Source organism: Coffea arabica, chromosome 5c, assembly GCF_036785885.1.
Source record: "Coffea arabica cultivar ET-39 chromosome 5c, Coffea Arabica ET-39 HiFi, whole genome shotgun sequence".
Classification (NCBI taxonomy): Eukaryota; Viridiplantae; Streptophyta; class Magnoliopsida; order Gentianales; family Rubiaceae; genus Coffea; species Coffea arabica.
Genome location: NC_092319.1, coordinates 35,988,273 through 36,101,905, shown reverse-complemented (window position 1 = coordinate 36,101,905; position 113,633 = coordinate 35,988,273). Strand labels below are relative to the sequence as shown.

The following is a 113,633-nucleotide window of genomic DNA, read 5'->3' as shown; positions in this document are numbered from 1 at the left end:
ATATGAATTATTCAATTAATAAAAGGAGGCTAAAAGTATAAGGAATATAAATCAATCTATATCTACTTGATTATCTACCTGATTTGCAAGTATAATTTAATTCTGTGAATGTCTTCAAGTTTATAAGCAATTGTTACTAACATCACTGAAAATCCTGTTAATGACGAAGTTGTTAAGGATGATACACTAGGTCTGGAGCCTATTAGGTGAAAGTAGAGGTGGCAAGATGGGTGATTTGGGCGGGTTTGAGTTGGGTAAAATGGGTAATGGGTATAAGTGAGTCAACCCATTTATATCCATTTAATTAGATGGATATAAATGGGTAAGTCAAAAAATGAGTTGGGTAACCCAATTATCCATTTATAACCCATTTATTCTAAATTTTTACAAGCTCATATAAATTCATTTTGTAAACTAAATTATCAATTTATACCATTTTACACCCATCATTAATTTTAAATATTTACTTATTATGCCAAATAAGTCTAATTATCAATTTTTTTCCCATCCGCATGCCATGTCACAAAATTACATATTATTTAATAATTGAACAATGAGAATCTAAAAATTTGGACTAAATAATATGAAAGTTAACAAAAAAATTTAATCCAAAACTTTGAACCCCTAGTATTTTTTCGTTTATAAATTTAAAATTTCATTTGAAAAGGTAAGAAAGGAAGCTAAAATTTGTCATAAATTAATGATGCTAAAAAATGATCAAATTAATAAATTACAAGGAAATAAAGTGATAAGATAAAACCAACAAATAAATATAATAAATAAAACAAAAATATTTAACATAAAAAATAGTTTGGGAAATACAAAAAGTTAGCCATTATCAAATATTTCAAAACTTGCACCATTTTATAGAAAGTAAATCGCGTAAATAATTGCTAAATTTTTTATAATTTCTTGTTATAGTCAATAAACTTTTTCTTAAGCAAATTGGCCACTCAACTAATCAAAATTAAAAAATGTGCCGCATTAGTCGAGTGACTATTTTAACTAAATAAAAAATTTATTGACCAAAACAGCGTATTTTAAATAATTTGGTTACAATTTATGCCATTTTGTACTTATATTAACCATTTTTTATATTGAATCTTTTTATTATTGCTTTAAATAATAATCTTCTTCTTATTATTCCCAGTTTCAAAATTTCCCTTTTCACTTCTTCACTCCCAGCGAACGCCCAGACTCACCGTGCACACACAATAATTCAAATCCTTCCGGCCGCCGCCCCCGAAGCCACCACCACCGCCGGCTCCATTTCTTCCTAATTACCTATAATCTCGCCCAATCTTTAGTTTCTCGTGGGACAATGAGTAAAGGGTTCCTCAGAAATGCTATATCCATTCCAGTTCTCTGCTCATCCTCTAGAGACCCTCTCTTTTTCTCCCTGAAATTCTTCACCAGACCCATCACTACTCAAGAAAATAATTGGGATACTTTTACAGATGTAGATTGCAATTTTCAAGAATTTGAGTCTTTTCCACCTGAAAAAACTCCAGCCAGCTCTTTTTCATCCCGGGAAATACAAAAGGTTTGGGAATATAAGTTAAATGGGTTAAATGGGTTAGATGGGTTACCCAATTATACCCATTTAAATGGGTATAATTGGGTAACCCATTTATAAATGAGATATAATTGGGTAATCCATTTATATCCATATATAAAAATTTAATGTACCCATATTCAATTATTAATAGGCGAAAATGGATAAAATTAGTTAAATGATTTTATTTGACACCTCTAGGTGAAAGAAACACTCAAAGCATCAATAACTCTTCATAATTTTTTCATATTGCAATATGAGAATTCAAGTCCAAAACTTTTAGATGCAATAAGAAAAATTAGGGATGACATTCAAGTAGATTTAAATTAAAAAATAATAATAGACTCATACTTTAGAAAAATATGATATGTAATCTTATTGCATTTCTTAATTTAACTTGTTAGTCCAAGTTTGAACCAGGAAAAATTATTACTTAATAGAGATTATTAATTCATAGATACTGTATAACTATATATATATACACACACACACACACACATAATGTAGTAATCAGAATTAGCTTTAAATGAGTTGAGCTTTGTGCGATCCAAGCCCAGGTCATATTTTATGAGGCTTAGCCCAATATACAATACGGGCCTAGTTAACTAAATTCAAGCTATCTCAGGACAGACATAGCTTTTTACTTGAGTGGTCGGCTGGAAAGAAAAAAGGAAAATTTTTAAAAAAAAAAAAAATTTTTTTTTGATATTGAAATCTATTTTGAATATTTTTATCAAACACTCATGTATTTTGATGAAACCCATTCTTATTAACCAACTCATCACAACCACAGTAACTAGTGAGAAAAACACACTCTATGTTTGTGCAAATCTAAAAGAACAAATTTTGGAGAAAAAAGTTATTAAATTTTTTATAGTTTTTGGAGGCTTTTTTTTAAATACGAATGAAAGAATTAGAATTATATGTTTTTCCTTCTTGCCTTCCTTTTTTTTAGATAGGAAATTGTTGACAACTATTAAGCTAGAAAAATGAGGATGCGTGTTTATTTTAGGGAGAAGATGGTATCATCTTGCCCTTTAGTTGGAGTGTAAAATAGAAATTATAAAAAGTGACACAAATAGTTTATACAATCCCTCCTCTTTCTCTTTATATATAGTACAGATATCCCTTCTCACTTCCTTTATATATAGGCTTTGTTCTCAGTTGTTTTAGATTTTACAAAATCTGATTATAGAAATTGGTTATAGAAAATAATCAAAATACACAAAAGTTACCTTTTGGGTGATTATAGATTTTAACTTTTTTTGTCATTAAAAAATCTATAATTAGAATACAAAACCAATTGAGAATAGTACAAAAATTGATTTTCCAAAATCAGAATTTAAAATCAGTTAAAATAATCAACCGAAGACAATCCCATAGCATAGACAGTGATTATGGAAATTAAATGAAACGGGTCCTAAAGTGTGCAAAGTAGGAACATTTCATAAGCTCGAGGGGCCAAAATGCAATTACTCCTGTTTCTAAGCATGTCAACTTAAATGGTAAGAAAAAGGCAAAGTTTGTCCACCAGTTTCATGAGAAGGTGCGAGCTAATATCGAGAAGTGGACAATGCAATATGCTACACAGGTGAACAAGGGGGCGCAAGTGCGTAGTGTTCGAACTAGGAGACTAGATTTGGCTTCACCTCAGAAAGGAATGTTTCCCGATCTAGCGTCAAAGCAAGCTACTACCACGTAGAGATGGACCACTCCAAGTATTCGAACGCGTCAACGATAATGCCTACAAACTCGAGTTACTAGGCGAGTACAAAGTTAGTGCCACATTCATTGTATCTGACTTAACTCTGTTTCTTGTAGGCGATGTGGTCGATTTGAGGGCAAATCCTTTTCAAGAGGAGAGGACTGATGGAGTTATTCAAGCTGCTCAAGTTGATCCCGTGGTGGTGCCAGTGGAACCAATGACGCGAGTTCGAGCCAAGAGATTTAACGGGTCTTTACAAGCCATGGTTCAAGTCGTTCAAGATTCGATTGGATCGCCAAATATGGATAAAGCTGAACCTTGCAGTGTAGTTACCTTGCTCCAAGTCCAGGATGAAGAAAAGGAGTGAAGGCCGAATGTCTCTAGCCCATGTTCTCGTTACTTATGACATTAGATAGTCTTTAGTTTAGTTGTTTTGAATTCGGTTTAGTGGCTAATTAAACGGATCAACTCTTAAAGCTTGGATCTGTCCCTTTAGTTAGGGTTATGGGCCGGGTTACAAGGTTCAATTAGTTGTGTTTTTGTTTGGCCTAGTTTGTTAGGAGTTTGTGTCGAGAAACATAAAGGCATCATTTTTCTCTTTCAATAATACATATGACAGATTTCAGAAATTATTCTTGAGAGATTGCTCTCTTGGCTCTACGAGTTTTTCTTGAACATTTAAAATTGTTTTTGTATTCGTTTGGCTTATCAATTAAGTTCATTATCTTTGATTGTGGCGCCTACTATCAATTCCTAGAGTTTGCTAGTTAGTTTGATCGTGGTTCAAGAAGGTTTATAATCACGAGGATTACAGAAGTCCAAATAGGATTTTCCACCATTCAAACTTGTGTCAATCACCATCGATCTGGGCTTTGGTTGTTCACGAATTTCGTCATCAACTGGGTTCATATAGCTGGTAGCTTATCAATCAAGTTCACCATCCCTTGATTGTAGCACCTACTATCAATTCCTAAGGTTTGCCAGTTCATTTGATTATGGGTCAAGAAGGTTCGTAATCACGGGGATAAGAGGGTTTCAAATAGGATTTTCCGTCATTCAAACTTGTGTCAATCACCATCAATCCAAAGTTTGGTTGTTTGTGAATTTCCTCATCAACAGAGTTCACATCAGTTGGTTTCAACGACATTTTTTTTCCCAAACTTGTACTTGATGACATATGGAAGGAACGCTTCCCATTTGCAATTACTCCTGTGTTTACTTTTACATTTAATTTAATCTCTCTCTGTTTTTTCCTTTTCGGCCAGATCCTACCTTTACTTGGTTCGATGGTTTACTAGTAGTTCAAATTTTGGGTAAATCCGATTTTCAAAAATTCAATAAACCCCACGGCACACACAGAGACTTTTGCTTTATATTCTGTACGCGGCTAAGATGTTTCTCCAACCTTGCAAGAAATATTACATAATCTCGTAAACTTTACCGCCCCATTTGTTGACCCTTTATTCAAATCCCCCTCAATCCCTATTTATATGCACTCAAGGAAACCCAATCCCTCAACCTTTCCCAACAAGCCACGGCTCTTTTCCTTTCCTTTTCTTCTCTCTGATCAGGCCATGGAACCCCACCAAAACCATCCTTCAGCAGATAACCCTGAATCCCACAACCAAGAAGATGAAGCAAAAAACAAAACCCTACAAGAAGAAGAAGAGTTGATGATGGATGAGTCTTCACAAGAAGAAATTGAGGAGATAATAGGCTACAAATTCCATGACCCAAGTTTATTACAACAAGCCTTCACCGACTCATCCTTTAAAGAAAACTGTTTATCCTATGAAAGACTTGAATATATTGGTGATTCAGTACTGAATTTGCTGATGGCAAAGGAACATTATTTTCTGTATCCTGAACTTTTACCAGGAAATCTCACTAAGCTTCGTGCGGCCAATGTTAATACTGAGAAACTTGCACGTGTGGCTGTGAAGTGCAATTTGCATAAGTTTTTACGTCATAAGAAGCCTCTTCTTAGTCGACAGGTATAAGAAAGACAAGGTTTCTTGTTTTGTTTTGTTTTTTGTTACAATTTTCATGTACCCTCTAATTAGGTTCTTGTTTTTTTTTTTCTTCTTTTTGGAGGGTTGGGAGGATGGGGCTTTGGATTGCGTCTAGTAGTTATCATGATCAAGTCAAATGTCGATCTGCACTATGTGGAAAAAATATATTTAAAGTTACGTGAAAATATCTTCTCCTCTTTGACTAGATTTTTGGTTCATTATAAGTTAATTGAGTTAGTAAATGGAATAAGAGTTTTGCAAACGTTTGGTTTTCTGATTTTGGGTTAAAAATTTTTCTACATAACAGTTTGGTGATATTCAAATAGAATGTTATTTAAATCAATGGACATGTTAGAATATGCCGGTTTTGCCACTACCCTACTCGTATCTTTGGTTTGCTTTTTAATCCATTCTGCCAGAAAAAAGAACATCTTACTGAATTACTAATGAACTTATTTGTTTTTGGCTGATAGATTCAAGAATTTTCAGAGGCAATTTCAGCCTACCCTTTGCACTCCACAGGGTTAGTTGCTGCTCCGAAAGTGCTTGCAGACATTGTTGAGTCCTTAATTGGTGCCATATTTCTTGACAGCAACTCTTCATTGGACACAACATGGCAGGTAATTAAATTAATCTTTCTCTACAGACATTCCTCTATGATTAGATCAGTTGATCCAAATGCCATAAACGAAAAGCATTTTGGGCACATTAATTATAAAGAGCTGCTAAGAACAAAGTAAGCGCAAAAACAAAGAACACAAATGGGTAGCTTTCTTGGTCCTTCAATCTTGATGCAATAGTTGAGTATCGATTTAGTACTTAATCCTTTTCTTGGATGCATACAGATTATCTAAGATTTGGGTAGACAAATTGTGTAGTCAAGTTAAATTGTGGTAGACTGATGGCTGCTGCAGTATTTTCCGTGTCCAAGAATAATTCCTTTCTCTTACGTCCAAGTTCACTGAGCAAACTGCAACTTGCAAGTTGCAACTGAAGAAGATGCATTACTTCGCTATATAAAAATACCAACTTGGTTAAAACATATTTAGTCAATAGAACTAGTATTGACTTTGAAATTGTTTTTGAAATAGACTTTTTTGGTAGAATTGAACTTAAACCATAAAACAAAAAATTGATGGTTGTCCAATAAGCATCGATTTTTTTTAAAATTTTGTTTAACCTATAAGTTGTTGATTAGGTGCAGTGTTTGTTGAGATATTACTTGTCTGTATTGATCCCACCATTACTTGTCTACATAAGGCAGCCAAAGTATTCTAAAGAAAAAACAACACTTCTGTTTCACCACAAAAGAGAACAAAATATTTATGTGACATGTTTGTTTCCAAGGGTTTGACAGATATTATTGATCATGTTTTTGGTAGCACAAAGCATTAGCACCTCATAGGATTTTGTTTTTGGTGGTTTGACAGGTAGTGAAGAACTTGTTGCAACCGATGATCACTCTCACAACTATTAAAACGCATCCGGTAACAAAACTTCATGAAATATGCCAGAAGAATGGACTAAAAGTTGAATTCGTTGACATGTGGAAAGAAACAGGAGAGATTGAAGTTTATGTCGGCCATGAATATGCTGGAACAGGAAAATATTGTTCCAAGAGGTTGATTGCACTGAATAGGGCAGCAGCTAATGCCTATAACCACATTCTGAAGAAGTTGAGCACTGATGGTTTGATCTAATTGTAACAAGCAATTATGCAATTGTAATAAATTATAAGGATTGATGTTTCATGCACTGTCAATGTATATATGATAGATTTAGATGCATGTCACATTGTTTCAATTTGAATTTGAACACCAAATCTTATATATGTGACATACATCTAGAATCGCTAGTATATATATTGTCAGTACATAAAAAATTTACCTGAATTATAAATGTGTATGTATCTACCCATAATTCTCATGTGACCCGAACCAAATTGCACAAGATCCTAGTAGCTACATTCATCATGTAATACCCTTTTGGTTTTAGTTTCGGGGGTTCGTGAAAATTTGTGCACAAATAATGGATCATTAGTTGGGATTGTTAAGGGGGAATTGCTCAGTATGGTTGTCCTGAAAAGCTTTGGATTGCATTTTCCGTCATTTTTCATGAAAAAATTACTGTAGCGATTTGATATATGTGAGAGAAAAAGGTGATAGAGAAATGTGATCATGGAAAACGACAATATTTTCCGACGGAAACAAGCAATCCAAGCAAGGCCCAATCCAGCCTTATTTCTTCTTTTCGGTCGGCCCTTTGCACCTCTAAAAAGAATATCCCATACTAAACAGCAAAGGGTCTCTCGAGGAGAGACTCAAACGCTTGTCTTCCTTGGCGCCCCATAAAGAGAGAGCCAAAAGAAGACAAAAAAGCAGCGAAAATTTGTCTCGAAGATTTCAGTCTTCGTCCCTTTAACAATCCTTGTTTTCCCCGGTATGGCGTCGCTTCTTCACCCCTGATGCCTGCTTCCTTGCATTCTTTAATTGCAGAATCTGCAACTAACCTGACAAGGGGAGACTACCCTCAGAGTCTTATATATGGTTATCTTTGTTGCCATGAGTAACCGTTGAAGTGCACATTGTAACACAGCTTTAGCTCCCCGTCTCCAGTTTCCTCTTTTCAATTTTTGATGTTACACTCACATTACATCGTCTTTAGGATGACAGTTGTCCAAATGAATGACCAAATATGATATTGGTTTTTAAGTGTTTTGTTTGGTCTAATGAGTGCAAAATTGGTTTGTTAAGCTTTCTATATGTAACATCACTATGCTTTTTTTGAGTAGGATTATTGGGAATTACCATTTGGATAAATTAGAGGTGTGCAGTTTTGATTGAACATGAATTAGCATTTAATGTTCGCATAGGAATATGAGCTACCAAAATTAGTTAAAAGAAAATCTTTGAATGAGTCCAATGCTCAGCCAAACTGGTCTACTACATTGGATGGAAGTATCATAAACATTTGGGAGGCACTAATTCCATGCCCTTACATCCTAAATCTACACCCCAAATACCAATATGGCATTAAAGCTTTTGACATTAGTGTGTTTCCTTCTAACTTTTCTTCATTCCAAATTTATGCTCTCACACAATAGAAATAATTTGCTTTGTAGTATTTTTTTTTAACTATTTATTCTAATAGTTTATCTTTCAAATTTTATGCTCTCTAAATTTATAAAAGCTTTTTAATGATGGTAAACTTCATGGAAAAGTTTCATGTGTTTAGAGATTTATTTTGAGCCTATCTAATGTGTGGTATATGAGATTTTAACTTTCCATTATGTAATAATCAGCATTTTTTTTTTACAAACTAAGAATATTTCTTCGAAAAGTCTAATGTTTTGATATCTGTGTAAAATCCTACTCAAGTCTTGATTATTGTATGATCATCTGATGTAGTAGTGCTACTTTTATGATTTGCTGGATGATAATTTTTGAGATTTTTGTAGTTAATTCATGTGAAAAAGTTGTTTCATACTATGATCATCTTGTAGAAGATGCTCTATATGGCACAAGTGTTAGGAAAAACATGAAATTTATTTTAGAGATGAAAAAAAGTAGGATATAATTAAAAGAATAGTCATATAAAGGCAATTATTGCTATTGTGTGAAAGGATAACTTCAAAATACACTAATTGACTAAAAGTTACGAATTGACTTAGTGATATTAGGGACTTAGTGTCTCATTGGTGCTTAGGGTGCGAATTTAGTATGAGAGGGTGTGGATTTAGCTCGTTCCTAAACATTTTTTACAATTATTGGACAATTTAGTTAGGACACATAATTACTATCAAAATATTTTATGTTGACAATCTTCTTGTGTTGACAATACCAGTAATTCAATATTAATAAGACTAAAATTGGCAAGCTTCATGTCAAATTCCAACCACTTCAAAACTAGTAATTCAATATTAGTAAGACTAAAGCTCTGTTTGATAACCCAGTTCAACACTTAAATTTAATGGATTCAGATCTTAATATGCTCAGAGGCGTTTGATAGCCAAAAATAAAACATCTTAATTAATTAACTAGCACTGAATTTTCTAAACAAAACTTGCTTCAGAAAATAAGTAATAAATTATTCACTTATCTCTTATTGTAATATACATTGAACAGTATCGGATTGTTATATTTAACAATTCAATAATTTAATAGTATTCAGATTTCAGATTTAAAATTATCAAACGCAAGTTAAAATTAGTAAGTTTCATGCCAAATTCCCACTACTTCAAAGTTGTCTACTCAAAATTAGCAAGTTTCATGCCAAATTCCCACTACTTCAAAGTTGATTTTCTACCGTGCACGCACACACGCACACATGTCCCTTGGATTTGATTTAATTACTTCCCACTCAGCAGTCAACTTTCACTAATGTTTTTGGACAGGATATGCAAAAGCAAAAGTACCCCATTATCATTTATCACTTGCTGTTGCAGAAAAGGGAAGGGAAACACCAATTCATGTTCAACTATATATATGCAAACAAATCTTGCAAACAAAGTTTCCTTCCAAAATTTAAAAAAAAAAAATTTTCTTGCAGACAAAGAAACAAATTGCGGCCTGGCTGATTTATGGTGCTTTTCCCATTTGTAAGACCCAACGCAAAAGAGCCACCATCCCACGTGTTTAACAAACTCAAATAAGAAGAATCGACTAAGGAGAGGAAAAGTCAGCGTTCTCATGTCTACCCACAGGCATGAAAAATCCGTGGAAACTTCTTAATTGATAGCTGACTAGAAATACAGCTTGGAAATATTCCAACGTTAAATACTTATCATTTGTTTCAGTCATAATTCACTTTTGTTGACCTTTAATTTGTCGAACATGTTTACTTATTCAACATTAACCGTAAGGTTTTCCTTTTCTTGACATTAAGAAAATAAGAGAAATGCGGGTTTTAATCTTCATAATGAAGATTTTACATACTGAAAATAAAATGTTTTACTTCAATAGGGTTTACTCAGTGCGCACTCTCGAGTAGCGGTTGCGGGTTCTCTTGTCAACAAAAAATAAATTGGAGCCAAAGCCATCCTAGTGAAAAATTAGACCAAGAAAGAAAAAAAGAGTAGTAGTGATATCAAGGAAGAGTCAATTTTTTGATGCACAGGACATTTCAAGAACATACGAATCCAAGTGGAATGCAGTTTCACTGAATATTCAAGAGCATCTATTTCTCTTTTTCTAAAAATAAGCACTAACTGTTATTGAAATGAAAACTGGTTTCTTGGCATATAAAATTGAAGGTTAATCAGTTAAACCAATTTTTTTTGTTTTTTTTTTTTTTTATTATGAGACAGCAAACCCTTGAGATGGTATGTGAAAAAAAAAAAAAAAATTTCCAGTCAAAGCACTTAATATGTAATGCTGACCATACCATTATGTAAAAGTCTTTCATTAAGAGGTTTCGGTCGTCCAAATCTACCTATATTAATTCTTGAATTATGCCATTAGCCAAGTAACGAGAATTCTATAATATACAGTGCGCAATAAAATAAGAAAGTGACGTATTAGAAGCAGTAAATTACAGCATGAATCTGCCCTGGAATCTCTTTTTCTTTGACTTGAAGAATTAGCAACGGCATTGGGACTGGTTTTCTTTTGGAAGGTACGGAAGATTTCAGAGAATTCATCCAGCAAAGCACAACATGACTTTTGTGTACTTTGGACCTGCCCAAGACCAATAGGTCCCACCAATGGTAAAATAAAATTCTCAGCTACCGTTGATGTACTTGACAAACTTGCCCACCAAGAATCAAATCTCGGGGCATTTCCGTTCTTCTCTGTGGGCTAGTTTATTAACTTTTTATTTTCTTCCAAATTCTGTTTGGATTCATTAGTTTTTCAAAAATTAATTTTTTAAATACTATTAAAATTTTTAAAAAATATTCTAAAGGTACTCTAAAAAGTAATCTAATTTTTTTTTAAATTTAAAAAATATCTCAAAATATATTCTAAAAACTCTTCTACTCTCAAATATCCCAAAATATTCTCTAAAAATATACTATAAAAACTCTATTACAGTAAAATTTTTCAAAAACATCCCAAAATAGAGCTAATCCAAACGCACATAAGCTCAAAAAAGAAAAACTTCAAGCCGGTTTGAATTGCTATTTTCAGGAGTTTTTATTGAAAAATATACTATAATGATTTTAATGTATGTAAGGTAAAATAGTGATTAAGAAATATGTTTATAAAAAATGTAAAAATTTTTCTGTAGAAAGCAGCGATCCTATCAAGGTCTATTTTCTTGTTGGAATTTTCACATTTCCATGACAAGACACGAGTAGCTGAAGACAACTAGTGAACTGAAATTTGGACTGGATATGCCAGTTCAACTAGCGAACCGAAAGCAAAGAGATTATTTGATCCCAGTTAATAGAAATCTAGGGAGTTATCGACCCAATCAAATTTGGTGAAAAATCACGTTTGAAAAAAAATTTGTAATTTTTTTGCGTACTTTTTTTTTTTTTTGGATTATTTTATGTTATTTTATTATTTTAAACTTTATGTTCTTATGAAATTATCCAGTTAGCGGTCAAACCACCCTTAAATTGGTCAAGTCGTTGTGTTTAAAATATTAATTCTAGTCACTTTTTTTATCTTCAAAACCCGATCACTTATACTGAGCTGTAAATATGGAACCTGAATTAATGCTTCATGTTTTGGCTGACCCTTGGCAAATCTTTCATTACTCTGTTGGATTGTATAAACCACTTATTTGCCTTTCTGAAAGAACAAAGGATGACTTAGTCGGGGATGATTGAATTGGACAATAAAATGGAGGGACTTAATCAAAGCCTAATGAAAAGAGACTGTGTTACGTCAGTGTTTGGATTGAGATGATTTGAAATTAAATAATTTGCTTCACAAATTTCAATCACCTTTTTTGTCTCACGTACATCACACCACAAAAAGTGTTATAGTAATTATCTCAAATAAACTCCTATCCAAACAAATAGATTCAATTAAGTCGTACGTGTTAGCCAATCAAGCTAACAACTAGATATCCGAAATCAAGGAATAACTATCATGAACCATTTATGAATGTGAATATTGTGTTATTGGCTATGTACTTGAATTGTTTTGATGACCACACTTTTATTAAATCATATACATGCATCAATGAATAATGTTTGAAATATATTATGTGCGCTATCATGCTCAACCCAATCAAGAAGTACACGTGCTACTTATTGGATATGAGTGACTCGCATTTCACTATTCTTATTGTCCAGTTGATGATAGATTCATTAAGAAAGACTTTGATAGCTTGCAAGGGTGTTAGGTAGAGATGGAGACAATCTTTTGATTAGTGAATAACTTAATAAATATTTTAGTATAATACACTCTGTTATAAGACTTGAATATTGTAGCGTATTTGAATATGGTAATGAACGTTTGATGGCTGCTATCGAATTTCGTTGCCTTGTGCCTTTGGTTTTATCTAGAGCATGACAGTGCTACGTTTCTGACACAGGGTGTGACATTAATTTATATTCCATCCTTTCTAATCTGAAGTCGGATGTTGGTAAGTTCTACGTTTGCAAGGCTCTTCGTTTACCAAGTCAGTTTAGTTATATAAAAACACATACATAAAGTCACATCAAAACCAAAGGCATCTTTACCAAAACAAGTATGAAAGACAGTCACCTGTCACCCCTAACTCTGCAGCTACATAAATTCTGATGTTGATTACTACAACCGAGTCCTACCATGGAAATGGGGTAGGTACGGTCATCAGACTTGGTATAGTAGTGGAGGAGTATGGGACAAAAAATAAATCCACTTGGTTTTAGACTTGGTACAACCCAAGGTCATCATTCTCTTTGGTTTGCACAACCAAAAAATTATTCTGAGGCTCTACAAGAAGATCAAAAAATAAGAAATTGTATTAAAAATTATGTTCAAAAGAATACGAAAATATCCTCTGGAGTAGAAGGAATTGCACGTATGGAGATTCAAAAAAGAATCGATTTGATCCAAGTAATAATTTTTATGGGATTCCCAAAACCATTACTAGAAAATCAACCACGAGGAATCGAGGAATTACAGACGAATCTACAAAAAAAAATGGAATTCTGTGAACAGAAAACTTAACATTGCTATCACAAAAATTGCAAAACCTTATGGAAACCCTAATATCCTTGCAGAATGACCGTCCCTGAGCAGTTAACGGCCAAAATTTGGCAAAAAAAATTTGTACAGTCCAAATTTCATCTTGTATCTGGATTTTAATAACATGTGTGGGATCCATAAAATTTTATTTTAAAGTTACACGTTATTTAAAGTAAATTACACCATGTGCAAGCAAAGCTACGCGTTGTGCAAAATGCACATATCTGCCAGGAGCGGGGTGCAGCCGTTCTTGCCCGTGGTCCGTCCTACCATTCATAATTCTCAATCAACTTCCCCATGCATAGCTGTTCGGCCATCAAACAATCTAGCAAAGGAAAAATTTTGGTTGCAACAATTAATATGGAGATAACTTTGGATTAATCTTTCCTACACCGACAGTGTATACACTGTCAGCATTGGATGAATGACAACTATGCAAAATTTGAATTTGAAATTCAACTTTTACACACATATCATGAATCCAATGATAATAGTGTATACACTGTCAGTGTATATAAAATTTACTCGATAACTTTTAGTACAAACTGACTAAAAGGAGAATGAGAAGTTTTACAACCAGATTTTGTGAGCATCTACCTAGCTGCTACCACCCCTGTTAATCCCTTTTGTGCCGAAGATGATTGAGAAGTTTTTATGCACAGATTTTTTGAGAATCTACCTACCTGCTACACCGTGTTAATATCTTCTACCCTCAAGATTCTAAGGACCTCATTATATGCAGCATTTGCTGCTCTGTTCAATGCAATTTCCTTCTTTGCATGGCAATGACCTCTTCCTCTGAGATGGTTGTTAACAAAAACCTCAAAGGCTCCTTCTTTAGACCAAAGATCCACAAGTCGAACAGTAAGTTTATACTTCTGGCACAGCTCATACAGTTTCTTCACAGGGTTAATCTGGAGCATCTCTGGTGTGATTATTGGGTCCAGTAAAATGCTGGTTACCTGAACGAAAGAATCAGAAGCAACGGATAAAACATGCAAGAAACAGCCCAAATGTAGAATTTCAAGTGTGTGCTGCAGTTGTAGAAATGCTAAAATCTAATTATTTATTTAGAGTTTGATCCATTTTTCATGCATGATGAGAATGTAATGAATGAAACTGCATAAGATTATGTTTACACAAAGCATTACACAGAAGTTATGCAGAAACTAAGTAATTTTAGATCCAAGAGGTTGCAAAGGATAGAGACATTGTACATCGTATTCTTGTGCTCATGGCTAGATGTGAGTGTGCAAATTCTTTGTTTATGCGTATTTGTTTTTCTATTTTTCAAATAGTTGATAAACAACTAAAGCAGGCAATTAATTTTTTGGAAGCCTTCCACACAATCAATGAAAAGTAGGGGATGGAAACTACAAAACCTGGACTATCCATTCTATCACCATGACTAATTTCTTAATATGACAGATTAGATGTACAGAAAACTAATTTAAAAAATTGTCAATCATTTATGCAAATAAGAAGCATTAGTGCTATATTTAGCTAAACAAGAAAAATAGTCCCCTTACACTGAGGCGTAAAACTTCTTCTTCTTGAACTTTAATTCTCTCAGCAATTTCCTCTCTCATCCTCTCTTTCTTTCAGTCAATTGAGAGTATAGCAGCCACCACTATATATGGTTAATGAACTATGCCAATTTTATCAACATAAAAGTTGAAAACAAATAGGAATCAGATTTAAAATGACAAAAAAAAATCCCCATGGGAGTCTATATACATCAGAAGCATTTGTCAAGTTTATGTACACACTTAGAGCAAGTATGAGAGACAGCAAATTTGATACTGGTAATTTGATTAAAATTAGATGCCAACAGTCCTCATACAACAAGTTACAAATTTGAGTGATAAAGTGGATGTGCAAACCTCCCATGTAGTGTCTATACAAGTATTGCTGTCAATGAACACAGCTCCTATTGTCGATTCAACAACATCAGCTAGCACTTTTGGAGCATCAATCAACCCATGGGAATGCAAAGGATATTTCGGAAGCACCTCCATAAATCTTTGAATCTGTCAACCCAATTCAATTACTTAGCCAAGAAGGAAAAAGGAAAAGACAAAACAAAAACAGCTAGCTCCATTAACATGGACCTAAAAATTGGTTCCATATGCTCTGATGGAATGACAACGCTCACTCAGCTGTTGTTTTAATGCTCACTCAGCTGTGACCAATACAAGACAACCATTTGATGGTTGGGTGAGATTTGAAGAGTTTTTTCTGTAAGCAGTAGATAGCCACATGAAAATTCTTCTTGACACAATGTCACATAATGATCTCAGTTCAAAAATGACACCTACATTAAACCAATCAAAATAGGGACAACAAAATGCTTACTAGCCTCTTCCACTTAAATGCTTGTGTCTGACCACTTCAATACAACAGCAATAAGCACTGTTTTAGTGTCTAAATTGTATGCATATATAAGCAAGTTTGTCTGTGTGATACCAAATTTACTTTTTCTCCAAGTTATATCTCCAATCTCCACTATTTTAAACACATCCTCAGATTTTATCTATATTTTGTTTATGAAAGTTCCTCCATTAACTCTAACCACGAGAACAAGAGATCTGACATGAATAGAATTTCATGCACCAACCACAGTTCTTGGAGAATCCAACTTTCATTAGTTAGCAGCCTAAACCAACTTCTCTACCCTAACAGTGGCAAAAGTCCAACATCCTTCCAATTTGTTTCGGCCACAAGAAACAATCTATTTTACTCTAAATCAACATCAAAAACTACACTACTCAAAGTAAATAGTAATCTTATTTAAAAACAAGTACAAAAGCTATCTCGAACAGAGAAATTACGGGAAACCTGAAGACTCATCAATCTCTATGTTGTCAATAATTGCTAGAAGAAGTACAGCAGAATTAGAGTAACTGCGAAAACTAGGATATTCAACCATCACTTACTCGTCTCTCAAGAGCCGGCTTCCCATGACGTAAATATTTATGTAAATTATGCTTGACAGCCACACGTGCAAGCTTCTCTGTGTCAACATTTGCAGCACGAAGTGGGGTCAAACATCCAGGTGGAAGATCAGGATAAAGAGAAAATTGCTGTTTTGCTATTAATAGATTAAGCACTGAATCACCCACGTACTCAAGCCGCTCATACGATGCACAACCCTTGTTATATGATGGATGTGTAAAGGCCTGATTAAGTAAGGTCTTATTGATAAATTTGTATCCTATGATCTTCTCAACATCATCAAGATCTGTCAAACACTTCATTCTTACTCCATCTTCATTCGCTTGAAATGAGTCTTTGACTGACTTCTGGCCAGTTTTAGCTCCTGTCAGGAAATCACTTAAGGCAAACCCTGGCGGAAAGGACAGATAAGTGCATAAGAAAGTTAGTGGCAAAGACAGTGAATGTAAAAAAAATCAATGACTTCAGATTGACTGGGATAAAGTACATTGAAAAGTCTGGAGCTTTAAAACTTCAGGAAAAAAAAGAATCGCACATTCTACACTGAGTGAACATTATTTGCAGGTTGCTAAATGCTAATTCCAATTGCAACAGTAGCCATGAAATTTATGTCTTGATATTTCTTCTCCTTTTTGAGGACTAACTTTGAACCTTTTATTGATAATAGAATGAAGTACAGACTAGAATGGAGAAGTATCATATTGAAAAGAATAACTAGAAAACACCACAAGCCTGTTATGCAAGCAAAGAATAGGCACCAAAACAAATATACATATTCTCCAACAATGAAATACTTAACGATTTCTTCAGAAAAGTCCACTCATAAAGCAGTTGTATTGAGTTTTTAGGATTATTTTACACATTGAAACTACAGGTGTGCCATTCTTGATCATTCTGGATAAGACCAAACTCCATCGGATTAATGACTGAGTCAAAGTCCATCACTTTTGAGGTAACGTGATATCATTAAAGACAACACTCCTACAGCAATTTTATTGAGTTTTCAGGATATTTCCCCACCACTGATACTACAGGTTTGACATTATCAATCATTCTGGATAAGACCAAACCCTGTCAGATTCATGACAGAGTTAAACTCCATCTCTCTTGGGGATAACAAAATACCAGCAAAGGTGACAGCAAAGGATAGTTACCTTATCAAACCCACAAAATCCTTCCTTTCATCAGGCATGAAAACATGTCCAATAGATTTTGCAGAGATAAAAAGGAGGTATATCCAATTCAAGGTTACCTATATCGCATTTCCTTCCTGGACTCAGAACAAGATGGGAAATGTAGAATGCTACCTAACAAGAAACATTGATGTTCAGGGGTAGTCTTCATATGATCATCTAGAAGAAATAGAAGATCACCCAGAAGGCAGCACAATTTGTCACAAAAGAGAGTTCTTTAAACCAAAACGCAGAGATACTCTTCAAATTATGAGGAGCAAATAGACAGAGCTTTCTCAGAACAACAGTCCATGTGCAACCTTTCACTTGAACTGTAAAAGAAGAAAATGATTTTTAGATACACAAATTAGTTTAAGCATGGAACACCAACACTGGTGTTCCACATTTCAGTTAGTGCAACAATTCTGGTAGCATAGGTCCAAATGATAGGTGAACATGATGATGACCGTAGAAGTCAATCTAATGGCAAATTTTCTGGGGACAACTGATACATCTTACCAATTAACCTTCCTAAATTTTCTCTAAAAATGCCTTTCACACATGATTAAAATTTATCGCGGACAAACATCTTGGATGAAGTCCAGTAAAAGAATTCCTGAGTGAACAATGCCAAGTACATAAATAAAACTAATTTCACAATAAAAACTCCAACTCCACAACCAATTACGAAAAAATAAAAGCAAATAAAACAAAGAAACAGAAAATGCGCAGAAAAAAAAATCTGCAATCTTGATTGCTGCAAAAGTTTTATACATGGTTCCTTTTAGATAAACTAATATACAGGCTAAATGTGACTACAAAGATAACCTTTCGTTTCATTAACAACTATTAAAACATTAAAAAGAACAGAAATAAATCAATATTCCAAAAGAAATATCTTTTGCAATTAACAAGCCACTACAAGAAACAGATGAATACAGATCAATTTTACAAAAAGTTCCAATTTTTCTGCGTTGCTTTCAGATTAATTTTCCAGAAACACAAAATCAGATTTAAAAGAAGTAGACCCACGATTTCCCATCTATAGTTCAACCAGAATCATCATCTAACTCATGAGCATAAGCAAAATCATAACAGATGAATATATATATATATATATATATATATATATATATATAAGAACTAGCACAAAATAGAAGAGAAAAGAGAGATGGCAAAAAGGGCTAACCATATTTTCGAAGGCGTTGAGAGGAAAATAAGAGCTTGGATTGAGACAACAGTGACTGTAACCATGAGGATGCTGCCACCATTTGGATTTGGGCTTGCAGGAAACAGTTCAAAAAACCACGATTTCATTTGTTCATCTATGGACTGTTACTCTAGTGACTGGCCTGATGAGGCAGCAATTTTTGTTGTTTAACCTATTTTATTTGCAACTGAACCCCTACGTGTCCCTTCAATCTTTTTTTTTCTGACACATTTTCTTAATCTTTCTCGCAACATAATATAACTTTGGCATTTACTTGTTATAAGGCCCGTGTAATAATCCAATTCAGTATTTAAATTTAATGGATTAGATCTTAATGTATTCAGAAATATTTAATAATAAAAAATTGAACATCTGAATTAATTAAGTAGCATTGAATTTTTTAGACAAAACTTGCTTTTAAAAATAAATTAATAGTTATTCAATAACTGAATAATACGAATATAAAAATTTGAATTAAGTACTATAAAAATTAATATAAAAACTTAATCCAAAAATTTTGAACCCCTAACATTTTTTTCATATATAAATTTAAAATTTCATTTTATAAAGATAAGAAAATAGGCTAAAATTTATCATAAATTGGTAATGCTAAAAAATGAGCAAGTTAACAAACTAAGAATAAATAAAATAATAAGATAAAACCAACAAATAATAATAATAATAATAATAATAATATTAACATCATGACAAAATGAAAAATTTGAAAAAAAAAAGGTAGGGGAAAAGAAGAGACTTGGGGGGAAGAGAATTTTAAATGGGTTAATTGGGTTTGATGGGTTACCCAATAATACCCATTTATTAAATGGGTATTATTGGGTAACCCATTTATACCCATATACAAAAATTTAAGATACCCATACCCATCTATTCATGGGCGGGTATGGGTAAATCTAGTTAAATGGGTTGATTTGCCACCTCTATTAAATACTAACCCACTCCATTGAATACATTGAATTTTTCCAATGCACTCCTCGTGATTAGCATAAGGGTATTTTAGGAAATTATTAATCTAAATTTATGTTTCCAACCAAATTAATTACACTTTCTTAATCTGTGTGAAAAAAAAACCAAGACTAACAAAACGGGACGGAGGGAGTACTACTTTTACTTTACATATAAACCCTCTATGTTTGCGAGATCAATAATAAAGGCCAGTTAATGACCAAATTAGCTCAAAATTGACTTGGTTCCATCTAAACCATTGATTTTAAATCCAACTATATACTTTGCTGAAAAATAAGTTTGAACAGTCCAAATTGGGTCACATTAACTGTGACTCAATTCAGGCCACTAATTAGCCTCAATTTACCATGACTCAATTTAGGCCATTGATTGGCATCAATTTTAATAGCCTCATGTCTTTCCTATCCCAGTATTGTTCAATTACAATTCAACCAATTTTCAAAGACCATATCCAATTAGTATAGTATATTAGTAATACCCCACATAATTCAAAACTAGGAAATTCCCAAGGACTAGCATATTCATATGCAAACTACAACTCTCAATGACAAACTTGTACAATTAAGCAATTAAACGACTATCCTGAATTTCCATAGATAGTGAACATTTTGGTGCAATTTCCTTTCCAATTACGTATAGCCATTAAACCTGGTCCAGAGAGGAACCTCTGTGAAGGAGGTGGGTTAATAGGCTACCGGTTCAACCAATAGATGAATGATTGAACCGACGGGTTATTAAATATATTTAAATATTATATCGCATAATTTTTAATATAGGGTATATAGTATAGAAATTAATTAAATATCCCATAGCAAATGCTCATTTAATTTAACCAGTTATAAAATAAATAATTTTTACTAGAATTAGCAATGCCTAAATTTAATTAGTAATCTACCAACCTTCAAGTTCAAAATTTTATCTATTTTTGGTGTAATTACCTAACTTATTTACGAATTTTAAGTGCAAAAGATTATTAGGAACAATATTTGTCTTTAAAATGAATTCTGTAATATGTCATTTTTTAAATCCATTTCATAATTTATAGAGTTTGGGAGTAATAAGTTTTATTTAAAGATTCCAAGAAAATTTGTTTTAGAGAAATTTTTTAAAAAAAAAAAAGCAAAGAATTGATTGAAAAAGTTCATATGATATACAAAGGCATTTTGTCCAATGTGTGAGCTAGGCTTAGAGGCAAATGCTCTTTATTGACATGCACAACGTCCTTAGTTCGAACCACTGCAACACCTCACAAAAATAATAGTTTGATGACAACCATATTATTAGTTTGCCTATTTATTTTTACTTAAACTTAGCCCTTGTTTATAATTGAATCGAAGAGAATAAAGATTTTAGATATCCGATCTATATAAAATCAGATGGGTTTTTGGTTTAAACTAGTTGAACCTGTTTTCCACAAAAACAATAGCTTGGTGACAAGTCAACAATCCATATTGTAGTTTGCCTATTTATTTATTTATTTATACTTAAATGTAACCCCTCTTTATAATTGAATCGAAGAGAATAAAAGGTTTAGGTACCCGAGCTATATAAAATCGGATGGGTTTTCGGTTTAATCTAGTTGAACCTATCATACCCTAAATCCACCCCTCTCTCAAGGTTCCATTGGCGGTGGACTACTTAACTCTTGCAGAACTCACTCAATCAATAATTTAAAAATTAGTATAACTTTCAATGATTGAAGAGGCATTTTTACAATTCATAATCTATGCCTTGAAGGCATTACACCATTGTGCAGCAAAAATTAAGTTCTACTCAAATTCACTAGATTTTGTATATTTTCAATATGCACAAGTACCATTGCTGAGTTGGGACAATCTCTTGTTGTGTCTACCTTAAACTTCACCTTGGAAAAAAGGTTCATATTTTGGTGTGAGCTGATAGCGCCCTTCGTTTGAATCACCCAACATCTTACAAAAATGTTTTCTACAAAAATAATAGTTTGTTGACAAGTCAACAGTCCATATTATAGTTTTTCTATTTATTTATTTATTTATTTTTACTTAAACTTAACCCTTCCTTATAATTGAATCGAAGAGAATAAAAGTTTTAGATACTCAATCTATATAAAATCGGATGGGTTATTGGTTTAATCTGGTTGAACTTGTCATACCCTAACTCCACCCCTTCCCTCAAAGTTCAATTGGCAGTGGATTGCTTAGCTCTTGCAGAACTCACTTAATTACTAATTTAAAAATTAGTATAACTTTCATTAATTGAAGAAGCATTTTTACAATTCATAATCTATGCCTTCAAGGCATTACATCATTGTGCTGCGGAAATTAAGCTCTACTCAAATTCACTAGATTTTGTATATTTTCTATATGCACAAGTCCATTGCTAAGTTGGGACAATCTCTTGTTCTGTCTATCTTGAACTTCGCTCTTGGAAAAAATGTTCATATTTGGTGTGAGCTCAACAGCCCAGTGAGATCCAACTGTGCAAGTGTGGTTAAGTTTTCGAGAATATATACTCAAGCATATAGGAAACACATAAAACAGATAAATTATAACACAATGGAAGGAAACAGCATTGAATGTCCATGACGACCCGATTCCACCTTATATCACCATCACGAGTTGAGCCTCCCACTTCAACAATTAAACACCTTTCACTCTTAATTCATCTATTAATTCATAATGGACTGTTTGGATTGGCCCACTATTTAAGCTCAAGTTAAATGGGTTTTTTGAGTGACAAGTTACCCAAAATGCAGGAAGGTTTTGAGGATTTTCTTGAAGATTTAATCTACATATTTTAGCTATAAATAGAGGTCTTCCCTCAAGGTAAAAAGACAAAAAAAAATTCCTAACTTCTGGAGAAACTCTGTCAAATTCTCTCGAGAGTTTTCTTCCTTAAATCCAAATCCAAATCAAGTCAAACAAATCCTCTTACCATTGGCGTTGAAGACTTAAAGTTTCAAGTGTTTAACGCCATCATCAAATCATTCGTTTTTTGCGCCAAAATCATAGGAAACAATCTTTTGATCGGAGAACAAGCGTTTTCGACCCTTCGGTTAAAATTGTTTGAAGAGAAGAATCAGGAGATTAATTTCTTTGGTTCAAGAATTTTCAGAGATTGTAACCCACTTATTATTTGGTTTAATAAATTTGATATTTGTGCAAGTTTTCTTGTCTTTTATTTTAGACGATGAAATTTGTGTTTACATAGTTTGCCTATCTATTTATTTTTACTTAAACCTAACCCCTTTTTTTATAATCTAATTGAAGAGAATAAAAAGTTTCAGATTCCCAATCTTTACAAAATCAGTTGGATTTTCGATTTTATCTGGTTGAACCACCAGTCCATTGACAAGTTAACGAGTCTTGTGCTTATTCAATCAAATTAAAGACCCAATTCGACTAAGTGGCCCCGCGAAAAAGAAGATAAACGACACAAAATTATGACAAATTAAGTAACCATAAAAATAGAAATAAAATATTAGAGTTTACCCATTTACTTTTTTAATTATACTTAATCCCTCTTTATATTCAAATCAAAGAGAGTAAAAGTTTTGATCTGTGAAATCTCTCGATTCAAATTGAATGTTGATACTACATAACAATTGAAAAAGCTTAGGTAAAAAAAATTGTGATATCCATAAAAGTAGGAGAGGCTTCTAGCATAATTAATACCAAATGAAACTGATAAAGTTGTACCTCCGAACTTGTATCACTTTGTACCCTAAATTTTAAGGATTAATTTTTTCTACACTGACAGTGTATATGCTGTTAGCATTGGATGAATGATAACTATACAAAATTTAAATTTAAAATTCAATTTTTGCACACATGTCATGAATCAAACGGTGATAGTATATACACTGTCAGTGTATATAAGATTTACTCAAATTTTAATAGGGTGTGAAGTATTCAAAATTAAGAGTTTAGAGTGTAAATTATTTAAAAGGGATAATTTCATAAACCTCCCTTGAGGTTTCTGACAGTCTCAATCACCTTCCCTGAACTTCCAAAATTCTCATCTACCTCCCCTAAAACTAAGTAAATGGTATCAAATTCAACCCATTTGAGATGGACAATGAATATAAAATATGTATCAGGAGAGAGAAAATAAAGAAATTCCACCTCTACCCTCAATATTGTCATTAGTGAGGATGTTTATGTTGAATACTACAAAGGCTTCTAACAAGAATGAAATTTCAGGGAGTGTATGGGAAACTGATGGAAAAAGGCAAGGATGACTAGAAGAAATTGTCTTCTGCTTCATGCCAACGGCTCTTTGTCCAGTTGTTTGTAACGGTAAAAAGAAACAATAATCTTGCTTTGGAGCTCTATATAATTGCAAACTGGAGTTGCAACAGATAATAATGCATGTTGTTGGGTTGTGGCTGAGGTAAAACAAAAGTAAACAAAGAAGTATAAGCTGAACTAGCTACAAACAGCTGCACATGGCTTCTTCAAGCCCTGTAGATTCATCATGGAATTCTCCAACTTCATTTTCAATAACAAACAGATATTGCCATTGTCATCGGAAAGCAGCCATTAAAACTTCTGAGAGCCAGAGGAATCCAAACAAGCTTTATTTCTACTGCTCAAATTGCAACTTCTTTCAGTGGTTCGAAGGGCCTAAGATGGTGAAGTGAGCAGCCAAAGAGCAGAAAGACATTCAAGCATGCAAAGGGAGGATCAAGTGCAGATTGGCAAAGTAGACCAGTCGAACTCTATAGTCAAATGGCTACTTATAATGAACCTTGTATTCATAGCTATTTATGTTCTTAAGTTGATATTCTTTCAGTGGTTCGAAGGGTCTGAAGATGGTAAAGTAAGCAGCCAAAGAGTAGAAAGAGATTCAAAAATGCAAAGAGAAGATCAAGTGCATATTGGCAACATAGACCAGTCGAACTCCATAGTCAAATGGCTGCTTATAATGAACCTTGTATTTTTAGCTATTTATGTCTTTATGTTGATTGTAAAAGAGATTAAATGAGAACTGATTTATAATAGTAAAGAACCATATTCTCTACACAAGCTTCCAGGTTAGTATTGAATACCACAAGCATTGATTAAACAAAAACACAGTCTAGAAGTAATACTGCAAATTAAACTTCAGTTTCTGTTCAACAACCATTTGATACTACTTAGTTACAGAATTACAAAAGTTTTGAGTGGACTGAAATTTATATCTACAACAGCCAAATGGCACCACTTAGGCATCCAGGTTGATACAAAAAGATACATTTCTCCAAAAGATCAGATATTAAAAGTTCAAATACCCAAATCAGATCACCAAAAGATCAAATATCACATTTCTCCAATGTTAATACCTCATGATTAGATATTATGTATCTGTGTTATCCAAATAACAAAAGACTCTTAATTAGAGACTACTAAAATGTGAAGCTGCTACTGACATTGTGAGAGTCATGAGTAGCTGAATCATTGATGTTGACAACTGTTTGTACTTGGGCACTTCCACTGGGATGTAGTGTAGCAATAGGCTGAATTGCAATTGGTTGAAGTGCGGCTTTTGAAGTTTTCTTATTGGAGTTATGTGCAGTAGATGGTGCAGATTTGTTTGAAGGCCGTTCTCTCTGAAATTTTGGTCGAAGCATATATTAATATACAGGCATGTATATTAGCCAAATTAGTGGAGATATAATGTAAAAGGGATTAAGGAGCAAATACCTTTCTCTTAGTAGCATTGGTTGTTGTTTGCAAATTTAACTCAGCATTGATTGCAGTAGATTGACTTGATGGACTTGGGTTGCTGCCTTGACTAGAAACCACAATAGGCACATTGCCATCAACATGATCCTGCAGTAATAACCCATGCACTAGTACCAATGTGCCCTGTCATCATCACATCATATGCTATGTGAGAATAAATAATTGTAACCCATAGAACAAATCCTTCAAGCCATGTATTTGCAATTCCCCTTCCTGGCTTTGCTCTGTTTTGAGTAACCTGACATGAAAATTGATAACAAATTACAAGCTAGCTTAGCAAAACCATTGTTGTCAATTAAATCACTAGACTGAACCTTTTAGTGCCACTACTACTTGTACTCTTTTGTCTCACAGGTGCTCTTTGGCATGTTCTGGTATTATGGCCAAAAGCTTTGCAGTTTCCAAATCTCATAGTGCTTGACCTTTTTGCTTGAGATTGACCTGGTTTATCAGGCCCTCTTCTTCTATTAACTCTTGGACGACCTCGTCTCAATGGTGGTGGAAGGACAGTTTTTGGTGTGACATCAAGTAATGGAGATCATCTCTTCTCGTAAGGAATTGGATGGACCATGCCACTGTATGTCTTGAGATACATTTCTGTTGAGAAGCAAGGATCACAGTATGTCTCCAATTTCTGTCTTCTGTATATAATTCCAAGTGCAGCATGCTTGCAAGGGAGTCCTAACAATTGGAAAGCTCCACAGTCACATGTCTTCTGGTTCAAACTCACTATAAATGCTCTGTCACCATCACTAACTTCAAACAAATCCTCACTTGCCATCTGCAATGAACATCTCCTAGAAGTCTGAGCAATTTCCTTTAGCTTTGAGATAATGATTTTTGGGATAGCAGACGTCCATGTGCAAGTCTTTTGGTACCTTTTGTGCAAATTTTTCATAAATTTTTTCCTCAAACCTTCAGCAAGGGTTAGTATTGGTTGGCCCCTTAAGTCTCCAATCCATGCATTGAAGGATTCTATGAAGTTGTTTGTGACATGGTCACATTTCATCTCTGTTGAGAATGCATGCCTAGCCCAAGCAGAGACTAGAATCTTGGATAAGTACCTCCATGCTTCTATATTCATGTCCTTGATACTTTGCATTGCTTCATTAAATCCAATTGCATCATAACTCTTAGCAGCCTGCCAAAAGAAGCTGGTCAGTAACATTCCAGGAAATTGAGCCTTGAAGTTACTGCAAATATGTCTATAACAGTATCTTCCAGTCACAGATGGCAGTAGCTGTTCATATGCAAGGTTCAGCCCCTACATGAAAAGCAAAACCAGTCAGTGGAGGCTACCATTTCTACACAGCAAGTTGTACAAATTTTAACTGATAAAGTGTTTAATAATACCTTTTGTCTATCACTCATGAAAGTTAAGGAAATATTGTTATGGAATGGTCCAAAGAATTCTTCAAAGAAATGAAAGAACCAACTCCAAGTCTCTTTGTTTTCGACCTTAGCAATAGCAAATGCAATGGGAAATATGCTGTTATTAGCATCCAATGCAACAGCAGTCAACAATACTCGACCAAAACTACCTTTTAAATGACATCCATCAAATCCAACAAAGGCTCTACAACCAACTAAAAAGCCATCTTTCTGTCCTTTAAAGCTAATAAAAAGTCTCAGGAATTTTGGTTCAACTAGTAGATTTGGTCTATCATAATGAATCTTACATATGCTACCAGGATTATGTTGCCTTAGAAGCACAACATACTTTGGCAGCTTACTATATGATTCAACATATGTGTCTTCAATCTCTTCTCTGGCTTTTTGTCTGGCTCTATACACTTGCTGTTTGTTAGAATGAACACCATATTTTAGCATCTCAGCTTCAATGCCTTTTCTTGACAAGTGAGGATGGGTTCTCATCACAATAAGAAGTTTCTTGGCCATCCAATAAGAGGTGGCCTCACGATTTTTGTTATCCATCACACATGTGTGTTCAAGTTGTATGATTTAATCATAAATGTTACTGAATCAGCTACAGGGGACGCATGAATCCTCCAACTACATCCATCAACATCATAGATGGCAGTACACCTAGTTTTCTTGTTCTTTAGCCTTTTGATGTTGATGGGAAACCCTTTTTGGATCACATAATCCTTCAATGCTGCTCTAAAGGCACCAACATTAATGAATAGCTGTCCCTTCTTAAAATCTATATCCTCTCTTGGATTGTAAGTTCACATCTTTGATCTTAACACATCTCTTAAAAGGGTTAATTTCTTGCTCAGATTCAGAATCTGGTACAATTTCACCAGTTTCATTATCATCAAACTCAAGAAATCTTCATCACTACTATCACAATCGGACAGTGCCATATGCTCGCCATCTATATCTTCTTCATTGTTATCATCAAAATCCTTGCTTTCATGATTCATCAGAGTTAGATTCACAAACATACCCCTCATCCTGACTGTCAATAACATGAACATTATGCTCCTGGATTTCTAAATTCTCATGGTCACCACCAATCTTTCTGTTCAACAACATGTCATCCTGTTCAGCAGGGATAATGTCCATGTTGAATATTTCCATGTTTATGACTAGTTGACCTTCATACAACTTGAACATTTCATGGACAGCTTCATCATCATTCACATCAATGTAACCTTCTGTTCCAGGTATTGCACATCTCATATGTAGAAGAAAATTAACATTTGCAGGCATTTCATGTAATGCCTTCTCGGCAACATCATTCGGCAGATTAATGAACAAATAATTTTGAGAATTTATATTAGGAATTCGTACTTTTGTCCTCTCACAATGGAGTACAATGTCATGAATATCACCAGTCACCATCCTACAATGTCAGATCACCATTTATGAACTTCAACGTACAAAACATATAATACTAGCTCACACTAACTCCTCCGACCTCATGTAAACCACTTTCTATGAGTCATATAAACAGCACCATCATATATGCATGAATACACATTCTAGTTTATAACTATTATAACCAGAAATTATGAAAACATTGTATAAAATCAACTTTAACACGCCACATCACACAGAGCAAATGCCCAAAAATAAGAAGACATGATCAATGACACACAGCTTAACATCTTCAGCAGTCAGTACGTAGTTTTTATACAATTTACAGTATCTAACCTTGCTTTGCTTCAGATGCTCTCATAACTGTAGTACTTCACCTTTTCCAGCAAAACTTCACCTCAATTTCTTCAATTGTCCCACTTCACCTTTCCTACTTCAAATGCTCTGCCTTTTCTCAATATGACTGATGAAGCTCTATTACTCACCAAAATAAACGATCAGTCAGCTCTCATTGTCACATCAACAAGCAAATGGGCGCCCATTTTTGGCTCCTTTTCTCTAAACCGAAATTAGGAATTCATTTTGCATCCAAATTCTAGTTAATTTAGTTAATCCTATGTATTACTCTTTTCACTAATTATTTCATCCCATTATCAGAATATATTATAATAACAGCAGGGATATTTCTATCAATTCATCATCCATGATGTCATATTTGAGTCCCAATAATCTGACAGGGGAGGTAGATGAGAATTTCAGAAATTCAGGGAAGGTGATTGAGACTGTTAGAAACCTTAGGGGAAGTTTCTAAAATTATTCCTATTTAAAATTGAAATCACACATACACACACACACACACACACACATATATATATATATATATATAATAAAGTCGCATTTTCATCCTTATCGTTTTAGTTTATCTCTTTCCTACGTGGCTTATCAACGTAGTAAGTAGATATAACGCGCTTTATGAGTCAATCCCCTAATAACTACGCTATTCTATCCCTCTTTTTTCTCTTGACTTTACAATTCTAGATAATCCTTCCATAATCATCTCTTCCATTCTCTCACCTTTTTTTTTCCTTAACCCTAATCGTCAAGCCTAAATTTCCAAGGGATTAGTATAAATAATTTTGAATTATGTTTTTAACTCTCTCTCATCTTCAATTCAAAAGTTTGAAATATCAATTCCAATATTAGATTATCTTTATCAGATTATCGCTATCGAAGATGCTCTACATTTTTACTCATTTATATATAGTTATCGATCTATTACTCATCACTTTATCAAGCAGTGCAGATGTTTACACTTTTCCACAATGTTTTTGGAAAGTTTTTTTTTTAACTTCAATGCAAGGACCGGATTTGGAACTTCGTTTTTATTCCCTTCAATGCAAGGACCGCATTTGGACTTTATTTATACTTACTGTATATGGTCTGTAATTTCCTACACCTTCTTCATAGTTAGGTCATTGAATTTGAATTTTCTAAGTTTTCAAAAGTTACAGTTTGGTTTTTATTTCTGGCAAGGTTTTTGTAATTAATTTGTTATTTTAATTTATGAATTCACTCTTCAATTCAAGTAGAACACATATTGCTTTTTTGGTTAGCGATTTAAAAGTGGTCTTTTAAACTATGTGTTTTCACACAAATTTTTAATTGCCTTTGACAATTTATTAATTGTCTTCAATAACGTATTAATTTTTTTTATTTTCTAGGTTTCTGGGGTTAAAAAAATTTTGTGCAGTTTTCAATGTTTTTTTTGTAGACTTTGGTAGAAAGCTTCTAAAGAACAAAAAGGTGTCACTGATTACATAAATGGCAAGGCATCAAGTTCATTGTCATACAGCAGTTCACGTCATGCAATATACATTAGACTATTTAAATTTTTTATATTTTTGACTTAATAGCAAAATACATCTTATGTTTTCGTTTTGGTTTCTATTAGCCATGAACAGATTTAGAATGTTGCTGTGTTCCTATAACTTGATTGATTTTGAATTCTTATTTTTTATTAATATTACATTCGACTTCTTTTCTTTTCACATTAACCTTTAAATCATTTATATTAAGTATCAAAATTAATGTTTTGGTAACGGGTTGGCCATTCTTTTGTTTACAGAAGATCAGCCAAGATTTCATCTTCCCTATTTTCAAGTTTTTGAATATCATCATATTGTTTTTTTTTTTTGGCATTTTTGAATTCTTAATCACTGAATTAGGTGTTAAATTTACATTATAAGATTATTTTTGAATAACAATGTATTTAAGAAAGGTTATAATAGGTTATACAATAAGTTTGTATTTTATGCAAATATTTTTATGAACTACACTAAATAAATTATTATTTTTAGACAATTCCCATTCAATGAATGGGTACAAAACTAATTTATAATGTAAAGTGAAAAAATGATACTCCCTCCGTTCCACTTTGATAGTTCTGATTTCTTTTTCACATGGATTAAGAAAAAGTGATTAATTTTGTTGAAACAATCAATTTAGGTAGCTATTTTTCTAAAATACCCTTACATTAATTAGAGTACAACTTTATGGGAACTTGAATTGATGGTAAAAAAGAATCAACTCTCATTAAATGGGATAGGTTTATAATAACAATAATTTACATTAAATAATGATATTTTAGGAAAATTAAAATGCAACTACATTCTTCAATTGGAAGGTGGAGTACAATTTGGGACAGACGAAAAATGAAAACATGACTATCAAAGTGGGACGGAAGGAGTACAAGTTTGGGATGCAAACTGAAATTAACCCAAGTGAAACATTAAATAAGTACTTGTAAGGAAATAATAAGGAAAAAAAAAAGCTGAGAAAGACAACCATCAAAGTCACCACTACTTTACTAAGCTCTCAGAGCCTCATCCCCAACTTCCCCATGGAAAACAACTCCCAGCAAGCCCAAGCGGCTGCGGCCGCGGCGGCGGCAGCGCAGACCTCGGCTGCTGCATACCCAGGTCAGCCGCCGTACCACCACCTTCTCCAACAACAGCAGCAACAGCTTCAAATGTTCTGGAACTACCAGAGACAAGAGATCGAGCAAGTGAACGACTTTAAGAATCACCAGCTGCCATTAGCCCGGATCAAGAAAATCATGAAGGCCGACGAAGACGTCCGGATGATCTCCGCTGAGGCCCCCATTCTCTTCGCCAAAGCCTGCGAGCTCTTCATCTTGGAGCTGACCATCCGCTCCTGGCTCCACGCCGAGGAGAACAAGAGGAGGACCCTCCAGAAGAACGATATTGCGGCGGCCATTACTAGGACTGACATTTTCGACTTTTTGGTCGACATTGTGCCAAGGGATGAGATCAAGGATGAGGCCGCCGGACTGGGAGTCGGCGTCGGAGTTGGGATGGCACCGGGAGGAATTCCTGTGGGGTCCGCTGCTAGTGGGGTGCCTTACTATTACCCCCCCTTGGGCCAGCCTGCTCCTCCTGGAGTGATGATCGGCAGGCCTGCTGTTGATCCGAGTGTTTATGTGCAGCCGCCGCCTCCGCCGTCGCAGGCCTGGCAGTCGGTTTGGCAGACGAGTGCGGCGGATGATGGGTCCTATGCTACTGGAGGTGGAGCCAATGGTGGCAGCCAGGGCAATCTTGACGGCCAAGGGTAATGACATTTGAAATTGCTTAATTTTTCTTTATCTTGATTGTTTTTGCGTTGATAAGAGTTTGTCTTAGTCTGTTTAGAAATGGTTGACTGCAAAATTTCGGTTGTTTTTTTTTCTTTTTTTGGCTGCAGATCTGTTCTTGTGAATGCTAATTTAATTTGTGATTTGGGACCCTATATTTGGGGCCTTTTTTGTTTCTCTATGATATGGAACTGTTTGTCTTTGAAAAATGCATTCTTTCTCCCTGATTTTGGGAGAATAGCTGGAAAAATGAGAAATTGAAATCTAACATTAAGTGCCAGATGATACTTCACATGATGGTAAATGTGGACTGAAATGCTTGAGAAGGTAATTTGGAATGTTATACGCTCTTTCCTTTTGCTATATGTCTCAAAGATTGAATATTGATTGGGTGGTTTCAATTCTTAGTTAGTGATGGCATGAAAAGTGTCTTAAGATGAAAGGTCAGGGTGTGGTGGTATGAAAAGTGTCTTAAGATGAAAGGTCAGGGTGTATTGGTTTCGATTTTCTTTGATGAAGGATAGATACTATCTCGATCGTTGCAATTGACTTTTGGCTATTCCTACAGGTAGTCAGTGTCTGATAGATAATGCTGGTGATTGGTGCATGATAGTTGTCAGTAGCTAAATTGGGATACGAATAGTGTCTGATCGATACTGTCTAGTGTGCTGCTGATTGGTGCATGATAGTGGTCAGTAGCTAAATTGGGATACATGTTAGTTGTTGGTGATTTAAGAATGTTGGATCTACTTCAAACCTTTCAAACTTCTCTCTGCCATTCTTGCATTTTTACTGTCTAAAATTCTTTTTGCCTGACTTGCTGTATCACCCAAAAACTCGAACAACTCCTATGTTGTACATACTTTTCATCTTATGATGTGTAAAGGTTTGATGAAGGAAGCTCCTGGAGTTAAAGAATATACCGACTCTATTATCTTCTTAAAGTTGTCGTTTCATATTTCTTGTGAAGAAGCGACAGGTTGGGCAGCTTTAATTCAGAATTTGGTTTTTTATTCGGTTTTTAATTGTGCCAGGTTTCAGGTTAGTCTAGCTTTTCTTCGTTGTTTCATGAAAGTTAGTGGACCAACGCAATCTACTTTTTGATTAATGTGTGTAAGTGGTGCGAGATTTTTGTTGGTGGCTAAAACGTGTCAGTGGTTAGAAGAGATAAGGATGTCCACCTACTCGAGACCTTTCCACGTGTCTCCGTTCTTTCTTTGTTACTATCCAAGATGAAATTGCTGCTTTTATTAATTATGATTGAAAAATTAAGCAACGAATCCTTTATGTGCTTAAGCAGCTCATATGGAGCACATTCTTCCTATATAACAGATGTCTAAAGGCCTGCTAAAGGAAGATCTCTGTTATGGACGTAATTGCAGATGATAATTTAGTATAATACTTGAAAGAGAAAGGATTGGAAGGAAAATAATGATGGTGGTGATGATGATGATGATAATAATATGAAAAAAGCTGTTTAGATTTAAGATAAAGTTATTATTTATTTATTTTCTAAGTGCTGTTTTGCATTTATATCTTTCTTTGGATTTCTTTTGCTGTGAGTTTAAATCACATTTAGTAAATGTTTCAGTTAAACATATTATACTGTAATGTGTATCTGTGCTGTGCTATATTTAATTATGTGAAATATGTATACATGTTCAATGACCTAAAGTACATGATGAAAGTGCACGTACATATTCCTTGCCTCTGAATAAGACACTCTTGCTTCTAGGAAAAGAAATGTAGCCAAATAAATACACAAAATCAGGCCATTGAAAGGAATTGAAGAAGACTTCCTTGAACTGAAACTTGGTTTGCTTGCATGGTTCAGCCAAGTGTCAAGATGTCTTAGAGAAGTGTGCTTAAAAGAGAATTAAGTGGTACTTCCCTTGTATGCTAATCTCCCCCCCCACCTAAACTAAATATCTCCATCTCAAACCTTTCCCCACCCCTTTTTTTTTTTTTCTAAATCTCTGCCTTTGAAACATGGTGAGTAGAGAAACCACCAAGGGAGAGTGAAAATGAGAAACTGCCAAAACTATGATCCTTCCACTTTTTTTTTCTTTTTTTTTCTTTTTTTTTTTTCAATATCTAATTTGGAAAAATTAAGTGTGAAAACATTTGTGTGCAACTAATTTTTATGGAGTTCCTCTTAGTATTTATGTGTATACAGATCTCTTCATATACAATAAAACATATATGCCAGTGGTTATTAAAATTTGTTGTATTTCTGTTTATTCATGCCATGGTCTGTGTTTCAGATTAAGCTGAAAATTTGAATATTTAGCTTGAACTGGTTTCAAAAGTCAACCTCATGAATGAGTTCTGTTAACCCCAGGAATTATTGGTGTAAATAGCTTGAAGGGGTTCATTAAGTTCTGTATCTGAAGCTCTAAAGTTCAGACCACAAATTAAGTTGTCACCAATCTAATACTAAAATGTCCCTGCAATCTAAAAAAAGGAAAGCTGACATCCATTTACTGCATTGGTAAAGGAGGGAGTAAGACTGAAATCTATCCTTAAAAAATTTAAAATAAGGTAAGGAAAGAAGTCTATAATCCCTTAGCTGGCTTTTCTATTTTGAGAGAATAATTAGAACTCCATTGGGTCTGATTCATAGTTGAATGTGATTGACAACATAATCCATGGGATCAGTACCTTCCAGAACCTCTCAGCTGCCACTTTTTATTGTTTCTCCCAACCAAAGAATCTGCAGCCGCCTCAGTTCTATTTGCCGAGTGGAGATTGCTTGTCCTTCCAGATATTAGTCTCTAATTCAATCCCACTTACTGACCTGAAGCTGGAAAAAGTGTCACTAAGCCTATTCATAGGCAGAGGCTCCTTGAGTTCTTAATTCTTGCCCTCTGACGTTGGGCTTCCATTAGAAAACTTGAAATCTTTTTATTGGGTTGATGAAATGTTTTGGTTGCTTTGACTTGGTCATAATTATATTGGGAAGCTTATTGACTGGTTGCTTAGCAACTGGTTCACAATTATATCGGGAAAAGCTTTCCTTGTGCTAACTGAGATTCAAGTGCATTATCAAATAATGTTTGTCAAATCTAGTGAAATTTTTTTATTAGGTTTTTATCTTGTAGAATGCTATGGTCAGGTTAAGTCACAAAGGTTGCAGGTGAAGTCCTTGAGAAAGTTGAATTTGTCACCACTCGATGCATCCCAGCCATTATCTTTCCATTGATTATAACCTGTGTGATTCACAAAAGCCAAAAATTCTGTGTTTCCTTCTTGAATTATTGAGCCTGTCTAAATAGTTTGAAGTGGTTTCAACAGTCAACCCCAAGAATTGGTTCTGTTATTCCAGGGAGCACTTCGATCGCTAACTATTTTGCCAGTCTTGATTTTGAGATGTTGCTTTCTCCATAGCTTGGATTTTCCATATATGTTGTGTATTGTCAAATGCACAAATAATTAAGTCATGGGGTGGCATGAACTCTGGATTTGTGATTCAAGTCTCTTGCTTTCATTGATTATTAATTTCTTCTGAGACCTTATACTAACATATAGCTTCAGTCTCTTTACCCTCAGTTTACCGTAATTACAGGAACATTTTTTTAATACTATTATAGCCTGGTGTTAAGTAAATTAATTTGGGATATTTGTGACAGTATAGCTCGACTGTTGGACTAATTCATCTCTTGGAAAAATGTTTATTTGAAACTTCTTTCCTAGAAACTACTTTCCTGAAATTCCGTGTACACACAAAGATTGTTGAGCTCAAGCTAACACTGTTTCATATGACGCTTCAGGTGAACAAGAGCAGCTGGAAGCTGAAGGTTGCTTGTCCAGACTCGAGAAGGAATTCTTTGAGTTCATTTCAAGAAATTGTATAATTATTGCTGTCTAATTTGATGTAAACTCCTTGTAGGTCTCTTGTCATATCTAGGACTTACAATGTTTCCAGACTGAAACTGTATTATTTGATCTAATACCTCCTTGATGGATAATTCCTTCTTAATGTAGTTGGAGGATTCATTCTGTAGATCTTATCTTGTTAGTTTAAACTGTGAATCCGTGAGTTTGAGAGGAAATAAGCCGAATGCCTAGCTTGACCAAAAGAAGATGCAAAAGAGAAATTCCAAAATAGATCTCCTAAAAAAATTTAAAAAAAAAGAAAAATGTGTTTTTGTTGAAGCACGGCTTTGGGGGTACGTTTACTTTTTTAATTTAACAAAGAAAATTTCTACTCCATTCAACTAGTTCCGGGTTCGAATCCCGAGCAACCTATTGTCATATTAAATTATATGTATAGAAATCCTTATTTGATTTTTGTAATCCAACATTATTTTATTTATTTCATTTTTTTTTACAAAAAATTAGAATAGATCGATATTGTTTGACACGTGTATATAAGGCGTGTTATATTGTTGAATAACAAGCCTTCCACTTTCTATTTATAGAGAATTTGTGTGTTGAATAACAAGCCTTCCACTTTCTATTTATAGAGAATTTGTGTGCTTGGAAGTCCTTGATAATTAAATAATTAAATAAACCAAAATTTTACCATGACTGCAATTTTAGAGAGACGCGAAAACGAAAACCTATGGGGTCGTTTCTGTAATTGGATAACCGGCACTGAAAACCGTCTTTACATTGGATGGTTTGGTATTTTGATGATCCCTATCTTATTGACTTCAACTTTCGTATTTATTATCGCCTTAAGTATGTACAGATAAGTGACTTAAACAGCTTAATGAAGCAAGCATGATTGCATAATCTCTGCACTATCTTTTCCACATTAGGTGAATCAATTCCTTGGTTACCATAGAAAGATGTGAGACATCCCTCAGTCCTGTATGGAGCAAGAAAGTGTCATTTTACACAACAATGGATCTCATGCTCAGCTGTAGTTGAGGGTTTTTTTTTTTGGACAGAAATAAGAGAATATCAATGATTACACAAACAGGTTAATAAGGTATTTTTCAGTTATTGATGAAGCCTTGGTTTAGTGGTTAAAATTGAAATATCAGAACTTAAGATTTTGGAGAAATGGTTCATAAGGCTGGAAAAATCAATGATTTCAGCAATTAAGAGAAAATAAATGATCTCATAGTGGTTTTGGATGAAACAAATATTGTGTGGAGATATCTCTTTATCACTTTTGATTTTAAATGTATTTATTGGGAAATGAATGGTTACTTTTGCTAGAAAACAACAGAACTCTGCAACCTGTAAAAGGCAACAATGGTCAAAAGCAAATAGAACTTTTAAATAGAATGTAACATGTGATCTATCATAAATGAAGCCTACATTGTGGCCAACTGCGTGAGCAAATTATTCCTATTTTTTCGAAGGGAAAATGGCAGTTTTGGACAAACAGTGTGTGGCCATGGACTAATTTGGCCATTTATGCTTGAAAACAAAAATTGATTGAGCAAGTTTCCCTTATATGATAGCAATTAGACATTTCAAGTTAGAGGAAGAGTTGACTCAAAATATAAGTTCACTTTTTTGTTTAACCAAGGAAAAAATGTACCTCCATAATGTTATTATTGCTAATGCAAATTCCCTTTTCTGCCCGTACTTGAGTTAATAAATTAAAACAAATCCTATGTTAAGCAACATACAATTTAAGCCACAAATTAAACTAACGGATAATCCATCGCCTTGATTTTAGAGATTTTCAAGTTTGTATCTATCACTTGGTAATGTTGTACTTAGATTTACAGTCGCTTATTATAAATGAACATTAAATTAAATTTACCCTAAAAAATGTTAAAAGATTAAAGGCAAATTCGAAATTAAAAAAAAAAAAATAATGTAGTTCAAAATCAGCATTTATTTCCCAAGCAATTCAAAGTCAACAAAATGTAAAGATTGAGCAAAATGAATGGAAAAACGATCTGACTTACAATTTAGCAAATCATACTACATGTCAATACAAGATCAGATGGTCATTCTCTTCCGCTATCTTCTTGAGTTGCTGCCTCTTTCACATCAATGATAAAACTATATTCCTGGTCACATCCCAAATAGGAGTCACTCATGAAATATAGCATGTAATTCCTTCTTCCAGCTTCAGCAGGAGCATCAAAATCGAGTCTGACTGTGGACTTCCTCTGAAAGGTAACCGTCTTAATGGCAAGCAATTGGTCAGTTTTAGGGTCACCAACCACAAGCCACCATCCTTCTTCCTTAACTTGGGGATATCTAGGAGCATCAACAGGTCCAATTTCTGATCTCCCCTCAAGATCTCTTTCCAGAGTTACATGCACCTTAATGTTTTCTCCAGCCCTCACATTATCCCTGTCAGGAACATCATATGCTAAATCAATGTTAGGGAAACGGTTACAGAATCGTGCAATATCCAACAACTGCGACTCGGACATTTGCAAAAGCTCGCGCCTTTCATCGTCCTCCATCTCCACCAAATCAAAAACTGTCTCTATACTCTTTCCAGGGTTCTCTTGGCACTTTTGTGCCAATTCCTTAGTAAAATGTGGGAGTTGCAGGAGCACGGAATCGCGCTCCCACATGCCCTGAGTTACCATCTGACTCACTTCCATCGCGAGAAGGGCAAGAGTAAGCCAACCATTGCTGGAAATAACATCAACCATGGCTTGGAGCAACCTTGGAGCAAATATAAGCACCTCTTGCTGGTCAGATGCCAAATTTCCACCTAAAAGTTGCCGAGAGAAGTGAGCTTGCAGCAAAGCATCAGCTTTGACCTGAGGATCAGTACATTCTGAGTTATCAAATGAGAAACGTTGGTGATTAATCAACCTCCTAATCAGCTCTTCTTCACCTGGTCTAACTGGAAGTTGTTCATACTCTGAAGCTGAAGCCAAGATATCCAGTAAACCCTTCAATTTGGTTTTGGAGTTCAAAGAAGAACTAAAACGTTCAATTGTGCTGTAACTCACATAGTAGTACGATGCTATCCTGCCAAGATTTAAAGGTGAAAGTAAGAAATCATCTTCAACAAGAACACATTTACTTGCTTCAAGATCACTTATTGTGTTTTCAACAAGCTCTGACAGGTGATCAGATAAATGTCTGTGATTAACACCCTGCAAATTATAGTAGTTTGGATTCTGGGTGAGCCTCCTATACATGAATGTCCATGTTAGATAATCCACAGCGTCCTGCTTGTTTTGTATGGCCTTGACAACCACCTCAGCATTCAAATTGTCATGCAGATAATGATGCAAATGGCTTTCAACTGGGAATGCTTCGTATAAGAACTTCTTGTAGTACTCCTTACGTGGCGCATGACAGAAGATTACACATTTCCCCAAGTTATCAACAAGAGGTCGGTTGGCATGACCCATCATCTGCAGCAAATCAGTAACAGGGTAGTCTCTATGAGCATTTTCTCTGCCATCATAATGTCGAGTGCCCATAATCACCACTAGATGTGCAGACAAGGCCACTCCCCAAGACATTGAACTACTCATAACACACACTTGAATCCCTCCAGTTTCAAACAGAGTCTTGACTATATCTTGATCAGTACCAGTTAAGCCCTCCTGCAAATAACCCACACCATACCGAAGCGTCTCTTTCAATGTAGGTTCTTTAATTCTATCAATGAAAGGTTCCAAATCTCCTGCAGACTGTAAAAGGAACATTATTTTGTCGGGGTCCACACTTGCATAAGTCATCAGATCCACAGCAGTCAAGCGGGCATGCTTCCTGGCAGGAACAAACACAATTGCAGGTTTCCCTTTCTTGGCGTGTTTGACAATAGCAGTATAAGTGAGTTTTGTCATGGCCTGCATCCTGGCTTCAAAATTAGCAGCATCAATGCCCTGAACATGTATGTCCAAGGGTACAGGTCGCACACCGGGAGGAAAGTTGAAAAGACCATGAGAGTTCGCTCCAATCCATTCTCCCAAATCTTTGGCATTAGCAAGAGAAGTTGATAAAGCTACAATCCTGATCTTGTTCTCAAGCTGACTTGCAATATATCTCATTCTAGAAACTATAACCTCCAAAATAGGCCCACCCCGGCCCCCAATCAGATGGAGTTCATCAACAATGAAAAGACTAACTTGCTGAACATGCTTCCTCTGTTTCCAACGGCGAGATACAGCATCCCATTTCTCTGGAGTGCTAATAATTATATGACCTCTTTCAAGCAGTTTGATATCTGTCGCTATCTCACCAGTTAATTCAACCACTTTCATCCCTAGCCCATCTCCAAACTTCCTTTTCCAGTCATTATACCGCTCCTTAGCAAGAGCCTCAATAGGAGCAATGTACACAGCACGCAGGATACTTTCAGAACCTTTTTGGTGATTTCTCAATATGGCAAATTCTGCACATATTGTCTTTCCACTACCAGTGGGTGCAGCTACTAAGACATTGTCATCCGAGTGGTACAGGATAGTGAAAACCTGAGTTTGGACAGGATTAAAGTGCTCAAACTCTTGATATAGAGCTTCATAAGATGGATTTCTTAGAGCTCTCACAGGCAAGGGTTGCAAGTCTAATAACTCTGTGGGAGGAGGATATTTATCTGGCAGAATCAGGTGCCGGAAAGAAACAGGTAAGACAGTCTGTGACCCAAGCCATCGATCTGACACAACGCGAATGAAGTACTGGGGAGGCAGTGGTTCATGCGTTGAGACTGTGAAATCCAAAGTATGATCCTCATCGATATGTTGTTTCTTTAGCAAGAAATATTCATGATGGAGAATATTTTCCCCGTCATTATCCTCCACAATTACCCAAAATGGTTCCACAAATCCATGTACTTTGTCGTCCCATTGGAAATCAGGTGTAATGGTGAGCTCAACCTTCAAAACTGAGTGAGTGATTGGTTGGACATGAGCCGCCAAGTTAAGCTTTGGGAATTGATGAATCAACTTGTGGAGAGTTCTCCCCATCTTAGGAAAACGGATGAGTTCTCCTATCTCCTGTGAGGAGAGGTCGTAGTATCTTTCCCAAGCCAGATCTTTCTTCTCCAACTTCATCAAAATTTCATTTGGAATCCCATGAAATTGACGGAGTGGTGTCTGGACACTCCACATTCTCTTGTCAATCATTTTGCACCACTTCAATGCCTTCTCTGTTAATTTGGCCCATCCTCTCTTTAGAACAATCTCAAACAATGCTCTCATAAGACGCCCAGCACTCTGGGTAATAAACACCATTTCAGATGCCAAAGAGAGACCTTCAAGCTTCAGTTGCGAAATGTATGCCTGAAGAAGAACATTAATCTTGGCACTAGGCTCCTCAATACTCTCTTTGATAGGAATAGGGACACGGTCCAGAAGCTTTCCCAATTCAACCTTCTCATCTTGTCTCACTGTCACATACCTAAATTCTTCACTAAGGCCAAACAGACGACAAAGCTCAATGTCCCCCATAGTTGGCTTCAAGTGCTCATTGTATGTAGAAATTGTTCCATGAGTTATGTAGTAATTGCTGGCAATGCGTCCCAAGTCAGTGACCTGGAAATATCCACTTTTCCTGTCATATTTCACTAGGTTATTCTTGTGCAATAGTGTTGCGGCTGAATGTACCAGATCAGCTCTCCTTTCTTCCAACATATTATCAACAGCAAGGGCATCATCAGCAGCTAAACCATAAAGGCTAGGATTCCGAAGCATGCGAAGATTAAGATAAGTATAAGCGAGCCAAGTGCAAGCTTCTTTAGCATTCTGAACGCTTCCAAGGACAATTTCTGCATTCAACTGATCAGCTAACTTCGACAGAAACTGGCTTTCAATGGGAAGCTGCTGATTCATCAAAGACAGATAATACTGTAGCTCGCTATGTCGGGTTATAATAATTCCTTCCCCAAAAGTGTCAAATTGAGGCCTTCCGGCACGGCCAAGCATCTGCATAACATCAAGGGGGCTTAGTTCAGTCCACGCTCCCTTTTCAGGATTGTATATCTCGGTACCTTTGATAATCACAGTATGAGCTGGTAAATTGACACCCCACGCTAGAGTAGCCGTGGAAACCAACACTTGTGCATGCCCACCAGAAAAAAGATCCTCGACAATTTGACGATCAGCTCTGACCATACCAGCATGATGAATTGCAAAACCATAAGGTAGTAAGTCCTTGAGATCATTGCTCTTGACAAGCTCCGTGTGACTCTGAAGAATTTCACGGCTTGCACTGTCCTCTTTTAAGAATTTAGCAAGAGTATCATTAGCAAGTGCAGCATCACGTATTGCACGAGCTGTCCTGGCAGTGTCTTTCCTGGAGTGCACGAAAATAAGCACCTGATGCTTTCCTGCAACATTGATTACTTTCTCATAGCACACATCATTCATCAACTGAAATCTCTGCAGCGGCTTCTTTACGGAGATTCCTACATACTCTTGCGCAAGAGAAACGGGTCTATAGCTATTGTCAAAGTGAAAGAGACCTTTCTTAGCATCAACGCGCAAGAACAAAGCTATATCTTCATAGTTTGGAAGTGTTGCTGACAAGCCCACCAACCTTATGTGCTCTTTGGTGGTCTCAATCTGTCTAACACTTCTTGCAACAATACTCTCCAGTACAGGACCTCGGTTATCATGCAACAGATGTATCTCATCAATGATTAGCAGTTTCACAAGCTGGGTGTAGGTGCGGTCACCTGATTTCCTGGTTATTATATCCCACTTCTCGGGTGTTGTAACAATGATCTGAGTCTCTTCAATCTGTTGACGCGTCAGTGTCTGGTCTCCGCTCAGCTCTTTCACCTTGACATCATAATCCTGGAGACGATTGGAGAGGTTACCGACCACTTCAGCAACTAATGCCTTCATTGGAGCAACATAGACAATTTTGTAATTGCTGTGGTTAAAAGAACCATCTTGATTTCTATTCAAAGCAATCTGCTGAAGGATGGTGAGCATAGCAACATTGGTCTTCCCTGCACCAGTGGGAGCACATAAAAGAATATTATCTGCACTAAAAAGGGCAGTTTCATAAACTTTACTTTGAACCCTGTTTAACTGCGCCATTCCTTTGAAAGCCGGCTGCGCCCAGGCAGGCATGGAAGAGATCTTTATTAGTTCTTCACCAGGTGCTAATGGCTTCGGCTTCAAGGCTGGTACATGAATTTCTTCATATCCCTTCTTTTGATTCCTGAAAGAACCTCCTGGAAGCTCACACCTCTTATTTGCCATAAAAAGACCTCCCTGGTGGAAAGCAAGGCTGTCAAGATCAATTAACTGACGTTCCCCTGACAGCCAACCACCATCAGCTTCTCTATCGGCTAACACCATTCTTTCACGTTGCCCATCTCCTCGTCCTTTCTTATCCTTCAATCGGAGTGCTTCATCTCTAATGCTCTTCTTCAGGTTCTTCTGCCTCTCTTTTGCAGTAGCCCTGGACCGGATGCTGTGCAACTGTTCCAGAATTGCAGCATGATCTGGCCCCTGCGCTACCATCTCCACCTCAATTTTCTTCCTATCCTCTTTGCCTTCAGCCCTTGCCAAACGAGTGCACCAAACTATCTTCAGCCGGTTCTGCAACATAAACTTGACGAGACTGAACTTATCAAACTGCATATGCAACAAAAGTTTAAGTTCAACATCACAGTCATTACCTTCAGTAAGAATCTCGAGGATCTCCTCAGCAAGCTTCTGGCTCTGCTGGGCATCAATCTGGTCCCCATAAGCCTCTGAAATCTTCCTCTGAAGCCAATAGGCATCAATGTCCCTAACATTCAAGGCCATCTCCTCATCCCTAGCATCCTGCATCTCGTCATCATCATCATCAATCCCACGACCCATCCACATTGCACCAGCACCATTGGTGCAATTATTCACGTAGACTCCATCATCTTCCTCCTCTTCATCCTCCTGCACCAAATCATACACACATCCATTATCCACTTCTTCATTCTCCTCAAATTCAACCGCAACTCCAACATCATCATCATCAAGACCATCATCCCCTCCCGCAGCAGCATCTCGGTAATCAGTAATGAGCCGCCCGATAGACACGACATGATCAAACACTTGGTTGGGGATAGGATTACTCAAGAACTTCTCCATCTCCTTCTTCTTATCATGGTTCTTGAGATTATCATTCTTAAGAACAGCTAAAATCTCATCTGCAGCGCCCCTAACAACATTAACAGGCTGCCCACCTAACTGTTGCTGAATAAAACTGAGCATGGCCTCATAGGCCGCCCTGGTTTCTCTACTTTTAGGTTGATAAACACCCTCGTCAATCAAAGTAAAAACACTTTCCTCGTGAACAATCCTCCTCTTCTTACTCTCCCTCCCGGAATTCGCTTCAGAAGCTAGCGATTCTCGCTCCTTCTTCTTCGACTCTTCATCCCGGAAGACACGATCACCAAAGGTTCTGGGATCTATTTTGCCTCGAAGGGACTCGGGCTCGCCGGAGGGCTCCTGGGCGTCACGAGGGTGGCGAGACTCGGAAGTGAGGATAAGACTGGAGTTGGCTCCATACTCATACTGTTTGGAACGGGCGCGAGCCTCCGCTCCACCACCGGAATCTGACATAGCTAGAAGCTACGGCGGCGTGACGGCTTCTCCTCTTTGCTTGGCGACGGTTATTAATCTTTGTTCGGAATTTACTAAAGTAATTATTGCAAGTATAACTGTAGGCGGATTTAAGGCTATGGATATATATATATATATAGAGCCGAATTGACCGCCTCAAAAGATTTTGTTTAGTTATAACCGAATCCTATGTATAGTATTATCTATTATGGATTTAACGGCACATGTTTTTTTCTTTTTTCTTTCCTTAATAGCACATTTGAGTGTCAACCAAGAAACCTTTCTATCTCCAAGGAAAGGCTAAAGATTAAGGCAAGGTACTCTGAATTAGGCTCTATTTCTATTGTATTGGAGAAAACTCTTTTACATTACGCCTGAATGAAGCAACCTTATTCATAATATATTTTAGGGTTAATTACATTTACCTCCCCTGAGATTTGATCATATTACCAATCAATCCCTGTAATTTGTCCAAATAACGGTCTCACCCTTTGAATGATCAAACATTTAACAAAATCCCCTTAATGCCGAAAATGCCCTTATTGAGGTCATGTTCCATTAAAAAAAAGAACATATTTTTATTTTATTAACCCTGAAACAATCCAAAAAAATAGAAAAAAGTTTTTGCTTATTATTTTATAAAAATCATATCTTTGCTTCCATAAATAGTTTTCAAATCAATAATTATTTTAAATCTTAAAAATGAATATTAAAAATTAGATAAATTGAAAGAAAAATAAAAAAATAAACAATTATTTTAAACCCTCAAGTATGGTTCGAATTTGTGGTTCAAGGCATGTTGCGGAGAGCACAAGGCATGTTTTCCTCAATTTGAACCATACTCCAGGAATTAAAATAATTTCTTCTTTTTTTATTTTTCTTTCAATTTATCTAATTTTTAATATTCATTTTTAAGATTTAAAATAATTATTGATTCAAAACTATTTATGGAAGCAAAGATATGGTTTTTATAAAATAATAAGCAAAAACTTTTTTCTATTTTTTTGGATTGCTTCAGGGTTAATAAAATAAAAATATGTTCTTTTTTTAATGTAACATGGCCTCAATAAGGGCATTTTCGGTATTAAGGGGGTTTTTGTTAAATGTTTGATCATTCAAAGGGTGAGACCGTTATGTGGACAAATTATAGGGATTGATTGGTAATATGATCAAACCTCAGGGAGGTAAATATAATTAACCCTATATTTTGGTACTTTTGTTGGTTATATATAAAATTTTGAATGAAATTAATCAAGTTTTGCCGTCTAAACAATCATTACAAATTTCATCAAAAATTTGACCCATTTTTTACTGTCTAAATGTTTGATATAAATTGAATATCAAAATATTCTTAAAAAAATTTTATTTTTTCATATATTGATCTGGAGGTTAAAAGAAAATTAATGACATAATAGCATGATTTTATAACATTATATAAATTTAGACATGAATAAATACAGAAACCAATGGAAAGATTCAATAGAAATGATCCTAACTCAAGTACTCTCGGATTAAGACTTTAGTTGCTTTCTTTTTCTGAGATTAGAAATTATTTTTATTTCCTTTCTTTAGTACTCATATTGCCCAGAAAATTTCTAAATTCATGTTGTCCCACATTAATTGACGTCTTTGAGGCAAAGCCTATTGCGGATTATGGTGAATGGTCAACACTTCCAAGTGTCAAAACTGCGAGATTTCATGTAGAAGGACATGTAGAAGTTAGGGTAAATTAACTATTGAGTCCCCAAACTATTCTAACTATCTATTTTGACCCGTTATCTATTTGAAGTCTCAAACTGATCCTTCAACAATAAAAGCCATCAAATTTTGATCCTTTAGTCCTTCTCTACCATTAAAGTTGACAGGTATAGGGGCAAAATTTGATAGATCTAATGGTGAAAATGAATTGAAGAATTAAATTTGACAGTTTTTATTATTGGGAAGGAAATTTGAGATTTGAAATAGATAAAGAGCCAAAAGTTGACAATTAAGATAGTTTTAGGGCTCCTTAGATAATTTACACTTGAAATTAGAACACATAACTTGTATTTGTCAATTTGCCAACTTTTAAACACTTTGGGCTGCTCTTCCTTTCGAAACACCTAAAAACTAATATCTTTATTGTTAAAATTATGGATTCTTAAACTAAATATGTACAAAAAAAATATGTATTAAGTAGCAAAAATCTATATATTATTATTTTCTAATATTATTATTTTATATGCAAAGCTGAATCTTAGTAAGTTCCTTTTTTTTTTATATGATTTTAAGAGAGGGATACAATAGAAGATTCACACTAATAAATATTAAAAAAAATGTAAATTAACATATTGAAGGACATGATTTCAAGCTTTGCATATAGGAATCTGGCTTGAGCTCTTCAATGAATTGCATTTCTTGAACTAGACTCGAATTCGGTCAATGCAATCTTGAGTTTAAACTTTGATCGAACAAACTCGATTGAGTTGGACTCTTTTATATGCCTATTTGGGAGAAAGCATAGCTACTCATGCTATTAGGAAACAACAAAAACTCAGTATTAGTAAGTGAGGAAAAATAGCATTAACACACTGGTACCCCGTATGATAGATTGCTAACTATTAAGGATTTATTTTTCCATTCTCCCGACTTTTGTGCAAAAAATTACATTTAGCAAAAGATACCTACTAATGATGTCTAAAGGCTTGATGAAGTAAGCTCCTAGACTTCTAGACTTAAAGAGTATACCTACTCTATTATCTTCTTAAAGTTTGTCATTTCATATTTCTTGTGAAGAAGCGACAAGATAGGTGGCTTTTATTCAGAATTTGGTTTTTGATTAGGTTTTTAATTGTGCCAGGTTTAAGGTTAGTCTAGCTTTCCTTTGTTTTTGGTGAAAGTTAGCGGACCAATGCAATCTGCTTTTTAATTAATTTGTGTAAGTCATGCGAGATTTTTGTTGGTGGTTAAAACATGTTAGTGGTTAGAAGCGATAAGAATGTCCGCCTACTTGAGGCCTTTCCACATGTCTCTGCTCTTTCTTTGTTACTATCTAATATGAAATTGCTGCTTTCATTAATTACTGGTAATATTGTACATGCGTTGCACGTCGTTGGATGATATGTAGTTATATCATTTTGTTTTGTTTTTATGATGAATTTACCTTTGGAATGTAGAGTTGGGAATAGAAGTAAGTGTAGGAATTGCGTGTTACAAAATTTTGAAAAATCAACAATGCAAAGCTGTTGAGTGTGTCTTTGTATTCCACATCAGAATTTTTATAAAAAAATATTTCGTTTTGGTGATTATAAATATAGTGGAATTAATTGAGTTTAATTATGCTAAGAGCACCAGTCCAAGTGCCATGTGCACCAGTCCAAGAGAGTTTTGGAGGGCCCGTGCCTGAGAGGAGTTTTGGTTTGGCATCAAACCAAAAGAGCAAGTCATGGGCCTTTGAACCATTAAGCATTTAGTGCTATTTAACCTCTTTTGTGTTTTCAGTCTTAGGTACATTTTGGATCCGAAAATTATTTCCTAAGATTTTGTACTCTTTTTCTGTTATAATAAATTTGCTATCCCTTCACCCGTGTACATAGGTCAATTGGATTGAACCACGTAAATTTCGTGTTTCTTTATTTGATTTATTTGTTTTATTATTGTCATCATTGAGTTGGCAAAAACCCTATTATTCTCGTTTGTTGACATGTGTCGAGCCTGTGCAATAATAATTACTAAAAAGTTCTAGCTACCACCACAATTAATTACAGAACAAATTCAAGTACTGGAGCAAGGATCCTAGGTGTGCAATGCCTTACTTGATTCACCTTGTTCCCGAAGAGTTTGCTTGATTCGATATACTAGAATTGTCTATAAAAGTATTAAATTTGCATACAATGGCAAGTAGGGTCGATTCCACAGGGAACGGATAAGAAGTTGTTTCTTTCCAAGTCAATAAAACAAAATTGGGGGATATTTAATAGAGTGAAAATGAAAATAAAATAAACAAAAGCTAACTCAACAAATACAATTTACTAAAAATAGCAATTACTAAAATTCTATCCAAAGGATCAACTTCTCAGGCACGGTCCAATTAAATGATCATCGATGTAAAGATATTTCATTCATTTGTCATTAGGTTGGTTATAGCCATCAACAAGCTCTGACAGCCAGTTCTTCCTTACTTTTTCGACAGTCAAGGTACGACCATTAACTACTTTTCTAACCAGAAAATAACCCTAGGTACGACCGTAGGAATTTAATTATCCAGTTGCATTAAACTTAAAAAAACCCAACCCTAACTAATAAATACGTTAAGAGGATTTATTTAAACTAGATCTCGCGTTTTCCCAATATAAAGTTAATTATGGTGGTTGCCACTAGGTGTCAACTAAACAAATAATTACGGATTCAATTCAATTAACGTGGCAGTAGGCTATTAGATTAAATTAAATATCCGGCCGTTAATACTCAATTAATAAAATACCCATGCACAATTAATCCAGGAAAAGCGCGAATAGTAACGAATTGGAAGGAATAATGAAGATTCGATTAGATCTCACAGATGCTATGGACCGCGCCCTCGCATCGACCTTTGGGTAGAGGAGAAACCTAGCCGCTCCTCATCGTATCAATTTCGCGTGGTTCAATTGATTCCATCCATACAATTGCCAAAGACTTGGGAAAGATGAAATAACGAAGGAACGAAAGAGAAAGTCTCTTAGTTTCTTTTCTTGTTTTGAGTTCGTACAGGAGAAAAGTCAAGAGAAAGTCTCACGAAAGTTGTCAAAAGCAAAAGCAGAGAAAGAAATCGTCTTCGTACTGGAGCCAAAAGTAAAAGCAACGCACAAAGTTTAAAGAAATTCATCCACACGCTCAAAATAGAGAGCAAGAGCATCTAACGGGACAAAGCCAAAGCTAATCTATTGATATGACGTGAATCTGGATTTTTCTTTTTATATCCTCCAAGTAGCCGCCGCCTAGCAGAAGAGAAAACGTCAGAGAGCAAGCCTTTCTCTAGGAGTTTTAATCCCCTACACCTTCACGGTTCACGTGAACCCGACTTCCTAATTGCCCTCCTGCTGCTACCAATCCCGCGGGTCCGGCTTTTAGGTATACCTCAGTTTCTGGCATGGACACCCCATGAAATAAAGAGTCTTTTGAAAATTTGTCTCGCGAGCGCATTTTTTATACCAACCACCTACACTTTACACAAATATCAAATATGAACAAAATCTCAACACTTAGCACCGTAAGTAACTAAAATTAAGACAAAATAACAGTGCAAAAGGTGCTTAATAGTTGCTCTACCATTTGTCAATTTCCTGAAACCAGACCTAACAAATTGGTATTAGAGTTTCAGGTTTTGGGTCATGGTCAGATTTTGGGTTCTTGATGACAATAATAGGTTTTGGATGCTATAGAGAATGGAGAAAAAAAAAATTCATTGGAGTTCAGTTGGGTTTTGAAGAAGAGTTATTTGGCCCGTTGGAACTCATTAAGGGTTTTGAGAAAATGTGGAGTAATATTGCTATGTTCGTGTTTTTTAGCCCATTGAGATCTGTTGAACCTTTTTGTAAGATTTGACCCATTGGGACCTGTTGAGCCTTTTGCATCTTGGTTCGTTGGTGGCTCATTGTGGTTCGTTGGGACTTTTGTGATTCGTTGAGATCCGTTGGGACTTTTATGGAGACTTGTTTGCTATTTATCTACTATTTATCGATGTTGGATATACGCTAAGGTGGAGATTTGTTGAGTGTGTCTTTATATCTCACATCAAAATTTTTATAGAGAAATATTTCCCTTTGGTGATTATAAATATAGTGGAGTTAAATGAGTTTAATTGTGCTAAGGGCACCAAGTCCAAGTGACATGTGCACCAGTCCAAGAGAGTTTTGGGGAGTCTGCGCCTCAATCTGAGAGGAGTTTTGGTTTGGAATCAAACCAAAAGAGCAAGTCATGAGTCTTTGGGTCATTAAGCATTTAGTGCTATTTAACCTCTTTTGTGTTTTCAGTTTTAGGTGCCTTTTGGATCCGAGAATTATTTTTTAGAATTTCGTACTCTCTTTCTGTTATAGTAAATCTACAACCCTTTCGCCCGTGGACGTAGGCCAATTGGACCAAACCACATAAATTTCGTGTTTCTCTGTTTGATTTATTTGTTTTATTATTATCATCATTGAGTTGGCAAGAACCCTATTATTCTCGTTTGTCAATTTCCTTGAACCAGACCTAACAATAGCAATCTTATTGAATGTAAGATGAAGAAAAACAGAAGATATTAAACGTGAAACAATAATCATTAGTGTTTTAATCTTTCTTGACTTTTTTCTTCTTTTTCAATTGAGTTTTGAGTTTAGATGCATCACTTCTTGCTCTCCCTTTTTTGGTTTTGAACATCATATTCAATTTCAATCACCTTTTAATTTTTATCTTTTATTATGTTTTGCCGAGCATGTTGTTCAGATGCAATAGCTGGAGTGGCCTCTTCTTCTTTGTTTGTATTTGGTAATTGTTCGAATGTTATTGCCACTATTGATAGATGTTCATTGGAGGAGTGGTCCATCCTATTCAACTTGATGAGGAATTTGAACTCCTTATACTTTGTGACAATTATTTTGCTATAGAACTTTGATTTCTCCTAGTCTTATTGGGTTTTCAGTATTTGTAAATCAGATAGATTTGAATTAAATGCTTAACTAATGAGAGTTAATGTGTTTATAATTTTAATACTTTTTATGAACTTACTTTGGAAGATGTAGTGCTATCCATATATTCTTGAACTAGACATCTAATAAAATTAGTTGCTAAGTCCTCAAATAATATTATTGTTGCTATCCTTATATTGTACCTATTTTGGAAATGATATTAAATTGTTAACTGTGCTTTTCAGGTTTGTCTTTTTCAAGTCTAGCTTTTTTGTCATGCATTTAATTGAGTGACTTACTTTGGTGTAAAATCTTTTATTGGATAATTACATTTGGGGCATTTTGCATCTTCTTCGAAGTTGATAATTTTTGTGATGCATCCTCTGCAAGCATTGGAGTATGGCTCGGCTTTATTCTCTGTATTGTTAACAATTGCGTTTAAAGTGTAGAAAGCATGTTGCAGAAAAGTAGTAATTTTTTGTTGTTTTTATGATGTTTGGCTATTTTTTTCAAGAGGTTTTCTAAATTAAAGATTCATGAGACGATAAATTTACCTCTTTCAATGAATGCTATTGATGAATAATATTTTTGAGTTGAAGGTGCTTTACCAAGTCCATCTTGTTCTTCAAAATTGTAGCTTCAATATTTTCACTTTTTTTTTTGTAGTAATCCTATATAAATTTTTAGTATTGTAATTGAAGGCATTCAATGCTCAGGCCCATTACAATAGAAATACGCAGCTAAATAACCAAGTATCAACGATATTTTGTAGAAGAAAAGGAAATGCACAAATAAACTAGTGTACTACCTCTGAACATTGTTAAGTATCACATTGCTACCTCTGAACATTGTTAAGAAAAAAACCCACCGTCGGCCCCGGACATGAACAGCTCTTTTTCACCACCAAAGTACTAAAAAAAAACCCATGCATCCAAACCAACAGATATGATAATTAACATTAGAGGAGATGATTTCTTGCCATGGCATGGCATCAAGAAACTATTATCATTTTCTGCTCCCATTAGCAACCCATTTTGGGCATGACCATTCATTACTTTATTGACACTGGACCTTGTTTTTTGCACACTCTTCGCCCGGCCAAGCAACACCTCAGTGTGAACTATTCTTTCACGAGCCTCATCTACAATAATAACTGAATACTTCGAGAGACACTGGTCCAATAATGCTTCCCTGTTATCCACAATTGTATTCACATTTTGAAAGAAGCAATCAACAGTAAAAATTGATTCTCGCTTGCTACAAACAGTGTCTTTTAGATCAAGATATTACCAAACTTCTAGATGTTTATCTATAGTCTTAATCCCCAAAAGGTTAGGTAAATCCTGAAACTATCTTAAACTACAAAAACACAGATATATCAAAATATAACTAAATTACCAGCGATACAATGTACCTCAATAGCAATCCATCAGTCATATCCAACCTTTTGGCCCAGAGCCACACCACATTCCTCCGCAACCCGTTTTGCGACTGATACAGCTGCAACTCGTCTAGGTTGAGTTATGCCAATCACACCCCCATCACGGCAAAATCCCCCATAGAAAAGATACTGAGGCAACTCTGATTGCAAAATAAATGATGTCACACCCAAAAAACAACATTTTAGGAAGAACACTTGGCAAATATTTTCATGAAGAAAAAGAGGTGAATGCTGGGGGGAGAAGAAAAGGAGGAAAATGAAAATGAATTGCGATACTTGAAAGTTTTAAAATTTTTTAGCACGAATAGAAGACCAGAAAATCTCTATGAATAACATATTATCTCAAGGATACAGTGTTTAGACATGAATGATAAAAAGAAGTTAACTAGTTCACACTTTTCCTCCAATTCAAGAATATGTTCGGCATCCCTGTTTTAGGGGTATTTTAGAAAGACAATTTTTTGCTATAACTCCATCTTTAGTAACTTCTAAAACACCCACAAGTTTAAGAGAAATACCAACAAAAAAAAATACACTAGAAAAACACCCACCACCATTCCACCAACACTGCCTCCCTCCCTACCACTGCCACCTCTCCCCCCTCCTTGTTTCTTCCCTTCTCCTCCCTCCCTCCCCAATCTCCTGCTCCTTTTCTTCTCCCTTCATCTCCCTCCTCTTGCCTTTCCTCCCTTCTTCTCCTTTCCTCCCCCCTCTTTCTAGATTGGACAGGCGATGGAGGCGGGACTGTGGGTAGGGGGGAGGGAGGAGCAGGCAATGGGTGGGAGAGAAGACGAAGGGATGGCACGGTGAGTCAAGGGGAAGAGGGGGTGCCGGTGTTTGAAGAGGGAGAAAAGGCAGAAGCGGAGAGAGGGGATGGGTGGGGGTGGTTGCTGGTGGTGGGTTGCAGAGGTGCTGCTTATGGTGGTGGGCAAGTTGTTTGGATTAGCTGTTTTTGAGGATATTTTAAAAAAATTTTATTGTCGCAGAGTTTTTATAATATATTTTAGAATATTTTTAGAAAATATTTTGGGATATTTAAGAGTAGATAAGCTTTTAGAATATATTTTGAAATATTTTTTAAACATTAAAAAAATTTAAATTACTTTTTAGAGTATTTTTTTTAAAAAATTTTATGTATATTTAAAAAACTAGTTTTTTTGAAAAACTCAGCAATCCAAACAGTAAATTTTAGACAAATTCCTAATAAACACACCATTCAAGTCCAAGCAAACCCCTAAAATCAATTGTTTAATTTATAAAGTTAAATTATAGAAACTAAAGAGTGGCGTTTCAAAAGCTTAATCATTCCATTATAATTAGACAAGCTAGTAAACCAACTTTGTATCAGCAAATAATGGACAGAAAGAGTACCCGTGATGGAGAGTTCCATAAGTGCAACTGCCAAGCTTGGCAAAGAAGTTGCACACCATATGTCAAGAATTGCTTGTAACAAAAAATAGAAGCCTGTATAAAAATGTATTTATGCAAGTTTGTCTATTCACATACATCGAACAGAGCTTGATAAACTGTCAAGCCCCAGGCAATATACGTATAGTAGCCCACCTAGAATACATAAAAGATCTTAACTCAATGTTTAGGACATGCTCATTTAATAGTTAGCCTGGTAATAGTAGTATTAATACACTCAGTGATAAATTGAGTAAGAAAGCAATGCACATTCCCTTTGATGAGGTGTTCTTTGATCCTTGGTGTCTTAGTACACTTTTGTAAAGTCCAAGTTTGAACCCTTGCTCATATATTGTAATGTTCTCTTTTAGTAGAAATAAAAACTTCTATCGTTTTAGGAAAAAAAAAGGGATAATTGCAGAAACCTCCTCTGAGGTTTCTGACATTTGCACTGACCTCCCCTGTGGTTTGAAAAATTACACTGACCTCCCCTGAGGTTACTAATCCTTTGCAAATTCAGTCCAAACGATTAAAATATTGCTTTAGGGAGTGAAATTAGAATTTTATACCAGATTTGTCCTTTGTGCTACATGTTCAATGAATGACAAAGTACTATAAATCAATTATTAATTAATAAACTTTAAGAAATATAGTCTATAGGCAAATACACATTAACTATTTAAAATATTGGTTCTTTACGGGTATTTTACTTTCAAAGAATATATTTAATAAATATAAACTAATCAAAATTTACAAATTAAATATATTTAAATGAAGCACAATTAGCAATTAAAGAAAAGAAACAATTGTAATTGAGAAACCAAAAACTATAAGGGATTAAATTGCAAAAATAAAAAGTTTTGGGGTTAAATTATAATTCTCAAAAGATTAGAGGTCAAAATTAAATAAAAATAAAATTTATGGACCAAAATATAATTAAATTAAGGACCTAAGTGAAAGAAATCTAAAATATAAGGAGCACAATGAAATTACTCAAAAGATTAGGAGCTAAATTATAAAATTTGTTTCTGCATTTTCATTCATTTGGGCCGTGTCACTTTGGCCCAAGAAATATGTAGGCCATTTTCACTAAAAAGTGAGCAAACCCAAAAAAAATTTAAACAAATTTAAATAGAATAGAAATTTTGGGTTTAACATGAAAGCCCACTCACAAGTCCAATAAGAAATGAAACACAAGCTCAAACGAAAAAAATTCCAGTCCACTCTTATTTTTTCTTTCATTTTTTTCTTCTCTTCTTCTTCTTCTTCTTCTTCCCTCTCTTTCTTTTTTTCTCTAATGGACTTCAAGCTTCAACGGCTGGTGTCCATGGCAGACGCCAGTGGCGCCGTCACTGCCGGATCGTCGTTGGCCTCTGACAATATTTTTGATCACAAAAACTCAACAAAATGCCTCTCCACTAGATTTTTTGGATAGAATTCGTTTCCGGCCTTTGTTTTTGCAAAAAACAAGCAAAAAGTGGCAAAATTGACAAAAATAGTCCAGTTTACATTGTTTAGAACCACTATAATCACCATTAAAATTCATAAAATCTACTCCAAAAAAATCTTATGGATCCTAAAGTGTCACTGAGGCCTTAAATGAATAAGAAACAACCCAACTTAATTTGATTTTTCATTTTGGCATTTTTCAAACACTTTATATGCATAAACAGAAACCATTTTCCTTTCCTTAATCTTACTTGTGACCTATCCTGAATTTTCAACAACAACAACAACAACAACAACAAAGAACAGCAAAGGCAAGAGAAACTAAATAGCAAAACATGGATTTGACATGATTAAAAAAACTGAAAAATAGTTCAATGAAAGCGATAGTACCTCTTATGATCTTGGTTAAATTTTTTTGATAAAATTCTAGCCCCCCTCACATCCAATTGCTTGCTTTCCCTTGTGTTTGATTTGTGGAAGAATATGTATAGGGAAAGGGAAGAGAGGGAGTCGAGAAAAAGAGAGAGAGAGATTTTTTTTGTCATTGTTTTGTGTGTGTTAGTCCATGTGTGATTGAAAGAGGGAGAGGCCGAGAGTGAGTGTTCTTTTTTTTCCCCCTCTTGGTGAGTTGTCTTTAGCCTTGAAAAAATTGAGAGAAAATCCAGAGAGGTTTTAGGGGTTGAGAGTTTATGGGACAAAAACTTCTAAAACCTAAAATTAATGGTTAGGATAAAGTAGGATTATGTGTCCCATTTCCCTTCTTTTGATCCATTTTTGGTAGGTGTTAAAGGACAGAATTTGGATGATGAGTTGTGCTTATACCAACCAGACCTTGGGGAGAAAGAATGAATGAAAAAAATCTACTTCAGGTTTTTTGGTTGGGTTTTGTGTAGATTTTTGTGTAAGCTTTGTGGTTAGGTGTGGATTTTCTTCTATTAGGTTTGAAACACAAGAAAAACGTCTACCAAAATCTCCAATTTTGAACATTCGTTTTTCTTTTGATTTTCTTTCTTTTTGCACAAACCTACAAAACAAAAATTAAAATAATTGTTCAAGCAATTTAAGTGAAAAATAAAAATAAAAGTAACATAGTAATAGTAGACTTGAATTTAAGAAAAATTTGGTGTCTACAGGTTTTTTGTAGTTATTGATGTTGTCTTGCTCTACTAGTGAAAATTGAGATATCAGAACTTAAGATTTTGGATTCTAATTCTCCATTGCTCCCGTTCCCTGCATTGGTTCAACAAAGAGACGAGATGTCCAACTTTAAAGTTTTTATCTTCATGAATATATTGTTATTGAGGTATATCTTGTTTTTTTTTCGGAGAAAAAATGTGTCTAGAAAATTTTTCTAGACTTCTTGATCACTCCATTGCCTCCCCTTTGACGAGTTCTTGATTGCCTTTTTTTTTTGCTTTTATTTACTTAATACTTCTTGTTTTCCTTTTGTGGTATAGTTATATACTTTGACAGCCAGTGGCGGTGACCAAAGCCTGCAACTAAAACTTCATGGCCATGGTTGCCTTGTGTTTTTGTGAGGAAGAAGAATGGTGAAAAAATGAAAAGAAAAAGGAGAAATTAAATGAAAATTAACGTTTTGACAAAGAATGAAATTGGGAAAAACAAATGTTGGTTGTAATAAAAGAATGAAATTTAAAAAAATAATAAAAATTTGGGTACTATGTAAGAGTTTGTATTGTTGGAACACTTGGATTTTCTCATTGACATATTTGGATTTTTTGGGATCCTAATGAAAAACTCAACCCACCCAAAGATTAGGTGGACTTCTCACATCCAACTTAAAATTTACCTATAACTCAATTGATCCAACCCAACCCAATCTTTCTAAATTAATGGGTGGGTTGGGCGGATTGTTGGGTGTGGGCTTAAATTGGTATGTTTAGTTAAAACCAATGCTTTAGAGACTTCATATTAGATACTCCCCAACACACTTGAATGATCAAGATGGGTACTCTACAACATGTGCTAAATTTAAAAGAAACCACATATTAAGTGACAATTAATGGGAGGCAATGTTCGAATCCTTGATTTCCAATTCCACAAAGGCACTTAAAGTCTTTTACGGTAGCTAACAGTATTATTTGAACATCGTTATTCATATTTATTACACTTCTATAATTTAATAAATTCTCAAGTTAATTGCACTCTTACAAAAAATAAACACGCTTAATGAGTGCCCCTAGCCAAATCTTAGTTTAAAATCCTTACAAAAAATGCAAGCAATCATTCCAATGCGAAGTACTATAGTGAGGACTCTTTCATCAAACACCAAGTCCCAAATATTGACATCTTGGCCAAAGTTCAAAACAGAAGAAGAAAATACGATCTTAGTCATTTTTAATCACACAAAAAATAATAAGATGAATAATAAACACAAAAAAGCATCATATCCCTAGCATCAAAATGACTACTTTAACTGATCGTGATTCCTATTTAGCTAGTAAAACTATTTCTCAGTTCCTTAAAAATGATTTTCCTTGGTAATTGTTGCTTCTGGATAACAGATATTGGGTTCCTAGAATCCGGTCTGATTGCCGGAGGGATTCCGGTCAAATGTTACAGTTGCAATTTGTACAACTTGATTTCAACTCTATTATTTCACATCTTTTGAGGGGCAAATTTACAGACTTTTTAGTTGTAAAAATGGAGGATCTAGAATGCTCTTTTGGACCAGTCTTTTTCTATAAAAACACCCGAGTTACAAGAGTCAATGGAGAGCTTAGAGAGTGTAAGAATACACAACAAAAATGTAACTCTTACACTTTCTTAGTTATAGAATAGTATAGTATAATTTAGATAATAATGTGTGTTATCCACTCTTGTACATTGGTTAAACTTAGATGAAGATGGAGATAAAGAATGAGGGGATGAAACTTATGTGACAAGGGTTCTCTTTTTTCCAACTCTTTATGATTCTTATGTGCACTTAATATTCAAGTTTTGGATTTGTGTTTCATTATATATTTCTAAAATTTCATACCTTGGATGAGATACCCAGATCTCGAGTTGGGAGTTTTAAGAGAAAATCAAAGAAATTAGGGATGAAACTTGAAGATATAAAAAATTGAGGGACTCATATAGCAAATAAATAAAAGTTCTCTCCCATTCTTATGTATCAACCAGACATACACACATTTGTCCAATGTCTTTCTTTCTTTTATCTTTCTTCTCTTTCCTTTCTTCCTCCTTTGTTTTTCTCCTCAAAGATACCAAAATTTAGAGGTTCAATTAGCCATCACCAGAGCAATGGCACTATGCACGCACCACACCATCTGATTACCCCATGACTCAAGCACCTCCTCATCAAATTTTTTTGGTTGTCGGAGTTGCCGGCAATTGCTAGTCAAAATGTTCGGCGGGTACTATTCACTGCAGTTTAATATTTTCAACTTTTCGCCTAAAATATATAGAATTTTGGAAAATTAAAAATATCAATTTGCTGATCTTCTTATGAGCTATCGTCAGTTACATTTTCATGATTTTTGGATGTAAGATGAATTTTAGTCAAACTTTTCTGTTTTCTTGGAATTTCAGGCCTTTGATTATATTAGCTTAAACTTAGTTTATTGGAGGTTTATTTAGCTTCTTAAGACTACTAAACATTGGTATTCATGATTAGTTCCATTTGAGTTTATTGGACTATAGATGAATTATTTGGTTTGATTCTTTATGTATTATTGTTATAACATATTATATTGATTCTTGATTTGGTTGGGATAATGTATCTCTTATTTATTAACATTTATCCTAGAAATTTGAGAATATTGTGATTGCTAGAATTAAGTTATGGGTCATGTATGTAGTTGTAGAGTTGGTAGTAGTTAGATCATGGGTTGGTTGAATTTGGGTTAAGATTACTTATTTTGCACCTGGAAGTTGGTTGGAAATGGAAATTAGGATTGCATGGTTGTGGATTGGAATAATCCCTTGTATATCTTGGTGTTGAACTTATAATTAGGCATTGGACATAGCAAATAGAATGGATACTAGATTTTCATCTTAGAAGTATGGGAAGCATTTTTCTATATTTCTCATTTCATAGTTCTCGAGTTAAGTAATTTGGGATTGTTTATAGGTGCGGAGGACATGTAGTACGAGGATTACTTGAGTTGAGCTAGGTAATTGGTTTGTTTGACTCAGGTAAGTGGTTTTGGTACTCACTAGATTTCCAACTCAAGTTTTATGAATGAAAATGGTTTCAACTCCTTACGTTAATATGAAATTCAGCATGGGTGAGATTACATTTACTACTTTTGACATATGAAGAATTATGATAAAGGTGAATATGATTTATTTCTGAATTCTGAATGCAATGTATGTTCTGCACTATGAGTTTGTGGTTTCTTGGTTATTATCTTTGGAACTAGTTCCACCACATCTGTTTGTTTGGCTAACCTAGTGGGACAAATAGTTAGGAACGTTTTGTCTGGTCTACCTGATGGGATAAATAGTCAGGATCGGATATCCGGTTATTGATAGAGATCGAGAGTTCATGAGATTATTATGATAAATTATTAATTATTGAACTTGTATAAATATGTACTCATATGACAATTGTGTTTTAAAATTTATTATGATATTTGCTTACTCATGCTGATAGACGAGTACCTGAGCTACTTATTGGGCAAGTGATTTACCTATTCCATTTGTTTATATTTTCAGTGAAGGATGAATTTTTCGAGAAGATGTATGATCAGGAATGGGAGCTTCTAGGGAAGACTAAAGACTTGTTTAGATCAGTCTTGCTTTGGCTGTTTTGTTTGGTAACTTTTGTGTATAGAATTAGATGATGGCAGTGAATGGTTGTATTTTGTATGAAATATTGAATTTTGGGTTATACCAATTACTAAAGATGTACATGGTAGGAAGATTTAGAAGTTAGCAGGTACAAAGTTGTAGTTATTTGGTTTTGATTCTAGAAAAGGTGATATTATGTCCCAATTTTGGAGCGTGACATTTAGTGGTATCAGAGCTTGGATTCGAATCACTGTGGTGTATCCTAGATTAAAGGTTTAGGATGCCAGATTGTGGGATTAGTTTGTATATTATGTGAATTTTTTAAAATATCGTGATGATTATACATGGTTTGTTATTTGAGAATTTATTGTATTGAGCTGGTGGAAAAAAACATAATAGTGAGAGAAAAAGTATGTAAATGATTGATTTGGAATGTAGTAGTTAAGAATTCTGAACAAAATTTGTAGAAATAGCAGAGACTGGGGCACTCATATAAGATATCATTGAGTTTTAAGATTATCATTTAGTGTTTTGATATTACTATACATTTGTATATAGTTGGATGTGATTTTTAAGTTACAGATTAAGTGTGGTATCTTAACTTTTTTTTTTGTAGGATTATTTGGAGCTAATGTCCAGTAGGGAAAAAAAATTTCTTAGTTGTTAAGTTATTATAAAACCCAATGTATGAGATATTTGATTTCATCTAGAATACTTAAAGAGCCATTGATGTCTTTATGTAATGATTATACTATTTGGTTTGTAATTGGAAGTAGTAGATTTGCAATTCACTAAGATATCCTTGTTGGCATTGTGTGGTTCTATTGATGATGTGTTTGAATTAGTAAATGCACTTGAAGAGATTGCCATAGCTATGTTGGGATGATCATACACGATAGTTAGTATGAAATAGACCTTTCTTAGCGGAAAAGATTTATTGTATAAATATTTTGATGTATGTAATATTAGTTATATAGAGAGGACACGATAATTAATGGTATTGAATATTTCTTGAAGTTATTGAAGTAACTTGATGTAAGATTGATGACTAACATTGTCTTTATTATACATGAAGTATATTGGTAGATGTTATCCTTGTTTGGCAAATGAGTTTTTTGGGTATTTGTCTAAAACTTTATTGTTGAAGTTACAGGAAAAAATTTTGAAGTGTGTAAATTTTTGAGTATTTTGAAGTGTATAATTTAAAAATTTTGAGGAGTTTTGAGGTTAATGTAGTTAAAGTTGTTAAAAAACTTGTAGAAGACAAATTTGGGCAAAAACTTGTTTGCCATACAAGTCCATTTAGTGTTAAATGTAGACTTGATTATAATTGTGTATATATGTAGACAGTCATAGTTTAAAAGTTATAAGCTATTTATTTGTGCGGGTAGCGAAGGATTTTTATATTGTATTTAGTAAGATTTAAGGATTCATGACTGAAAGGAATGTATGATATTTTCTTATGATATTAGGTATAACCTGTCACTTATTGGAAGAACTATAACATACTTTTCATCAATGGAGCCAGTTTTACTTGACTTTTGGAGTATACTCGGTAGTTCTTGTTTAAGCATGTTAATCAAGTGTTATTTATTATGTATGAAGTTTGATTCAAAAAGTTTTTAATCAAATGTTTTATTTTTTCAGCATCCTAGCTATTGATCTTTAAAGTTGACTAAAAGTTTGGCTTTGAAAGCAACTTAGAATTTGAGAATTTCTTCTTGTTTGAATTATTTGGATGATTTTTATGGCCTCTTCTTAGAGCTTCAATAAATATATATATATATATATATATATATATATATATTGTCACATTGATCTTATGCAAGTTTTTCAAGATATATTAGTTTGGTTGATGATGCAAGATTGAATTTATCATTAAGCATTGATTTCTCTATAGGATTGTTGTTGACTTTTGGAAGATATTGTACTGTATATTCAAGTTTTAATTTCAGATATGATAGCCAATCGTTAGGCACTACAATGAAATATTCTGAAATTTTGTTAGGAACTAGTTGGAAGGTTAATGATACCTAGATATTGGAAATGGTACACCATAGAATAAGAAGATGGATAAGATTAAGACAAGGCTCACGTTAATGGTGCTTTAACTATTAAGCCAAGAGTTAGATGGGTGAGAATAAAAAAATAAATTATTTTGTAGTGGAATTCAGAGAAATGTAATATGTGGAGCAGGTTATGATTATTAGGGCAATGATATTATGATGAAATGTTGCAGTTTCTGGGTCTAAGGAAATGCTTATTGTAACATGTTTTATAAGGAGTTGGCATAACAATTATTGATGGTAAGAAGTAGAAGAGGATGAGATCATATTTGGAAATTTAAAAGTTAGTAAGTTTGATTTATTAGTCATACTACAAGGCACCCTGATCCTATTAAATTGAAGTTTGGAAGTGAGGACAAACTAATGTTGAAGTCATGACTTGATGATTCCGTTGAAAGTGATTGTTGACTGAGGAATATTATTAGGACTTCATGTTGAAATGTACTTAATTGCATTGGGTTAATATATAGTACAAATTACTTTTGAGATGTAAGGTCAATATAGAAATCAAAACATGAATTAACTATTATAGGATGAAAGGATTGTGTTTAACATGGGGTTTACCACAATGTCAAATTGATATTGTAGAATGTACTTAAGTTGAATAAACATAGAGTTGATTGATTGAAAATACTCTGGAAGATTGCAGCTCATGTTGGCATAAGGAAATGTAATGGAAAATAGGTGCTTCATATTTCTATATTATTGGAGAAAGGATAGAAAAACTTGGAAGGGATAATTTGTAGTAAGTAGTATGAAATCGCAATATGTGCATTTAGAGTGATATATTTCATTAAACTTGGATGATGGCTTTATAATTTTGAGCATTTTTACGGGTTAAGTTTCGAGGACGAAACTTTTATGAGGAGGGGAGAATCAGATACCCAGATCCCGAGATGGGAGTTTTAAAAGAAAACCAAAGAAATTAGAGATGAAACTTGAAGACATAGAAAATTGAGGGACTCAAATAGCAAATAAATAAAAGTTCTCTCCCACTCTTATGTATCAATTGGACATACACACATTTGTCCAATGTCTTTCTTTCCTTTTGTCTTTTCTTCTCTTTCCTTTCTTCCTCCTCTATTTTTCTCCTCAAAAACACCAAAATTTAGAGGTTCAATTTGCCATCGGTAGAATGACGGTATTGTGTATGCGCCCCACCATCTGATTGCCCATGACCTCAAGCACCTCCTCATTGAATTTCATGTTTTTAGTCGTCGGAGTTGCCGGCAATGGCCGGTCAAATGTTCAGCGAGTACTATTCACCGTAGTTTAATATTTTCAACTTTTCTCCCAAAATATTTAGAATTTTGAAAACCAAAAATATTAATTTGTTCATTTTCTTATGGGCTATCTTCAGTTACATTTTCATGCTTTTGGATGTAAGATGAATTTTTAAAAATTAGTCAAAATTTTCTATTTTCTTGGAATTTCAAGCCTTTGATTTTATTTGCCTAAATTTAGTTTATTGGAGGTTTATTTAACTTCTCAAGACTACTAAACATTGGTATTCATGATTAGTTTCATTTGAGTTTTTTGGGCTATAGATGAACTATTTGGTTTGATGCTTTATGTAGTATTGTTATAACATATTATATTGATTCTTGATTTGTATCTCTTATTTGTTGATGTTTCTCCTAGAAATTTGAGGTTATTTTGATTGTTAGAATTAAGTTATGGGTCATGTATATAGTTGTAGAGTTAGTGGTAGTTAACTTTGGGTTAAATTTACTTATTTTGCACCTGAAACTTGGTTGGAAATGGAAATTAGGATTGCCTGGTTGGAATAATCCCTTGTATATTTTGGTATTGAACTTATAATTATACATTGGACATAGCAAATAGAATGGATACTAGGTTTTCGTCTTATAGGTGTGGGAAGCAATTTTCTATATATCTCATTTCATAGTTCTCAAGTTAAGTAATTTGGAATTGTTTATAAATGGGGAGGACATGTACTACAAGGATTATTGGAGTTGAGTTGGCTATTGGTTTGTTTGGCTAAGGTAAGTGATTTTGGTACTCACTACATTTCCAACTCAAGTTTTATGAATGAAAATAGTTTCAACTGCTTATGCCACATGAAATTCGGCATGGGTGAGAATACATTTATTGCTTTGACATACGAAGAATTATGATAAAGATGAATATGATTTGTTTCTGAATTCTAAATGTAATGTATGTTCTGCACTATGAACTCATGGTTTTTTGGTTACTATCTATAGAACTAGTTTCACCACATCTGTCAGTTTGGACTACCTAGAGGAACAAATAGTTAGAAACCTTTTGTCTGGCCTACTTGACGAGACAAATAGTCAGAATTGAATAACCGGTTATTGATAGAGACCGAGAGTTCATGAGCTTATTGTAATAAATTGTTAATTACTGAATTTGTATAATTATGTACTCATATGACAATTTTGTTTTAAATTTTATTTTGATATTAGCTTACTCATACTGATAGATAAGTACATGATCTACTTATTGGGCAAGTGATTTGTTCACTTCATTTGTTAATATTTCTAGTGAAGGATGGATTTTACGGGAATATTTATGATCAGGTATGGGAGCTTGTAAGGAAGACTAAAGACTTGTTTAGATCATTCTGTCTTTGGCTATTTTGTTTGGTAACTTTTGTATATAGAATTAGATGATGATAGTGAATGGTTGTATTTTGTATGGAATATTGAATTTTGGGTTATGCCAATTGCTTGAGATGTACTTGGTAGGAAGATTTAGAAGTTAGTAAGTACAAAGATTTAGTCATTTGGTTTTGACTCTAGACAAGGTGATGTTATGTCCCGATTTTGGGGCGTGACATTGGATTTTGGTTGAACTTTCTATGATTGTATTGTGTTGATTTCTTGGTTATTTGATCCTATTATTTTGAACAAGTTATTTAGCCTTTTTACTCCTCTAATAATGATTAACTTGATACCATTAATTATAATTATCTAAAGATGATGTTTTTTCAATAAAATTTGGGAGTTAACACTAATTCAAGGAAGTGCTAAATCTAGGGAATATACTCATGAGAGTAAAGATACACCTTTGTGACTTTAGTAATTTATTTCATGTAATTTCATAGAAACTGACATGTGCGGGGTATACATATACAATTAGCTCATCCACAATCAAGTTTTATATTTATAGCATACTAAATACCCCACACGTGATTTTCTGCAAGTATACAGGTCGTGAGCGAGTATAGGGTATTAAGGGTCAATCCCACAGAGAAGATTTTCAATTATCGGTGATTTTCGAACTCCTTTATTATTTAAACTATAAGCATGTAGTTAAAGTAATAAAATTAACACTAAAAATCTCCTAAATGTATGGAATTCCTTATTACTCTCCCTAATGAGATTACTGGTTAAGTGAATGCTATTATCTTGACTAGTTATGGCATAATTTCCTAATGTATGTGAAACTTACTCTCGTAGTGAATCAACTATACTTATAGCTAAACTATACCTACTCTCATGGTTATGAATTAACTACAAACTCATTTTTTTTATTAAATTACATGAAACAAATCACTAAATCCACATAGATGCACCTCTACTCTTATGAGTGAACTCCCTAGATTTATCACTTCCTTGAACTAGTGTTAAATTGCAATTCTCATTGCAAACTTAATACCTTTAGATTATCACAATTAATGACCAGTTAATCATGATTAGTGTGACGCCCGAGAGAAGAAGAAAGGAAAAAAATTCTAGTGAACAGTGCTTTGTGGAGAATCCGGCCGGAAATCCGACCAGTTCTTGGCCGGATACCTGGCTGGATTGGCTTGGAGTTTTAAAAATTTTTTGATCAGCTACTGCCCTGTATCCAGCCAGAAATCCGGCCGGATTGTGACGTGGCATGTATCCGGCCAGAAATTCGGCCGAAAATCTGGCCAGACTCCGACCGGATTCTGACGTGTCACCTCCGCAACCAGGTTTGACCGGCTGTTTTTCTTTGTTCTTATCTTGCTTTTGGCCCAAAATATCTTCCATTCTTGCTCCCTCTTGGCCGAGCTTCATGGAGAGAAAAGAAAGGAAACCTTCAAACTTTTTCTTCCACTCTTACTTATATCTTGTAATCTAACCGTTAGGTTTGCAAATTGCTCCAATTCATTTCATATCTAAGGTGATTGCAAGCTATTGATGGAGTCTTTAGAGAAGGGGAAGTTCTAAGCTATTATCTCTCTTGAGTTTACAAGGTACTTTACTTGAAAATTTTCCTTTGTTCTAATAATGGTAAATTAGTGACTTGTAAAGGTTAAAGATGTTATTTTGTGGAAGATTTGGTGATTTTTAGTAGAGTTTGATAAATTTCTGAATTTATTCACTATTTTTCTGATTTTATATGACAAGTGTTGCTTAGCCATGGATGATGGCTTAATATGGTCTAAAGTGAAGCTTTGGCGTGTTAATTGTAGTTAATTACGGAAAAATTTAGATTTTGTGCGAAAATTTCGGTTTTAGGGTTTCGAATTGGGGCTTAATTGTGAATGATTTTGGAGCTATTAATTGGCCTAAATTGAAGGGTATAAAGACCCTAATTAGGGGTGTTAAATAGTTTGTGATTTGTATGTGATATTGTGATTGAATTGAGATATATTTGGTGAATGTTTGTAGGTTGGAAAATAAAAAAATTAAGGGGAAATGCTGTCCAATCTTTGAGAGTATTTTATTGTTTTGAATTTGAGTTGATTTTGATTAATTTTATGGAAATTCTTGTGATTCGGAAGTTGGGAGGATAAGTTCCATATTAGCAATATTTCTAGATTTGATCTGAGTTATTTTCTCTTTGATTTTGGCATGTACATGGTTAGCGGAATTTATTCTAGTGTTAAGGTGGAATTTCTAGCCTTAATTGCTGCTAGTAATGGTTATATGCAAAGGATAGTTTAGAAGTGTAATTTCCGTTTACCATGTTTCTGGATTTAACTTGGACTGCACATTTCTCTATGTTTTAGACCAAACCAACTTTTGTTCAAAACATGGAAATTGTAGATATGTGAGTTAGCTATTTACCTGCAAAATTTCAGATCGATCGGAGTACTGCAACCTATGAAATGACCGAAATACCCTCAACTGTTCATAGACCCTGTTTTGTGGACAGTTTTCTGTCCTCTCCGAAATTTCGATTTTTGACCATGAAAATGCATAATTTGGCTTTAGAAGTCTTCATAAGAAATGTTGGTATATGTCTTAGCTTCGTAACGCCATAAGATTCATTTCAATCCGATAAGTGTAGCTTCAATTGTGGTTAAAATGCCAAAAGGTGATAGAAGCTTGATAATGTTAGAATTCCTTTGCTTGACCTGATATTTGTAATCTAGGGTTTCGACTTGAGCAAGGCAATGATGTATGATGGATAAGGTTCGCGAGCCTGGTTGGTGAGTGATCCCTCAACTATTTCCAAAGTTACTTTTGACATAATTCTTGCATTGGTTACACGATTGCATCTCATTGTGTTTGTGTGTGTGCCATGACATTTTGGCTCCGATGAGTTCTTGGGAAAATCTTGTGCTTAAAACCAACGTCTCCACTATTGTTTACGCATTCTTTGGAGCACGATGGCTCCTTAATTCTGTTTATCTGTTACTTGATTTAAGGGAGCGTTGGATATTTAAGTACAAGGATTTCACGGGCTCCAAAGAGCAATATACGCACATTTGATCACTAATTCTTGATATCATTCAAATGCACTATTGTAAAGCTTATTTGATTACTGATGTTACTGGTCACTCACAGAGCTTCTAACTCACCCCAAATGCTTTCTTCTCCCACAGGGATCGAGGCAAATGAAGCTTTTGTATTACGTTATTTGTGTGACTGGATGGCATATTTCTTGTACAGTTTAGATTTGGATTCAGTTTGTGTAATAGTTGGGCTAGTATGACCGTTTGGAATTGAAGTGGGTGTATGTGTACGTTCCACGCTTAGAATTAGTTTCCACTTCGCTTATGATATGTAATTTTTGGAGAAGTTGTTATATTATTTGCGTTGTGCCTTGTAAAGTTTTGAGGACTGCGATTGTACTTGTAATTATGTGAGAACTGAGGACATTTGTCTTATTCGGGAAATTTATATTGCTTTTATATCTTGAGGTTTTAGTTTGAAGTGTAATTGAGAAGTATTCGCTCCGCCTATGATATGAAAATTTGTGGAATATGTGATGTATATTTGAGATTATCTTGTAATTTATTTGAGGATTGTAGTGAGTGAGTGAGTCCCGGCGTGAGTTGGGCTGCGGTCCGCTAAACCCTTTCGTTCGCCTTAGGGGGAGGTGGGGCCGTCACAATTAGCTAAGCAAAAGTGATAAATAACTTGTTCAAAATAATATCATCAAATAACCAAGTAAACATCTTTAACAAGATATAGAAAGTTCATCCGTACTCTAAGCATAAACTTTAGCAAAACATGAAAACAAACATTAAACTTGTATTAAAGTCAAACATGAAATCAAATACAAAAGAAAAAATGATAGAAGAAAAGCCGCCCTTGTCACATGAGTTTTAAACTCTCCATCTTTACTCTTCAAATCTTCATCCAAATCTAATTACAAATACAAGAAGGATAACTACACTAACTATACTATATTACTCTAACTAATGAACTAAGGAAACTCTAGTGAAGACTACATTTTTGGTGAGTTTCTCTAACCTTCCAAAGTTGTGAAAATGGTCTTCAAAAGTTGCTATTTATAAAAGAATTCCATGCAAAAGACAAAGTGACAATCATGTTAAGATTCCTCTTGAACCCATAAACAAATTAAATTTGAGTTGTAAAGCTTCCTTTGCAGCTGTATTAGGCTATTGCCACTGATATTCTTGCCAGAAAATGGGTCAAAAAGCTTGTGTGAACAAAACACAAGTTACAGAGCAAGTTGTAGCCGAAATTGAGGAATACGCGACTTCAAGCCACGTATTCAAGGGTCGCATTTTCACTTCTATGAATTTGGCACCACTTCAACTATTATTTTCTCAATGTTAGAGGCCAAACTAGCTCTTGTGTAAAATATGAAAGTTATAACCCTTTGAGTTAGCTTTCCAATGCCTCAAGAATCATCCAATTTGGAGTTCTGTGGACCGAGACATGACCAAAATACCCTCAACTGGTTAGAGCTCTATTTCAGTTTTCGACAACAAAGTTGCACTTCTATATTTTGACTTTTTGACTAGGAAAAAGACTGAACTAGGCTTCAATGTCTTCACACCAAATGTAGATATATCTCTTAGGTTCAAAATGGTACAAGAATCACCTCAATCAGATGACTATAGCTGAAGATATTGCTGAAATACTACAAGATGTCAAAACTGTGAAATTGCTTCCTTTTGTTCTAGATTGTATTTTCTTTTTTGCACTTCATATTCTCTTTTTATCAGTTCAAACCATCATGAATCATCCAATTATCTTCTCAAGTCACTCCATTTGATGATTGAATCATTAAACCTACAAAAGCATGAAGTTTTCTCCATTAATGTCCATAGAAATGCAATGTTTACCATTTAAACCACAAAATGTATATTTTCACTATAAACCTAGTTCATTAGCTATAAAAGTAAATAAAACACACTAAAACTAACTAATAAAATATATTAAAAACACGTAAAATATACACTTAATAGAAACTAATAAACTAATAGCTAATTTTATAACCACGAGAGTAAGTATGGATTAGTTATACGTATAGTTGATTCACTACAAGAGTATGTTTCACATGCATAAAAAAATTACATCATAGTTAGCCAGGATATTAGTACTCAATGATTTGAAAATTTGCACTTACATGAGTAGTTAGAGATATCATAACCTAAGGAGCTTTTATTTGTATCTTCTTGCACATTGTAGTTTAGTTTTATTTCTTTCATTTTGTTAATCATCTAAATAATAGAGGAGATTTGTAGTGTCGGTAGTTGTCTATTCTTCTATATAGGTTTGACCCTTAATACCATGTATTCAATCACGACTTGTATACTTGCGAACACACATGTGGGGTGTTTAGAAATTTATAAATATAAAATTTAACTGTAGACTAAGCTCTCCGGTTATATCCATACCCCACGCTCGTCAACTACACCTTAGAATCGTAAGAAACAAAACTAGCAATGGCTAAATTTTTTGTCAACACATTACTTCTTGTAATTCTTGCTGCAGTTTTTTTGTTGTGGTAGCAAGCATAGAACGAAAAGTCTACACCACTTCCAAGAATGAATACTATGCCTAGTTTACCATTTATCTTCAATTTCAATCACCTTTGAATTTTTGTCTTTTATTACACTTCGCCGAGCATGTTGTTTAGATGCAATAGCTGGAGTGCCTTTTTCTTCTTTTGTTTGTATTTGGTAGTTGCTCAAATGCTATTGCCACCATTGATAGATGTCCATTAAAGGAGTGGCCAATCCTGTTCCACTTGATGAGGAATTTAAACTCCTTATGCTTTGTGGCAATCATTTTCCTAAAATTTTAATTTCTTCTTGCCCTATTGGGTTTTCAGTATTTGTAGATCAGACAGATTTGAATTGAATGTTTAACTAATAAGAGTTAATGTATTTATAATTTTAATACTTTTTAGGAACTTACCTTGAAACATGTAGAGCTATCTATATATTCTTGAAATGGGCATCCAATAAAATTAGTTGCCATCCTCAAATAATAACCTCTAATATGATATTTGTTGAGAATAAGTTTACTTTGAATGTAAATGAATACAATGATCCAACCTAATAAGTGTAGAAAATTCTTAGAAGTTTTGTGGAAGAAATTTGTTTGATTTTAGTCAGGGTGTTTTGGTTTTGATTTTGTTTGATGAAGGATACATACTATCTTGATGGTTGCTATTGACTTTTGGCTACTCACATAGGTAGTCAATGCCCGATAGATACTATTTGGAATACTGGTGATTGGTGTATGATAGTTGTCAGTATCTAAATTGGGATACGTGTCAACATTGTCTAATAGATACTATCTGGATTGCTATGGTCAGTACCTAAATTGGGATATGTGTTAGTTGTCGGTGATTTAAGAATGTTGGATCTACTTCACACCTTTCAAACTTCTCTCTGCCATTTTTCCATTTTTACGATCTAAAATTATTTTGGCCTAACTTGCTGTATCACCCAAAACTCAAACAACTCCTATGTTATACATACTTTCATCTAATGATGTGTAAAGGCTTGATGAGGTAAGCTTCTAAAGTTAAAGAGTATACCTACTCTATTATCTTCTTGAAGTTTGTCGTTTCATATTTCTTGTGAAGAAGCAATAGGTTGGGCAATGCATGTAGATTTGGGAATAGAAGTGTGGGAATTGCGTTTTACCAAATTTTGAAAAGTGAGCAATGCAAAGCAATCTTATTGAATGTAAGATAAAGAAAAAGAGAAGATATTAAACATGAAGTAGTAATCATTAGTGCTTTAATCTTTCTCGACTTTTATCTTCTTTTTCAATTGAGTTTTGAGTTTGGATGCATTATTTCTTGCTCTCCCTTTTTTGGTTTTGAAGGATTGTAGTGGAATATCATCTTCAATTTCAATCACCTTTCAATTTTTTGTCTTTTATTACGGTTCACCGAGCAAAACAAAGTATTTTAGTAATAAAAGATACCTCGGGGGCGAGTATAAACTTATAAACAGATTCTCTATCCTCTCTTTTTTACATTTTTAGTCTATGTTATAGGATAACAAGATGGTTAGAAATCTTTTATTTTTTCAACCCAATCACTCTTTTGATTTCGGAAAAATTTTCTTTATCAATATACTGCTTCTTCTACACACACATCTCCGTTTCATAATGGAGAGTTAGAATAGTTAGGATTCGTCGAAAAATTGAGAATTCACTCATGGGAGTGAAAGCTTTCCTGCACCGGGCACTAATATATTTTTAACGTCTAATTAGATCAGGAAATTATTCCAAATTCAGAACAGAAGCTCGTTTCTTTATCTTTCCCTATAATTAATTGAAGCCGCGAGGCCCTATCCATTTATTCATTCAACCCAACTTTATTTTCTTCCATTCCAAGAATTCGAACCGGGTTTTTCTTTTCTATTGTTCCGGTAAAAATGAAACATTCTCAGAACTCTCCCTCAATCCGACATGCTGTTTTTTCCATTCATTCCCTTTCAGGATCAGTCGTGGTCTTTCAAACTTTACCGATGGTATAGATGAATCCCCTGCTTCATCTAAATGTGTAAAAGATGCTAGCCGCACTTAAAAGCCGAGTACTCTACCGTTGAGTTAGCAACCCGAAGAATAAATTAAAATAAAAAAAAAGAAATTAAAAAAATCTATAAAATATAAAATATAATATAAAATATAATATATTTAATATATTAAGTGTATAGATACAATCAGAATGAAAACAAATTCAACAAGGACATTAGACAAGGCAATCAAAGTGTTGAGCTAACAAATAAAAAAAGATTTTCTAATGCATTCAAAACAAAAACATAAAAATGAAATGAATAGAGGCAGATGAAAATACAAGAAATTCTCAGAAAAAATTCAATAAAAATAAAAAAATAGATAAATATCAAAATTTATAGACCGACCCCCCTTAATTTACTTTTTCAATCAATCAAAAAACCTTGCATATAATAGAACCCACGGTTTGAAAGTAAAAAAACAAACCTAGGGCACGAAACTAAATAGATCCACTTGACTTATCACAATAAATTATATTTGTTCGATACACTGTTGTCAATATAAATGTTGCGAAAAGAATATATGGAAAAAAATACAATAAATTCAATTGACAGTTAAAATACAAACTGATCAAATCGTTGGATTGACACTGCATATCTAAATAATTCTATTCTACACGTGTAGATGAGAAAATAAATAAGGACGTGGTGAAAAAGTCCCTGATTTATTTAATCCACACCAATAAAAAATGTATTCAATAAAAAATAAAATAAGTAGAATAAGCAAACTTACCTCGATTCCCTCTTTCTTTGTTATAAGACTTTGTCGCATAGAATATGAGAAAATAATGAAAAATAGATACTAATAGGGCGGGAAGGGGGGGTGTAGTGACTTTTCTATAATTTTATAGAATCTTTCTCTATTCTTTTTTATATACCCCCCTTTGTTAATTGTTCTTTTCGGGTTTGTCTTTTTTAAATCTAGCTCTTATGTCATGAATTCAATTGAATGACTTATCTTGGTGTAAAATTTTTTGTTGGATAATTGCATTTGGGGCATTCTATATCTTTTTCGAAATTGATAATTTTGGTGTTGTATCCTTTGCAAGTATTATAGTATGGTTCGGCTTTGTTCTCTATATCATTAACAATTGTGTTGAAAGTGTAGAAAGCATGTTGCAGAACAACAGTAATTTGTTATTGTTTTTATGATGTTTGGCTATTTTTTAAGGAATTTTCTAAATTAAAGATTTATGAGGCAATAAATTTACCTCTTTCAATGAATGTTGTTAATGAATAATGTTTTTGAGTTGAATGTGCTCGACCAAGTCCATCTTGTTCTTCAAATTGCAGCTTTCTTTGTAGTAATCCTATATAAATTTCTAGTATTGTAATTGAAGGCATTCAATGTGTATCAAAAAATAAAGGTTGGGAAAAATTGTATTTTTACCACTTTTTGAAGTTTTACTGTCTAATGTTTCATATAAATTGAATATCAAAATATCCTTAAAAAAATCATTTTTTCATATGTTGATTTGGAGATTAAAAGAAAATTAATGACATAATAACATAAAATAAATTTAGATATGAATAAATAAACAAACCAATGGAGAGAAATCCAATAGAAATTATCCTAACTCAAGCACTCTCATTAACACTTTAGTTGATTTTCTTATTTCTGAGATGAGAAAATAAATTTTTATTTCCTTTCCTTAGTAGTCATATTGCCCAAAAAATTTCTAAATTCAAATTGTCCCACATTAATTGATGTCTTTGAGGCAAATGCCAAAGCCTATTAGGGGTGGGCACGGGTCGGGTACCCGCCCCTAACATGATTTGGCTGACCCGACCCTAATATATCGGATCAGCCATTTTGCGACCCTAACCCGCTCCTAATATTTTCGGGTACCCGAATAGCGGGTACTCGAAAAAAAGGGGGCGGGTCATAGGGTACCCGCCCCTAAAAAAAACTATTTTTCAATAAAAAAATTTATTTTCTACTTAATATCAACATGTTTTTCAATAAAAAAAACATGCTTTTCCAATTAATATTGGTAGAGATATTGTAATTAAAATCCATACATCACAATTCTTACACATTTCATCCAATAATCAAATCGATCTCATAAATTTAGTACATATTAGAATATCTAATAGACAAAACGAAATTTCATAATAATTTTGAGTACATCACCATTTTCACACATTTCATACTTCTACAACACAACAAACACAAGGATAATAAGTATTTGGTAACTTCCCCAAGGATATTATGGTACAAGACCGCATCTCAAATAAGTCAATTGTGAAATCAAGTTCGGAAAAGAATTGAATAGAACTAATTATTTTTGAAAAAAAATATAACCAAAATAATGTTAAAAATCTTCCCTAACTTCTTTACATCTTTGGAATAGACCTTATGGTATTAAGGTGATGAAAAAGAAAAATAAATTTCTTACACTAAATAAAAGAGGCAAATTAAAGAGATATAATTGCAAATGAATGACACAAATATTTTAATTATCTAGCTAACAGAAAATTGAAACTCCAAACAAAAATCTTTGATTGAATTGATGCAAGATTTGCAGGAAAGATCGATGGAGGTAGAATAAAATAAAAAAGATGAAAGGGATGAACAATTTTTATAACAAAGTTTCACAAATTTTTTTTTTCATGTTGTTCATGTTTCACCGAGAATATTCGCTTTCTTAAAAAAAAAATGAGAAGAATAGATCATATAGAATTAGAATATGAGGCTGCGAGCCACTTCACTTGCACTTAGAATTAAAAATTACAAAATTATAAAATGATCCCTACTTTTTTAATATTTATAAAATATACCCTGCGGGTCGGATACCAGCGGGTTTTTATTTTTCTGATCCGTATCCGTACCCGATTTTTCGGGTACCCGACCCTCATCTGCCCCGCTAAGAAAAATCGGATCGGGTATCCTATTTTTCGGATCGGATCGGATCGGGTTTATCGGATTTTCGGATCGGCGGATTTTTTTGCCCACCCCTAAAGCCTATTACGGGATATGCTAAATAGTCAACACTTCTAAGCATCAAACTGTGAGATTTAAGGGTAGACAAAATTATCTGCTAACCCAAAACCCCGTCATATTCGATCCGATTCGATCCAAAAATTAGAATACTTTATTTGTATTATTTGATTGGATCAAAAGAGGGTCGAGTATTCGTTAAGATGCTGGACGGGGTAGGATCAAATAATTAAAAATTCCCAGGTACTGGACCTGCCCCACAAACATATAATTTTTATTTTTATACACATACTATAAAATAATAATTGAGAGCTAAATAAGTAATTTCATTGATCAAATTACATTACAAATATGAGAGACTATAGTTTATTTACAAGATTCATTTGTAGAGGTCACGATCTTATGTTTTATAGAAAAGAGTTTAATTAATGTGAAATATATATTTAAAAAGTTGTGCTACTTATTTCAACTTTTGTTGATTTTGAATTCTTTTAATTTTTTTTCTTTATCTTGTATTCTCTTCGCATGCTTGTTTCTTGATGGTAGACTTTTTTTGAGAAAAAACTTTATTAAATTTTAGATGAATGTGTAAAACATAATTTTGATGTTTGTCGGGAAAAAAAGTAAAATATAAAATTAAATTAGTACAAATCATTTTTAAAAAATTAAATGATAAATGGAGTGGGACGGGTACCCGTTGACCCGGCCCTATCTTAGCGAGTATCCTATAATCAGGTACCCGCTGATATTCGGAGCGGGTAAAGGTCAGAAAATAGCTGACCCGCAAGGTGCGGATCGGATCAGCCAAATGATGGATGGGGTGGGTACTCAACCCGCGCCGAGCCCTAGTGAGATTTCATGTTGAAGGATTTGTAGAAGTTAGGGTAGATTAACTAATGAGTCCCTAAACTATTCTAACTATCTATTTTGGCCTCTTATCTATTTTAAGTCTCAAACTGATCTCACAATAATAAAAGCGTCAAATTTTGATCCTTTAGTCCATCTCCACCATTAAAATTGATAGATCTAATAGTGAAAATGAATTATAAAATCAAATTTAACACTTTTTGTTATTGAGAAGCAATTTGAGATTTGAAATAGATAAAGAGCCAAAAGTTGGCAATTGAAATAATTTTAGGGCTCCTTAGATAATTTACACTTGAAATTACAATGCATAACATCTATTTGTCAATTTGCCAACTTTTAAACACCTTAGGCTGCTCTTCCTTTCGAAACTCCTAGACTTTTAAACACCTTAGGCTGCTCTTCCTTTCGAAAACCATGGATTCTTCATCTAAATATGTACAAAAAAAGTATTAAGTAGCAAAAATCTATAGATTATTATTTTCTAATATTATTATTTTATATGCAAAGCTGAATCTTAGTAAATTATTATGTTATATGATTTTAAGAGAGGGATATGATAGAAGATTCACACAAATAAATATTAAATATTTTAAACTAATATATTGAAGGACATGATTTCCAGCTTCACATATAAGGATCTAGCTTGAGCTCCTCAACCGAATTGCACTGCTTGAACTCGACTCAATTAAATCAATGCAATCTTGAGTTTGAACTTTGATCGAACAAGCTCAACTGAGCTCGGCTCTTTTCTATGCCTATTTGGGAGAAAGCATAGCAACTCATCCTATTAGGAAACAACAAAATCTCAGTACTAGTAAGTGGGACAAAAAATAGCTTTACACTCTGGTACCCCGTATGATGGATTGCTAACTATTAAGGATTTATTTTTACATTTTCCTGACTTTTGTGCAAAAACTTACATTTAGCAAGAGATAAACTGCATGATAGCGTAGGGAACTTGTATCTTAGGCATAAAGTAGCAATTTTTAGGTCCCTAAAAGAACTGCAATTACATAAATTAGAATTACAAGTCTTTAGTGTGATAAACTATATATGGTTTAAACATTACTAGTAATGATGGTCCAGGTCCTCAATTATTTTGTAGCTTAGGCGTAAGACTGATGCTTAAGCTCGATTGACCTCCATGTTATGTTAGATATAGTCTAAAAATGTTTAACCCCTCCATGTCTATATTTGACACATGATTATTAGAAATTAATTCTATTTACAGCGGAACCATTAGGAGGTGAAATGGAAATGACGTGATCAAATTTTTACAACTGCCTTAGCAGTCAATCTGCTATGCTAACATGTTGCTTCAGACCATACTCTCCCAATCTCTAACTTTGCATTTGATGTGGAATCCTTGCAAGTGACTACATCTACGTTGGAATCTCTTACAGTTTGAAGGACTCAGTCTATAGATTTGGACAAGTTTCTTATAAGTTTGAACTATGAACCTGGGGCTTTGAGCATCATAGAGATGCAAAAGAGAAATCTTCCAGGCAAAAAATGTGTTAGTTTGCGAAAGGGAGTAACTGCAACTGTGGTTCATTCCTTGGAATTGATGTCGATTTTGATAATTACTCGTACATTATACATACATACATATGTTGCAAACATGTACAGATCTTGACGCAAAGCTAGTGTCTAAAACAGCTCCATTCACTTTCTCATTCACAAACCAAAAAATGGACTATGCAGAAGCCATTGTGATTGACTACCTCTGCTCTATCTTCCCGACATAAGATTTACAATCCCTTGGTTTCCATAGAAGGACCCAACATCCCAGTCCTCAGTGGAGGAGGAAAGTGTCATTAGCGCAACGACGATGGATCTCATGCTCGGCCGAAGCTGAGGATTTTCGTGCGTGCAAGCTTTTGCAAGCTGTGCCATCTGGTGCAAGTATACAAAAGAGCTTTTTAAGAGAAAAAATGGAAGACTGAAATTGCAAAGTTGTTATGCTAGATATAATTTACCTTGCGGGCTGAGTCAAGGGGATAAGAATCTCCAAGTCTAGGGTCAACCACTTTGCGGAGATCATCATTGGGATCTGGCTGACTAAGAACTTCTTCAAACTGTAGTGAGAAACTCAAAAGTCAATTATTTTCTTAACAAATTATAAAACTAGCCAACATGTTAGCAGTTAGAAGTCTGCGATTGACTCACTGCTAGGACGAAAACTTGACATTGGCTTTGTTTGGATTGTGAATTATTTGCCAAATTATATCTGCTTACATCATCATTACAATTTCCAACGTACCTTTTTATCTCACATACATCACATCACAAAAAGTGTTACAGTAAAAATATCTCAAATAATTCACAATCCAAACAAACCCATTGATCAAACTATTTTTTTACACACTCAATTTCATCGAAAGATGCCCACCTTTATTGCAAATCATCCCACTATAAAACATTACCAAATTGCTCCTTTCTACCATTTATCTCAAAGGGAAGAAACTTACCAAAGCTACAAGGCCCTTAGATTCAGCAACAGGACCTCCCTTAACTATGGCTTCCTTGGCCGAAATTAACTCATAAAGTACTACACCAAAAGCATACACATCAACTTTGGGAGAAACATCACCATACTGCGCATACCTGCACACAATGAATCTCACATTTGATGCTTGACCAGTTCAAATAGGGCATGCATTTGATGAGCATCAGCGCAGTACTAAGATAAAATGATAAAGGGTACCAATTCCTAAGAACTGAATATTTTTGTGGTGACCCTAAGTTGCACCATCAACCACTACTTTTCTGAGTAAATATAAAAAGCAAGAGACCTAAAAAGGAGACTCATATTCTGAAAGTAACCTGACAAGAAGTGTAAGGCCACTCAAGATTTTAGACTTCTTGTGATTTAGTAGCTCGATTAGATTTGTCATTAATGCCTTCCCAAAATTTGGGTATCCTTTTGACTCTGAATATTCCTTCAGATGCAAGTAAAAGGAGAAGCGCAGGGTTCTCAAGTATTGTTTTCCTTCTCAGAAGGCAACACACAGCATTTGGACACATCAAGGACAGACTTAAAATACAGAGGATACGTGCATGGCTTTAACCAGAACTGGTTAATAATAGGTGAAATGCACCCAAGCAACAGATCAAATAGGCACTACACTGAAGTGTTGTACTTTATATATGGTCAGACATACATGTCAACAGTATAAAAATAGCTAATAAAACTTACTCTGGTGGCATGTAGCCAAATGTACCCACTAGACGTGTGGGCAAAGATGAACTTCCAACCTCAGTCAGTTTTGTTAAACCAAAATCTGCAACCTGCAAAATCAGCGATGTACACGACCAATTAGGTCTGAAGAGGCTGTTGATAATCAATCATAAAACAAAGGGCTTGTTGTATTACCTTGGCATGGAAATTTTTGTCTATCAAAATGTTCGCTGATTTAATGTCACGATGGATGTAGACAGGCACAGTATGCTCATGAATGTACTCAAGACCTCTTGCTGAATCCAGGGCAATTTGCACCCTGGCTGACCATGACAGTGGCTCCCTCCCTATAAAGTAAAGGCAGATATACAAAATCATCACATCACCAAGACGCATGTCAATCTGATTATTACATGAATCTAAATCCTGGTCATAATAATCTAAAGAAGATTAAAGGAGCATGAAAAACTGGAGAAACAAAGACCCATCCATGCTACCTAGTTCACATTTTCACAGAACTTTTTTATAACAATCATTATGCAAGATCTGGGATGGCGCCATTCAGTAATGACTTTTCCATGCCAGCTGGAGCCTACACAACATGACTGAGAACTGAAACTCAAAGTGTAGGCATACCTGATCCACGAAGATGCTGGCTCAAGTTGCCATTTTCAATGTATTCATATACAAGGAAAAGGGAACCCTCGACACAATATCCTATCAAGCGCACCTGTATTGCATGAACAAATTGACATGCCAAAAGCACCAATTATATTAGTATCTAACCATGAAAAGACAGTTTTTAAAAACTTACACATATTTGACTATGATCCCACTAGAATATGCTGACAGGTGCCAGCAGCAAAATAACTGACAAAATATTTTAAAGATCAAACCAACTGAAACAAGTTTCAGCAGTGATTTTGAGTTCTGAATGAACAGGATTAAGGCTGATCCAACTAGATGAAAAGCCAGAATTAAGTCTAAGGATTTGGTAAGTAACATGTGCTTCACTGTTACATAGTTGTTCAGCTCTATAAGACCGATTTACGTACTGAAAATTCTCCTCTAGTCACTTGATTTACATCTAATATGCAAAGGAAGAAGACAAATATGGGAATTAAACAGGCCTATGTAATCCAGAAATGTAAAGGCTACCACTAGGAACACTAAGATTCTCACCTACTTTTTTACATAATAAAGGCAAGGTTAATTAAGCAAGTCGGCTGGAGAATGTGTTAGTTTGGCAGAAAAAGTTTTAAGCTGGTAGGTATATGCTTTATTTGGTAAAAAGTATCAAGTCAAACATCGGCAGATCCAATACCATAGGTTATATTGGTTGATCACTTGTGGATCTGACCTATTCTAGGATTGATCCCTTCTCTTACAATCATATTAATTGATTGGACAGGATAATTTACTGCACAAAAACCTACATAACCACAATTAAATAAATGGCTGGCAAAATGTATGTGTAACGTTAGAAAGACAGGGAGAGAGATGTATAATACATCACAGTCAGGCCAAATGGCCCATAAAACATGAGAAGGAATAATCATGAGAAGGAATAATCATCACAGTCGGGCCGAATCGTCCATAAAACATGAGAAGGAATAATCATCATAGATGACAGAAAACCAGTGGTAGTGGAGAAGCAAGATTTGCAGAACTTCCGTTTCCCTTTCATGGTAATTCATTTCTTGCAACTCAATAGTAATCTGCAACTATTCTAAAGACATTTTAATTTCCAAATATTCATATATATATATATTCTTCTGAAGATTGATAAAGTCTAAATTTAGACCAATCTTACAGACTCACTTTCTGCTAATTCCCCTCAATGAAATGTCACTATTTGTTTCTTGTGGTTATATCCCACATAACTTCGTCTACTTCTCAGGAAGATATATACAACTCTAACTTCAAATGTGCATGACTTAGTCTACATATATGTCTAAAATTCAACTGCAGTAACTTTGCAGGTTACGAGAATAAAAGTCAAATCACCAATAGCCAATGCTAGATTCAAAAGCACCAGTGTTCACATTGAACAACAATTGGTTCGATGCTGTGATTTTCACAAATAATTGTTGAAAAACAAGGATAGTATAGCAGTATAACTGATTCAAATGCAAATAAGAGTGATATATAAGGTTAGCGGGGGTGAAAATGGAATTATTTCAGCATATAATAATATGAAAGTCAAAATCTAGAGAAGAATATGTCAAAGTATGCCAAAAATCGTATTACCAGGTTCAGATGATGGACATGTGTTAAAACCTTCAGTTCAGCAAGAAATTCTCTTGTTGCTTGCATGTCCATTTTCTTGATTGCGGCTTTCTGCACAAAAATTTGGTAAGGAAAAATATAATACATGTAATTGACATCCAAAACTTGGACTAGTGGACATCAAAATGATATTGATTGGTTAAATTTTCATGAAGAATATTAAATAAAAGCTAATAAAACAAATATGAGACATAATTCTAGAAGATCTTGAATAGCGGAATAACCAATCGATCAAAGAAATGACAAAATACAAATAAGTAACTGGAAAACCATATCCTTATGATATAGCATTGCAACTCTAGATTAATATCCTATTCCAGCCATCCTCCTGCTCAGAAGCTCCTATATAGCATAACCTAGCAAGTTAAGGATAATGAAAGAATTATTGGGTCCTTGTCCGCATCCATCATTAACAATCATAATTTGTCCTCAAGCAGAATATTACAGAACTCAACTCTTACCACTCTGAAATCTAAAGCAATAACATTTGGAAATACTTTTATTCCTAACATGCAAGAAATGAAGCATTCTGTAAGTTTAACATTTGGTTATATAGTTTATGCATTATTTCTCACCCAGCCACCAGGTCCCACCTTCCCATCCATCACTTTCCCATTTCCCATTTCCCATCCTCTGTCCAAGGCCCCAACTCCCACAACCATACCTCAAAATATACCACATAACCAGCAATTAACTTACAGAAAGTACATTATAAGAGAAAAATAGAGTGGTCACACACCTTTAAATGTAAATGGTTTAAAGGGTGTAAGTTTTTTGCCTCAAAATTTATCTGTTGATGAAGCATCCTATATGCAATTGCAATAGATGTATTGGTTTTAATTAAGAAACTTAACCAGGAATGGACAAGAAATGGTGGAAAAAATAAAGTAGCGTCCACATCTTCATCATTCCATAGGATGGTATATCCAAATAAACAACAAACCTCGCCTCTAAGCTCAGCATAGTAAACAGCGCCAAAGCCACCTTCACCAATCTTATTAGCTAAACTGAAGTCGTCCGTAGCGTTTGCAAGCTCTTCATATGAGAACTCAACAGATTTGTCAACAGTTATGCCAGTAAGACCTGGAGAAGTTCCTTCAGCAACACCAGTGGAGTCTGAAGTTTTAACTTCAGCAACTCCAGGGGCTAAGCCAAATAAACAAAAGACGAGGATAAGTGAACTTGTTCTATTAGGACAGAGATAATACTGTCAAGTACAGGAACAACTAAAACGTGCATATAGTACCCTAAAGAAATCATTATTCAGTCACCGTAAAAACCCACTATCATGATGTCAATTTCGATTTATGAAGATATACCTTCATGTTTCTCCCTATTCAATATGAAAACAGAATGTAGCGAGAATACCTTAGAAGAGTTGGTTTGGTTACTTATGTCTAGCGCATTATCTTGCCACAATAAATTGAACATAAAGTCAAAACAGGCAGCATTTGCATCACCGGCAGAGAAGCTGGAAACCATGACTGGCACCATCAAACAAGCAATATGCAAATGCCAGACATAACTAATAATTGGACCAAATAACTAGTGGTTCAAATCATTGCAATTGATGCAAATTAAATGAGTAATCTTATCTTCTTGGAAGAGAAAGATTGAAGATCTGGTACTGATGACTGACACTACTATTTTGCAATCTGTAAGGGAGTTCAAATTATGAGCTTATGGTCATTTGAAGTGCTTTCTAAGAATTATGACATGAAAATCTCTAGAAAGTAAATTTGGTACGACCAAAACCAGGAGTAGGCACGTTTTTCAGCCATTTTGAATAGGGTAGATTTTTACAGTTCAAAGCCACACTGCATCCCGTCAAGTTTATAAGCTTTGAAAATTGCCCACACTAAAATTGAAACCACTAAGTCAATTTTTAGATGAAAACAGCCACAAGGAAGAAGTTGAGGAATAGACGTCATTGATGAATTTGTTAATAACAAGCCTCAGCTTCTTACTAGTACTTTTACTCAATTACAAATGTACACATGACACTAATCCTATCTAAAATTACCTTGTGGAATACAAGACGGCCTTTTGCATAAATTGATTAGATGTAGTAAATTTCCTTACTAACAAGGTAAAGTATCTATCTCTTTTTTCAATCGTAGGGTGAACATAATAAATTATCCTTAGGGTCGGATTGAATCCTTGGGTTCCATCTCTTTCTGTAAACTGAAAGTGGAAGCCTAAGATTAAGGTACAGAAGCCAGAAAAAGAAGCTAGTTCACAGGACAATAATGCCATTAATTTTCTTATCTCTCTCTCTCTCTCCCCTTTTTTTTTACTTTTTATTATACTTTACATCCTAGTGAAACTCATTATAAAGATTTGAAGTTGGTGAGATATCATATTGCTTCTTTATTTTCTTTTCCTTCCTTAGCATAATCTAACAATAAAAATGTTGAGATCTGAAGGTCAATCTTATACAATATGTCCAGAGGTAAAGGTCGCAGCTCGGCCATTGATCAACATTCAACCTAAACGATTTCTATATGTTAAAGCCTTCTTGTTGCACAGCAATAAATTGTACCCTTAGACAACCACCATATGTATCTTAGAGCTACAGAAGTGACCACAAAACCTTGTAACTACTTCAATATAACTTCAAGATGTAAGGCATCTTAGCTCTCCCAAAAATTGATAGATTTCTGGGCTTCCTAGCTGTTTCTAATGATGCATTTATGCCATTTAATGTACTAGTATCGGTATTAGTTGCATTAGAATTTCAGCATTCGACTAACAGCTTTGTAATTTCAGATGATGTTGAAGTATGTCACAGCACTACCAGAACAGAAATCTTCTTGACCAGCTATAGTGTCAGAAATCAAGGATGCTCTTGGAGTCAAATGTAACCCTTCAAATGAAAAAAGGCCTACCCATTAACTTTAGGTCTCGTTTTAGATTTTAGCTCTCTTAGAAGTTAGGTAACCTATCTAATCCCCTAGGTCCTCAAGAATATTTGGCCTCTAGTCTTATTTCCTGTACAGTTGTCAGCCGATGAAACAGATTCTTGGATGAGGGAAGGAATGAAATTTTGTTGAGATGTTATCATCTGCTTTCTTTGAGCACTCAAAGACACCTCACCTTGGTGATGAATAAGGAAGAAATTTAAACGTGATTATCCCAAGGAAACAGAGAAAAAGCATAAACTGGGAGAGAGATATACCTGGAGCAGCTAACTGGAACTGATAATTTGAGAGTAAGGAGATCTTCTGTGCCTTCTTCTTTCTGTAACGTACAATATATAAGCAGGTAGCAAGGAACAGTACCACAACTGCTCCCACAGCAATGCCAGCTATAGCTCCACCAGAAAATCCTGATTATAGGGAAGCAAACAATAAGCTTAGCTAGAACAGGGACTTCAGTTGACAATGTCTAGCAGCCAGAGAGAAAAAAGTCGAAACTGAACCAATATCAGAAGGCCAAAATACCTGTGCTGCAAAACAGGGGAACAAAATAATGAAATTGATGTTAAATTTCAGATATACATAGATATTCAGTTTGAAAATCACAAAAAACATCTCAAATGCTACCTGGATTTCAGGGGCCGGTAGCTTCCACTTAGATCTGCAAAAGAATAAAAATGTCCAGCACACAAAACATATGTTAGAGTTGAGAGTTGTTAAGTCAGCTTAAAACTCAGTAAAACTCAGAGGATATACATCATATGTAAAATTCATCATAAAGTCAGATAATATGCATCATAGTTACAACTCCTACATAACAAAAACCTTTGGAAGCGAATCCAACTTCGTACTGAACGGCTCATAAACAAAACTGCAATTTCTTTCCGTATACAAACTTAAAACACATATATGTTCAGCCATTCATCTACAATCAGCATAGTACTACGTCTCTCATCTCAGCACAGTGACATGGTGTTCCAACATACAAATCCATGTGTCCTAGAGTACCACATATCAAGTTTAAGAAATACCTTCTAACTTGGCATGTATCACCGCATACATCAGTAAACAAATGGAGATATAAAGATCAAGCTAACTTCTACACCAGATAATCACAAATGGTCCATTAAAGTAAGCATGTCAAGATTCTTTTCCCTAGTAATCAAAATTGTACAACTAAAATGTCAATATCTACCCACAAGGATTCATGGTTCATCATCAACTGTGGATCCAGCATTAATCATATGCCAATGACCATCAAAAAGTATATTTGATTTAATCAAGGACCTGTAATTGCCTCAAAAGGTCCTAGCATTTTCTGCATCCCTACAGACCATGCCTCAACACTAACTCTCTACAAAGATTTCAGCTTCACTATTCTTTCACAACATTGCTCCATGCCCAACATACTTTAGAGGGTCAATTAATATGGTATAAATCTCTTCCTGATTCAAAATGCACTCATTTTGGGATAACTCTGCAGTCACTTGATCACACAAAATTAAATGAACAAACAAATTCAACCCATAGACTTGATTCGAACTTGTTAGTGGTAAAAATCCTTAATTACAACCAAACTTGAGCTCAAAAGGTTTAGATTAAAGCTTATGATTTTATTCTAAGTAATGCAATGCAGCAATTCAACTATGATGCATCATTTTGATTCGAATCCAACAGGTGACATGGAGACCATAACTTCTTTTACGTCATACAAAGATTATCAACACATAATAGGTTGAGGATATACAACATTAGCACGAAGCAGGAAGAATGCTTTATCATTTTTGTACTCTTCACTAATAGAGTAAATTAAGTGCCACCATTTGCATTTCATAAATTCACAGTACATTTTCCATTGGTTACATGATAAGGTAAAAAAGATAGAATCTTACTAGTTTCAGAAGTATTGATGAAATTCATTAATGGCATTCTCTCCTACACCCTGCAAGCGCACCATTTATGGGTGGGTTACAAGTTAAATCTATCAAAGTTCCTTGAACCCCTTTTCCTAATTTTTGATTGATGCATCTCTAAAACTGTTTTCAAGTCCCAGAATCACTTCTATATAAATCTTGATTGAAAATTCAAAAAATAGAAGAGAAAAAATAAAAGAAAAAAGCAAAAGCAAGAACAACAAAGATAAGACAAGTAACTAAAGAAAACAAAACCATCAATCAGCAGTTCCTTCAGAAACTATCCTATCAGGAACCGTCAATCAAACTGCAAACAGCCAATTGTTCTTTTAGCCGATCTAAATCTTGCAACATTTTCTGGCTAAAAACGAAATTATTACTAAGTTCCTCTATGCCTTCCTCCCCCTACAAAAAAAGAAAAGAAATACTAAAAGGACACCATATTATCCAGTTTGGCAACAATCAACACAGCAAATTCAAGTCCCTTGCAGCAATGTTCCTAGGTTCAGAGAAATCTGTAATCATCTAATGAATTCGTCCCAATACTTCTTCCTACTAACTGTTCCATGAATTTCAAAATCAAACATTGCTGAAAAATGACGCCAAATTTACATACTTTGGTTACAATTGACACAAACAACTCAAGATTCTTGCATTAATATTCATGAGGCTAGCCCTAAACAAAGAGAAACCTCTAATTATCAAATTCAATACAAACATATCTAATTATTAAGTGGCCCGATCCAAAAACTCCCTTCTACTAGCAAACCACATATCTGAAAGAGTAAATCTTCTGAACAAGTCAGTTTAATTTACACTAGTGGCTCCAGATGTTGAACACATACTACACTTGTGAAACTAAGTAAAAAAAAAAATTTCCTGCACATCACGGTGCATATAAGATTAATCAATTCAAAAGTATCTAATAGTAAAAACTCACCTTTTCCAGGGATGAACAACAGACCACTCCCGGAAGTAAAATTAGCAGTTGGATTATATCTGCTGATCAAATTAGCACTCAAATTATTAGCAGAAGCTACAGACTGCAAAGTATCCCCAACCGCTATAGGCCAAGTTATGAACAACCCATAGTCCTCGGGAATCGCCTTATTCCCGCAAGAACAATTCACAGTAACATTCAGAACTCCAGTATCTGGGATATTATTAGCCGGATAACTATTAAACCTCCGCAACCACGTGGTACTCGTTAAATTCGCGTAAAATTGGGACGCAACTATATCATAAGTATCCCCCGATGAAACACTGTAATTGAAGACATGAGCTAGGAAATTCCCATTGATGCAGTCACAAGGAAATGGGATGTTTACTCTTGTCCCTGCTATGACTGTATCCCTGTCTGGGAGGGTAACCGGGTTCCAGCTGAGGAGAGTGGAAACTGGGACGCTGAAAAGATCGGCGATTAAGGTTACGTTTGAACCTCTCCAGACGTCGTAGCTGGCTAAAGCTAAGTCACAGCCTTTGCTGCACTGGGAATTGACTTGAGAAATTTGCAGTGAGATTGAGAGAAGGAGAAGGAGTAAAAGGGCTGTTATAATTCTGGGTTTGATGAAGAATAACATTTGTGAAATCGGGATTTGGATTTGGATCGGAAGCATGTGAGACTGGAGGGTTGGAGATGGGGGAAATGGCGGTCCTGTTGGAGGGAGGAGGAAGGAGGAGGAATGAAAAAGTTTCTTGGGAGTATTTGAAAATTTTAATTTAAGGATTGTTGACTGAGTTGTTTTCTGAATTGTTTAATGTTTTAGCTACCTTTGACAGAGTTGCCATCTGTTGTTGAATGATCGGAACTTTTCAAAACTAGTGTTCAAGTTGTGGTTGAACAAATATGCATTTGGATGCGTGAATGACTTTGGCTACTGAGAGAGCCAATTCAAGTCGAGTATAACAGGTTAATAGTTGCTAAAAACATGCTCAATGGTAGTACTGTATTCAATTCTTTGAATAGAATTAGCAATTTCCAATCAATTATAATAAGCGAATTTGTTCAGTCATATTGCAGCCCTAGAAACAAATTTCTGGGAAGGTTTTGTGAGATTTGCCTCCATGGTATTGTTCCAAAAACATTAATTATATACATATAACAAAGAAAATAAAAACTTTAACTCAATGCTAAATAAAATAGAATTTGATTTCATGTTACAAGCTCTTAGGAGCAAGAATATGGATAGGAAACAAGCGAGAGATCAGAGACTTAGGATATAGTGCTGGATATTTCCACCAGAGAGGCTAGGTAAATTAACAGTTTAATTTACAATTTTGGAATGTTAGTGTTTGGATAGCCCAAATATCTCAAATAATATTTCGCTTGCATCATAAACACATTTTCCAATCCACCTTTTTACATCCCTAATTACTTTTTTATCTCACATACATCACATCATAAAAAGTATTACAGTAATTGATAGGTTACGATTTTGTCATCTATTTTATTATTAATTTTCTCTATTACCTGACCTGATATGGATTAATTATTAGATTCTACTCACTTTTTGTAATTTGCATTTATTTCAGAGAGTAGAATGAAAATACTACAACTAAAGCTAATTTGGCAGTCATCAGAAAAAAATTCAAATGAAAGGCATACAGGGGCATTTTGGAAAAAAAAGAAACGCAAGCCTTTTTTGGGCAATTTGTCGAAGTGTTCTTTTCCCTCGGACCCGCCGCACAGGAGGGGATTTTTAGTTAGCAATTAGGTAGAAATAGGATGCAGAGAACAAGCACTCTATTTTTTGAGCTTTAGCTTAGCATTAGATTAATAGATTTTTCCTTTTAGACTGCTGATTAGGACCTCTCCAGCGGATGGCAGGAGCAAATCGGAATTGTTTCCTTTGACTTTTCTTTCGCTTCTTAGTAGTTTTTGTCTCCTGGAATGTCAGGAGCAAATTGGTGAATTTTGACTTTTCTCTTCGGCTTCTAATCGTTTCCTTTCCTCTCCGTATGAGAAGGAAAGTGAAGACTGTAGCTTGCTTTTCCGTGGTAATTTGAACAAGTTGAATTTGCTCAATTGATGGCCGCCACTACCGTTCCAATTTCCTGTGGATTTTGTTCGTCAAACATGAACTAAATTTTCTACTCTAGTCAAGGGGCAACAGAGGTTCTGGTTCGTTTAAAAATTATGAGATCGATTTAATTTTATCTTTTTCTTTTATTTATTGGTATTTACATATTCTCTTATTGCAGTGCTTATGGTTGTCTAATTAATTGATTGTCTTGGATCCGGATAATTAGTTAATTTAATAATCTATTGTCAATTGAGATATTAAATCCGTAATTATTTAATTACCTCAAAATAGTGACAACTGGTATGATTAGATTTGTGTCAGGAGAATACGCGGGCTAATCTAAAATAACCTTGGTAGTGCGTTATTTGGTTAGAATAGTGCTCCTCTAATACGTAAGGCAATTGAGAAATTAAATCTTACGGACGTACCTAAGATTATTTCTCAATTAGAACAGTGATTAACTGGCGTACCTTAATCACCGACACAGTAAGAAGAGGTTGACTGTCATCACTTGTTTGGCAGTTATAACCTATTTATTAATAAATAATTGAAATTGCTTGTGCATCGATGATCAATTAGGTGAACCATTGCTGAAGTTATTTCTTGATTAGATCATTAATTATCCCTCATTTGATTTTAATAAATTGTTATTTAATTTCTAGTTGGCTATTTTATTTTTATTATTTTACTTTTAGTTGAATTGCTTAAATTGTCACCCCTGATATAAAAACGCCCCCCTTGTCACTATGAAGTTGAAAAGAAACAATTACTCCCAGTTCCTGTGGATTTGACCCTGCTCACCGCCATCTACAGAAATTACTTTTAGTTTGAGCATGTTTTATTATTGCACAGGCTGACAACCTGTCAGTAATTATTCCAAATAATATTTCAAATAATACTCTATCCAAACAATGTAATTAATTTATCTTTTTATCTCTTGTTCTAATTGCATCTTGTCATAATCGTGTTTATTTTAGGATCAAAAGATTTATTCGTTTTCATTTTATGTTTTGTCATATTATGACATATTTGTTAATGATTTTTATATTTAACAAGATTTGAACTGTTTTACATGATGAATTACGCATGCACTTGCATGATTCAAGTCAGTCACCCTGAAGACCAAAGAGTAATATTAACCAATTAAACGTGTCTTCTTCTGATAAGAAGTTGAAAAATTCAAAGAATTTGTGTGACAATTTTTTCAAAGTTTTAGGGGTTTACAATTTGAAAAAGTCAAAATAAAATTGAAGAAGTTATTAAAATCACGAAAAGTTAATAAAGAAGACCTTGTGTTTTTAATTGAGAATTTGTTTGTACTATTAGAGCAGTCTAAACTAAGTCTAAACTAAAACGAATTCTTCTATGCTGTGTCCTAAGGGCATAGGATAATAGTCAAGTATGATATGTACGTAATCACTTGTAAAAGTCTGAATTTTTAAGTCTAAAGTTTACACAATCATGGGTCAAATCTTGGTGTTGAATAATTCAACCAAGATATCAAAGAATCCGACAATTATATTAAAAAAAATAGTTACAATTGTACAGTAATGTAAGTTCTTTTTTTTTATTTATTGTTTTTAAGGTACAAGTCCTAATCGATGAATGAGCTTAGACATAGGTATCTATAAAATGTAACATTTGATAGCAAGTCAAATAATAAGTAGTATTACCATGTAGCAAGATCAAACAAATATGTGCGACAATTATTTTTGGCTACATGTGTAGAAGTGCTATCGTCTTTAGTAATTTATCTCATTGTTCGATATCAAAATGGACAACTTCAATGTTGCTAACATATATACACCAAAGCTAAACCTAGACCCCTTTTTGACTAGGCCTTCCTTAAAAATTTTTTAATAAAAATGATAATTTTCATTGCATGAAGATTTAAATTGGATTCAAACTTCTACTACTACAAGTGCATACGTCATGCATGAGTATAGGGAATATTTGAGTGTCAATCCCACAAGAAATTTTATTAATTATCAATATGATTTGAACTCCTTTATTATGAGTGTTACCACTTTGAATTGTTATGGTATAATTTTCAAATATACATGATATCCGCTTTCGCAAAAATATCAACCATACCTATAACTACTTCACACTTATTAATGTAATGATGAAACAAGCTATATACAGATTCATTAAATTCTATGAAATTATATGGTTAAAACCACAAAGTTGCAATCTTACATTAATGAGTTAACTATCTAGCTTTAACACTTCCATGAACTCGAACTAGTATTGAATCCTAATTTACATTAATGAATCAACACTTTCAAATAATCATAATCAATGATCAATTAATTATGATTGTAATACCAAATTTGTTAAATCACTTGTACAAGATATAACTCAATTAGCCATGAAAACATCACATAGCAAGAATAGATAATTCACCCACACCCCTAGGTATAAAAACTAACAAGATATCAAAAACTAACAAAAGAGATCCATAGTTGTATTATTACTGAACACTAAAATCCAATACAAGAAATAAAGGGTTAGGAGAGAAGTTACCCTTGTCATGAGCTCCTACTTCTCCATCTTTAATCCTTAATATTCATCTTTGCTTAGCATGAAACAAGACAGAATAACTCTACACTAAACTATACTAACTAATGAACTAAGACGTTCTAGTGAAGACAACATTTTTATGATAATTTTTCTAGACTCTAAACTTAGAAGAATGTGTTTTCAAGGCCCCTATTTATAGAGGAATCAAGCCCTAAGCAATTGTGTTTGAGTTGATATAATTTGCTTCTTAGAATCATCAAAAGTTATTGATTGAAATCTTCAATGTTTCTTGAGCAGCTACAGCCAAAATTTGATAAAAAAAAAAATAATAAAATAAAGTGGTCCAAAAAGCTGTGTGAACAACCTGCAAGTTATAGTTGCATAGCCGCAAAAAGGAAAAGCTGAGTAGATTCACGGACCTCACCCACATTTCCATTATATTGCAGGTTTGCACTTTCTGATGATTCCTCAAAATTACTCTATTTTTGCACCAATTTGAACTGCAAAATTTTGGATGATGGAAGTCGAAACTCTTGTATAAAACATAAAAGTTGTAATTCATTGAGTTAACTTTCCAATGGATTAAGAATCATGTTATTTGGAGTGAGAAATGATATAAATACCCCTAACTGATCAGTAGCCTTTTCCATATTTTTCACAATAGAAATATATCATTGTATTTTTGGTCTTTTGACCTCATAACGTATGAACTAGATTTCAATAACTCATATGAAATGTAGAAGTAGATCATAACTTTACAATGCTTTAAGAATCATCTCAATCCAATATGCATAACTCAAGTTATAGTTGAAATACTAGAACACGTCAGGCTGTCAATGCTTTTTGATCAATAAATTCATACAAGCACACATGGTCGATCGTAGTAATAAATCACCTGGAGTATTTCAGGGGTCAAACCCAAAGGAACGAGTTAATTTTCTACTCTAATTATTCTAACAAAATTAAAAAAAATTATATTCAGGAAATTATATTTCTAACTAAATAATAAAAGAAGAATCAATTCAAATAAAGTAGTGGTGAGAAAACAACGGATGTGAGTCTAGAGTTTCAGGTTTTAATTCAGAAATTGAATCAATTATCTGGTTAATTTCTTAACAAACCATGAATGCATCACCCAATTGTATTTTAGATTATTTCTTGATAAAGTGTACCTAATTAAATCTTACGTCTCTTTCGAGATCGCAAGTATTCAATTAAACCCTTTAAAAACTTTGGTGATATAAGTGTGTTGTACAAATTCTAACCTACTCTCATGATTAGGTTAAGTAAGTTTATCTATCTAGTGCATGGCTGTATATCCCTTTTCAGTTCAATACAAACCTTAAGAGCATGTCTATGGTGGCCAAACATAAACATGTTATTAAAATGGAGATAGATAGATCATATCAAAAGGTAAGAAATTAAATTAGAAAAATTAATCAAATTCCTTCATAAAAACCCTAACCTTGAAACAACTTAATTCAACATATATAATTTGGAAATTAAAACCATGAATTCAAAGAGTTGCTGCAAAGATAAGAAAAAGAGTTAAACTTCTCAGTTGCTTACTCTAATCTTCTCCTTGCATTTTCCTTGATTCGCCTCCGTTTGATCTTGATCTCTCAAGAATAAACTATAGAAAAATGTTAAAACTAGGCTAGACTAATGTTTTCCACCCCTAAAAAGGTCCTACATAGCCCCTATTTATAGTTTTTTAAAATAGTATTGGATTGGATTTTATTGAAGTTGAAAAATGACAATTTTGCATATTTTTCTGATGAACACTGGTGCAAACACCATCCTAAACTCCAGCACCAGTGTTGGGACTAGAGAAATACCGGCGAGAAGACTAATATCAACATCAATGCAAGCTATTACAGATCCACGGAAGGATCTCTTGGGATCCGCCCGTAGATCCACTTCAATACCCAAAATCTCTATCAACAAGGCCAAATCAGCTCTTTCTCAAAACATGAAAGTTGTAACCCTTTGAATTATCTTTCTAATACAGTAAAAATCATGTCATTTGGAGGTTTGAACGCTGAGATATGCCCAAAACATTGTGAACTAGTTAGAAGAGCATCATAGCGCAACTATACTTTAATAATTTGGACTTTTGGCTATGAAATGGTGAGAATCGGACTTTGATGTCTCATAAGAATTGTAGAGCATTCTCTTAGCTTCAAACTGAATCAAGAATCATCTTAATCCAATCTTGGTAGCTCAAGTTATTGTCAAAAAGTTGAAACATGTCAATCCTGTCAAATCTCGTATTCTTCATATTTTGTTTTTCCATTACTTTTTCGGGCCACACTTTTTGTCCATTTTCTCTCCAATTGAACTCTTGACCTATTAAAACAATATAAGAGCAAAATTAAGTAGTTTTCATTTAAAATAATAGCTCAAATAATATAGTTAACTAGCAACTTCTTCATATAAATGTAATACAAAATATGCCTATCACTTTTCTTCTTTGAACTTGATTGCATTTCATCTTTTGATATTTTTGCATTTCATGCTCACTTGAAATCATTTCAAATAATAAAAAATCATCCAAATGCCTTCTAACTTCCCTCCAATTGATGATTGAATCATTAAGACCTACAAGTACATGAGGTTTTAACCACTTGAATTCATAGATATGCAATTTTTCCTGCTATAACTACAAAATGCAAAATTCACTAGAAATCTAGTTATTTAGCTCTTAAAATCACTAAAACACCCTAAAAATTAAGCAATGAAACACATTAAAATTATGCAAATAAACACTTAACAAATTTCATTATGATATCTATACTAATGGTAGAGAGTACATCAAACATGATAGACGTACAGATAAATGTGAAAATCAATCGTAATATGACAGGTCTGAAAAATGACAAACAAGATGATCACATTAAAACTTTCAAAAGAAGAACATATCTTCATCCAGGTTAATAAGTGCAACCTAATAGATATAGACATGTGCATGTCCATCTTAATTAATCATACGCCATAACATGGTCCTTCACTACCTTGATTATGCAGCTGAAATTCTTTTATCTAGTATGTTTAGTATGGCATGATATACAATGTTCTATTTGTTAAAAAAATTTGAACTCAAATGATTGACTAATACTTTATTATGGTAAGATTTCAATGTCATGTCATGTCATGGCTTCGGTTTCGAGTTGGTTATGGTTACGTAGGAGTTATTCTAACAAAAGTAATGATTGACTCATTGGTTGGTTTTAAAATAGCAGCCGTATGAGCTGCGCCAACCTTTCATTTGATATTCTCAATTTATCATTAATTAACTCCTATTTTGGACGCGTAAGCTGAATTATCTGACTAATCCGAATTGACTTTTTCTTTTGTTTTTATTTTTAATTTTTTTGTTACTTTGGTTATTTTGTGCTATTAAGCTCTGTTTTAAAATTCGGATCGGATCGGCCGGTCGAACCGGAAACCGGCCAGGTAGCCGGTCCGAGTCATATTAAAAAACCGAAAATTTAAAATCCGGTCAAAACCGGTCAAAAACCGGGTTTGACCGGGAAAAAACTGGTTTTTTCGGTTCAACAGTAATTTTTTTAAAAAAAATTCAAACTTTTTAATATTATGTTAAATTGTTAAAACTTATTGATATACCTCAAATATTTGATACTTTATAAATATTGTCCTAAAATTTGATGTTATTTTTCAATTAAATTCATAATTTTAATTCTAAACTTGTTAATATTTATTAAATAATATAAATTGCTACTTGATTGTTCTAATTTCTTTGTATTTTCTTGTTAAATATATTTGAAACATCAAATATATATGAATATACCTTTATTAATATCAATATATTATTAGATATTATATATATAATATTTTAATTTTTAAATAATTTTTATTTATGACGTCATCCGGTTCGACCCCTATCGACCCCCGGTTGAATCCATTGACCTCTGACCCCTGACTTCGGCCGAGTCACTATCCGGTCCAATTCTGAAAACATAGCTATTAAGTGGTAAAAATCTCCTGAACAAAGAGGTTAACTTAAGGCTCAAATTGAGCTGCATTTGATGTGGTCTAATATCTCGAACATATATTTTGAAAAAGAAAAAAATGGAAAACTAGTTTGCACCACTCAAACTAAACCATAATTCACATATTAACGGTCTAATTTTTCCACATCTTTTTCATCTTCAACTATCAAACACATGACTCGAATCCTGAACTGAACCTAATAGTGTGGAAAAAATTTACAATCTAATTTGGACGCTAATTATTTTCTGCAGTTGCACTCGGACTATGACTTGTACCATGTCATCTTCGCAATTTGTAGTGGAAAGCTGACGGGTTTTTTTAACTAATTGAGGCTTGCTGGTTTAATGGGGGTAACGCCAGTGAAGCATTGAGTTGGTTCGACAGGTTTCGTGTATGTGCTCCATGGATTTGGGGCAGGAAGCAACCGATTCGGAAGATTGATGGTCAAGATTTGACAAATATATATATATATATATATATAAAAGGTTCAAATTTTATTTTGTACATTATTTTTCATACCATATGTGGAGCCTACAAAATTTTGTTCTATAATTACACGTTGTATAAAATGAATTATATCGTGTGCAAACTGAGTTATATCTTGTGTAAAATGCACATCGGTCCGAACGGTTTCTCTGTTGACCGTTCATGCCCCGAATCCGTGCTCCAATCCGTGTTCCATAGCTATATTAGGTGCGTGGGATTATTTTATTGGTCATACAATTATATAAAACTATTGCAGTAGTAGTTGTAGTACTTTATGAATTTATTCGTAATGTTCCTTAGCATTTAATTTTTTCCCCTAGTCTATACTAGGGGTAGGCACTCGTTAGTGAAATTTTTTAAAAAATTCTAGATTTAGAATGCAGATTAGGAGATTTGATCTCTTGACCTACACTCAAGCAGAGTTTTAAAACTCTCTTGGTTGTTCCTTAGCATTTAAATGATAAAGTAGTTAGAATAATTATTGATGTTAATGAAACCGTAAATTTTATAGTTTAGAAACTAAAGTGGAACATTTTTATACTTGGAGAACTAAAGGTGATAGATTTTATATTTTAAAAATTAAAGTGGGATAGATATTATATTTTAGAGATTAAAATATTCCACTTTAAAATTTAAGGATGAAAGTAAAAATTTAGGCATAGTTAAAAAAACTCATTGAAACAATGCAACTACTATATTTGATGGACACCTTTTTTGCAAAGAAAAAATCCCAAAAAAAATGGAACAATATGAAAAGAGAATGAAAAGAAATCAGAAGACAATGTTGGAAATCACAAAATGTTTTATCTTCAATCATATCTCAAGCTAAAATAGGATAAGAAATAAAGGTCAAAAGCCTTACTTAGAATTTAAGAACAAAACAACTAAGCATGGAAAAAAAAAATTCCCAATGGCTAACTGGAGACCAAATTAGTCCGAAGACTTGAGTAGTCTTCCTCGTTGCTATCTTAATTCATTTTTTCTACTTTTTCCTGTGAACAAAACCAAAACTAAAATTATTATAAGTACTTTCTTGTATTCATAAACCGTAAGTGAAATAGACAACTTTTCAGTAGACCTGAAAATATAATAACATTAACCAGAAATTGGAAGGATCATAGAGACCCAATAGAACTAAGAAATCCTAAATTATTAGGGATTCATTAAAAGATTGAACCTTTTTTTTTTTTTTTTTTTTGTGGCTGTGGGTTGAACTTAACCATTGAAGGATAGTTGTACATATGGCATATTGAAGTTCATTGTGGGCTTTAAACCAATGCGTATTAGGTTGGATGAAATCCATATTTATTTGGAATATTGGGCTTATTGGGGCTAGGTATGCTTTCATTTGGACTCTCTGCCAAATGAACAGGGATCTCTAACTTTTGACACTGTCGAAAATCCAACTCATCACTGTGTTTTAAGGCTAATTACATTTGCCTCCCTTAATGTTCGGCCAAACTATTGATCAATCCCCAAGGTTTAGCCAAATTACATTTACCTCCCTTTTTAGTAACCGCATTAATAACCTTCTCGTAAATGCACTATATAAGAAAAGGGAAAGTCTTAAAAATTCAAACAAAAATTAATAAAATATTTATGTAAAAACAAGATAAAGGATAAAGAAGAGAATATTCTTATCTATAAAAAAGAATTATAATAAGAAGGGAAAATCGCCAATTTGGTCCCTAAACTTTTTCACTTAAACTAATTTGGTCCTTCACAGTTTTTTTTCACCAATATAATCGTCAAACAATTTCATCAAGTTCAATGTAGGACTTATTGGGCGGCGCTACCACATTTTATGTATTTTTCACGGCGGACCAAGGGTATAATTGGAATCACAAGTATAATTGTCTAATTATAGGGATTAGAATAGCAGCTTTGTCATGATAAGCAAAAGAAACCTCTGCAAATCGACGGAGGAGCTCATAGAAATTAGGGAAAGTCGCCGAACTTGGATATTTGTAGGTGAAATGCAATCAAGCAGAAACTTCGACAACTCCACCTCAATTTGATGTAGTAGCCAACACTCAAATCTGGATAGCCGAGCAAGTGGACAATCAATAGGGGTGAAGGGAGAGAGGGTAGAATTCCACAATGGGAATGAGGCAATAATTTGCCATTGCCGTGAAGAATGTAGAATTGTAACTTCATGGACATTGGCGAACCCAGGCAGAAGATTTCATGAAAGCATAAATTATAGAGTAATTTTTACAATTAATCACGACATATTGATATTGCTTGTATTATATAATTTACTACAACTAATGGCTAGAATTAATGGTCATTGTAGACCCCAAAAGCCTGCAATTATTTTCTATAGTATGGTCCACCTATGCAACAGATGACAAAAAATATGATGGCGAGAATTTTGAAGAATTTGAGGAAAGCTGAGGAAGAAAATAATTTCATGAAAATTGAAATGTGTAAGCTTGAAGAAGAGAACAAGGCGCTCAAAAGTGAAATTAGGAAGTTGAAAGCAGCAAGGAAGTGGCTAATGCTGGTCGTGGTTTGCATATGTATTATGGTTATTGCTGTACTATTATCCAGTGGCAATGAAAGGAATGTCAACTTAAAAATCCTACATTAGATCTTGTTGTATGAAGTTAGAAGTTGAGTAATTGCTTCATGTAATTTGAATGCTGTAATGTTGGAATGTAGACATGGGTGTATGGAATATGTTTATGTACTAAAATGGAACATTGTCTCGAATGATGTTTTTGTAAAATAATCGAGAGATTTTGTCATAGTTGCTAGGCACATTTACTCAAACGATATCGTTGTAAAATGGTTGAGAGATTTTGTCAGTTGTTGGACACATTACCTTGAAAGATGTCTTTGTTAAAATTTTACCAGAGATTCACCTCAAGTTATATAAAAAATTTAACAACATTTCGTCCTAAATTTCGACAATCACTCGCACAAATACCAAATGTATCATATAAAATCCTAAACAACAAGAAGAAAGTCAAAGTAAATGGTACAGGAAGAGTGCCAATAGAAGTTCATTATCATCAACATAGGTGCGACATTGCCAATATAGCAGGCTGAATTTTACTTCAGTATTGAATTCGTTTTAGACAAAATGCAGCCACATCAAATCATTAGAAGTTGACACGTATATTGACCAAAATACATTAGCTTCCTATTGTTAATCCAATTAGTATCCATTGACAAAACAGAAGCTCTTAATGTACAAAACAGGATATGTCCCACAAAATAGAAGCTTTTTATTCCCAAGCTCCATTAAGTTGACTGGGTGACAATATCATCTTCTTCATCCAACAACTTATGTGCCTGCACAAATAATGGCACATGTCAAAAGCAATAAACAGTCTCCTTTTAAGTCATGTCAAAATCATTGTCCAGCAAATGTGCAAGACATGCTGTTAATTTTATAAATTACTTCAACTTACTGTCTCTTTTTTCCCAGTCATTTTTCCCTTTGATGGAGGGAATGGACCAAAAACAGTCATAGCTGCCTTTCTTTTTCTCCATGCTTGAGCTTGCCAAGTTCCACATGTTTGCCGGTTATGTCCTATGCCATGATAGAAGGAACACTTGGTGAATTTTTTTTTGCACTTCAGGTAGTTCTTCTTGAGCTGTTGGTTGTAAATCAATAACCTCTTGTTCATCAATAACACCCTGTACTTTATCACCTGACCATGAAATAAAGTTAAAACAGTTAACAAGTACAAGAATAAAATTATTATGAACTTATAATACATGGAAAAATCCTAAATTGCTGACCAGTTGGAACATCTGGCATTGAGCTAGATTCTAGAGGTATTTTAGTCAGCTCCTTGTTGAACACTTGATCTGTACACATCAAAGCACCATTAGTTAAATATTACACCATAAAATTAGTGGAGGAGGGATAGGTCAAATTACCAGGTTTTGGGGGTAATTCACATGTAGCATTCTCCCTTGTTCTGAGATTTTATGGACAAGTTCTCTTGTTATGGCCAAGTGCCTTGCATTTACTACACTTGTTGGAGTTGGACGGTGGTGGCCTTTTATTGGTAGATGCACCAAACTCATTGGAAGGTACCAGCAGCGGACACTTTCTCACTATATGCCCCTTTTGATTGCATTTTTTACATGTCATTCTAACAAGGCTAGATCTAGAAAGTTTGGTAACCCCCTTTTGATTAGGCCTAGGCTCTTTTGGTTCCCTTTTTCTTACTTTCTTTGGCCGACTAGGTAACTTCAACTTCAAGGGTGGTAAGACAGGATCCTTATCTGATTGCACCCAAACATTTGGCCCACTCAAAGGAGCAATTGCTGGCTTATAAGCCTTCAAGTAACTGTCTCGCGAGTAGTAATGATGAACAAGACTTTTTGGCTCTTGACCTATTAAACAAATACAACAAATCACATGGCAGCAGTCAACTCCTATCTCCTGCAGCTACAAGTCTGCTGCTTTAAGTCCACCATATGTTTGCCTCCATACATATGTGTAATCTCAAATTTATTTTCATCAGACCATCTCGCAATGTTTGCAGCTGCTTCTGTTTTTGCCTTCTCCAGTTTCCTTTGAATTTTTGGGCAGATCTTATCACTCCTCTTCTTCATCCACTCCCTTTTGTACGAAGCCTTTCCATTAGATAGATTTTGATAGTCTCAAGCATTCCAAGGATTGGCTTTTCCCTTGCATCCATTATGACCGAATTAAATCTTTCACATAAATTATTAAGGAGAATGTCACACTTGGCAGCCACTCGAAAGTATGATCTTGACCAGTGATAGGGAGAGGTGTTCTCATTTAACCACTTCCAAGCAGCTGCATCATAATCCCTTAAACACTCCATTTGATTTTCGAACATCCTCATGTACGATAACCTTGCATATGTCCAAAATCTTTCCTTCAATGCTTCACCCGAATCATATTTTTTGAAGTTGTTGTGCAAGTGCCTTATACAATGTCTGTGCTCAACATCAGGAATGACTTCCTGAATTGCAGATCCTAAACCTTGCAAAAAAGACAAATGCAAGTTCAGCACAATCAGTAAGCATTCATATATTTGTAATAAACATATATAAACAACAACTTTTGATTTTATTCACCTTCTGTCTATCACTTATGGAGCTCCAATTTCTTTGATCATTGATGGATAGGTCATATTTCAAGAATTCAATAAACCACTTCCATGACCTCTTATTTTCTGCTTCAACTACTGCATATGCAACTAGATAAACACAGTCATTTGGATCTATCCCAACTGCAGTTAATAACACACCCTGATGTGGACCCCTCAAGTGGCAGCTATCAATTCCAATTATCTTCCTATAACCAGATTTAAATATCTCTCCAGTGTCTCGAAGCAAATGTAAAGTCTTTGAAATATTTGTTTTCCGGAATCTTTATCTAATGTAGTCTCCATGTACACTGTAGAACCAGGATTTGCCTTCATTAGTTCATCTCAATAATCCTACAATCTGTTGTATTGATCTTTGTAGCTCCCATGGATCAAAATTTTTGCCTTCATGAATGTCTTATAAATTTGAGGTTTAGTAATGTTTACATTCAGCTCTGCATGTACCTTATCCTTGAACTCTACAACTGTTATTCTCTTGCTTATCCTTAGGAAGTCTATATATTTTCTTGCTAAGAAACTTGAGGTAGCTCTCTTGTGGTAAAAGGTCCTGCCACATGTGTGTGCTGGACCCATTGTCTTGATTGCAATGGAATCATCACCTTCATCAATTTTAGAAGCAAACAACATCCACTTACAATGATCAGCTTTGTATTTCACCCTCATTCTATGCTTATTATGCTTCACCCACTTTATATCCTTCCCCCACTTGACTGCATAATTATTAATTGCCATCTTGAATAGCTACTTATCATCAAATTATTGACCAACATGAAATTTTGGATCCTTTATGTCCATTTCTGGTCGGAATCTGACTAGTTTGGGCTTCTCCTTTGTGCTATTTTCATCGGAGGAATCAGTCACACTATTTAGCTCATCTGACACCATTGAATCAGATTCCTCATGAATTGGAATCTAATCTCCTTCATCAAGGTGTAAATGTGTAGTAGAAGTTGCCTTGACTCTAGTTTTTTCTTTCTTGGTTGCTGCTACCTATCTTGCTTCTTTCTTTGCCTTGCTGTTTCTACTTTGAAAAGAATTTTCTGTTGGCAATTTATTCATTCTAACACCTAACTCCTGATATGGAGCCACAACAGAAGTTCGAAAAATCATATCATCATCATCTTCAGAGAAATCATAGTCACTATCAGGGAACTTTTCACCTTCCATTGAGTCTGAGTTTGCAGCATCATTAGCCTCATCCGCATCACCTTCTTCTACTTCTTCTATTTCAGTAGCCTGACAAGTTTCTTGTTTCTTCTTCTCAAGCTCCTTCATTTTCTCCACATGAACAGGAATTTGCTCTATGTCAGCAACATCAACATCCTCAAATGTTATGTCTACAAAGAAGTCATCATCTTCTTCTATTTCTACAGCATTACAATTGCTTAATGCAACTGCACTCTCACGTTTACCATCTATCAATCTAATGTGAAACTCAGAAACAACATAAACTTCAGTTTCTCCATTTTGCTTGCCTATACAAGCCATGTCAGTTGTTGCATCATCAGAATCTATTTTTCTCAACACAAGTGCACCACCTTCAGTTGGAATTCTATAAATCATTGTTACATTTGCAGGATATCCAAGATAATAGCAAAAGTCAGATACAATTGCTCTATTCCCTCTCATGGTAATGACACCTTCAAAACTTTCCATGATGCCCCCCACATATTGCTCTACAGGTTCTTTAACATATACACTCCCATGATAGATTTTCAAAGTAAAAAATTCAACCTCTTGTCCTGCATTTTTTTAAACCAGAAAAAATACTTAATTAATAAAACCACAACCTTTCCTACTACTTTGTCTCGCTTTTCAGAACATAAAAACAACAGCACACTACATTTTATAACTACAGGGACCACATTACAATTAAAAAAATTCAGCTTTAAATATAGCATATTTCACCATTCCCAAATCTGCCTATGACCCACAGAGAAGACATTTTACAAACACGTCAACCCCACAATGTAGCATATTCCACTAATTAATCGCCCACATGCTTAACACTGTCATTAAAGAGGTTAGAAAATGTTCAACTACTTCAGCCCCACAGACAAGGATAAAGTACAAACACATTAGCCCCACATTCTGATGAAAAAATTAAACTAACATGCCTAGCACAAACATCAAACAAGTATAGCAGAAAATGTTCAACTAAGTAAGATCTGGTTAAAGCTTACTGGATAGTGTTGTTGCAGCTGCTTCCTTTTCACCATTCTTGTTGCCATCGACACCTTCCATCATCGAAGATCGACACGGATCTACTCATCAATCTCAATCACATTTTGATCAGATTGTGAAACCCTTAGCTTCTCTGTCGATTTGCAGAGGTTTCTTTTGCTTATCGTGACAGAGCTGCTATTCTAATCCCTATAATTAGACAATTATACCTGTGATTCCAATTATACCCTTGGTCCGTCGCGAAAAATACATAAAATGCAATGGCACCGCCCAATAAGTCCTACATTGAACTCGATGAAATTGGTGAAAAAAATCGTGAAGGACCAAATTGGTTTAAGTGAAAAAGTTTAGGGACCAAATTGAAGATTTTCCCTAATAAGAATAGGAAACTATAAAGCCAATAGAAAAAGATAAAAATAATTAATATAAGACTCTTTTCCTCTTTTTTCATTGTTTTCAATCTTAGATCCTTTTCTCATTTTTTCCTTGTTTGAGTTTAGTTGGATCTAAGATGGAGTATGTTGTTGATAGGCATTGAAATTCATTGTAAAATTTTATGGAGTTTGGATCAAGGACAGAATCCAACAGTTGGAAGCCTAAATTTAACCTCCATTAGTTCATATTTAAAAGCTGGGTTTTATGTGGATTCGAATTATGATTTTTATCTTGTAATGTTTTAGTTACTCGTACTAATTTTTTTGCCATATCTATCTTCTTCTCATCCTAAGGATCAAATTTGCTATAAATTTCATAAGATTGGTTGCTATTTAAGTGATATAAGGAGGAGCAACCACTGTTTTCATTTCATATGGCTATTCTTCAATAAGATTGGTTGCTATTTAAGTGAGTTATGAAAAAGAAGATACTTTCTCAAAATTTTACTTTAGTCCACTAAGTTTTGTAATTTAAACTTGAGCCACTAATTTTTGGGGTAAACTCACAAAATGCCAAAATGGTAAAAATAAGAAAAAGACAAAGAGGTGTCATGAAGGTAATGTTGGTATTTTACGTGCTACATTTAAGACAAATGGTTTTTGTCCAAATTTCACATCAGTTCAGAGTACATGGGAGTTACGTGGATATGTTTAAACTATGAGGGATTTACTTGAGTTTCGCTTAAACTATAGGGGAGTTTTATGTATTTGAGTTTCTATCTTCTCTATATAGATGATATACTAATCTTCTGAAAAGATAAGAAGATCACAAAAAGTATTTGAAATAGCCTGTAAGAAATTCAAAGAAAATGGGAGCATTCTCTGTCTAAAGAAATTTGAAGTGGAAAAAATGAAAATTGATTATCTTGAAATTGTTTTAACTTTTAAAGATATTGATCTATGGTGTCATATCATCAAAAAAATTGAGTATTCTTAAAAAATTGCAGAACTTGCATAGGTTACTCACTTATGGAAAGCAATACATCAAAGATTTATCTAAATGGAATTTCCTCACTTCTTTCTTTCTCTAGGACTCATTCTCTTTTCCTTCTCTCTAAAACTTCTCGAACCAATATCTTATTTGACTTTCCTATGGAAGAGAGACCAGACTATCTGGTTTTTCTCTATAGGAGGGGTTCTTTTCTAGTTTTATTTCCTTTGTTTGAATAAATTCTCTCTTAGGATTTTCTAGTGAGGGATTTTTCTTCCCTAAATTTTTCCGGTGGGAGTTTTTTTCTTTCTTAGGATATCCTAGTAAGAGTGTATTTGTTTATCGTCTTTTTTTTTTTTTTAGTTGGTGAGATTAAAGATTTGGTAAATCTCAAAAACCAAATCAGAAAATCTGATCTAAATTTTTCTTTGGCTTGCAATTCTGATCAGATCTGACTATCCAACCATTCGAAGACATGGACATTGATTTGTTAGATTGCAATAAAATCTCGATTGCAATAAAATTCATCTGATGGAAAATATCCTAGATGTTTTAACGTTATGATAAAATTGATCGTTTTATAAGATTTGTTGCATCATTGATTTTCAAATCTAGATGTGTGTTATGTAATTGTTGACTTTAGTACAGATATTGGAATGAAATTGTCCTTAAAAAAATGATTTATCTAAATGGAAAAAATTTTTCCTACATAAATTGAGAAAAACTAAAAAACATCAGAAAAATTTTAGCATCCAAATAGAATGGTTAGAAGAAGTTACAACAGGATCGAAAAAAATTAAAACTTTCTTTAAACTTAATTTATAGGTAAGTTTTTCTACATGAATTGATCTCTTAATCCTAAAGAAAAAATGCCTTAGATATGTTTTAGGGAGTAGTACTAAAGGCTATACAAATAGGGTGATATTATTTACATTTCTATTATGTTATTTACATTCCTACTACCCTTTGTCATTTTGATGAGATCATATTATTCGTGTCCTAATTTCAAATGAATAAAGTAACAATGTTAGCACTAATAACCCCTATATATTGTAAATAATTTACCATCCAAACACACTGACAACGACACATTTTGAGGGGTTTACACATTTTGAATAAAGTAACAATACTAGCACTAATATACCCCAGTATTTGCATGCAGTGAAAGTGAGACTGTCAAATCAACCGGTTTTTTCCTTTGACCGATGCAGATATTGCTAAACCAACGTTGATGATATGATGTATTTTAGGGTGTTTTCTTGTTATGGATCATGAGAATAATACTGTGAAGAATATATGTACAAAAAAGTGACTAAAAATTATGATATATCTAAATAATAGATACAAATATAAAAATTTCTAAAATAAAAAAAGGTAGGTCATCATTTAATTGATATCCATCGTATAAATTATGACATTTAGAATAAGATTTTTCATACCGTGCAATGGGTGACAAGAAAAGTCGTTGGTCATTATAGCATTATAGCTGAAGAATGGGACTACCAATCCAATCTACAAAACTAAAATTTTTGGGAAGACTTAATTGGACTTTTACTTCATAAAGAGTCATAATCTTGATTTTTTTGGTTAAGGGTATTTGTATTGATTTTTGTATGAAATGTAAAGTATTTTATGCATATGGTGCCAATGCTTAGCTTACAGCATATGTAATTTAGAGTTTCAAGATAAATCAAACTGAAATGCACATTTTCCTCTCCCAAACTTCCCAAGTTAATCCCTACCAAGATATCTTACAAAAGCAACTTTTCTGTGTATTGAAACTCCTGTGAAACCTAACTTATCTATGCTCATAAGGTTTTAGTTTTTCTTTTAGTTCCCCTTGAAAGAGGGGTATCTTAATTATGAGTGTGTATTTTCAGTTCTATATATTGTGATTATTCATCAAGGTCTGAAAAAATAAAGGTTTAGGCTTTGAAATTAACTCTGGGAAAAACTTTAACTCCTAACAACATACAAGATATATAGTTGTTATTTTACACTTTAATCTTGTCTAGGAGAAAAAAAAGAAAAACTTTATTTACGAGTCCGATGTTTTGAAGATCGGACCATAGAACTATTTGGTCAATGTTAGTGGTGATAGGGTGCATTTTAGTGGGTATTTTGGGCATTATTGCACAATTAATTGACTAAATATTTTCATTAATTGGGTGGATTCTACTGATATTTTGTTTTGATGGTAATTGCAGGAATGGATGCTGAAAAGTGCTTAAATTCAATTTTTAGAAGATTTATCGTACGTGGGGCCCGTTTGAGAAACTGAAGAAATCTAATTGTAATAGATTTTATTTTATTATATTTTGAGAGAGTCTTGTTTTAATTTTGGGAAAAAGAACAATTTCCAAAAAAGGAAAAATCCCTTATTGAAACTGGGGACCACAATCGAGGAAGAATTAAGTATTCTCGCGTGACTTAGGTTTAGGGGGGATGCGTTTAAAAGGCGGCCACCGCAGCTTTGTAAAGGGGGGAAGAACAAAGCCACCATTGTTGACATTTTCCAGTATTGCTTTTCATCTTCTGTTGACTTGAGCAATTGCTATTTTCCAATCTATCAATTGAATTGGGTTGGCCGTGGTTCTCGTAAGCAATAAGGAGACAAAAGGCCATTGCTTGTGACCTTGGGAATTGCTTGTCTTTATTGTGACCGAATGGAAGGAATAAGAAAAAGACATTCTCGCAGGCTATTGTAAACCATTGAGAGGAAGGGCTGTTGTGTTGACTTTTCCTTTCTTTGGTAGCGAGTGGAAGTCCAGTCGCGATTGTGGACCTGCGGATCTTTGCTTTTCCCGTAGCTTGGACCGGATTAGCAGAGAGCATCAGGTTTCCATCGCATGATTGTGATTGGAAGCAATAGAGAGTGGCGATTCCCTTCATTCCGTTCTTCGTACTGTTGGCCGAAATCGAACGAGCAAATCCAACAATTTCTCCAAACTTCCCACGCACGGCCTGTTCTCTAATTATGGGGAACTAAGCCTCTAATTCTAGCCGAGGGATCAACTGACGAATTGATTCAACAATTACTGTGAGATCTAAACCGTTTTTAATTATTTTCTTCATTTATTGGTATTTATATGTTCCCTGATTTTAATTGTTATAGCCTTATGTATGATTGATTAGTGCGCAATAATTGATTATTCACGTAGGCTATTTTGCTAAATAAAAGTAATTGAATCCGTAATTGTTCGTTATCTCTACCTTAGTAGCAACTGGCGTAATTGGGATTATGTCAGGGGAGCATACGATCTAGCTTAAACAAACCCTCGTAGCGTGTTTGTTAGTTAGGATTGGGCCTTTCTAATTATTAATGCAATCTAGAAATTAAATTCTACGGTCGTACCTAGGGTTGTTTTTGGGTTAGAGAAATAGCTAACGGCCGTACCTTAGCTATCGATAAATTAAGGAAGGGTTGGTTGTTTAGCGCGTGCGAGACAACTATAACCAATCTATTAATAAATGTTGGAATTATCTGTGATTCGATGATCAGTGCATGAACCATTTCTGAAGTGTACCCTTGGTTAGAGTTTCTCCAATTATTTCTTTAAATTAATTATTTTCTGCAGTTACTTTATTTTTGGCATTTGATACCAAAATCCCCCCCATTAATCTTGATTTGAAAAGAAACAAAATATCTTGCTAGTCCCTGAGGAGACGACCCTGCTTGCCACTGTCTACTAGTTAGTAAATTTAGTCAGATAATTAATTCGGGTATATCGGGTTAAGCAAACTCTTCGGTAACAGGGTGAATCAAGTAACCCATTGCACACCTAGAGTCCCTGCTCCAGTACCTAAAATTAATTATTGGCTACTTTTGGTGGTAGTTAGGTTCTATTTATTATTATTACACAGGTTCGGCACCTGTCAAGTGGTTAAAAATTAAGGGTTCATCCGATTAGATCAGTGCCAAAAAACCAAAATGACAGAATGACATCATCATTAGACATAAATATAGCGATCATTCACCGTATTATAGAATCTTAATATCCATCTTTAAGACCCAACTCAGCAAAAATGTTAGTGAAATTCTTGATTCAACTCTCAAGATCTCCCTTTTCTCCTTCAACTTTGTAAGACTTAGAATCGATTAAATTGAAAAAAAGGGTCCTAATATCCTTGTTCAACAGTTTCTTTAATTAACCATGCATATACTATTTAAGATCTATGTTCATCGCAAGATATTTATAAAAATTAAAGAAGAAGGGACTAATAATCATTGATGTAATGTGAAGCAATGTCAATCCCTTGAGCTAATATGACTTTATAGTATATTGCGGAAGAAATACTGAAAGAGTTAATTCTTAACACAATATTTGTTTATTTTGTACTTTTGAAGAATCAAAATGTAAACAGCAAAATTGTGAATATGAACAAAAGCCCTAAAGACTTTTACATCTTTTTCTATATAAAATTTGGCTATGCAATATCTACTAAGCTAATTGAGAACTTAATCTTAGAGAGATTTACCAAGCTATTTGTATTCAACTTCAAATTGTAATTGTGAGTTGATTTAATTTGTTAACTGGTTTCGCATAAGCAAAGTATATAAGCAGCGGAAAGCATGAAAATAATTTATCCTCTACCCCTAAGCCCTTGCAAAAGTTATTCATGCTCCCAATGACTTCAAAAGTTATTCTAGTCCATTAATAAGATCTTTATGGTAAGCCAATTTGTCGCAATGTACCACACTCTCCATTACTAATAATTAAGCTATTTTAGCCTATACCTGTTGGAAATTTTCTAAAGCATTATCTTTACTTCTCCAGAATCAGATATTAGCTAGTTTTGAATTACCTATTTTTCTTCTTTCAGTTACTATTTGGTTTATTGATCCTTATGATAGGATCCATTTCTTTAGAACTATGGCTTGATAAACTATTGACAGGAAGAATAATTATTATTCCTTAACTAGTCATGGTAATTATTATTCCTCAACCAAACGGATGGAAAAATTGGAGCTCGTCTTCGACACGTCATGCATCATAGCTTGAGATCTTTCACTATTTTTTCAATATTTTTGCCAATTTAGTCAATTCTACTCCAACTAGTCACAATTCTAACACAATAGGAATTTAAAAAAAAATCAAATCTTGCATTAAATGCTTTGACCCGTCACTTTTTGGAAAAAAAAATTTCCAGTCCAAAAAACTTGGGCGTAAGCACCAAGTTCACATAGAACCGAACAACTCTTTATTTACCATAGTGCACAAAAAAATAAATGCATGTAAGGGTATTTCTGGTAAAAAAAGGCATCACTTAATAACTAAAATTGTACATTGTTTGGAGAGTTATGCAAAATTAATTAATTAATTAATTAAATTGTTGATTTTAGTTAAGTAGGGAAGGACTTTGACTTAAAGGGTTCCACATTTGATGGAATCTCCACATTCGCACTCCAATATAATTTAGGGTTAATCACATTTTATGCTTTTAAAGAATACCCCATTTTTCAGTTTACCTCATAACCTTTAATTTTGCTCACTTAACCCCCTTTAGGACAAAATTGTCCTTGCATAATTTTGACTTTTCATTTACCTTGTTTTCCTTTCTTTTATTTCTTTTTCTCTTTCTTCTTTATTTAATTCTTCCTCTTTCCCATAAAAATCTTCATCTTAATGATTGAAATTAAAAAAGAGGAATTGCAGAGATCTATTTTCTCCTTAAATGATTAAAAAATATTCAAATCACTTTCCTAAAATATAATTTTTTTTAGCTTTTCAATTTTTTTAATTTTGGGTTTTCCTCTTTCCTTTCTAGTTTCTCACTTTATTCATAAGAAAATATCTTAAGATGAAAAATCGTCCAACATGATTTGATTTATATCTCTACTATAGTGCCAGGTTAAAAATGCAGTTGAAATAACATATCTGTACTTTAACAGTAGATACAGAATGATTTTGTATAGATTTGAACAATATAAGAAATTTTCAAATTGCCTTTTAATAAAATAAGTCGCTGCAATTCCATTCTATGCATGTTTCAATCACCAAATCTGCTAATCAATAGATTCAAACTCCTATAATGATGATGAGATTTATTGAAATAGATCCAAGACCCAAAAAAATTCCAGATCTGACAACCAGATGTGAAATGAATTCTTATCAAACAACAAAATTAGGATAAAAATAGAAAATTCTCATTAAAACTTCTAGGAAAAATAGAAAATTCTCACTAGAAACCTCTAGAAGAAACAAACGATTCTCAAATTCAAGGAACATAACTAGCAGACAATGAAAGGCACGTTTCAAATTCAAGTAACATAACAGTAGTTGGAGTGATAGAGGTGATAGTTGGAGTGTAAACAACATTTACTGTTTTATATTTGTCAATCAAAATAGATTTGATGACTAGAGAAGATTGAATTTTATGAATTTTGATATGGAACAAATTGAGCAATCCTTTTGAGACAAGGAACAGCGTGCCAAGATACCCAAGAACATTTTCATATACGGTTAACTTTTGACAATATCTATCATTGTTTGTTTCCTTTTCTAATATTACTTCCTAATCACTTAGGATTTAGGATTTCCATGTTATTTGGTTTTTAGTTTTGCTTTAGGACTCTTATATTATAAATATAGGCATAGTAGGATCTTGTTATTTAGACATTCATCAATTATTATCAATTCTTCTTGGTATTTATCAATTTCTCTCGAGTTCCTTTTGATTCTTGTGACTTTCCAAGTTAAAATCATAGCATCTTTTCCTTAGTTTTTGGGGAACTATTAGTATAACAATCCCTTAAACACGCTTCTGCGTGAAATTTAATGCAAGAAATGTGCTAATTGATGTCGAACTATAAATTCCTACAAAAAAAGAATAAAAATATTATAAATGTTCTCAAATAACAAACGTTTTTCACCTTGTCGGTTCAGTGTAGATTTGGATCAATCTGTTCCATATAAATTATAAACTGTTTCAAATAAGACAGAATTATCTAACAACATCGAAGAAGCACTTTGTTTTTTTCCTCATCTGAGATGCATAAAAGCGGGAACGAGCTGACAAATATGCCGTCTTTGAAAGATGAATGATTTGGGCAGGAACCCGTATTCACACGTTGAAAATTGATCCGGTGCTTTTGAAAATGAAGACTACAAAAGCTTTGAATATCAAGTCAAGGTCAGGAGAATTCGAGGAAAAATTAATTAACAAAAATGAACAAGTTTTGTTTGACCTATCTCGACATTCATCCGATTCTTGGTTCAATCGATCTAGACGATTGATCCATTCAAAGTTAACAACAAGGTATGAGTCTATCTTCTCCTTCCCATTGTCCCAATATGATAACTTGTTCCTCCTAATATTTTCTATACTCGATGGTTTTGGAGCTGATTTGAGTTCGTATATTACATTGACTTAGCTTATTTAGCGTTATTCTTCATTTAGCATTTCTTTTGGGTGCATTTTCTTGGGGATGTGTCGGATTTAGGAATATGTTATTCTCTAGCAGTGACGGAGCCAGAAAAAATTTTTAGTGGGGGCAAAAGCAATATTAAAAATTTTTACCTACTCTTTTTCTAGTTTTTTAAGCAAAAAAAAAAAAAAATTCACCAACAAGTACAAATGATGAATATATTCTATGAAAAACATAAAAAGATAAATTTAAAATTATTAATGTAATAATAATTTTATTTCAAAAATAAACTAAACTATTTACAATTGTTCACGGTAAGTTTTTATATTTTGATAACTAACTTGGTTGTGGAAGTAAGAATGGCTCTCAGTTGTGGAGGGAAAATGGGGGACCAGTGGAGGGAAGGGAAATTGGAAAGTGGAGACAAAGGAGTGAATGAAATGATTGGATGAATTGATCAAGAGAAAGAGTAGCTAGCTGCTTGGTTGTGAAAGGTAGTGGCTCTTGGTTGTCGGGGGAAAATGGGGGACCGGAGGAGGGAAGGGAAATTGGGGAGTGGAGCCTCAAGAAAGTGAATGATATAATTGGTACTTGCTAGTTGAAATAAAAACGTTTTTTTTGTCACTTATTTCAAGTGAAATTTGTGCCTCACATATCTTTTTAGAATTTTAGTTTATGAACTAACTTAAAAAATTATGTAATTCTTTCAAATCTTTTTAAAAAAACTCTGGGACATACTTAAAATTATATCAAAATTATATAAGTATTATAAGAATTTAAGGCCCCACTGCCCCCACCTTAAATCCACCCCTGCTCTCTAGTGAAGGCTTGGGTCAAGAGATGTTTGGTTTAGACAATTTTTATGCCACTGTAGAAATCCAAATCCGTCGTTACCTTCTTTTTCCTTAATGCTGAAATCAATCCTAAAAGCGTCATGGGAGTTTCTTTTGACTTCTTTGAAGTCGTTGCAAGAAGTTGCAAGTCAATTTTCCTAATATAAATTTGGGAAAGGCAAATAAAAAACGCCATATATATATATATATATATATCCCTTCTCAGAGTTTGTTTGAGATATTATTTTAAATAATTATTATAGTACTTTTTATGATATGATATATGTAATATAAAAGATGATTGAAAATATAAAAGATATATTAGAAAATATATTTTTGATGCAAATAAATGATTTTTGTGTAAATAAAAACTATCCAAAAACAAT

General features: G+C 34.1%; 6 protein-coding genes and 2 long non-coding RNA genes across 16 annotated transcripts; 3 read left to right on the top strand and 5 right to left on the bottom strand.

The window, feature by feature from the left end:
- The first annotated feature begins 4,671 nt into the window (after nucleotides 1-4,671).
- On the top strand, nucleotides 4,672-7,192 carry LOC113690213 (ribonuclease 3-like protein 3). The gene is made up of 3 exons (XM_027208039.2): nucleotides 4,672-5,254; nucleotides 5,746-5,892; nucleotides 6,703-7,192. Exons 1-3 carry the CDS (start codon nucleotides 4,751-4,753, stop codon nucleotides 6,970-6,972), a joined length of 921 nt encoding a protein of 306 aa, XP_027063840.2. The 5' UTR covers nucleotides 4,672-4,750; the 3' UTR covers nucleotides 6,973-7,192.
- A 6,284-nt stretch (nucleotides 7,193-13,476) lies between these two features.
- On the bottom strand, nucleotides 13,477-18,893 carry LOC113690858 (ribonuclease 3-like protein 3). Of its 6 annotated transcripts, none has more exons than XM_027208946.2 (5): nucleotides 18,712-18,893; nucleotides 16,332-16,741; nucleotides 15,279-15,425; nucleotides 14,079-14,357; nucleotides 13,477-13,720 (listed from the first exon to the last, which is right to left on the bottom strand). In XM_027208946.2, exons 1-4 carry the CDS (start codon nucleotides 18,791-18,793, stop codon nucleotides 14,082-14,084), a joined length of 915 nt encoding a protein of 304 aa, XP_027064747.1. In that variant the 5' UTR covers nucleotides 18,794-18,893; the 3' UTR covers nucleotides 13,477-13,720; nucleotides 14,079-14,081. The 6 variants fall into 6 exon arrangements, with proteins under 6 accessions (XP_027064747.1, XP_027064749.1, XP_027064748.1 ...); XM_027208948.2 differs by lacking the exon at nucleotides 13,477-13,720 and having other exon boundaries at nucleotides 13,767-14,357; nucleotides 16,332-16,403; nucleotides 16,518-16,741; XM_027208947.2 differs by lacking the exon at nucleotides 13,477-13,720 and adding an exon at nucleotides 17,658-17,854 and having other exon boundaries at nucleotides 13,767-14,357; nucleotides 18,712-18,868.
- A 6,188-nt stretch (nucleotides 18,894-25,081) lies between these two features.
- Nucleotides 25,082-27,356, bottom strand: LOC113689341 (uncharacterized). The gene is made up of 5 exons (XM_027207125.2): nucleotides 26,775-27,356; nucleotides 25,990-26,685; nucleotides 25,591-25,659; nucleotides 25,380-25,508; nucleotides 25,082-25,285 (listed from the first exon to the last, which is right to left on the bottom strand). Exons 1-5 carry the CDS (start codon nucleotides 27,354-27,356, stop codon nucleotides 25,082-25,084), a joined length of 1,680 nt encoding a protein of 559 aa, XP_027062926.2.
- A 3,673-nt stretch (nucleotides 27,357-31,029) lies between these two features.
- LOC113690831 (nuclear transcription factor Y subunit C-1-like) lies at nucleotides 31,030-35,857 on the top strand. The gene is made up of 2 exons (XM_027208906.2): nucleotides 31,030-31,832; nucleotides 35,625-35,857. The coding sequence occupies exons 1-2, from the start codon at nucleotides 31,105-31,107 to the stop codon at nucleotides 35,626-35,628; spliced, it is 732 nt and encodes a 243-aa protein (XP_027064707.1). The 5' UTR covers nucleotides 31,030-31,104; the 3' UTR covers nucleotides 35,629-35,857.
- A 1,779-nt stretch (nucleotides 35,858-37,636) lies between these two features.
- Nucleotides 37,637-44,435, bottom strand: LOC113690578 (DExH-box ATP-dependent RNA helicase DExH12-like). 3 transcript variants are annotated; one of them, XM_027208550.2, is made up of 2 exons: nucleotides 43,373-44,435; nucleotides 37,637-43,304 (listed from the first exon to the last, which is right to left on the bottom strand). In XM_027208550.2, the coding sequence occupies exons 1-2, from the start codon at nucleotides 43,490-43,492 to the stop codon at nucleotides 37,770-37,772; spliced, it is 5,655 nt and encodes a 1,884-aa protein (XP_027064351.1). In that variant the 5' UTR covers nucleotides 43,493-44,435; the 3' UTR covers nucleotides 37,637-37,769. The 3 variants fall into 3 exon arrangements, with proteins under 3 accessions (XP_027064351.1, XP_027064352.2, XP_027064349.1); XM_027208551.2 differs by having other exon boundaries at nucleotides 37,637-43,292; nucleotides 43,373-44,393; XM_027208548.2 differs by having other exon boundaries at nucleotides 37,637-44,415.
- A 7,230-nt stretch (nucleotides 44,436-51,665) lies between these two features.
- Nucleotides 51,666-55,954, bottom strand: LOC113690141 (uncharacterized). The gene is made up of 3 exons (XR_003448331.2): nucleotides 55,608-55,954; nucleotides 52,335-52,501; nucleotides 51,666-52,111 (listed from the first exon to the last, which is right to left on the bottom strand). It is a non-coding gene; the product is annotated as an uncharacterized lncRNA (long non-coding RNA).
- Nucleotides 55,955-58,391: 2,437 nt separating this feature from the next.
- Nucleotides 58,392-68,137, top strand: LOC113689793 (uncharacterized). Of its 2 annotated transcripts, XR_011815093.1 has the most exons (5): nucleotides 58,392-58,597; nucleotides 59,314-59,378; nucleotides 59,901-66,248; nucleotides 67,374-67,430; nucleotides 67,827-68,137. It is a non-coding gene; the product is annotated as an uncharacterized lncRNA (long non-coding RNA). The 2 variants fall into 2 exon arrangements; XR_003448235.2 differs by lacking the exon at nucleotides 59,314-59,378.
- Nucleotides 68,138-77,582: 9,445 nt separating this feature from the next.
- On the bottom strand, nucleotides 77,583-88,242 carry LOC113690656 (chitin elicitor receptor kinase 1-like). The gene is made up of 12 exons (XM_027208651.2): nucleotides 87,289-88,242; nucleotides 85,063-85,096; nucleotides 84,961-84,965; nucleotides 84,696-84,845; nucleotides 82,461-82,663; nucleotides 81,479-81,568; nucleotides 79,865-79,958; nucleotides 79,424-79,575; nucleotides 79,247-79,338; nucleotides 78,519-78,654; nucleotides 78,027-78,125; nucleotides 77,583-77,943 (listed from the first exon to the last, which is right to left on the bottom strand). The coding sequence occupies exons 1-12, from the start codon at nucleotides 87,962-87,964 to the stop codon at nucleotides 77,779-77,781; spliced, it is 1,896 nt and encodes a 631-aa protein (XP_027064452.1). The 5' UTR covers nucleotides 87,965-88,242; the 3' UTR covers nucleotides 77,583-77,778.
- Nucleotides 88,243-113,633: the final 25,391 nt, after the last annotated feature.

Excerpts from the sequence above, each read along its gene's own strand:
- LOC113689341 (XM_027207125.2), bottom strand. The coding sequence starts at position 27,356 with ATGGATAACAAAAATCGTGAGGCCACCTCTTATTGGATGGCCAAGAAA. Across the intron at positions 25,660-25,989 it reads TCAAGACATACAGTGGCATG|GTTACTCAAAACAGAGCAAA; the intron begins GTCCATCCAATT and ends TTTTCATGTCAG. Across the intron at positions 25,286-25,379 it reads CCAATGCTACTAAGAGAAAG|AGAGAACGGCCTTCAAACAA; the intron begins GTATTTGCTCCT and ends CCAAAATTTCAG.
- LOC113690656 (XM_027208651.2), bottom strand. The coding sequence starts at position 87,964 with ATGCTTCCGATCCAAATCCAAATCCCGATTTCACAAATGTTATTCTTC. Across the intron at positions 79,339-79,423 it reads ACAAAAATTTCCATGCCAAG|GTTGCAGATTTTGGTTTAAC; the intron begins GTAATACAACAA and ends CTGATTTTGCAG. Across the intron at positions 77,944-78,026 it reads CCCTTGACTCAGCCCGCAAG|ATGGCACAGCTTGCAAAAGC; the intron begins GTAAATTATATC and ends TACTTGCACCAG.
- LOC113690213 (XM_027208039.2), top strand. The coding sequence starts at position 4,751 with ATGCACTCAAGGAAACCCAATCCCTCAACCTTTCCCAACAAGCCACGG. Across the intron at positions 5,255-5,745 it reads AGCCTCTTCTTAGTCGACAG|ATTCAAGAATTTTCAGAGGC; the intron begins GTATAAGAAAGA and ends TTTGGCTGATAG. Across the intron at positions 5,893-6,702 it reads CATTGGACACAACATGGCAG|GTAGTGAAGAACTTGTTGCA; the intron begins GTAATTAAATTA and ends GTGGTTTGACAG.
- LOC113690831 (XM_027208906.2), top strand. The coding sequence starts at position 31,105 with ATGGAAAACAACTCCCAGCAAGCCCAAGCGGCTGCGGCCGCGGCGGCG.
- LOC113690858 (XM_027208946.2), bottom strand. The coding sequence starts at position 18,793 with ATGGTGGCAGCATCCTCATGGTTACAGTCACTGTTGTCTCAATCCAAG. Across the intron at positions 16,742-18,711 it reads TCAACGCCTTCGAAAATATG|GGTTTGCCTTAAGTGATTTC; the intron begins GTTAGCCCTTTT and ends CCTTTCCGCCAG. Across the intron at positions 15,426-16,331 it reads AGCCGGCTCTTGAGAGACGA|ATTCAAAGATTTATGGAGGT; the intron begins GTAAGTGATGGT and ends TTGGGTTGACAG.
- LOC113690578 (XM_027208548.2), bottom strand. The coding sequence starts at position 44,297 with ATGTCAGATTCCGGTGGTGGAGCGGAGGCTCGCGCCCGTTCCAAACAG.